We start from the raw sequence: 144,179 nt of genomic DNA, 5'->3' as shown, positions 1-144,179 counted from the left end.
CATTCTTTCATTTCTGATTGATAAGTGATACCCTCGAATATCCTATCCTGACTGAATGTTCTACAAAGTAGGAACAATGTAGGAAAACTTGGAATTTATACTTTTGTAGTTTGCTCTACTTTTTATTTCAAAAAGGCTTTTAAAGTCCTATGAATGGTATTTAGATCACTTGTATGTCTAAATGGAAATACTGATTCTTGATGCTCTGAATGTACCCCTAACCCCAAAGGGATTTTGAGCTACTGGGTGCTAGCTTTGTTCTTAACTATAAGTTCCAAAAAGTTTTATTTACTTTTTGAACTCTTGACTAGGATGAAAGTGTCACAGTGCTTTTGTGGTCTGCCACTTAAGTGGCTTCATCTTTTCTTGGGAAAAAAAAAAATGAAAGTAACAAGCAAAATATAGAGGAAGATTTAGTTTGTTCTCTGATCAAAAGGGTCATTTATTGATCTGGTGCTTAAAAGGAAAAGATCTGTTTTTGGGAAAGTCATTGTACTATCTGGAGTTTGAACTCTTCTCCTTTTATTATCTATTAGAGCATGATAAGTCTACATTTTTATTCTACAGAAGCAAAACTCACAATTAAAATAAGAACTCCATCACCACTATGACCATATGACAGGTATAATAAACTTGCAAAACTGCAAATAAACACCTGTGTTCACCGAAATACTGGTGATTTCTCATTAGTTTTAAAAAGAGATGATTTCCTCTAAATTATAGTTTCAAAATATAATATTTTTGATGCTTCCTCTCTTGGAGGACATCTATTTCCTTATCTCCCTTTCTCACCTTCCAAATCTAAGGAAGCAGCTTGAATAATCTACAGAGGAGTGATTCAGGGTGTGCAGTTTTAATTCAGCTATAGATCTGTTTATGAACTTAAACATATTAGTACATCATTCCTATATTTTCTTCTTGAAAACTTCCTATAAGGATAAGAAGGCACCAAGGTTTAATATGTGTTATGAACTGAGGTATTTAGGGCATTTTACATCAAAGGTGTTTAGTTCATTTTTTTTATCATAACCAAAATTTTTGGAGGGATACATAACTATGTAGATAAATACATATATCTATCTGTATATTTATGCATGAATTATTATAGGTAATTATGTACCTCAGTGTTTCACATGAATATTGAATAAATACATCTTTCTTTGCTGGATACAGTTTTCCCAAACTTCATTCTTTGGAACACACCAGTGTTTGACAAGATGCAAACATATATTTTTTGTGTGTGGGGGGGCGATTATTATCTGTTGAAACAAATGTGAAAGTATTATTTCTTCCCAGAGCTTCATAATATAAATTGTAAAATTAAAGACTCTGAGAGGAAACACAGAAAGAGTTAGTGCTTTGAAAAACTATTTCACTTCATTATAATGTTTAAGATGAAATCTTTATTAAAAATTCCATCACTATTCCAAGTACACATTTTATGAAGAAAACTTCATTTTGGAAAAAAATCACATTTTAAAGTACCACAATACTCCTGTTTAGTTCAATCACTTATTATAACAATAATGTTAGAGGAAAGAAAATTAGTCCTTATTTGTAAGATGTATACTATCCTTGGGTTTACAATACATTCCACTTTTGCTCTGCTATATAGTTGAGCTTTCTTTTCAGTTTTATTTTTATATTGATATGATTGAATTCCATGTTATTCTTAGGTAAGTTACACATTGGAAATCAAAGATTTCAAGAGGTTGTCAAAGCAATGCACAAAACCAAGACTCTATGTGAACAAATACTTTATTTGGCTACACATGACAGGAGACATAACGATAATGGCTTAAACAGTTTTTGTTTATCCATACTGCAAGAAGTCCAGAAGGAACCACTATAGAGATACCATATAGAACAATGACACCATTGAGGACTGACACTTCTGTTTTTCTGCTCTTCAGCATGTAGATTTTTTCCTCCCCTTATTTGTCACTTTATGATGGGTAGATAGCTGCTGAAGCTGGTGAATAATGGCTATTGCACCTCCAGGCATCATGTCTACATTCTAGAAAGAAGGGTTGTTGTAGCATCAGATGCCAAACCAGTCCTGTCCACCCTAGTTTATTATTTTTTAAAAAATAGCATTTCCAGGATTATACTGGTAAGAAGTGTGACAGGTGGCATTCCTTGCTTCAAGAGAGGCTGGAAAATTTGGCAATAGTGTTGGAATTGAGTTAGACAAATCATAGTGCATTTCCTGGCTCTAAGCCTATAATTGACTCTAACACAATTGTCACTTTCTTAACAAGGAAAAGAAGCGAAAGCTTACTATGTGGGCAAATTGAATTATGCCATGGGATCTCGGTTGAACACAGATTCATATGAATTAAGGATAGCCTGTAGATTTCAATAATGATTCAGGAATGTGTTCATGTAAACAGTTGAGGAAGTCAATAGTCTTGTGTAGTAATTTTTATATTCTTCAAATGACTTTGTCAGTTTTCTTAGAAAATGGAGTCTGGAGTGAGAATCAAATGTCAATGCTTTATTTCCAACTTGCAAACTTAGGGCAGGGTGAGTGAGGAATATGGACTGTCAGACAAGAAAGATACAAGGAAAATAAATGAAATGCTGGATTTATGTCTGGCAACTGGTTTACAATGAGCCACAATGTTGCTAGAAGTTGTATTTAATCAGTACACAGGATGTTCCAGGGCCTGGTATATGGAATTATCCATTTTGAGGGTTGGGAGAAAGAACTTCATCTGCTTGACATCCTCCTTTCTTCTCTTTCCCATTGGACAAAGTTTTGCCTACAGGGAATAAATTAATTAGCTTCCCCTCACTTTCTGAGCTAAGTTTCTCAGACACAGAATGTGGGGCATCAGATCCCATGTCTTGTGATGAGGTATTCTGTTCAAATTTAGAAGTAGAGGGAAAGGATAAAAATTCCAACATACTCTGTCTAGCTGTTTAGCACTGGCCAAGGGAAAGAGTTGAACACTCCCAGAGGGACTGCTTGGTGGGATCTCGGTGGCAGGAGAGTAGTCCTGGAGGAGGAGGACCACAGGAGTCTAGAAAAGATAGCATTTTTGTCTGATACCCTGAATTTAAGAATGGGTGCTTTACAAGTTAATTTATCTTTGGGTTCTAGGCCAACTCCAGGATCAAAAGAGCCTCATTCCAGATGAAGTGGCCTCATAATTTTTATAGAATTCTTGACATAGAGAATTTCTTATACCTTCATTATAAATTTTATTTCTGGTGGACTGTGGGAGTTTGGTCACATAATGGGACTTGAGACTAGCTGAGCTGTTATCGTCGTCACCTTGGGCAAGTCACTTTTCCACTCAGCTTCACTTAGTTTTTTCATTTAAAACTGTGAATATTTTCATAATGTCTTTTTTGGGGGGTTGAAAGGATGATATCTGATAACCTATTTAATGGATTTGGTGCAAAGTCGGTCCTTCTACATAACGGTTGCATTCATTCTCTTCCTTCTCCTTCTTTGAAGACTATTTCTAAAATTTTAGGAGCTTTGCTTGTTAGGTGAACTCTTATTCTAGCCATACTTGCTAGCCACAATAGGTTGGTAATTTCAGTTGTTTTCTCATCTTCTAGTTCAGATAGGACAGAATAAGCTGCAGAAGTTCCAGACCAATTCCGCTTTCAGAAATGCAAACTAGTGCGAACACATTTTGCTTTCCCTGGGGGAAAGGCTCAGGTAACATATGAGGATGTTGAAATAACACCACACCCACTACTTTCCAGAGCAGCTAATTTAAAATCACTTGCAATCTGGGAGAATCTGTCTCAATATCTTTTTGTAAGAACCCACAGCTAACTGTTTACTGAAAGGTTTCCTGGGAATAGGATTTTATCCAAGACTTGTGACAGTGGTAACTTAGAATGAGGCTACAGAGATCTAATTAAAAAGGTGATTTCCTAACATATGGAGCTCCTATGTGAAATCAAGAAAATGTGCTGTGCTGGGGGAGGTGCTGACCCTGTAAATTCTTGTGACATTAGGCTTAAATCTTAGCTACTAAACACCTTTCAAATATTTAACTCTCCCCAAATAAATGCACTCTCTGAAAGGCTCTATTTGTTGACTTTTATCCCAGTTGGACCAACTTTGGGGACTGTATCACGGAGACCTGTGCATTAAGTGGTACATATGTTGAATAAACAGCCAGACAGCTACCAACTGTCAAGTTGCTTTACTAGAGTATGAAAAAAAAGCACATATGCCACGTTGAAAAGCAAAAGAAAAACAAAAGTTTATAATAGAATTAGAAATGGCTCAGGTAAAATTCAGCCACATGCTTATGTGTATGATTATTTTTGAAAATATCAAAAATTTTTAAGGAGAAATGTTAATCTAGAAATGACTTCAAATATTTCACAGAGATAGAATATTTCCTCTGGTAGCTCAAAATTTATTGGCGAGTTAATACATCAAAAAATGGACAAGACACATTAACATAAGCAACGGCTGGAAATGTGCTCAATGAGAAAACACAGGTTTGATTTTCTCACAAGCAGCACGTGGAAATAAAGGGACAGGTTGTTCTTTGCAGGTAAGGATGAAACAACAGAACATGCCAGCTTTTCTGGCAAGGGCACTGGAAGTATTTATAGGTAGTTTTCTGTCTTGTTGCCACCAGCACCGCTCTCCTATGATATTATGATGGAACAACAGTGACTGTGTATCCCAGGTTGCCACCTGCTGTGTAGATAGACTCCTGGTCACCAGCAACTGATACACACAGAAGTCATAGTAGCCTTATTATTTTAAGGTGTGTCTTATTTGGGGCAGGAAATTGAACTCCTGGAATCCTTGTAATCATGAGTGTTGTTTTAGGTGTTCTGGAAGCAGATACCAAGACAAAGTTACCAGTGCAAAATATGCATCTTAGGCAATATGTATTAAAGAGGAAGAAGAGGCAGAAAGGAATGGAAAGATTACAGACTGTGATGCAGGTCTGCTACCTGTAAAAGGAGGGGGAAAGAAGGAGAATTGGATAGAAAGTCTGAGAGTACAGTGCTGCCTTGTTGAAATTTTAGCCAGCCCAAAGAGGTGGTCCAGAGCAAAGAGCAAAGATTTCTCACTAGAGAAGTTTATGAAAAGCAAAAGTGGCCAGACTCTAGAACTTATGCCTTGTCATCATTAGCTGGAGCAGCCAGTGGAGAACATATTCCCATAGCGAATGCCAGCATAAATTCCCAAACTGCTGCAAACAGAGGTTGTTGGCTGGCTGAGGTTCTGTGTTAAATTCTCCATTGAAACGAGTACCAAGTGAGGAAGCTCTGTGGCTAGCAAAGTAAACTTTCCAAAAATGACAACAGAGTGGACTTCTAAGAAGGAATGACTCTCATACATTCATGTGTTACAAAGGGCAAAGATGGCAGATTCTCTTAGGGTTCTTATGCATATAAATCCCCCAAACTCGTGAAAACGAAACCCTCTGTGTTGGCCTGTACTCATTTTATATTCTTTCTTTTATGCATGATTTAGAAACAAAATGTACCAGACATCAGGGAAAAATTTTCTTTGAGTGAAAGAGTACTATAAAATTTCAAGAACATAAATGCACTTTGCTGGTTTAGTAATAGAGGACCATAAGTTCAAATGCTAGTTTTCTCACACATTAAAATTGAGATCTTTAGTACCTTACTTAATTTCTTTGTGTTTCATTTTCCACATAATAAAAAAGCAAAAGAAGTATCATATAACCACTCTTAAAAATCAACCGAGGGGCTAGAGTTGTGGCTCAGTGGTAGACGGCTTGCCTAGTATGTGTGAAGCTCTGGGTTCCATTCTCAGTACCACAAATAAATAAATAAAGGTACAACAACAACTGAAAAACATTTTTTAAAAAATCAAACTGAATAGTGATTTATGGGAGCCTTTCTTTGTTCTAGAAAAAAATTTTCTTTTGAGGTGTCTGCAGTACTTTGTGAGGATGTTACATACTTTAGTTATAACATTTTTCTTAAAACTATATGAAAAACTGCAGAAGAATCACAGTTCAGAGTCAATGACAAGTATGAAATTGTTTACAGGACGCTTATTTAGTTTCTTGCACTGGGCGCATTTAGTTAATGCAGGATCATCTCCCCTCACCAAGTTTCTAAACTTATTAATATCTCCAAAGTCTCCTTTGCCATGAAAGGTAAAGTTATTTATATCCAGGAATTAGGACATGAACATCTTTAAGGGACAAAGAAAGTACATAGCATTTAGAAGCTGGAAAAATTATGGGAAAGGATTCTTCCTGATAACTTCTAGAAAGTAACCTCCAACAGAAACTAACATACTGACATACCTGGCTTCAGCCTTCGTAGATAGATAGATAGATAGATAGATAGATAGATAGATAGATAGAATGGTGCTGGGGATTAAACCCAGGGCCTTGTGCATGCAAGGCAAACACTCTACCAAACTGAGCTCTATCCCCAGCCCTTCAGCCTTCACTCTTGACAGATATGATCGTCATTCCTTTTCTCCTTATTTGTGAGTCTGTTGATGTGACTGGCTAGCAGACATTATTCCAATAATCAGTCTACTAATTGTCTCTACAAGTTCACTTTTGCTTCCTTTCTCTATGCCTTAACTCATGTTCTTTCCAGCTTTGGAAATTACCAGAAACATTGGCTATGCCTTTTCAAATTCAATATTTCAGGAATTGATCATATTTCTAATTTTAGTTATTAATATTTCACTGTAGCTTTTATGCAATAAACTGGAGTAAATTATTTTTATTAATTTAATTTTTGAAGCTGACAACAATTTTATATATTGTGTACAATGTAATGGTCTAAATATGTATACATTATAGAATGGCTAAATAGAACTGATCAACAAATGTATTAACTCACAAAACTACATCTTTTTTCTGATGTAAATACTTATTTCTCTCAGCAATTTTCAAGAATACAATGCATTGATTAACTATAATCATCATGTTGTGGAGTCTTTTGAGTTAACTCTTTGTGTCTAAGTGAAATTTTGTATCATTTGATCAGCATCCCCTTACTCCTCCCAGCCTGAAGAACTGGTAACTGTAGTGTAACTGTACTATAACTGCCTTATACTACATTTATAATAGTTCTACTTCTTTAGATTCTGCATATGAATGAGATCATGCAGTGTTTGTCTTTCTGTGCCTGGCTCACAGTGTCCTCTAGGTTCAACCATGCAGTCACAAATGACAGAATTTCCTTATTTTTAAAGGTTGAATCATATCCCATTGTATAAATGCACCACACTCTCTTTACCCAGGCATCTACAATAAAAACTAGATTTATTCTCTAACTTGGCTCTTGTGAGTAATATGGAGTAAATGTCTTAATGGAAATCATGGTAGTGGGATTGGTGAGAAGACTGTGTAGAGATAGGTACAAACACAAACAGAACCAGAGGATGGGTCTTGGACTGGAGATGAGCATGCTTTCTAGCAGCCTGAGGAAATTTGGAATGAATGGCAATCAAGGAAGCAGGTGAGGGTGCCAGGATGAGTAGAAAAAGATAAAAAGTGGAGAAGTGGAATGATGAGTTTTAGCCACTTCACAGTTTCATCTTCATTCATAGTTGTGTTTACCAAACCCCTGCTTTCATGGAAACTGTGGCCTAAGAAATGTTTTAGTTGGTGTGATCAAAACAGGGATAAAAGGACCTTATATTTCATCATGAAGTAGGTGTGTTTTTTAAAATTTCTATAAGTATGGGGCTGAGGATATATCTCATGGGGCTGGGGATATAGCTCAGTTGGTAGAGTGCTTGCATAAGGCCATGGGTTTGATCTCCAGCACCACAAAAAGAAAAAAAAATGTAAGAAAAAAATGGTAGAATTTGATATACTTTGAATGTTTGAATGTAGAACAGGGAATATTACATTATGGGTTTTCCCATTTCTTTTTCATTTAAAGTTCAAGTGACTGTATTGTTAGTTACCTCTCTCTTTCTGTCTTTTAAAAAAATACTAATGTATGTATATATATATATGTATATATATACATATATATACACACACACACACACACATTATATATGTATATACACACATTATATATGTACATACACACACACACACACATACACACACACATATATATAATTATGGAGGGTACCCTTCACTTCTCTCTCTCTCTCTCTCTTTTTCTCTCTCTGTTATTCTCTCTCTCTTTCCCTTGTCCTAGGAATGGGCTGAGAAGTTTTGTTCTGCCATGCCCCACTGCTATGATGTGTTGCTTTGCCAAAATCCCAAAGTATTGGGGATGACTGATCATGGACTAGAACTATAAAACCGTGAGCTAAAGTGATTTTTACTCTTTATAAGTGAATTATCTCAGATATTTGTTATAGTAGCAGAAAATTGACAACACGACACAAAAGCTAAATTTTATGAGTTTGGGTATATAAATACGTGAAAGCACAGGTGGGTTGTAACAGAGAGGTTTTTAGTATTGGATATATAATGAACACTCCTCCATTAGTATTTTAGTTTTTATTGCCTGTGTTCTTTGTATTTGTCATCTATCAAGTAAAGAATTTATATATCATTTACACTATGTGTCTACTTCTGTTGTCACCTATTTAAAACTGGAAATTAATTTCAAGTTTCCTTGTGTTCAAAAAACAAAGTGCCTTGATTGACTACTGCAGGTACAGGTTCATTCCAAACTGAGACCAGGCAGTGATAGCTTATCTTCACATTGTTACTAAGTCAAAGCATTTGGATAAACCAAGGTATTCTGGTACTTCCTTTGAATACCTCCAGGAAAAGAATGGTGGGCTGGTTATATTTTTAAAAAATATGTTTTAGTTGTAGATGGACACAATATCATTTATTTATTTATTTTTATGTGGTGCTGAGCACCAAACCCAGTGCCTCACAATGTGAGGCAAGCTCTGTACTGCTGAGCTTCTAGTCCCAGCCCCACGTGCACTGGTTATTAAGAGTTATCCAAGAAGTTCATGATTTTCAGAAATAATTCAATGTAGTATAAATTCATTTGTTGAATTAGAAATAAATCAGCTTTGAAACGAATTTTTACTTATACAGAATACAGATCCATCTTAATCTCTACCTCATTTTCTTTCTCTTTGTGATTACTATGTTATTCTTTGCATCTAGAACAATGAATATCTCTAACATTGGAGACTTCAATAAATATTATTTGAAGTAAAAAAGGTGATATATTAAAGTTAATAAATGAGAAATCCAGAGATAAATTCTTCTAAGGGATAACTTTGGGGTGATTTCTGAGAATAACCTGCAGTTATTTTAGAAAAAGGGAGAATGACCTAAAGAATGTGATCTTAGAAACTGCCTACCATACAGAGTCACTCACTCAAATTGGTTCTAGGCAAAGAGGTCAAGAGGTTTGTATGTGGAGTGCCAAAACCTACCCCTCAGACATATATTCTTGACTTACTTCTTCTACAATTCTAGAATGTCTAAGACTTTCTCTCTGCAGCATATAGTTTTTAAAAGTTAGACTTCCTGGAAGCTTCTGCAGTATACAGGGAACCCCCAGTAGTTGTGCTGTTTCTAATGGAGGAATGCAGAGGTAAATATGGGACATTTGAGGCCTTGGCCTTTGCAGAAGCTTTTTGTATTATGCTTCTGAGCCTCCAAAGGCAAGGGCCTGAAGCACAAATACATATAAATGAATTGTTGCTACTGTGAGAGGGAGTCTGCCACAGTCAATAATTATTGGGTCATGAGTGAGGCGAATGAAATCAAGTTACAGCTGAGATGGGGTATGTATGTTTTGTTCAGAGTGAAAAAACTGCACATGGTCTCCTCAATGTGTAGTGGTCATATATTGGTCAGTAAATTTAAAGGAAAAATTAAACCATAAATATGAGACTGTCTGGGTCTTATGGTTCTTCTGAACTATAAGGATTTATCAGCTTTACACATGATTAAGGAATAGGACTGGGATTTATTGCAATGAGTAGCAAGTCTGAAGGTTCAAGTTACATTTATGATAGTAGGAGTCCTTAGAATCAAGTTGTAGTGCTCTTGTCCCATGCTAGGGCCACAGACAGGAGGAAGGGAACAGAATCCACCCTCAACCCCACTACACAGAATCAGTGATGGTAAACTCTGTAATGAATCTGCTCCAGGCTTCCTTTTTTATTTCAAAAATATCAGGGCTTGAGTTTACTACCTTAACCCCAACATTTCATTTGCAAATGAAAATGTTTAAACTTTCAATAATCTTTATTCAAAGAAAGTTAAGTATAGGTCAAGAAAAATCTAGCTATAAAAATAAACTCAGATATTTTCTTTCCCATCATTTTATTTGAAATTAAATTACAACATCAAAATAATGAGTATTCACCCAGGGATGAAGACAGCACTCTGTCCCATGGGTTACCTTCATACCCATTCAACTTAAAGTGCTTTTTCAAAGTATATAATTAAGGATGCATACTCTGCCTCATAAAGTTCTCCAAAGTAGCAGTTTGGGACTATATTTATTTTGTTTCTTTTTTTTTTCTTTTCTTTTTTTTTTCTGCCTAATAGTGGATCTTGCGTATCCCGAATCTTCCACATAGTTGTACAACACATTTGAATGCCCACCTTTCCGACTCATTCGGGTGAGGGAAACTTACAGTTCTTCAGCTGTTTGAGAATATACACTATTTCAGTATAACATTTCGGAGAACATAGAGACCTATTCCAACTAGTTAGATTCTTTGAAATCTTTGGGGACATTTCCATTGCTATATTGATACATCTTATGTGCTTTGCCAAAATCAGGCAGGAATATTTCCATTTCTCTTCTCTCTTTTTCAGTCAGCCCCTGGGCTTGCTTTGCTCCCTAAACTATAAACTCTGAACATGGTATCTGAGTATGAGACGGGAATGGTCTAACCACCTGGGAATCTAAACTTCCTCCATTCATTTTCAAAACAGGATCACAAAAACTGTGCTACTTCTGCTTGTTCCACACAAGGACTAGATTTCCTAGTTCTCAGATAGTTTTACAGACCATTTCCCTACATATTCAGCTGTCAGCTATTGTTACTTTTTACAATCCAGAAGAATATGCTAATTATACTGACATATAATGCAATATGCTTAAGAACATGCCATTCAAAAGTGTGGCTCTCAGGAGAATTCTACCTTCAAGAACTTCATCTATAAGGAAATATCCCCTTTGAGATAAAGGCAATTCTTTTGTAATAACAGAGGGGAAGGCTAAAATGTGATTTACAGCATACCACAACACACTATCGTGTGATTTAACTGTTGTATAAAAACACATAGATTTACATTGAATTTAAATAGATGGGAGAGAAGGAGAAAAAAGAGAAAATGAAAATACTAGATGACTTCTAATTATAAAAAGTTCTCCAAGAAATGACAGAATGGTTAATACATAGATTATAAAGAAAACTATTGTTTCGTCTTACTGAGTATTAAACCTCTAATTTCTGTTAAAAACTCTAATTTTTACACATATTAAGTTAAGGAACTAAAAATGTCTTTTGTGGATATTTTTATAATAATATTTTCTGTTATAAAAAGGCATTGCCAGACACTACCATCTGTCGTGTAGACTGACAGTGTACAAATCTGATGTCTTTCTGTGACTTCCTATCTTATATAATTGGAGGTTTCAGCCCAGAGTGATGCTTCATTTCCACCTAAGCACAACCGAGTTTGAGTTCACATTGAATATTTTAATCATTTTCCTGCTATGCGCTGATAAGACCAGTACTCTGTGTAGTTAAAAGCTATAAATGTGTCTATTGAGAGGGTGTTAAAAATTCTCCTCTGAGCTTCTGGCCATCATCCAGAATTATTACCATAATACCTTCTGAAACGAGACAGAAAACATAATGCATTATAATTGATAAATGTTTCATTTGTACTTACATTATTTTGGAAATTTGAAATGCTCAGAATGTCTTGGCTACATCAACGTGAGAAAGTTTATTTTACTTTTTTTCATGAGAAATCTGTCTTTGTGATCTATTTATGTGAAGATTGGGATATTAGTCTACTACTCTTTAAAAAGAGTTCAAGGACATTAAATGTCTGTTGACTTAAATGATTTGTCTGTGTATGTAAATGTGTGTCTATATGTGTACATGAGTGTCTGTATGTGTATACATGTATCTCTGTGTGTACAGCTGTATCTGTGTGTACAGGTGTGTCTATGTGTGTACATTTGTGCCTGTACAGGTGTTTCTCTGTGTCTACATGTGTCTGTGTGCATATGTATATCTGTACCTGTACATGTGTCTCTGTGTACATGTGCCTCTGTGAATATATATATCTATGTGCATACGTGTGTGTGTACTGTGTGTTTGTGTGTGTACATGTAAACATCTTAGTATCAGTCAATGAGATAAGATTACATAATCAGGTAGTTATTTATTTAAAAACTAACACTTTCTTTAATAAAAGAGAAATTGTAGTTAAAGCCCTTAATTGGGGATAATGTGTGTATAGCTGAGCATTGTCAAAGGGTAATGGACTCCTGCTGCTAAGCTCTAGGAATGTTGACAGGAAGCCAACACATTTGTTTTCAAAGCTGGAGACATAGGTCTTCTGACATGATTCTATTAAAATGGCTTTATTTTTGGTATACTACGTAACAGAAGTCTCATCATCCAGGCCATATTGTTGATGTGCTTCCATTTTCCAGCCTCCAAATATATTTGCACGTTATGTTTTCACCGTTATTAAATGAAGCATTTAGCACCTGCTGAGTGGCTGATCTCATGATGACACAGTTACTTCAGTTAATTCTGGAGGTCGCCAACAGGATTGATGTGAGTTAGTATTCATCAAGGCATGCTGCCCAATGCAATATAATAATCAGTGCTTGCTCTTTAGTCCTCATAGCTGAGAAAATACTCTGGGTGGTTTGTAAAGAAAAAGTGAACTCGTTTCTGACCTCCTGCCCTCGATCCTCACACACTTCATTCAACTAATGTCTGAAATTTAATTTGCTTAATGTATAAAATTTCACTTAAAAGAAATTCTGAGTTGAGATTTTTATTGGTAGAAATAAAGGGTTTAAATACTCATTTTCTTATTGGATTAGAGGTCTATGTGAGAATGTTACTCTAAAGTGGATAAGGAGGAGTATTACAGTAGCCCCAGAGCGGGATGGGGGTTCTTAACTCTGGCTCTGCCTGTGTCTTCATGCTCTTCAGGGACTTCCGGGACTTCCGAGGGGGTGGCCCATGAGCCACTTGCATAATTGTGTGTAACAGACAACTGAGTTGATTCTCTTTCGGGTCATAGATGAAATTTTTGTCATATTTTGAAAATATCTATATTAATGTCCTGGCCCCATCCTCTGTGATTTGATTCACTATCTTAGGATAGGGTTCTGATATCAATATCAATAATTATTTTTTAAGTTCTACAGGAAATTCTAACATGTAGCTAGTTTTCTAACTTATGGTTCTCAATCTTGAGTGTGCCTCAAAGTCCTGTGGAGGATTTATTGAAACAGTATGTTGCATCTTTTCACCAGGCTAAAGAGCTCAATCAAGGAAATCCAGAAAGAAATCTCAACATTTGTATCTCTTTAACAGGTACCTAAGTGATAGAGGTGTTGTATTACATTGCCTAGGAAAGCATTGAAATAATCTCACTTTATTTATTTCTTTATTCCTGATGACTTTCGAAGAAAGAAAAGGGAAAGTTAAACACAAGAACGATAAGGACCAACTAGAGGACAAATAAATTTTGATTTCCCATTAAGCATGTCTTTTTGTTCGCGTTCTCATGCTGATCTTTATTCCTTTCAGATTTTCTATTCTTTAGAGGTGGGACATTGGAAGCATGGCTTTTGGGGATATATTTGTATCTGGCCAGTGGAGATCTCTTTCTCTGCTTTCTCATCAGCATGTGAGCTGCTTCCTTCTGCCATACTCTTCCACCATGATGTTCTGCCTCGCTTTGAGCCCTGAGAAATAGAGCTTGCTGTCTATGGATTGAGACCTCTGAAACTGTGAGCCCCAAAATCAACTCTTCCTCTTCTACAATTGTTCTAGTTGGGTCTTTTAGTTGCAGCTGTGTAAAAGCTGACTAAAACAGTAACTTATTATCATAATCCGTATTTACTTTCTTAAAGTCACTCAACTTATAGATGGTTGAGTTGGAATGGGAATATAAACAAATTGACTGCAGAGTCTGAATGCTAATAATTTTTCTATTACTTCTGCATAACTAATAAGTTGGTAAATATATCACTGAGTATTATTGAAATATTTCTGATGACAGAATACTGATAAAGTTGTTCCCATTTACTGAATGCCTAATTTGGGCTGTGCACTGTGTTAATCACTATTACCAAATTTCCAAGTGCTTATGTGATGAAACAAGTGGGGAAATCAGTGTTTAAATTTAAATCCCCTAAAAAAATAATAATAAATTTAAATCTCCTGGTAAGTATTGGATTTCTGTCCCTAAAAAGAACTATTTGATTTTCTGATAACATCTAGTTTCTGGTTCAAATACTAAACCAGGAAACTTAATTACATTTCTAACAACATTTCCTATATATTTCCAGTAAATTTACTTTCTGCCTAAGAAGCTCTGCTTGGTTTCTGTTACTTATGGTGCTCCTCTGATTTGTGAATAGGAGCTTCCTGAGTTTTGGAGGGTTGCGGAAGTCAAAGGACTTGGCGAAGATCAACCAATCTGTGAACATTAGAAGCAGGAAAAGCACCATTACTATTGAAGAATTTTCGTCTTTTTTTTTCCCTTTGTGCTATAATAATCTATTCAAAATTCATTTCTGGTTTTTCACCTCAGATCATTTTCCAGAAGAGATGTGAAGATATCACAGTACAGACCATAAATCCTTAAAAAGTGTTTCCACACAGCATTTCTGAGAACTGACCCAGTGAGTTTTATGAGTGGATAGAGGGAAGAGTTACTGCTAGTGTTTCAAGAGCTATACATAGCACTCTAGATACCATTGCCAGTACCTCACAAGGCTGTAGTTAGAGATAAATGAGATGAAAGATGCACAGTTTCTGGCACATGGAAGGCACATGGCACAGTAGATGGTAGCTATTACTCATTCTCCTGCTAGCAACAGGAACAGGGAAAGAGGGTGGAGAGAGCAGATTTCAATGCTCATGACTCACACAATTCCCAGGTTTCAAAGACATCATTTGAGTTCTAGGAAATACTAGGTTTGTATGTAAAGGGAAGGAACATTTAAAAAACCCCAGTATCAGTCATTTATGAGATTTATTGAGTCATATAGACAGGTTCAATTCAGTTATACTTGAGCATCCTAACTGCTTACTGAGGCCCAGGTGACATGTAGGAGAGCTGTTTCCAGTAACTCAGTGCCAACTAACATTGCTATTAACCACTGGATGGGTGGGACTATGTACAAAATTCCCAGGTACAAAAGAAATATTTGTTTTTCATCCTGCCTTGTTGTTATTCTTCTTTCTTGTCTATTTGTGTGTTCTCTCTCTTGTTAACTTAAAATCTTAATTTCTTTATTAAAAACCAGTTTTATAAACTTTTATGTGAATTCTATGAGATAGAGATTACATAGGTAAATTTAGCATAACTCAGGGTACACCAATGCTTTGTTTGATAGTGATATATTCCACATTCTAAAAGCTAGGCCTAATTATTTTCTAATTTAGATTATACTTTACTTACCAGATATACTAAAGTCAACAAGTATGTAGAAAATCATCTGATGAAAAACAATAGTTACATAACAGTTGTCTCCAATTTTAATTAAAAAGTCATGTATCATTTCCTATATTGATTATATTGGACCTTTAATGTTTGTCTTAAGACATTTCTCATATCAATGGTTAGACAACTTCTTAACACAGTTTCAATATTTAACCTCTTCATAAAAATGTAGATGTACACCACCTTCTTAGGGAAGATTTGAAAAAATACAACAAATGTAAAAAATAAATCCATGAATCCAATTACTGTTAGCATTTTTCTGCATTCCACTCTAGTCATTTAGAAAGAAAAAAGTGTACTTGTGACAATCAGCTCCATATAATTTTGCTTCAAGAAATGCTTGTTTTCAGTGACTGCCTTTATCCTTCCCAAGAATGATTATTCTAAATAGTGAAGTATAGTGAAGTATTTTATCCAGTGGATCAGTCATAATGTACTAGAACCTTTCCTTGGTAGGAGAAGCTGGGTTGCTTCTAACTTTCGAAGTGCAATGTTGTGCTTCACATATTTAACTTTTATTTTATATCAACTAATTTTTTTTAAGCTAGGTATTCAGAACTAGACATGCCTTTGACAAGATATTTGCTAAATTGCCTAGTATAAACATTATATTAATTTGCATTTTCATCAGGAGTGAATGGGACAGTGAATTCACTGCATATTTTAAAATATTTTGGACATTTATTTACTTGTTTATAGTTTTGTGTTTCTGCATGTGATACTCGCATTAATTTAAGGTTTGGGGCCAATAAAAGTTTTTGACCACTAAATGTTTTCAAATGAACTTTTAATAAATAGTTTTCTTTAAATATTAATTATCTGTTTAAGTTCTTGCCTACCAATTATATTCTTTGTGACTTTTCTATCAGAAGTTTGAATATTTTATATATATATTTACACCCATAAAAATAAAACCAACTTACTAATCCAAAGCCACATTTGTAGAAAAATTTCCCAGATAATTTAACTTTTTAATTTTTAATTTATATATTTACATTTTAAGATATTATGATTAAACTTCTTGGTATTATGTACTATTACATATTATTATTATGTATTATTTACATATTCAAAGCAAAGAAAACCATTTCTTTATTCAGAAGTTTGATAAATATTCAATATAATTTTCTTTGATTTGACTTTCAAAAACATCAAACTTTTTAATGCATCTGGAATTTGTTTCAGTATATGGCATTAGTGAGCATATTTGACTTGTAAATAATTTACTATGTTATAACCCAGCTGCCTTCCTTAAAAGTTGTTTAGAAACTTGAATTAATTCACTCAGATCAGATTTGTATAATTTATTAAATTATTATTCTAGTATTCTGTACATACGATATTTATTATAAAGAACACATTAGCAAAATAGCAAAAGTAATTTTTGCATTTTTGATAGTACTTTAGCTAATAAATATTGTCTTTTTAATCATCTAGGTGAACTTGGATGTAAAATCTGAGTTTGTGTTATTTCCCAAGGAATGATTGGCTATGTGATTTTATGCAAAGTTTTGAAATATCTGAGCCTCTTTTTCTGTAGGCAATAGAGATAATGCCCTGACCTTGTGGGACAAGGGTAAGGATTAAATTAGAAAAATGCCCAGGGGAACTCTTGATAGAGAAGGTATCTCAGAGATTCATTATTTTCTTTCCTTTTTTTATATAATATAAGCTGTTGACCATCTGAATTGATAAATGAAAACAAATGCTTCTTGTAAAATCCACAATTTTTAAAAAGTATTATTAATGCATTAGAATTATACAAAATAGTTGGGTCAATTTTTACATATTTTTATATGTATAGAATATAATTTTCTCCATTTTAATTCCTAGTACTACCAGTTTTCCTCCTCTCCTCTTCTTTTTCTACTCTACTGGACTTCCTTCTATATTTCTTTTTAAATTGGGGCTTTATAGTGTATATAATTGTGGAATTCACTGTGGTGTATTCACATATGTACATAGCATATTTGGTCAATTTCACTCCATAGTTGTTTCCTCTTCTCACCCCTCTAGATCCCTTTTCTGTACTCTACTGATCTTCCTTCTATTTTCCTGGGAGAAAAGAGCAGGATATCTGGTCAATTTTTGACTTTAATAAGTCTTGTTTATATTTTGAGTAGGGCTTGGTGTAACTCAGTGGTATAGCACTAGCCTAGCATGTGCAAGACCCTACATTTAATCCACAGTATTGCAAATAATTAAGTAATAAATTTTTGTATATAGTTATTTTTCATCTTCAGGGATTTAAGCAATGTAATGAAATTATATCACACATATTTAATATTAGACATTTAATTTTTCTTGTGTTCAGCTACATGCTAAGAAAAGATAATTCATTTCAAAACTTTCCTAGGGAAGAAATAATAGTAAGTGTTTGAATTTCAAAGTGTTTGAATTACTAAGATGAGGATTGTATGTTGAGTAAATAGAGAAGAGAGAGACTATTGATAATGTAATAAAATAGATGATGTAACTCAAATACATAATTATGATATTTACCCAAAAAATCTACCTGGAATTTCTGTTTAGTTGTTTATGTGATACAATTTTTAGAGAGATGAGATAGACTCCTATAACAATCTATTCTACTTGTTACTCATTATAGCTGACACATTCAATAAACCTGAATTATAACACATATCATTGGGTCAGATTACCCTTTTGCTAAACCTATAGCCAGTTAAACTGGTCCTTATGAGAACAGAGATTTCATTGAGATTTTGCATAATCATTATGATTATTGAAATTTACTATAAATTTTTTACAAACATTCTAATGCAGGAAGCCCACTATTCCTATATTTAAAGTTTTATACCATTGTAGCATAAGATAGCATAAGATTGCAATTATTGTTGTCTAAAACTTTATGTGACCATAGGCATTTGGTCAATGATTTGAGAGGTTGGGATTAGAAGAAAATAGCATAAAGTACTAGATATTGGAAAATATTAGACCATTGGAAAATAAAGATTCAAATAAGATGATTTGCCTCAAAACCTTTTGAAGTAGAGTCTGAGATAAGAATTGCTATGCCAGCAATTTATTTGGATGCCTACTGATGGAAGAAGGAAAAAAGAAGTGAGGCAAGAAATGTAACAGAGCAGTATACCACACTGTGTTGCAATGTTGGTCATTGTTGCATTGTGAGTTCCTAAAAGATATTGCAGGTTGCTTATCAGCTGTGTTCATTCAGCACATAAAACTTCTTTGGAAATGTAACAATAGTAAATTCCCAGGAGGGGAAAAGAGGAGAAAAAAAACGCCTCCCTTGCTCCAACCCCAACTGTCTCAAGTTGCCTATTGGTCAAACACCAAGGAGAGTTTATCATCTAGCTGATCAGTTCAACTCAAGAAAGATACTCCTTGTACCAAGAGCTGTCATTTCATTCATGTCTAAAAGTGGAGTGGTGACCTAATATAGATGGGGGCCTGACCAGGACAAAGAAAGAAAAAGGAAGTCAAGAGAATTAGAGAAGACACACAAACTGTCTCTAAAACAAGAGATATAGAGAATACGGAAGTTGGGACATTGAAAACTTCCACTGAATGCATGATAAAAGTGACATTCCTATGGTGTACTGGTTAGGCCCAAGGTTGATGCATGCAGAAGAAACTTCTAATCACAGTGTTTTAAACCACTGAGAGCTTTATTTATTGCTCACATCCCAGTTTAATGTGGGTAGAGGGGACCTGGGCTCCTTGTCTTGTAGATCTACCAGAGGATTTTTGATTCCTATACTGAATATTCTGCACCTGGCTACCTGGTGATAAAAGATGGTGAGAGCTTGGAGGGCTGTGTGTGGAAGTTTTAAGTTCCTTCTTTGTGATACAACACACCTTATTGAAAGAGAGACTAGGAAATATAGTTTATTGGTGTATCCAGAAAGGACCTAAGAAGGGAAGGTTGGGAACAATTGGAAGTCTTTGTAAAATATCCTAACCATGTTACCACAAGTTTTATTGTATGAGAATATTTTGTACTTGTGGATTTGATCTCTAATTCATACAAATAATCCAGTAAAGACTCATTTTAATCGATGCTATTTTCAAATTTTATGCTTCAAATTTTGTATATTTTTGAAAAGAAGATTTCCTGGAACATCACAGTCCTCTAATTTTTTTAGGAAAGAATAATCAACCTAAGAATCGGTTACTCCAGATTTCAAGAAAATCTTAGCTTGGCTAGGGTATTTTCATAATAATCTGATGATATGATCACTGGATCAGACCTCCAAATCAGAAGATGGGCTTCACAAACTATTGCTTTTCCACATCACTCATAGCTTTTGCAAGTACTTGAGCAAACTTCATATAAGCTGTATCTTAGCCTGAGTCTTCTCACAGTCAATGCACTCTAATCATTTTATCCTCTACTTTTTGTCTCAACAAAATGGCAACTGACTTTCACTGAGGGAATTACATTTCTTATCCCTTCATCATCTCCTATAAAGAACAGATGAGGGGGGAAATGACAGTGCATTAATAAGGTTTTTCTCAAATTCTCTCTTAATAAAATTCTGATAATCACAACCAATGTCAACTTTGGGTCAAACTACTAAGTGAAGTGGTCACAGAGGTGCTTTTGCCATTAAAAAATAAGACGTTTTAAAATATACTTACTGTGGAAATGCTTTGTAAAGACTTGGCTAAAAAGTTTTAAGCACTGTAATGCTGCTGGAACCTGAGGCATTAATCATGTTGTTGTTTTCAATCAGAATGAAGATCTTGAATTCAAGTTGGGTTATCTAGGTCATGGATGAAATGAGGGAGAGCTGTCATAACTATCTTCTCAGAAAATTGCTCTCCTGATGTACTCAGGGCAATGCTCTCATGAAGAGACTGCATAGTAGCTGCAGAATATGCACACGTGCTTCATATTAAAGGGTACCCTACTGTGGATGTGCATGCATCCAGGAATTCAGTATAAAAGCACGATTTCAGGGCTGGGGATGTGGCTCAAGCGGTAGCGCGATCGCCTGGCATGCGTGCAGCCCGGGTTCGATCCTCAGCACCACATACAAACAAAGATGTTGTGTCCGCCAATAACTAAAAAATAAATATTAAAAATTCTCTCTCTCTCTTTAAAAAATAAATAAATAATTTAAAAAATAAAAAAATAAAAGTATGATTTCAAAAAACCTGGAATTCATCCTGATATATTTTTTTAATAATTGGGGAAATTATTTCAAATAATTGGATCTTAGTTTTTTATGTGGAAAAGGGGAATATTATTTTATGCTCTAAGAAGATATTATAAAAACAAGATGAGATAGCATATATGAACATGACCAGCAGATTATCAGAGATAATTTGCCTTAAAAATATTGAAATGATATTTGGGGTTTGATCTTGTTGATATTGATGGACTGTTAATTTAAAATAGTCAATTTTTTTCCTGTCTGGTCTTTTGGTGGTACTTTCATGGATTTTAAGCTTGTCCATGGCCTGAACATATAGAAAAAAATTAATACTCTGTAATTTTCCTCTGGATGTGACATTTTCAAATGCAGTCTCCCTTTCTGGACACATGTCCATGTTTTGGAAGATATTTGATGGAAACATCCATCTCTAAGTGAATTCCTTCCTAACTGTGCTCATACACTATGCCCTGACCTCCATTTGACCCTATGGTTCATCATAGCTACTAAAATCTAAAATTTCTAGTAGAGCTCATTCTGCAAGTCCTTTAACATCCTTTTATTGAATCTCACAAGGGAATTTTAAATCAACTTTTCCCCTCAAAATGAGCACAAATAATACTGAAGACCAAATAAATACAGGGTATGTATGTATTCTAGTCCAGAGCTCAAAATGAACAGAATACCCAACTATTCTCATGTTTGCTACACAAACACTCTACAATGGATATTTTATTGATTGATTTACACTTCTTGCTGCTTATTTTATTCTCCTGATGAGGAAAGAATAATAAACAGAAACATGTTATAGCATTATGAGAAAATTCAAAGGAAAGTAAGAGATGATTTTGTTTTGGTTTGGTTTTGGTGCTGGGGGTTGAACCCAGAGTCTCATGCATGCTAGGCAAGTGATCTTCTGCTGATCTATATCCCCAGCCAAAACATTGGGCTCCTCAGATGAACTGGGGATGTATCTCAGTGGTAGAATATTTGCCTACCAAGTACAAGGTCCTGTGTTTGATTCCCAGCCACTCAAAATGAATAATAAAAAAAAAGTGGCCAGGTGGTGGTGTATGTGTGCTTGGAGGAATGTTCTCATTCTTTCTTGCCTAGTTTCTAACTCTTTTCACATTTATTTGAGAAATCTGATTTAGATTCAATGTTTTAACCTCCACCTAGGCACAGGATAAGGAGCAAAGGCAGACACCACCCTGGGAGACTCCAGATCTAGCTTCTATAATTAATGTGTGTCTTTGGCCAACCCTTAAATCTCTATGTTTTTAAGTTTTCTTACTTATTAAGAGAAGTGAGTAATAGTTCCCTTAAGTCACTCGGGTATTTTGAGAATCAGATAAAATGATGAATGTCAAATTCCTTTTGCAAAAAGCAGAATGTCATTTCTAGACAAATGTAAAATGCTACAAATAAGAGAAGTTCCCCATTTCATACTAACTCTAACATATTCAGTTATAAATGCCAATATAATTTAATTTCATAAAACCTAATGTAAATAAAAATCTCATGGAAAATATACACATGCATTTTTTTTTTTCATTTTAGTCATCAGTGACACTTGTCAAATTACAATCTTGGCACAGCTTTAACTTATTAACCAGGTACATTGTAATTCCTCATCAACATGCTTGCTGTGGAAATTTACTTAATTTGATGAAGGGCTTTGCTAATTCAATTATTGAATTTCATGCCTTATATCTAAAGACTATAAACAAAAATTATAGAAAAGTACTTAAGTTATTGCATTATTTTAATACTATGATTGAATAGAATTTGTATTTGAGATTGGTAGGCAGCATATTTAAGTGATGTGCTCATGAAAGTGAAATATTAAAAACAGCTTATGAAAATCTCCCATCTGGCAGTTACAATTGATCAGAAATCTACTCTTCAGCATTATTTTGAAAATAGCATGAGTTTTTAATTAAAACTGTTCATTCGATTTATTAATGTAAGTAAAACCTCCCATCTGATCAGCTTTAACTTGAGAAAGTGGTTTTCTAAAATGCCTTTTATGGATTGAAAGATACAATTTTCAATAAAGAATACTTATAAATGATGTCAGGCATTTATTTGCTATCAATCTTTTTGTATGTTCTCCTTAATTTCAAAATTGAATTGTGAACCTAGTTCTGCTTGCTTAAAAATGTTTTATGAATTCCTGGTCTTAGTTATTATATTATTTTAAACCTAGGCTTGCTACAAAGAAGCTAAAACTTTTTTTATAATCTATGTTGACTTAAGATACCCTTATGCTAGTTACTTTGAAAAGTTGGCATGGATAAGGACTATTAAGGTTAGAATTTCTTACTTAAAAGCATAATGTCTTAGTATTTTTATTTTAAAACTATACAATCTGTATTCAGGTATTATGTTCACTATATACATTATCTCATTTGACCCCTTTAGCTCAGGCAGTTTGACTATAAACACAGGGACTTTCTCACTGCTTTGTGTGGGAGCCCCAAACCCTTTCTTCTCCCTGGTGATGGTGGCTTATAAAGATAGGCCTATTGGCTTTCTTCCAGGAAGCTTAGAATCTGAACTGGAAACCATGATAGTTCCTAGGCATTGTTGCCTATCAAAATGGGTACTGTGAATTGACAAAATAGAAAAATCATAAAATAATTCATAGATTATAAAAATGTGAAGCAATTTATTTCTTTTACATGTGAACCATTCAGGGTAAATATCTATTACCTCCATATTTTACATTGGTTAAATGTGCCAACTGTATTAGATCACAAAGTTGTGGTTTCTTCATTTGTTCAGTCACACAATATTATTTCTCATGTGTTGATGGCGATTTCTTCATTTCCAAGTGAAAATTTAAAATATGTGAAAACTTGTTTAAAAAATATTTTTAAGTTGTAGATGGACACAATACCTTTATTTTATTTTTATGTGGTGCTGAGGATCGAACCCAGTGCCCCACACATGCAAAGTGTGTGCTCTACCACTGAGTCACAACCCCAGTCACAACTTTTTTGTTTACTTATTGTTTATTTAGCCTTCTAATTTTTAGAGTGGGCATGAACAGTCTGGGTGATGCTTCTGCAATCCACTGAGAGGTTGATTGAAGTATACCATTGTAACAGTAATGGGAAGTCAGTGGACTTAACTATTGACAGTCTTCCTGAATGTATATACAAAATGGCTATAATCATTCATGAATTTGAAGTTGAACTTTTTGCTGTTAGACTCTTATTTTTATTTCACAAAGTTTGAAATAATTGTATAAAGGATCTTTCAAATTAAGCTTCACCTTAAAAATAAATGTATAATCATTCAACTCCTGGCATCTGTATCTTCCTTCAGTACCTTATTTGAATATGGATATACCCTCCTATTCAAATTTTCCAAAATGCTGTTTTCATACACTACTAATAGCAATGTTCCCCAGCATAGGAGTGAGAAGCTGAAAACTGATTCTACCAGCAGCTGAGCTGTGTCTCTCTGTGAAAATATGAACATTAACTGTGTTGTTTGTCAGCCTGTACCTATGGTTTTTATCTCTGCCTGTAACTCTGACTTACATCTTTATTATTTTACCAACAGCTTTGCTCAAATTCATCTTTATGTCCAATGGCTTATCCAAGAATTGAATTGCCACTGTGGTTTTCTGCCTATTCAACAAATAGACTCTGTGAGTTCTGACATATATTTCCTTACAAAAATTTCCAAGCTGGTTTACACTGCTTGTTTACCAGTACTCAAGAGTTTTAACACAAATAATTCATGGAAATTTATAAACATTCATGCAAGACAAACGAATTTTGAACGTGTAAGAAAGTCAAGAGAAAGAGAAAGAATAAATAAGTAGAATCAAACCAGAGTGAGATCCGTATATAAAATATATGCTCTAAAGTTCTATGTACTTGCTAAAGATAGAACACAAATTTGATTCTAATCTTTCTAGAAACCAATCAAAAGAAGAAATATGATCAATATCTCTAAGGTAAAAGAGAATGAATTGCTTTGAGGAAACATATTAATTATTCATAAAACCAAGGTCAAGAAACACATTTTTATATATTTGTATATTTGAAGAAAGAAACTTTGAAAACACAGTTATCACTGAGTAAGGACTTTTGTAGGTCTCTTCTGTGTAATTTACCCAGATATTGGGAGATGATGTCTTGCAATAAACAACATTTTTATTGAAGGGGAATGTATATGGTCCACTCATGCCACCCTTTGATGACCCACCTGGTGCAAGGAAAGGTTTTAGAATATCTAGGAAAGTAAGTAGCCTCACTGGGCCTGCAAATAGCCTCAAAGCTTCAACTTAAGCTACTTAACTTACAACATTCATTTCACTCACATTCTGCAGATCATTTTTGGCAACTGATAGCATTATTACTTCTATGCATCAGGTTGCTCATTCCATCACTGGCCTTAGCATGGAAACATGCTACAGACTACTATTTACTCATCTCCAGGACCCCAGGGCACACTAGAGAAATGCCAGGACATATAAAGTTGCTGATGAATGTTGCTTTGCATGAAAGTTATTTCAATCCCAAGCTCTACTATTAACTGTTTTAATACAGACAAAAAATTTACCATTATAAGGATGGATAATCATGCTCACTCAATGGAAGGTATGCAGAGTAAGATAAATTAATACAGATGAACATATTGGCCAATAATAAGTGCTTAATAAATAATTGCTGAATGAAAACAGAACTCTAAAGTACTGCACAGTGTAGAAGAAATTAGTGAATCATCTCAACACTGATAAATAGTTAAGGGGCATAACTCAGTTCTAACATCCTCAGTGACATTATTTTAGTAAAAAATATAAAAATGTATACCTTTTTTCCTGAGTTCCATAGTATGTTTTTATTTTGAATGGAGATAAAAATAGTTTCCAGTAGTTTTTAAAATTACATATTCAAAAAATAAATAAACAAAACTATGTCTTCTTTCAAAAAATTTATGTCACCATTGTTCTAAATTCTAAAATTAATGAATTACCCATTCCTGATAATCCTCCCTGAATAATTTCCTTGTATTCAGATTTTGGCTTGACTTTAACACTAGTAATTTTAAGATTATTATACCTAACATAGTAGATTCTAAATAGATTTTGTCTATTAAATGATAATCTATTGATTGACAAGCATTTTGTTTATAAATACATTTATATTTTTGGGCCTAATCTTGCTATCAAATAATCATGTTTCTTAATATAAAGAAGAATAATCATTGATTTTCTGAAAATTACCCTCAAATAGTAACTCTTCATTAATTCCACTTGTATCTATTTGGACAGAAAACTCTTCTAAAATTGAAGAAATAATCCTAATGCCATATTTCTATCTTATAGAAGAAATATGTGAATTTATGCTAAGTACTATCTTATGGTGATTTTGGTGAACTTTCATTCATGCAAAATGCCAAGTTTTTTTCTGCTGTTTTCTGGTCACAATTTCCTGGTTCACAATTTCCCACATGAATCTTGCAGTTTTTAATTTTATCTTGGAAAAATCCATTTCCCTTATCCTCCTTTTCTTATTCCTGTCAATGTAAAATTTTTCAGATATTTACATTTTAATTTTATTATATATTTTATGATATACTTTGACATGATCTCTTATGTCTTACTTTCCAATCTGTGACTTAAGTTAACAGAATTCAACTCTTACTGATTTATTATAGAAATCATAGGCATTACTGTTGTTTTTGAGGCATCTGTATCATTCCTGACTTTATGATTTCAGTTTAAATTTTTTTAAAATTTATTTGTACCCTGGGCTTTTTCAAAAATAATGATTTAGACATTGGTTCATCAGAAAGTATGGCAATTATTAACTTATTAATTATTTCTAGCTTATTACCTTCCAGGCATGAGACACTGCATCACCTTCAGCCCATGTTGTGGTTGCAGAGAAGGAGACAGGCTCTACCCAGTGAATTCTGAGCAAAAAATATGGTATGTTTGGCTTCTGCAACTTACCAGTAGAATAAGGTAGAGTTGTCTTGTTCTCTGGCACAGGGGCTAACTAGCCTGTCAGAGTCTGGATCCCTGAGTCAGTTGAATGTGCACAAACCCCTGGCTTACAGTGGGCATATATCATGAACAAAAACTGTCTCTGCTTATTTTAAGTCATTGAAATATTTTGGAGTTATTCATAATTCAGTGTCATCTAAATTAGGTAGACTGATACAGGTATTGCTTGGTTTTGACATTTTCTGGATGGTGCTTACCAATATTTGCAGCAAACACTGCCAGTGTTCGACCTAGACTCCTGCAGATCCCAATTATAATCTCTGTACACCATTTTCTCACCTTCTGTGTGCTTTTTAGTCTGACAGCATGCTAACAGCATGTACTTGCCGTTCTCTTCAGAGGATTGCACTTGGGTTGCTGGAGTCGCTTTGCTCTTCGGAACACACAAGTTAATGCCTGACTTTCTTACTTCCAGAGAGAATACCCTTGAGCTAAACTTGCCCTTCAGAATTGTCTTGCATGTCAGTCTGAGGTACCTTCTGAGGGACCTTCCTGATAGCACATCCTTACTCAATGGCTTCCCCTGTTTTCTTGACTCCCATGTAAGAGTCTCTTGGGAATTCCTTCTTAATAAAGCACTCTCATATGTGGTTCATATCAGAATCTGTTTCTTGGAAACTCTAAGATTATATATAATACATAGTTTCATAGTAATGCTTAAGGTAATATATTTTCACTTATCATGGTATGTAAGAAGAAATCAACTTTTATAATGTCGTTTTTGAGCTTTTAACTTCCTAAACCAGGAATTTTATTATGTTTAATGTGCTATTGTTAATGAGATCATACTGTTGCTTACTTTTTCTTAGAAAGGAATGTTTTTTACATCATCATTGTGATATATCTCTTCTTTGGATGGCAGCTTTATAACCATTAAAACTATTCCTTGTCCTCAAACATTATCAGACCCCAGGACACATTATAAAACATACATGAGATTAAGGCAAATCTGTGATCACATAACAGAGCAGAATTTACTGTCCATAAAAAGTGAAATTTACTAAGTTATTCTCATTAATGTGATGCTCTAATCAACTATTGTAATTGCTCATTAATCATAATTATATATAAGAATAAATGCGGAAGCACATCTTTCTTCTGCTGTTGTTTTTCAGTTTGAATTATTAAATCTATCTTTTTGCCAAGATATTTTATTTGCTTACTTATTTGGTACATTTGGTACACAAGTATGACCTTGGTGATCTCCTTTTTTCTCCATTGTTGTTATTGTTGTTGTTGTTATTGTTTTGTTTTTGGCTTCTGAAATTATATTGAGACCTAATCACACATTTATTTAGAAGATAAAATGTTAACAACTTAGTAGTATGGAATTTCTTTTAAAATGTTATTTTACAGGCATGGTGGCACATGCCTGTAATCCCGGCAACTCAGGAGGCTGTGGCAAGAGGATCATGAGTTCAAAGCAAGACTCAGCAAAAAAACGAGGCACTAAGCAACTCAGTAAGACTCCGTCTCTAAATCAAATACAAAATAGGGCTGGAGATGTGACTCAGTAGTCAAGTGCCCCTGAGTTCAATCCCATGTACACCCTCCCCTGACTGAAATGTTATTACATATTTTTATATCTGTAATGTAAAATCAACTGGAAGCAGATGATCCAAAGTAAGCTACTTCCTTTGGAACAGAGCATGTGGACAAAGCAGCATAACTTGTTTGGATATGTGTCAGCCTCTGAAGGCACAGTGCATATCCTTTATTGCAACATGCCTCTTGTCACAAGCACAGGTCTTATACTATATTTAGTTGTTCAAATAAAGAAGAAATATTTGAGCCTTCTTATATATTTTAGTTTATGAAGTAGGATGTCTAACAATTTACCCCTCATCTTTTTATCAGCTGTTCTGTCCATTATTTTCCTCATTAATGGTGTCTTGAAATATATAAAAATATATTATATATTATATATATATAATATATATATATATATATATATAATATATATATATATATAATATATATATTCATTATTTTTTCCTAAGGTTTCTATTTTTGGCTTTTCATACCAGATTCCTTTTGGAGTGTGTATACAATATATACATATATATATGTATATGTGTGTGTGTATATATATGTGTATATATATATACTATGTGTGTATATGTGTGTGTGTATGCAAAAATAAAAGTTACAAACAAATCTTTAGGTGGCATAAAATTTGTAGAGATTGAAGGAAATCCACCTATTATTATGCTTCTCAGAGTTCATGCTGAACAATAAATGATTTGACTCATTACAATCAACATTTGGAAAATTATATGCCACTATTCATTACTTTTTAACATAAACACATCTTTGACTAGTCTCTTTAGATTTAGGGATTACTGCACAAAATAAGTGATAATATATAAAATACATAAACAGTGGGATTTATCATATCTTTGGTTATAATTGTAAACACCTGGATACAACCTAACATCTATAACTTGGTGAATGCTCCATTGTGTGGAAGCTAAATTATAATTATGATTGAGAATATTTTTTAACTATTAGTATAAATGAATTACAGCAATGCATCTTGACCTGAAAAGGTACACTTGATAAATAAAAGGATGTTTGTAGAAAAGTAAATGTCATATAGACTACTTTTTCTTATGAGAAAAATCTTTCTAGATTGGTATGAGTGTGGAGGCAAACCTCTAAGAAAGCATACTAAAATTTTAACGTTGGATAACTCAGGGGTATCAGAGCTGGGAAAGAGGTGTTGGCTAATAACATTTTAATGCCTCTGTATTATTTAACATGATACAGCAAGTGCGTATTTTTTTGTAATTTAAAAAATGACAAAGTACATAAAATTTTTTTGAGAAAAGTGAGGAATAAGGGTAAATATCTGTAACTGCCTTTCATGATGACATTATTCTCTTATATGCTAAATCTATCTATTTTTTCTAAGGTTTCTATTTTTGGCTTTTCATACCAGATTCCTTTTGGAATGTATATACAGAAGGACAGATTTTTAACTTTATTTTCTGCAATATCCACAAATATAATATGTGGTGCAGGAGGGTGGAACTAGCTATGCAAAAGTGATTACATAGATTCCTGTTTTCAATGTTCCTAAACAAAGAATGCTAATTTACTCATGAGTTCACCTTCAAAGAAACAAAGAGCTCAAGTTACCCAAGTGATTAGTTTGTAGATATAAAAAATGCTCACCACTACCTCTGAATCTTTGCTTCCTCTGGACATATAAGAGGACCACAAATCTCCCTTCCTTTAAAGTAAGCAGTAGCATGGATAATGATGTGTAAGCCTAAAGTTTAGCACTATTTCCAAGTGAGTAAGAAATTAACTTGCTTTTCTTGTTAATTACCACAGCAATAAACTGTTCTGCCTTAATCATTACTGAACAAACTTCATCAGTCTTCTTAATACTTTGGATGTAGTATACATTAAGGATTTTCAGGTTTTTTTTTTTTTTAAGTAGGAGACACATTTTAAAAGTAGAATTACTTATGAGATAAATGAATTTTTCAATCCCATAAAATTTCATTCCTTACACAATGGGTTTGTCTATAAGACTGTTTTAGGGTCATAGCTTAGCTGTCAATTACATGTTAACAATGTATTGTGCAATCTATTCCCCTCTCTGAGCTTCAGTTTTCTTTAGTAGGGTGAACATATGCACACTTGTGTCACATGGTTATATGAATTAAATAAAATGTGTATGACATAGGGCTTTATACATGGCATGTGTTCATATCTTTGGAAGATCCTTGTGAAAGATTCTAAGTGAACTTGAGAGAAAGAGAGCTTTAAGACAAAAGTAGAAACTTATTATACCTGAACTTCCATGAGCTCCACTTTGACTGTGACCATTCAGTTTGTAGAATAATGTTGTGGATTACTCTGTTTCCTTTGGAATCTTAGGTGTTTGAGTTTATGAAGTTTATTCTTTCATTGGAGTAAAGCGAAGGTTTTTCTTATGAAGCTCAATTCAATCCATTTGTCTGATTGCTATTTAATTCTCTATTCTAAATGTATTGAAATATATCTTCTCTGAGTTTGAGCCTCTTGTCTATCATCTTCTACTCTACAGGTTTTAGTCTCTAAGGTAGGCAGACTATTATTATTCCAACTGCTTTCTGTTTGTAGCCCAAGATATCAACTACCAAACCAGATCCGATTAGATGGCAGACACAAGCATTCTGGGAAAAAGCCACACATACTGAAATTCTGCAGGCTACAAGACACCTGGTACTTATTCTTGGAGTAGCTCACATACACCATCTATTTCCATGAGACAATGGAGCAGCAGGGACATTATGATATGATTATTGATGCCTGAATAGTCTAGGCTGAATGATTGCTCAGAGAGGATCAAGATGTTTTCAATCTCCCTGTCCAGGAATTGGTTTAGGAATGGCCAATTTTGTCCATTGATACATGAGAGAGAGTCTAGGTGGCTCTATTGGCAAATGTTCTCTTACTGACACTTATTTTTCAAAGTGAGGGACCAAACCATGGGCTTCACATATGAAAGGCAAGCACTCTACACTGAGCTATGTCCCCAGCTCTCCCTCAGTCTCAAAGAAAAAATGAGAGAGTGTCTTCCTCTAAATGGTGTCATATTTGAATATGATATCTGGAGCTAATTAGGTCACTTTATGAGCATGAGGGTATCATTTGAGGACAAATTTGAGACATTGAGATCTTCCATGACATGGTCAATCTTGTGATTATGCCAATCCTGGAATTGCATTCCTAGAGACTTCTTGCTATATAAAAATAAAAATTAAAGCATCTTATTGTTTAAGAAATTTGATTTGGAGCTTTTGTTATTTATGGGTTCACATATTTAAATTGATGCATAGTTAGATTAAAAAGTAGAATTTGTGTTAGGATGTATAATTGTTGAACAAATATTTGTTGAGTTTATAACATTCAACTTATAAAAGATAGCCAATGATGAAGAACACAGATATAATGTATGCTTTCAGATTCTGCAACTGAGTAAGTAATTAGATAATTAATCTGCACTATAATACAGTATACAAATACATGTGTGGCATTTGAGAAAGGAGCCTGGCTCAGTCTTGTAAGATTAAAGAAGTTTGTCAAAGGATAAATTTCATCTTGGATTGAAATGGCTAAGAGATATTGCCTACACATATGAAAGTATAGTAGTCAAGATTTTTTTTGTATGTCAAACAACAAGAGGTTATTGGCTATTGTGACCAGGATGTTCAGCAGTAATCTCAGATCCAGCTATATCCAGAAGCTCAGAAAACATTATCACAAACAGCCAAAGCAGTTTGGATAACTAAAAGGAGGGAATTGCTATTTTCAAAGGTTGGGTAGGGATGCAAGTTTCAATGGAAACATCAAGGAACACTGTTTGGACATATTAATTTTTAAATGCCAGTTATACTTTTAGATGGGGAGTTGAATGGATTCATTGGATATACAAATATGGAGTTCAGGGAAGTTTTCTTGCTGTAGATTCAAACTTATGAGCTATTAGCGTATTTATAGCTAGAGTTAAATACACGAGAGTGGATAAAAATCACCGTACTTGTAAGAATAGAAAAGAAAGAGGAAAGACTGAGATGGTGAGTCCCTGAAATTCCAAGAGGCATTGGGTTGGGACATAAAAGAAAACCAGTAAAGAATACAAAAATGAGAAGCCATGATGTAGGATAAAAATGAAGAAAATGTGTCTTGGAAGTAGAGCTATGTCAGTATAGAAGTGGAGAAAATAAAAAAAAAGAGACTTCCATGGTCCTCCTTCACCATTCTGCACTTGTACCTAAATACTTAGTCTTTTGTGTCTGTGGATAGAACTTGTGGATCCTCGAAAAAGCTATTGCTTCTTTCCTGTGTTTCCCATCCCCTCCAACCTAGAAAAGAAAAGTCTGAGCTAAATAAAGACATTATGCTTCATTCTCTATGTAAAAGTGAAGAAAGAAATGAACAATAATATAGAAAAATAAGCAAATAATTACTGTTTTATTTCCTTGTGTTCTAAGCCTTCAAATATAAGTGTCAAAAACTTGACTAAGTCCTGGGTACACTCTGTCTCCCAGAGATTCGTGTCCTACAATTTTGGTCCCAGATTTGACAATGTGAAGGAGGTTACAGGATTCTATCCATATGAATGGATTAATGATGTCTTTCTGTATTGAGGCAAGAATTGTGTAACTGGATTATATCTTGTTAACAGTGGATTGTTATAAAAAAAATTCTTCACTTTTTCCTTGTGCATGTGACCATTTCCTTCTTGGGTTCTTTGCTATGTTGAGACATGAGCAAGAAGGACTTTGCCAAGATGCTGGTGCCATTGTGTTTGGACTTTCGAGTCACTGAGCCAAAAAGAACTTCTTTTCTTTATAAGGCATCCAGCCTTGGACATTTTATCATGGCAAATTACAACATACAGACATTTGGAGAACTCAACATTTTGAAAGATAATATATTGTCCTCTGTATAACAACCCACTTCCTTACCTTCCTTGACCATAGGTACATGAGGGTTCTTTGCTTTTCTGGTCTACCTTTTTTATTAGTGCATTACAATTGTACATAATGATGGGATTATTATGCAATTAATAATATGCAATTATTATTGCATATTCATACATGCACACAATATAACAATATAATTTTCCCAGTATCACCCTTAAGCATTTCCCCCTCGCTCTGCTCCTCTTATCTCTTGGTCCCTTTCCTTTACTGATTGCCCCTTGATTTTCATGAGATCTACCTTCATCTTTCTTTTCCTTTTTCCTCTCTAGCTTATGAAAGAAAATATATGATTCCTGATCTTCTGAGTTTGGCCTATTTTGCTTAGCATGATGGTCCCGAATTCCATCCATTTTTTTTTTTGTGAAGGTCATAATTTTGTTTTGCTTTATGACAAAATAAACCTTGGTTGTGGATTTATACCACATTTTCTTTATCCATTCATCCATTGATGGACACCTAGGCTGGTTCCATAGTTTGGCTATTATAAATTATGCTGCTGAAAACATGAAATAAAGCAGTTCTATATCTGCATGTTGACATCTATATTCCTTATAAAATTCCATAATCAGAACTTTTTATAGAAAGAGTTTTTCATTTTATTTATTTATTTATTTTTTACTTCATTGGTTTCACCATAATAAAGTCATATCACCTAACATTGGATGAAAGGATGTGACCTATAGTCAATGAACAAAGTTTTAGTAATCAGGAGAACTGAATACTACATTTGGTTTAGCCATTAGCAAGACTTCAAATATGAGAGCAAGTAAATTTTGGATTTAGATGGTTTGATTAAACCCTACTCCTATTCAGCACATGGAGATACTCTTGGACTCTTGTGAAGATCAAGTTAACACTACTGAAAGTTATTTAACAACTTTAAAAGCACTGGATATGCAGTAAGTACTGTTATCTGTTTGTTTCTTTATTTCAAAGATCAACCAGAAGCCTCTGGATAACGCTTATACTCTGGGTACCCTATTAAGAGAACTCCTTTCTAAAGAGTCTTTCTGTGTGTGTGTGTGTGTGTGTGTGTGTGTGTGTGTGTGTGTTTGCATGCATGTATGTGTATGAAGCCCCAGTTGCTTTGGATTCATTTCTTTAACCTATTTAGAAAACATGTTTTCTTCCTAAGCACCCATTGGCCTTATTGTCACTAGATGGCAGAAACAGATCCTACTTCTGTGGGAAAACGAGAGAGTTCATTTTGTATTCGGGAAGGGCACAAAAAGCTTCCCACAGACAATGTTTACAGGCTTTCTTTATTTTGACATTTCTTCTGAATACATTAATGTTTTTGGAAATTCCCTGTTAGGTCCCCTGCAGGGGTATGCTGCAAAGTGATCTTGGCTTACACAGAGAAAAGGATGGCTTGAATTATGCATTTTGCATTTCAGTTTATAAATTTAGAATCCAAATACCACTTCATTTAAGTGGGGGGAGTGAGAAGAGGGTGGAGCTACACAATAAGAAAAATCAAGAATCTGTGTCTCATTACTAAAACACTGCCACTATAATATTTCATCTGAGCAAGAAATGCCTTTATTATAGTTCATCCTCTGTAGAGTAAGCAGAGTTAACAACCAAAATGTCAAATATACATTTATTGTAAATTTGTCTGTGTGAATTCCTGTACTGGAGAATCCCCGCTTCCCCATTAGTTATTGCTTCAGACTTCTATTAGTTTCTCATGAAATTGAGTGACTGAAAATGAACATTGGAGAAGTCAAACTGACACGGAGACTTTTGTGAGCAATGTTTTCTTACTGTCCCAGCAATCATTGATCTTTAGTTGCTTTGTACACATGTCAATTACAGCCTTCCTTGAAATACCTAAGTAAAAATGGCTTAATTTAGAGAAAACTGTTATAATGTGCTGAGGCTGAAACGATGGGTGAATGGTTATGCCATATGTGTATGTTTCCCATGTATCTTTGACAACATTTTAATAAATAATCTTATGTTTTAAAAATGATTTTTGTCCCTTTTGAAAAATACTTTTAGCTCCATTAGGATTATATCTGGTCCATGGAAAGGACAGCTTTAGTGTTACATTTACTTGCTTAAAATGCAATTTTGAAATCTATGTTTCATGTAGTTGTGGCTGTGGGAATTCCAAAGCCATAGGAAGGAATGCTTGGTGAATTCATTTGCATACGAATACCCAGAATGCTTTTCCAACTCACTGCTATTTAATCTAAGTCAGCTGGTGTCAGAGCCCTGGGAACAAACTGAATGATTTTGACATGCTTCTTTGTGCATGTACTGAGTTCTTTTTCTGCACTGAGTATACAATGAAAACTCAAAATTTCATCCCTAATATGAACTTTTCTATAATGATTTAGATTTTTTATGTTCCACTTGCTTTTCAACTTTCTTTTAACCCTTCCTATGAAATATTGTTCTAATTATTAATGTGATAAATATTAATTAGTGAGTGTGCTCAGAACTACTGATTATTTGGAAAACATGTTAACTTGAATAACTTATGACCCAGATGGAAGAGGGAGAATTGGAGCATATTCTTCTATTTTGAAAAAGGTCAAACTGGAGAGAGTCAAATTGGGAAAATCTTCAGGTTTGAGAGTTGGAAGATATTGCTGTCTCTTGAAAGTCAAGGATGCAGCAAATCTATTTTATTAGTATTTTTTGCTTTTATTAGTGCATTATAGATGTACACAATATTAGGGTTCAGTTTTACATAATCATTCAGCAAGGAATTCACTCCACTTCAGCTACCTCCCCTTATCTTCCCTCCTCCCTCCCACTTTTTCCTATTTCTACTCTACTTGTCTACCTCCAACTCTTTTATTTATTTTTAATTGATGCTATGTTGATATTCATAGAATAAGGTGGAATTTACTGTGGTTTATTTACATATGCACATAATGTAATTTTGTCAAACTCATTCCACATCTTCTCCCCATTTCTGCCCCTTCTCCCTCCCCCTTAATCTTCCTATAGTCCACTTACCTTCTCTCTGGTTTTATGATATCTCACCTCACTTTCCTTTTTTACTTACTTTACTCTTGCTTCTGCATATGAGAAAACATTCGTCTCTTGATTTTTCTGATTCTGGCTTATTTTACTTATTATGATGTTTTCCAATTCCATCCATTTACCAGCAAATGTTCTCTCTCTCTCTCTTTTGATATATAGATAGATAGATAGATAGACATAGATATATAGATATCTACACATACATATCACATTTTTTTTAATTTATTCATCTACTGGTGTCCACCTGGGATGGTTTCATAACTTGGCTACTGTAATTTATGCTGTTATAAAGATTGATGTGGTAGTATCACTGTAGTATGTTGATTTTGGTTCTTTTAGATAAATACTGATGAACAAGATAGCTGGGTCATGTGGTGACTCCATTCCTAGTTTTTCAAAGAATCTCCACACTGCTTTCAAGAATGGTTGTGCTAATTTTCAGTTCCACCAATAATGCATGTGTGTTCCTTTTCCTCCACATTATCACCAGCATTTACTATTACTTGTGTTCTTAATGATTGCCATTCTGACTAGAGTGAGGTAAAATCTCAATGTAATTTTGATTTGCATTTCCATGATGCTAGCCTAGGGTTACTGAACATTTTTTTCATATGTTTGTTGACTTTTTTGTATTTCTTCTTTTGAGAAATGTCTGCTTAGTTCTTTTGCTCATTTCTTGATTTTTTTTTGTTATTATTTTTTGGGGGGTATTAAGCTTTTTGAGTTTTTTAAAATATTCTGGAGATTAATACCTTGTCAGAGGAATAGCTGTAAAAGATTATTTCCCTTTCTCTAAGCTGTCTCTTCATGATTTTAATTATTTTCCTTGCTATGCAGAATCTTTTTTCAATAGGTGAAATCCCACTTGTTGATTCTTAGTTTATTTTTTGTGCTTTCAGGGTCTTGGTAAGGAAGTCTGTGCCTGCACCAATGTGTCAGAATATTAACCCTGTGTTTTCTTCTACCAGTTGTGAGGTTTCTGGTCTAATTCCTAAGCTTTTGATTCATTTTTACATAAAATTTATTTTAAATGATATTAATCAGAAGCAAATGCTTCTTCTGATTAAAAAATGATTTTTTAAAACATCTCCTTTTTTTTTTTTTTTGCTGGACATGGTGGCACATACCCATAACCCCAGCAACTTGGGAAGGTGAGGCATGAGAATCACAAGTTCAAAGGCAGCTTCACCAATTTTCTGAGGACCTAAGCAACTTAGTGAGACCCATCTCATAATAAAACATCAAAAGGGCTGAGGGTGTGGTTCAGTGGTTAAGTGCACCTTCCTTCAACCCTGGGTACCAAACCAAGCAAAACAAAACAAATAAACAATAAAAAGCAAAACCTCAAACCAACCAAACCAAACCAAAACAACAGCAGCAACAACAACAACAAACATTTCCTTTGGCTTTTTAAACCGCTCAGAACAAAATCCAGAGTTTTTGTATCATGGCCAGTGAAGTTTGATGCCTTCTTCTAGCACCCCTTTCTTCTCACTGCTTTCTCCCTGTCTGCCTTATCTGCTCTGCTACAGTAGGACACTTCTGTCTTCTCTATGGATGCTGTGAGCCCTTCTCCATGGTGCATTTGTGCTGAGGGACTCTTGGTTGAATGTGTTCTCCTTTCTTCATATTTGTGGTCAAAGGGGACCTTAAATGAATGGTTTACTTGAATCCCTATTTGAAAGAGGAAACTGTGCTGTCATACTCTCCTCTTTAACTCTGCTTTAATTTCTTTTTGCCTTTTATTTATTTATTTTGTGTCTCTTCTCCATCTTTCTCAATATAATATGGTAAGGGTACACACCTTGGTGTTTGGTTCATTTTTAAACCTTAATGCTTATAACAATGTTTGCCACCTACAAGCCACTCAGTAAATCTTTATTAAATGAATAAGAATGCCAAGACACTAGAAGACTCAGAAAACATATGAAATAGTGATTATGCACAGGGATTTTGAAGTCAGTTTGCCTTTTTCCTCACTATTTAGAAAAAATTATTTCATCTCTTAGTAACTCATTTACCTTTTATTTAAACTAGGGATTACATTTCACTTACTTTATAGTGATGTCATTAGTGTTTTAAAAGATATTACACATAAAACCCTGTTCTAAGTTCTAGTTCCAATGTCTAATAGCCATTGATCACTATTTAACCTTATTATTGTTAGCAGCTCAGATCAATACAATTAAAAGATTTTGCCTTTATTAAGAAGTGTTATCTCTATATCACTATACACTAGACATTTTTCTGAAGATTGTATTATTAAGATTGTATTAATAAGACTAATAGTAGGCTACAGATCTACTTTCAAAAATATCTCACAATACCATGGTCTAAAAATATATTTATCTTTTAACTAATTTTGAATTAACCTACAATTTATTATCAAGTATCCACACTCAAAATACACTTTTGAAGAATAACATCTTTTTCCTTTTAGCTTTATACATCTGTAAATAGCAATTCAAATTTCCACTAGGAGTTAGAAAGTTGATATTTATTAAAACTCTCTAACTCTGGCAAAATTCTCTCTTCAACTCATATGTTATCGATCTACAGTTCAATGAAGAGAAATATAAAAATCTTTTAATAATTATACTCCCACTCCAAAATCTGTGGCATACAAACATAGGAAACAGTTGATGATAGATTCAGGATACTGCCCCTTTATCATTTATCTTACTTTAAATGTTATCCATCCTTGCACTTTTTTTTTTTGTCTTGAAAATTGAGACAGCAAAGAAGAAGTCTGTTTTATGGCTTAAAATAACTTGTGTAGTAGTGTTCAAAAACTATTCATGCTGTCTCAGCCTCTACCCCTCACCCCAAATATGTGTCCAGGCAGGAAGTAATCAGCATCTCTTTGAATTGAGCATTCTTTAGAATTTTCTTTAAAAAATGTTTAAAAAGTTCTTTATAGTGCTTTTATATATTGTTTAGGTCTTTGCTTATCAACTCACAAGTTCCATTTGTTTTTTGGTTGGTTGGTTGCTTAAAGGTATTTTCTATGCTGAGCAGCATTTAGTGCTAATTTCTTCCTCATTAAAAAAATAAAATTTTAAAAAGCAAGCTAAAGAGCAATCTTTAAATCAATTCTAATGTGTTTTACAGGAAATTAGCAATACATTTTCTCATAATTTAGGCAGCATTAATTTCCATTTTTCACCCTTGTCCCCCAAACAAAAACACTCAGTTGTGTATTTTAGACTCTATTCAGAGTGTAAATCTTTAGGATTCTGAAAGTTCTTGAGCCCTTTAGAGTTCTGTATTGAAAAAAAAATACTTATAAGGAAGGAGTACAATGTCCATCTTTTATTTTCCATTGCTTGGTTCCTTAAGATATCTAGTGCATCCTTGGAAGTGTAGTCTGGATGCCTGGACAGCAGGGGCTTATACAGGAGGGGCATCAAGAGGGGGAGAGATATTTCACAGGGGACTCAGGACAGCACCAAAGATAAAAGTCACATTTTCCACTTTCCCTAGAAGCTCCATGAGAAAAACAAATTTAGATCTGTGAATATTCTAATAAAATTCGACCACAACACTTAAATTTAGAAATAAAAAGAATGTTTTTGACTTAATTGGGTTCTCATTGCTACTCTCACTTTTCTTAATAAGACAGAATATTTGAGGAAAATAATTTAGTCTCATTAAGTTCCTTTGACATTCAGATGTCTTCAATTTCAAAAGTATTTGGAATTAAGTTAATAAGCCAGTAACCACTTTTCTATAGAATGTGTTTTCTAATATGGATATTTGGAGGGTTGTCAATATTGGCTTATAAGTTAACTCTTTTAATTAATGTCATATATGTTCAACAGCTTTAGCTAAAGAAATACTAATATTTTCATTGTTAATTTGTTTTTGTATCACTAGGCTTCAACTTGCCCCGAAGGAATTTGAGAGGGAAGCCTTATTATTGTTTTTAAATAGAAAAGCAAAACACTACCATTAGCAAGAGAGGTACAATACTCATGACTACACACATGAAATTTTCAGGGGACTCTGATGCTCAGTTAAAACTTAGGAGAGAAATTAGACTCGAAGCTGAGAAAAGACAATGCTTTCTAGTAATACATATCAATTTAAGTGGGTCCTGCAAAGTAGCTCTAGATAAGATGAAAATACATACTCCTCATGGTCATAACTTTGTGCTAAACAAAATAAAGTAAGCAGTCCTTTCCATGGACTCAGAACTCTACATAATGCTTGATGCTCTTGGATATGGAGGTGTGCTCAGAGAATCAGGAAAAGTAGCAAAGTACTTCCTTTGAATGTCCTGGGAAATCCATATATCAGAACTATTAAAGGGGCTTATTATTTGAGAAAAATAATGCTGTAGTAAAAATGACCTGGAGAAAATAGAAAATCTTTTTACAACATAAATCAGGATAAGTTTCAGTTAAAATAAGTGCAAAGTGTTATCCTTTATGGCAAAAGCATAAGGGTCAAGTTCAGAAGCAGAGAAATAAACAGAGATGAGTGGAAAAGAGTAGACTTGAATAGTATCTAAACAAAGTTTTATGTGTTTAGAGCAACTGGAAAAAAGCATTTTCAGTTCTTGATGCTATAAACTAATTTCAAAAATTTGAGGATTTGGGATTTTTATAAAGGCAATTGGATGTGTGAAGCAGGAAGTAGAAGTAACATTTTCTAATTTGCAGAAAAAAATGAATAATGTTTTCTCCTATCTGTACTCATAGTACAAACATTAGGTTATAAAGAGTCATGTGCAAAGAAAGTCCTTTGTCCAATAGATATATTTATTTCAGCCAGAACACTATGACTCTATTTTATGTTTCTGATACAATTTATATTACAATCTTTTTTTTTACTTAATCATACTAAAAAGAAAATAAGATTTCTATAAAAAAAAGGATTATTATATCCAAACAAAAAGTATTAGCTAGTTTTTTCTTTAAGGTAGTATAATTTACAATCATACAATATATTGAATGAGATAAAAGGTTTATGAATGGATAAAATGGTGCATCACGTATTTGACGTGTATGTGATCTTACCGGTGGTCACCGAGCTACACTTTCAGATGGGCTCCTACCTTTTCACTGTTCTCTATGGGCCATAGCTCTCATCAAGCAATACTCCCTGGACAGCTGGCTCTGCCACGAACCATCTGGAGTTCCTACTCCCTAGTGATGCCCATCACAGAAGTTTCAAGTCCTCAACTTCACCTTTAGGGATTCTATATATCATTTAATGAGACATTCAGCTACACATTTGCAATGATGTTGGCGGGAGAAAAGTGTTTCAGGAATTTTAATTTTTGTTTGAAGAGAAATTATACCCATATCAAAACCCTTGGGATCAGGAAAGGTCCATCTGTCTAAGGAGCAAACAGCAAACCCAAACTGAGCAATTACTATATGCGACGCACTGTGCTGAGGAATTTAAATACATTATTTCACCACCCCATGAAGTAATTATTTACAAGCACAAATCAAGAATATGAGAGTTTATAGATTAAGTAAAACTTCTTCAGGAAAGAGCAGCACTGAAATCCCTGGATTACCTGTATACATTTGTTTTTCAACTTGTGTTTATTAAGGACTTGCTGAATTTAGACTACCATTTGGGCACAAGTATTCACACTTTACTAGACCAGACAAATATTTGAACAGCCTTATTTAAAATGATATGACATGTTCTAAGTAGAAGTGCATTTGGAGTTCTTTGGGGTAAACAGTAGAACATTTTTTCCTAAGGAAGGAAAGAAAGATTTCACAGTAAAGTGAGTTTTGAACTGATCTATAAATTGAGGTTGGATTCCACTAAAAGAGCTTTGAATACACTAGAATGATTCAGTTTGCATATTTTGTTCCCTATAATTTGAGAAAATTCACAAGTTATCATTTCAAAAAGTTCTTACTGTTGTTTTATGCTTTTGTAGGGAGGGCATGAATAGTGTAAAATAGAGAGGAAAAGAGAGAAAGAGAACACAGAGGAAGAAAAGAAGAGGGCAACGCAGAAATCAAGAAAGAAGAGGAACCCAGATGTGAGTATATGTAAAACAGAGATAGAGGCAAAACAAAGATGTAATTAGAAATTAATGAAAAAGGAAAAGGCAGAAGGAAGAAGGAAGGGCATTGGAGGACTGGAGGAGAAATAAAGCTGGGAAAGTCATAGTAACAGAAACAAAGAACCTTGAATGAGGAGGCAAAAAAAATTGTTTTTATTTTTTTGTACTGGATATTGAACCCAGAGACACTTATCAATTGAGCCACTTCCTTAGCCACCCACCCCCCTTGTATTTTATTTAAAGACATGGTCTCACTGAGTTGCTTAGGGCCTTGATATGTTGCTGAAGCTGGTTTTGAAATGATCCTCTTGCCTCAGATTTCTGAGAGGCTGGGATCAAAGGTGTACACCTCTGTGCTGGCCTAAAAGCAACTTTAGGAGGTATTACTGCGTTGCCACTATAGGCTATTATAAAAAATATAATTCCTTATGATAACTTTCATGGAATATTTTCTCAAAAATATAGAAAGTATCTAATGAAAGTGGGTAAAATCAAGAGCACTCATAACATGTGTTTTCCTGCTATGTAGATATAACTATAGATTCAAATATCAGAGGTAAAGCTAAAGAGAACTTCAGGTAGTAGCTTTCAAGTGTTTAATTTTCTTGATATGTATATGTGCTATCTTTCAGAAACAAAGATCTATGACTCTGATGTTGGAGTCCATCTTCTGAAAATAAGGATTTAACCTTTGAAGGAGAATAAATGGCTTTGTTTTAGTACTTTAAATACGAAACTTACTTTATACCTCAAGGTATGATTTCTTTTTAAAATTCTGATGTCTGAATCCTTTACAAGTGGTTGAATTGATGTGGATTCAGAAAGCATAAAGGACACCTTCAAGGAATGGTTATATGCAACTTTGGTGCTTTTAGAAAATTCCATTTCTGTTTCTATAGAAATGTTTGTGTTTCAATCTCAATCCCACCCACTGTTTTTTGTTGAGATTGTCCTGATGTCTTTAAGGGTGTGTGTGTGTGTGTGTGTGTGTGTGTGTGTGTGTATGTATTTATGTTGTTGTTATTGTTATAATAGAAAGACTTTAGGGTGTGGTAGACTTTTCATTATAAATTCTTGCAACACATAACAAACAGCCGATCAGAGAAATGGCAAACATTGTCTGTATTCTCTGCGCACTTGGCAGGGATTTTTCATATTGTACAATATTGGCTCTGCTGTGTGATAGCACAACAGAGCCTTTGTAATGCTCTCAGCAGAGCTATTTATACGCTGAGACTCTACTAAGTACCCTTCCCTCTGCTGGTGTTCTTCCACAGACTCAAAGAGAAAGTGATTCACCCAAATAAAAGAAGTATGGATTGACATTGCTCAGAGCCCAGGATGCTGTAAAGGCAAAATAAGTCTTTATATAGCTCACATTAAGTATTATTATTTTCAGTTGAATGGTAACTTGAAGGTTAGCCCACAGTGAAGCAAAAGGCTATTTCTCTCTGGCAGACCAAGATAATTAGAATTTGGTTTGCATGCACCTGACTTTGATGCTCTAACCATGTTATATCAAGGACCTTGGACTACAGGTTCATCTGTATATTGGTCAGATCCTTAAGGAACTGTTTGGATCAGAACTTTAGAAGATGAGTGTCAAAGGTCCCCTTCACGTGCAGTCCCTTTTTGAAATGAGTTTTTGAAAATTTAAATGTCCTGGCTATCCACACTACTCAATAAGGAGAAGTATGCAAAAAAAAGAAAAATTGGAAATGAATGTTATTTTTCCATAGATTCATTCCATCCAAAGAAATGATTAAAAATCTAAAAATGACAGTTAAATTTCCTAGGAAGATGCAGTCATAATTTTTCTTTATATTTCATATTTAGGTTGACAGTGGATCTTATATATTTCAAAACTTTACTTTCTCAAAATTAACTTGAAACATTTCTGTTTTCTCAAAATCATTTAGAATTCATCAGTACCATTATGCTTGTACTTTTATGGAATACCTGGATGATGTGACATTCTAGCATTAACTGGATCTGGGATGTGTTCTCTGTTATCAGATTCAGCCAACAAGGTTTTGTCTGCAATCTGACATTTGTATTCATATTAAAAGGTCTGATATTTGGATTCACTCATAATCAGTCATGACATGTTCAACAGCATGACTTTAAAAGTAGCATAAAATGCATAAAAATAATAAGGGAAAGAGATACTAGCAGAATGTGAAGTTCCAGTTAATGTCATGCTAACTTGAGGATATAGGAAATGTCAATTTTCTATTGTTAAGATGGACCATAGATGTGTGTTCAGTCCTAGGAAAATGATTATGTATTGCTATTTGTTCACTTCTTGGTTAACTGTGTAAAGGATCAACAGACACATAAAGAATAACTTTCTGATCCTCAATAGTACAATTAGGTAAATCCTAAGACGAAATAAAGAAAAAAGAAAGATTTCATTAGTTTAACAGTTAAGGCTTGTCTTGCACTTAATGAAATTATTTTCAGAAGAAAATGCAGGTACTTATATTTTGTCAATAATAGTTATAAATCTATTCCCTTCTTGTAGGATATTCTTTAAATGTCTTTCAACAGTGACCTATCCAGTTATTGGCTGAATTGTTTTCTTTGTATGGTATAAAGAGAAAATCTGAGTATAAACATTTACTTAGAATTATTATCAAACCAAACCAATTTAATAAATTATACTACATAAAATCTCATTGACTTTGCACAAATTAAAGAACACAGTGATGTATATTTCAGCTTTCAAATTTATAGTTATGACAAAATACTTACAACAAAATTATATTAAGTAATGGGAGGTCAACAAAACTTGAAATGCAGGTATTTAGCCAAGTATAAGAAGGCTCTTATTTTGATTCCTCAAGTGGGTACAGATTTTCTTCTTCTAAAAAATTACTATACTAATCATTAAAAGTTGTACATGGCTTCTGAAAAGGCTTTTAGAACTACCTGTCAGAGGACACAGAACTTGGCAGTCCTTGAATGACTTCTCAGAGTAGACCTACATTTTGTACTTTCAATGTTTGTGAAAAAGGAGTCTCCTGTCAAATTCATATGGTCACCCCATACTACAATCATCTCTCAAAATCCAATGGGCAAAATTGCATGGAAATGGAGGGAGACCCTCAATGCTATACAAAATTACATATAAGAAGTTGTGAGGGGAAGGGGAAAATAAACAAGGAGGGAAATGAATTACAGTAGATGGGGTAGAGAGAGAAGATGGGAGGGGAGGGGAGGGGAGGGAGGATAGTAGAGGATAGGAAAGGTAGCAGAATACAACAGTTACTAATAGGGCATTAGGTAAAAATGTGGATGTGTAACCGATGTGATTCTGCAATCTGTATTTGGGGTAAAAATGGGAGTTCATAATCCACTTGAATCTATTATATGTAATATGAGATGTCAAGAGCTTTGTAATATTTCGAACAGCCAATAAAAAAAATCCAATGGGCATATTAATATATTAAACCCTCTGAAAAAGAACTATAATAAAGAAAACAATTTCTTCTTTTCAACACAATAATGTCATGGAAATATTTTAATCATTACTGATTAATACTCAAGGAAATCAATATTTCATATAACATATTTTAGGCATATCAACTGATAGCAGAGAAAGTAAAAATATATATATAAAAATAGACTGGCCTGCTGATTATAGTGGTGCATACACGCAGTCCCAGCTACACAGGAAGCTGAGGCAGGACAATTGCTAAACTTGAGATCAGCTTGGAAATATAAGAACCTGTCGCAAAATTAGTTAATTAATTGTATAACCTGGCCCACAAAGTTTAAGGTGCATATATTATTATCTTGTTTAATATTTACTGTGAATTTATCTGGCAAGTGTTATCTCCATTTTAAAGATGAGGAAACTCAAGTACAAACAGAATTAAAAATAACATAGCTCCTGCTATTGTTATCAACAGCTAGATCAGAATCCTAGTCCAGGTTTATGTGATTTCAAACCCCCTGAATATTTCTGTTCTCTTTTCTTATATCCTGAAAATGTTGTGCTACACAATTCAGACCACCACTGAATTTTTGTTCCTTTTTGTAGATCAGAAATAGAACAAATAATTACTTCAAATAAATTAAAAAGTAAGTTGTGGGCTGGGGTTGTAGCTCAATGGTAGAGTGCTTACTTAGCATGTGTGAGGCACTGGGTTTGATTCTTAGCACCACATGTAAAATAAATAAAATAAAGGTCCACCAACAACTAAAAAAATAATACTTAAAAAGTAATTTGTAATTATTTATTTATTATTGTGTTGCTATTGAGAGCATACTAGATGTGTTTTGTAAAAATTTACTCTGAAAGATATGCAAAGTACTTAGATAATAATCAAAACCAGTCATTCTTAGGAACCTAGATGAGAAGAATAGAGAAAACAGAAGTACACAAGAGTTCCACAAGTTTCCATGACTATCAAACTATCTTGCTCTTGCATCTGTATGAGTTCTGCCTTCCTTTGGTTGTCACAGACTATTGTTATGGCTGATCTTTGGTCTGTCCTTTCCCTTAACTGTACAAAGCTCTTCAGAAATCTTTTATGTACTTACTTTGAAGAAGTTTTCTCCCAGCTCTCTTGAACTGATTCTATTTTTTAAAATTATTTTCATTAGTGCATATTAATTATACAAAATAATGGGTTTCACTGTGGCATCTGTACATTCTACTCAGACTTTTGCTCCTATCAATTAACTGAATTGGCTGTTGTCATAGGCAACGGTGACCTCCATGTTGCAAAGTATAATGTTGATTTAGCATTCTTCTCTAAAATTGACTTTACAGCTTCATTTCTGACACAAATTGATTGCCCTCTTCTTCTTGAAAGACTTTCTTTAGTTAGATTCCAAGACGCCTTTCCCATGGGAGTCCTGCCTATAGGTTGCTCCTTTTAGTCTCCTCAGCTTATTCCAGAGAGTCACAAGATTGCTGGACCTCTTCTCATTTTTGTCAGCTTTCACGCAGTTGAGCCTGGGTGTGATCATCTAGACTCCTAGGTTTAAATATCATCTATATGTTGATAACTCTTACATAAATACCTTTTCTCCAGACTTCTTTTCCTGAAGTCTAATTTGTATTTAATGGGCACTTCAAGTTCAAAGTGACAAAACAGAAATCCTGAGACTCCTATTGTATTTCTTTCTGCAGTCTTTCCTGTCTCTGTAAATGGAATTTTACCCTTACATTCATGCCTCCTGGCCCTCACTATATGTAAAATTTGCACTTGTCAATCAAGGGATGTTGGATCCATCAGAGTTCATGACTTTACACAACAGAACAGAGAACAGGTCAGGGCACATGGTTATCTGTTGTTTCATAGTAAAGGATAAAAAAGTTCAGAGTTATTTCAAAAAATAAAATAGTTACTTGAAGAAGAATACGATTTTTCTATGAAACCCTGAAGAACACTGATTGTGATTATCTTTTCATCTGTTATGATACTCCATCTAGTTTCAGATAACTCTCCTTCTACCACTTCATAACAACTCACAAACTGCATTCCTATTATCATGACACATAAGCAAAGCTCAGGTGTTTGTTGAGGGAAAGGACTATATTTCTTCTAGTATTTATGCATTGTTAATAATTTAACATCTGTAAAATTGTACTCTCATTCTTGTTGTTTTTATTTTTTTTTGTACTGATGAGCAGGTCATAGCAGAACTGAATATATAATATAATGTGGAAAGGAAATTCCTACAAAGAAGAAGATAAGTCAGTTATTTGAAGGCAAGGGAAGTGACAATTTTCCATGGAAAGTGGAATAATAAGGACTGAAAATGGAAGCAAAAAAGAGGGTGAAGAAACAATGTACTGAGTATTTGCTATATACAACTAGATACATTTATTAAATATTTTATAGTTCATTATATAATGGGAGAGAATTCATGGTGGTGTCAGAAAGGCAAACAGATATCAGGACACAGGATTGTAGGTGACTGCTGAAGAGCCAATTTTGATTATAGATTATTAAACGCACTAGAGTTATCTACTACTTATAACATATTTGTACTATGAAAATAATGTGAATTCCCATGAAAGCAAAAATTAGTACACAAAGAATTCCTAGTTTGTTATTTATAACAAGAGATAAGGTGTATTTATAAAGGGTAGGTATTAATAGGCTATATGTTATCAATGCCAAAATGTGTGTTATGGATTCTTTATTGTTTGAATCTTGAGAGAAGAGATTTTACTGTTTCTTTTTATTTATTGGTTCTTCTTAGTTTTACATGATAGTAAAATTTATTCTGTTAATTATACAAGCATAGAATATATCTCATTGTATTTAAGATCCCATTCTTGTGGATGAGTGATGGTGGATTCATTTAAGTGTTTTCCTATGTACACATAGGAAAATTATGTTAGATTTATTCTACAGTCTTTCCTATCCCTATCCTTCCCCTCTTCCTTTCATACGCCTTTGTCTAATCTACCCCAATTCTCTTCTTCCCCTTACTCCCTTTGTTGTGGTGTAGCTTCCACATATCAATGAAAACATTTGATCTTTGGCTTGGGGGGATTGGCTTATCTAAATTAGCATGCATGATAATCTCCAGATCCATCTATTCACTAAAAACAGTTGGGCACAGTGGCACACACCTGTAATCCCAATGACAGAGACTGAGGCAGAAGGATTGCAAGTTCAAGACCAGCCTCAGCAACTGAGTGAGGCCCTAAGCAACTTAGTGAGACCCTGTCTCAAAATAAAAATAAATTAATAAATAAAAAGGGCTGGGAATGTGGCTCAGTGGTTTAATCACTTCTGGGTTCAATTCCTGATACCCAATCCAAACAAAACCAAACAAAATAAAGAACAAGAAAACAAACTAACAAAAAATCACCCAACAATTTGAACTTAAAGAAAAGAGAAAGAAGAAAGAATATGGAAAGAAAAAGGAGAGTATAGTTAACACAACCAAAAACAGTTTTAAGAAGGACAAAATCCAAATAAAAGAGAAAAAAAGTAAAAATCCAGATACTCAGCAGAACAAAGTAATAAAGTGCTTTAAAAAAATGTTTTCAAATGGGGTGGGGTGTACAGTCAAATAAGCTAAATAATGTGAGGATGGCAAGAGTTTAGAAGCAGTGTGACTCAGACCACCTATAAAGTTTAAAAGAAAAGATGCCGAAGTGGGTGCTACATGAATTAAGGTTCAGGATATATAAGCAAAGTTACTAAAAGGAGGGATATATCAATCAAAGCCAGTCTTGAAAGAGTCTACACAAATTTTAATGTATTACTTTGTTCACAGAATAAAATATACCTATGGTTCATGAGCATTTAGGTTAATAGATTGCCTTTGGCCCATTTTTCATTACTTTTAATATTTGCTCACATAAACTTTTACTTATTTACTCTATTGTCTCATTCATGTAAGGTAAAAGTATGTATGTATTTGCATCCTAAGTTGTTGAAATTTTAATTCTAAAATATAGAGGATTATTATTATAGTTTTCCATTTAAATTTATTTGTGAATATCTGGCTGCCTACATCATCTTTCTTTGGAAGGGTTTTAATCAATTTGGTGACACTTGGTTTTGTACCCCAGACCACAAACTGTTTCTCTGATACAGTAATCTGGAATATAGTTTAATAAAAACATTCAATAAAGATGTTATTTAAAAAAATCTTCATATATAGTCACTAACAATATTGTTGTCTTAAATATTCCAGAAAAAAAGAGAATTTAACAACATCTATCAAGTCTTAAAGTAATCATATCAATTGATATAGAAACTCCAGTAAAAATATTTTTAATTATACTTGTATAATGAATATCATTATAACGTTACTTAGAATGGTAAAAATCTAAAAACTCCAAATAAAGAAATGGTCAGAAAAACTTATGTTAAAATAAGCCTATTCTATATGGTGGAAGATTAAGCAGCAGTTAAAAATTGTTTTTAATACTTTGTAATGTTTTAGGTAATGTTCAAAGTACAAAGTATTGTCTTGGGATTGAAAGTAAAATAATAAATATATTTAATATGAGTTCAATGGCAAAAATATTGTGTAGGAGATATTGATCAAAATTAACCATTTGGCTTTTTTTATGAAGGGCTTTATAAATGATTTGAACCTGCCTGCACTTCATAAATTCTCTATCATAATTATAAATTTCTTCTATACTCGGAGAAAGCTTTACAAATATTATATGAAGAATAAGCAATAACATCAAAGTTACAAAATTACCAGACAGCAAGCTAACTCATACTTTCACAATGGTTGTATGTAGATGTGACAATAGTGTCACTTCCCACCTAATTCTCTTCATAGACAGAGTGGCTACAAGCAGAGATAAGTGAATGCTTAAGCTTCAGTGTATAACCTTTTAAGCCGGTGATGAGGCAAAGAAAGGAGAAACATAATTCTTTGGGGGAAAGGATATTAGGAGAGTTAAAAACCAAAAATGAGATAGGTTTACTACTGAAGTGCCTTTTTTTTTTTGTCCCTCGATGCTTCACTTTAGTTTTTATAAAGACTGTGGTTGTTCACCTCTGAAAAATTAATTGCTCTTTGGTTAGTATGCAAATACTGAATCAAACACCTGTTTTCAAGACCAGCACAGTTAATAGTCTGCTACTCCAATCCATCTGATATCTACATGTTGCATTTTCTGAAAAGGCATTAGAGAAGGTATCTCTAATTTAAAATGATGGGAGAGCACAGTTTCTATTTCTCTTCTTTTTAGAGTATAAACTCTTGTTTTTTATTTGCTGGAACTATATATTATATTTCATAATCATTTTTACTTCTACTCTTTCTTTTTAATTTGTGTTATTTTAACTAGAATACACCAGGACTGAACGTTCCAGTAAGCAACTTCTCTGCTAACTTTCTCCTGGTAAGTATCTATTTTCAGCTGAAAAACTTTTATTTACTGAACTATATCCCAGTAGGATTTTGAAAACCCCATCTCAGCATTCAGACATAGATAAATTTGAAAGATGATAGATTGATCAGTCAATATATATACAGATAAAATAAATAAGATAGAAAGATAGATGGTAGATAAGATAGATCTGCTTATAATAGATGATTTGAAATTTGTATATAAAAAACTTGTCAACTTTGTGCTCTCTCTCTCCATGTGCCTGCATACACATAGATATGCACAAATATATAAACTTTGAATTATAGGTACCATAAATTACTTTTTCATGTTGAATTAAATAAGTTGCATTTATTTCAAAGCATGAAAGAATGTGGTATATGTTTAGATATGAAGCAACAAGTGACTTCTCCATTCATCAAAAGTTTGTGAAAAGCGTGGTTAACCAGTAGAACACAAGAACCTGTGGAGCAGACAAAGATTAATTATACCTGTACTCAAGCAGCAATGTTTGTGTTCCAAACAAATTATATTTGCTTGTGTTTAAACGATGCATAAATCTGATGCGTGCAGATGAACGTGTGTTCAGGATGAGTGAGCACACTTGTTTGAATGTCATATTTATCCCTGTATTTTGTCAGAAAATTAACTTCTTTGGAGTTTGTGCTTGAGCTGAGCATATGGTTGTTGATCTCTGGAGATGACAGCCTATCTGAGCAATAGCTCCTTATGGCTCCAGCTCTCCTCGGCTGGCAGATGCTTTGGGCTTTTCTACAATTAAGTGGAGATCATCACTGTTTTCTTTGAGCACTGCTGTGCCTTGTACTCTGAAGTGTTTTGTTAATCACTGTCTGCCTTCGACAGAAGCTGCCAAAGCTCTCATTAAGTTTGAATTTTGAGATGTCATGCTCGAATGATGGAATTTCATCCTTTTTCTGCATGAATGGAATTGGCTATGGAAAGGTGCCAGAAAAAAAAAAATCATGTCACTAAAGTATACTTGCTTTATATTTTGGAGAAGAAACAAAAGGCAGCTACAGGAGGGGGGTTCCCAATAATTTGTCAACTCTGGAGCATGTAGTTTCCTAGGTGATATAATTGTTGGGGGCTCACCCTTATTAACAGGAATGGCTCCTTTATTAGATTGTATATCAATAATCAGTCACTTTCTTGTTCACAAAGTGAACTTTAAATCTTTTCTCTTACTTGCCCTAAGACCTTTCATGGCATTTGATATTGACTCTGAGTATGCTGAAACAGAAAGTAGGGGCAAGTTACACAGAAGCAAAGCAATTCCTTTAATAACCTGTCTGTCTAATTGGGGGCAGGAGAAAATATTTGGTAGTAAAGGATAAAAACACCACTTTTGCCCTTCAAAATAATTACTTGAAGTTGTGTAGAGACTGAAAACTCAATGCATCTGTTGACTATTTGATGATTTGCTGCAAGAAACCTAGTGTTATGGGAAATATGGTTTGAAAAGACATTATCCATTTCTCCTGGTGAATCTCATTGTTTCAGTTGAATGAGTAAAAGTAGGAAGTAAGCCTTGAAGATAAAAATACGTAGAGTAATTAGCTCTAATGCATAATCACTTGAGCTTGAGTCATAAAGCATTTGGAGATTTATTAAACTGATCTATAAAGTTCCATACTTGAAAAGACTGACATCTACTTATTAACACACTTCAAAAACAGCATTATTTGGGGGTCAGTTTTGTCTGTGGCTCAATTTATTTTAATTAATTACACATGCAATGGATATTTCATAGCCTTTTATTAATAGTTACAAATAAGACAAAATTCAAACCTATCACTTAGCAGCAGGAAGAAGATTGGCTACTCTGACCACAATAACCCTTCAACCTACTGTATAAAGACAGTATGCAATTTCCATAAAGCTAGGAATAGATTTCATAACACACTCTTTGGGTACAGTGCTGATCCCTTTTAGATTATTTTAATGAATCTGAATGTTGATGATTAAAATGTTGATTGAGATTTCTGAGGCAGAATGTTGGATAGTGTTTTTTTTTGTCTATGTGAAATAAAAAGGAAATGCATATTGTTTCTGCACTCTAGGAACACACACTAGGAAACTTGTAATATAATAATATGAAAGCCACATGGTTGGAGAAGTTAGAGGAAACCTTCAGACAAGTAAATGTGCATATAAATTCTAGTTTCCATCTCTTGTCTTATGTTTGGACAGATATGATGGTAACTCACTTGACATATATTGAATCATGCAGTGAGATCCAACTAGCCAAAGTATCTCCCCCACCTGAATTTAATGGACTTCCTTTAGAAAGAAAAAAAGATATTAAGTTACAAGTGTCCATTGAGCCAGATTATGTTCCCATCTCCTTTTCCTTCAGTAGGAATCCTATTTCAGTTCATCCTATTTAGCTTACTATCACTCATAAGAGCAGAAAGTGTGAGAATGGGAATCCATTTAAGCAATATTCAAGAAGATCTGAGAAGGCCTACTCTACAGCATTTAATAAAAAGCCAGCTGACATAGAATGCTCAATTGTTGAATGTCTCTGATGTCCTACAAACAATATAATGGTGCTTTGGCACACAGAGTTCCAGTAACTAAAGGAAAAAGATGAGTTTTGATTTGACAGTTTAGATATACATGGTGACTCCCATGCTACTTTGGGGAAAGATATAGACAACACTAGAAAAAAAAAAAGACTAAAAATGTGACCTCTGTTTATAAATTTGGTAACCACGATTATGGGGAAGACATATAAACTCATTAAACTTCATTAACCATCTGCTTCGTGTATCTCATAGTGGCATTGTCTCTTCAACATAAATTGAAGGTGGAAGACCATTGAAAACTTAAAGCAGGTATAAAGGTAAGACAATGTGATTCCAACACTCAAGTATGAAATGATGTTATTCAGAGATAATCACTCAAAGATGCTTGTGTAGTTCTTTTGTGTACTCCGTTCTCCAGATTCCACTATCCCAAACTACCCCAACAGATGTTCTTATAATAAATTTTCTATCCAATGATATGATATAGCACTTAGCAATGCTAAGTTTTTCTCTCACACTCTCTCTTTATGCGTTTTTATAAATGTATACACAGAAATATTACTAATGCATTTGTATGTATAATTTTAATGCCAATGTTCTTTGATTTATCATGCTATATTTCTACTCATCTTTGGGATTTGTGAACATGTTTATCCTTCTTAACATTGATCAAAATAAAAGCTATTTTCTATGCCTGGAATAAATTTAATTTTTCATGTTACTTTTATTAAATTATTTAAAAATTTTTTTTAAATTTATTTTTGTGGTGCTGTGGCTTGAATGTAGGGCCTGCACATGCTGGGCAAATGTTTTACCACTGAGCTACATTCCCAAGCCCTTATTTTTGAAATTTATGAATGGAAAATCTAAAATAAGAAACAAAATTGACATTAGAAAGTAATCTGTCCAATACTTTGAAAGATTTGATCACTTTAAAAATGGAAGATTTTTTCTTTATCCCCCAATTTTCTTTTAAAATCTAATTTTGTACCGTGCATATATCTAGTTTCATAAAATACAGATGGGGCAGAACAACAAGTTGTTACTGCTTTAAATGCACCATTTAAAAAAATAAAACAAATAACTCCTTATTGTATAAAACCCACACAATAAGAATAAATAAACAAAACCAAAATACAGTGTGTGTGGGGGAACAGTCAAGATAATGTTATTCAGAGATAATCACTCAAAGATGCTGGTGTAGTTCTTTTGTGTATTTTGACTTAGGTAACCATTACCATCTCTATTTTTATACAAATTGAATCCTGTGATTTCCACTTAATATTATGTTATACTATATAAATTTGTTGACTCTAAAATATCTTTATTTATAATTTGTACATATATATTAATAATACATACCTTTATAGATACATGATATATGTATATATTTTATTAACATTATTAGTATAAGCATTCAATATTTTCCTAGTATTTCACTGTTATATAAAAAGATATACTAAATACTTTTGCACATAAAACTTTATCTGAAGTTAGTATCATTTTCTCATTCTACATTTGAAAAATTTAATTAATGCCTGAATGTTCATGAAAATTGTTGAGGTTTTGACATATAAGGACAAATTCCATATTATGCTTTGATTTAAAACTTGATAGACATTTTGATTTTCCATCAAAAATAAAATCATGCCTCAACGAATTTCTGATTAGTATAGTGAAAATATTTTAAAGTTTTTTAGTTTCTTGTCATATGTGCACACACACACACACATACACACACATACCAGTGTGTGCATCTATGCAAAATATGTTCCAAAATGAAGAAATAAATATTTTACATAAAGTATTTCATTTCTTTTTGGAATAAAATCTAGAGGATGATACTTAAATACACATTTCTTGTCAGGGCAACTTTCTGAGTGCAGAAAAAGCAATTGCACATATATTTTTGGTTATTTCAAAATAATTCCTTTAAAACAAAATCGATGGTTACTGAAGGAAAGATCTTTAATTGGCAGCCATAGGACAGGCATTATGGAGTGGTCTTTGAGTCAGTTGAAAATAGTGTTATCTCTATATTCTAGAAGAGAGGATGGTGAAGTGTGGTGATAAATACTTCTAATCCCAATGACTCAGGAGGCTGAGGCAAGAGGATTGTAAGCTTGAAGCCAGATTAGGCAATTTAGCCAGATCCTGACTCAAAATAAAAATAACAAAAAAGATTGGGGGTACTGGGGTTGTGGCTCAGTGGAGAGCACTTGCCTAGCACATGTGAAGCAGTGGGTTTGATTTTCAGCACCACATAAAAATAAATAATAAATAATAAATAAAATAAAGAAATTGTGTCTATCTACAACTAAAAAAATAAAAAATAAAAATAAAGGTTTGGGGATGTAGGTCAGTGATTAAGTCTTGGGTTTAATCTCCAGTAACACATACACACACACCACATATGTGTGTATACACACACATATACATACATATGGGTGCATATATATGTGCACACACACACACATATGAACGAATTAAGATGTGGTAAATATACCCAATGGAGTTTTACTCAACCATAAGAAAGATAAATTATGTCACTTACTGTTAAATAAATGGAATTGAAAAACATTCTAACTGAAATAAGTCAGACTCAAGAAAGTTGAGAGTTCAATGATTTATCTTATGTGCAGAATAGAGAAAAAAAATGAAAAAAAATTCAAAGGGGATTTCATGAAAACAGAAGTAAGATCAATTGAGTAGAGAAAGGTGATCAAGAGGGATGGAGGAAGGGAGGATATGGGAAATGAAGTCTCCCAAGACATGCTTTGTCCATGTATGAATGTATCACAATAAATCTTGTTTATATATGCAATTATAAATAATAATAACAAAAAAACAGAGTGAAATATTTAAGAAAAGCAAACAGATCATGATGGAAGAGCACTGGGAAAAAATAAATATTGGGAAATGAAATAGCTCAAATTCTGGTATGTGCGTATATGAATATATGAAACAATGAACCACTATTATGTATTTATACCAATAAAAATAAATAGGTAGATAGATAAATAAAAAAGATATTATAGGATGGCATGACTTCAAGTAAACTTATTTAATTCTTTATTGTGAAATCAGTGATATTTATACAAAGTTCAGAATATTTCTTTGGCATTCATCATACTATGTAAACATTCTTAAACAATGACAGAAAATTTTAAGAATGTGATCATCAGCAAATTATTACTAGTATCACACTTCACTTATAACACTTATTATATCCTAGCCTTCAGGCTATGGAAGGAGATTGTGTTAGAGTACCGGTATTCTGAATAAAATTGAATCCTACCAATTAAAAGGCAAAACAGAATGAAATATTTTGGATATTCCAGCAGGTATATTTGAAAAATATTCTCTTCCTAACAAAATTACTTTGCATTTCTCATACATATTTCTCTAAGCCAGATCAGGCTGTTCTTTCCCACTAATGCTTCACAGAACGATGCTTTTTATAACCAGGGAAATTGGGTGTACTCTCTAAAGATCTCTACATAATTATCTTTTTTCTAAACAAGCCAGAAAGTTTGAATCTTAAAGAATATGAAGCACAACCTATCATGTATATGCCATTGGATAGAAGATTAGGCTGATTTATTTGGCCTTCATCTTAAATACACAATATATATCTATATTTTAAAATATATGTTTATTGTCACTGGAATTGATTGAGGTAAATTTCATCTAGATCTTAGGAACTTTTAAAACATGTCTCCTATACCATAGTGGTTCTGTTCTTCCCTCCTCTGGATTCCTTTTCCTGCTTATTTGTTCTTCATTTTGTACACTGCCTTCCAGAATGAGAATGCAAGTACCATTTCAATATTTCTTCATCAGTAGTTGACTTCCAATATAGTAATTCTTATTACAATATTTATGTCATGATTTCTTTTCTCCCCAATTGTTAGCCTACTATTTTCATGGAAAAAAAAAAACTCACATACAACACATTCTACCCTTTCTTAAGGAATTGACACTAAAAAGAAAAAAAAAAAGAAAAGAAAAACATAAAAAACTACAGAACCCTTGTATATATAATGAAACACGAAGAGGCTACAAAAGTGAGAATAATTATTTGAGATAGAATGAATACACCTTAAATAGAGAACTTATGTCATCACTTAGTTTGGGCCTTAAAAAAATGCCCAAAGTTTCCTGTTTCCATGTTTACTTTCTCCTGATAACTATGCATCAGGGGTGAAGAGGAAGACTGGAGTAGCTCTCGGCACTGCTTACGATTTTTTTCTCTACATCATCCAGTTGTAAGTTACTTTGACACCAACTAAGTTGGTTTTTAAGGGTTTCATAAGGATGTAAGCAGAAATGTGAAATTATGGAAAAGTTTGGTGAAAGAAGAATGGGTGGATCTCAATTTTGTTCCCCTTTATCTGCGTTTGATACTTATGTGTACTCTTGGTTGGTTGAGGAGAAGGAAAATCACTCTAAGCCTAAAAAAACAAAGTGTTTTACAATTCAATTTTTGAATGTAAGTGAAAATAGTGTCATGACTGAAATCCTTTTATTTTTTGGGGGGAAATTTTGCTTTTGTGTTTATCTGACAGGGGTGAAGACAAAGTAAGAAATGGAAATGAGTATAATTTTAACCTAAAGTTTCCTTTTTTCAGGGGGTGGGGGTACTGGGGATTTAACCCAGGGTTACTTAGCCACTGAGCCACATCTCCAGTCCATTTTTTATTTTGAGATAGGATCTTGCTAAGCTTCTTAGGGCCTCACTAAGTTGCTGAGGCTGGCTTTGAGCTTGCAATCCTCCTGCCTGAGCCTCTTGAGTCACTGGGATTACAGTCATGCACCACCACATCCAGCTTCTGAGTATTTTTTTAATAACCCAGTTGAAGATGAAATACTCCTATGAAGGCTAGAAGTCAAAGAAGAAATGAGCATTTTAACCTTTTTAATTTTCTGAGAATCCACCATTATTTGTATCTTTTGTACTTAGAGTGTACTGTTCATTCTAAGTAAATCTCCAATTTCAGCTATTGTCCTTCCAATTATTTCAATTTACTTTAGCTTAATCACAGGGTATATTGGAAAGGATATAGTTTTTATATCAACAAATACCAATCTATTGATTAGATGTATCATAGAGGTATTCCATAGTTTTGGCTCATGCAATATTATAGACTATCAGCTTGTCACTTTTAATATTTGTTGTGTACTGAATGTGTCACCCCAAATTAATATTGTTAAAATTCTAAAAACCAGTGTGATAATGTTAGGGAGTGGGTCCTTTGGGAGGTAATTAGGTCAAGAGGGTACAGCTCTTATGAATGAGATTCATGCCCTCATAACAGATGAGAGAAAGATATTTTTTCTCTTGATGATGTAAAAATAAAACTGACCATTTATAAGCTAGATGGAGTGCTTTCAATGGACATCAGGTCTGCTAATGTCTTGATTTTGGACTTGTTATTCCCCAGAACTGTGAGAAATAAATATTTTCTTTTAAGTCATGTACTATGTTATAGCAGCCCAATTATACCAAGACTATAATCAAACGCCATATGGTCTTCATTTTTTACAAATATCTTGATAGGCAATGAAGTCTTTCATGTTCCTATTGATTACAAAACCAAAGCATAGGGAGATAATTTATTTATTTCAAAATGATTGATTTCTAGTTCATCTCTGCTGATTTTCAAAAAGTCACAATAAGGATTCATATATTTTTTATTAGAAATGATTATCTTATGCTTATTCTCCTTTAAGCTTTTATATTTTACCTCTTTGCATTATTTTCCTAGTTTAATGAAACATTCTTATTCAGATAATAGTGACAATAATAGTTTGAACCAGATTACAAACACAAGTGATTCCTCTGTTGGAAGATACCTCAGAGCTTCTAATAGTTTAGATTCTGTGCATAGATTTTTGCCACAGTGTTTTCAGCACTTCTGCCTTTGAAAACATAATAGGTGAAAATCCTAGACGTTGTGTTTATCATTGATGTTACAGCACTACTCCACATGACTCTGCACTGATTTACACAACTATCCCAGCAGAAAGAACCTGAAAGATAAAGTAGCTTATTCTTTATTATTCAATAAACATTCTAAAACATGGTTCTTGAAAATATTAGCATATTTTCTGGCCTTGAGTGTCAATATTCGATCTCTTAATAAGACAACATTGTTGTTATGTGAATTATATTTCTTAACAATTACATAAAAATTTGCTACAATAGACAGATAGTGTTTCTGTCATTTTTTTTTGTTGTTGTTGTTATTGTTCTTGCCATGCTAGGGATTGAATCCAGGGCCTCCTGCATGCTAGACAAGCACTCTACCACACAGCTACATCCCTAAACCCTCTCCTTTAATCTTTGTAAAAAAAAAAATTACTTAGACTTTTTTTTTTAAATAATAAGCATGAAGCATTCATTTTAAAATACAATCATCACTCTACAACTGTAGCATTAAAGTAAGATGAATAAATACAAACTTCACTTAATTCTTTCGGAATTTAGACTTCCTTGGAATGCATGTACTGTAGTTCTCTATGATCAGTTGCCATACTTATATCAGCAGAGTATTGTAAACCTATCAATTCCTCTAAAAGGCATTTGTCTCCAGGCTCTGTGGTTTCCAAGGACTTATTCATTATCATCCAACAGAGACACTGTGGTTGTTCCCTCTCTTGGGCTTTGGTTCTCCATGAAGAAGCAGAGTGACCCTCCTGCAAGAGCCCTATTAAATACTCTGCTGAGGCAATGTTGCTACAGGTGTTAAATATGAGCAATGGTCTGTTTTTATGTCAATTTATTTCAAATGCATATTAGGTTATTTTCAAAATAATGCCACTATAGTGGCATCTTTAATTTGGAACAGATGTTAAGTCAAACTAAATAATGTAAGATTTTAAAAACCATTTTATACTTTGCAAATTTCTCAGGAGTTGAGTAAATTCCTTTTTGTAAACCTAGAAAACACTTTTGAAAGTTATCTACAGTAAATTGACTACACAACTAAAAGCACTATCTGTTAAGCAATAAAAAAATCATATTTTCTTATGGGTTTGGTAATACTGTAGGTAAATGAAACACATGACCTGGAAACTAAAATGTTTAAAACCCACAACAAAGCATGAAACTTCTAAGTATATTAACATAGCAACTACTATGTGTAAAGTAATATATTAAGTATTTAATTTGTGTTTTTTATTTAGTCTGTATTTTAATATAATAATTTTTCTTTCCTTTGCAGTCTTATAAATCACACTCAATCCCTGGCATTGCCATAAAATAATAAATATTCTCTGATTTCTTTTAAAATAGTATATAAAGGTAAGTAAATAATATAAATAGTATACAAAGGTAAGCATATGATAATACACGTGTGCGGCATACACAAACACGCACACACACACACACACACACACCACACTTTGGGCAATATCTGAACTTCTGCCAGATGTCACAGTTTTGTTCATAAAAGAAAACATGGAAATTACCGAGAGTATCCTGCCATTCTTATAATTATTCTTTGGTTTATTTGCACCATCAGTTCACATATTTCCTTCACCTGTAACGTGAAGTATATTAAATATTATCTCTATGCTATTTCTATAATATATCAAAATCTAAAAAAAAGCTCAATAGCCGTATTATTAATGTCAACATCTTTGAAACTTTGCTTTCTGATAGATGCACTCTCATTGCACATGTAAAAATGAACTTAGAAGTTTAACTGCCTTAAGATTTAGTGTCTGTGTGTGTGTGTGTGTGTGCACATACATGCATAAATACACAGACATTCCTATGAAATATAGTATTGAATGGATGAGATCTGTTTAGAAATTTCATGCATAGATTATTTGTCCAATTGTAGAGATATTTGAAGCAGAAAGACGGTTAGCTCAGCATAATGAATATGTCTGCCAGCCATTTTTATAATGACTTACTGCAGTTTTTTATTGTCTGACAAACCGTATGCTGTGCTGTACTGTGAGCTTTCTTGTTCGACATAATCAAAAATGATGCAACGTATCCCTCGAAGTCAGACTGGATGAAAGAAAGGCAGCAAAGTGCTGATTTTGCCAATAGTTTGGTTGCATATACTGTTGAAATTATTCTGCAGGTGATAAATGCACAATTATCTTCATTTATAATGCATTGTTCGTGATCTATAGTAGAGAGGTTATTATTCAGATATAGAGCTTTTAAATACATTCATACACCTAACATTTCTTTATTCACATTAAATAAGCCACCAGGTGTATCTAAACCTTTTGAGATAAATGTATTTATATATACTTAAAGAATTGCAAAATAATTTACTTTGGGTTTGTTAATTTATTACTAGATTTTCTGTGACTTTTAAAATTTACTCATTAGGGGAAATATTTCAAAAGATAAAAGGTTCTGTTTTTTTAATGGTTAAATACATCAATATTAAAGATTTGGAATTAATATGAGTGATCATTTTCAATTTAGCACTTCCATATATGTGAAAAGACCCATGCTTAGTTTTAATAAGAATGTATTAATATAAAATCTGTAAAGAACACTAGGCAGAAGTCTTGCACAATAGAACTGCATGGTATGTATATTCACTTTGGTGATAAATGCTTCGTTCCTTCTTTAGAGGATTATTAAAAGCATTCTCTGGAGGAATAAAATGGTGGAAGTCACACATTTAATAGCTCAGGTACAAAGAGTCAGATTGTGCCAGTTGGCAAAAGTTAGCAGGAAGCTGTCACAATAAATGGCAGCAGCTGCTCATAGTTCTAAAGAGTATGTCCCAGTCAGAACTGAAAACTGATGGCATCTACATTAATACTACCTTAATGGCCCATCTGCTGCTCCATAGGGTCCCTAGCTGCTGTATGGAGTCATAGGCATTTGACAGGCAGTCTCTGTATGCCAGACGCACATTGTGCCAAATGTTTTAGGCTGCTTCATCTCGTTCTGATCTGTCAAATTCTCCCTACTCATTTATCAGGCAAGGAGTTATGAGGGTTTTCTTTTCTACACACCATTGGCTTTCAGCATTGGGGCAACTAGGAATTTGGAAGGCAAACTATTTTGGTTATTGTTTTTTTTCTAATTGATGATGCAAGGCAAAGTTGTCTGATATACCATGCTGTATTGGGTAGGTTAACAAAACTCTATGACAAGGAAGCCCTGTGGAGAAATCAATCCAGTGCATTTTTAAATGCAAAGCTACATAAATACATAATGTGATTGCATTGGTGGAAGTTATTGCATATTTCTATAGAGTATTATAAACTGAAAAAAATGTTAGAAGAACTTATTTTATGTTGTTGATATAGAAAAATACTACTATTATACCAGAATACTTTAAATGTTTTGATAAGAAATGGAGAATTAACATTTAAGAATATCCCTTAACCTATTTTCGAAGTGAAATAAATATTAGATTTGAAATGCAAATAGAAGCAATTTTGTGTTTTGTAGCAAGTGATTAAATTATACAGGTATAATATTGTTCAATTTTGAGGATGCAGTATTATTCATATTGAATATCTGGAATAGTTAGAGCAATGCAATTCATATATCATTGGATAAAAAAACTGATGGCAAATATGTAATCAGATTATATTAATTACATAAAATTTTTAAAAAATCCTTTTTGATAAGTATCCCTAGATAATAAGATGAAAACTAACTCTTAAAATAAAGGATGGTTGCCTTTCCCATTTTGGGGACCAGTAACAAAGTGGCTACCAAATATAGACATTTATTAAACACTAAAAAAACACACACAAAAAAAACAACAACAAAGACCAACCTGATGATACAGTGGACAGACATGTCCTGTTTTCACTGGGAACTCCTTAACCTTTTCAATGGTTTACACTTTCTAAAACATAGTTGTTCCACATTTGTGAGAGTTCTTCAGTCAATAAGATGGCCTATGTATTTTTCTTGTGATCTTGTCCCCCTTCCCTGTTCTTAATTTCTAGAATTATGAGGTTTTCTTTTTCTTTTTTCTGTCTCATCTGGCTGTTTTAAGACTGAATAATCCCCCCACCCCCTAAAAAAAGAAAAAGGAGATACAAACAAAAAAACCCTCTTCAATGGGTATAAATTAGCTTGATATGTCACATGTTATGGTGTTCATACATGAAAATATGAGTGAAAGAGATTTACTTTACTCTAATTCCAATGTATTTCCCAATCATAATCAATAATGATACCAATACTATTATTAATAATTTTAAAGGCAGCTATTAAAATATGTTTCCGTATTTTCTTGAAAATTCAGCTTGCCTTGAAGAACAGAACATTTGTAAGTGAAGGAGTTTAATGCAAAAGTGTGTATCCACCGATATATGCCTCTGTGAGTATGTATATATATAATGGAAACTAAGGAAAGTTTTTGATGGGTTTACATTTTTAATTATTGTTGATTTCTTTAATTTTGTCTCTAGTATTTCAGTATACAGTTTGAAAGATACAAAAGTTCACAAAGAAGTTTTAATATAATTTTTAAAACAAGTTTAAATTTCCTTAAGTATTTCTAAATTCAAATAGATCCAACATGATATTAGCTATTCTTCATTCCTCTAGTAGAATTATAATCTCAACTATTGAAATTAATTTGTAATTAATGTTATTATATTGTTTCAATAGCCCATCTTGGACACTTTGTTTGGCTGGTGCAGAGCCCTGAAAACTTTGGTGGAAAGTGTCAGACACAGCCCTGTTCTTTTCTTACATGCTTTTATATCACTGAATTTCATTGGCATTTGGGTATCTTCTAGGATTAAACAAAAAGTACTAGTTATTCAGTAGTTAGAGCGTGCTAGAGACTCTGTTATAGTCGAATGCATTTGATCTTCATAATAACTCTGTGACAAAAGTAGTATTCTGTATTATGCAGCAACTAAAACTTATTTCTATAATATAGTACCTTCACATATAGATGATAGATCCTGTGACCCATGATAGGAAATGAGATTGAGCTGGATTTGTACCAGGTTTGTGAGAAGCCAAGGTTATAATGTCTCATTGTTTACAATTATGTTCTTGAAAAAACTAAAATAACAGGAATTTTAGGGAAATACCCCAGAAAGTAATACTGAAAGAAATACTTTGGCTGTTGAGAAGGGTTTCTTTAGTATAACAGGAGCATGCCAGACAACACAAGCACAGGGCTGGGCCTGTGCATTAGAGTACAGTGATGGCCCTCCTTAGTATTGGAGACAGCAGACATCATTATAACCCAGCCATCTCTTTGACACTTGTAGATTCTTGAGAGATGGCTTTGACTGTGGATTGAAGGAGCTAAAAATCTTTGGAAAGTAGCTTTGCTGTGAGACAGCCCTGAATGAGTTAATACAGGAGGATGACAATTACTACCTCTTGCCAGGAGGTAAGTGGGGCTGATGGTGTATTTTAAGTCCAAATATCACCAAGTTCACTTTAGCAATTGCTTGCAATCATCAACTGAGATGTCTGGCGCAGACTAAGGGTCTCAGTTCTAGCTGATCTTAGTGGGTACAATAGTGTCCAGTAATCAGGCTGATGTGTGGAGTCATGTAAGCAGATAAGGAATTCTGGAAGACTAAGTGAGGAAGACACAGAAAGGAAACATTCACCTTCAACTCAAAAAAATGAGTAAACTACCAATGTTTGCAGTATTAATGTCAATTGCCTCTCTTGGTACACAAAGGCATGTAAAATCTGCGGTACTAGAGTTCATATTTTTGGTCCACAATGTCAAAGTTGGATCTGCTATAGGTACTTTACTATAATTTCACTAGGCTAGAGATATGGATGGTAGACATTTTGTTTTCACATGGCAATAACTAGCATGTAGGAAAAAATTCAAACTAGTGAGCAGACATTAATATTACCATTATTTGGAGTAGACGTGTTCTGTTTATTTTTTTTTCCCAGAATTCTATCTAAAGCTTTGGATGTGTGCATAATTTTCTAAGGGGAAAAATAAAAGAGCAATAAAACAAACAAACAAAAATAGGGAAGCTGGAGACAGAGCAATCCAATGAAAGTTCATTTTTTTCAGATGTTTATAGTGTGTGTGTGTGTGTGTGTGTGTGTTTGGGCAAGGAGGACTGGGGATTGAACCCAGGGGTGTTTAACCACTAAGCAACATCCCATCCTTTTTTTATATTTATTTAGAGACAGGATCTCGCTGAGTTGCTTAGTGAATCTCTTTTGCTGAAGCTGGCTTTGAACTTATGATCCTCCTGCCTCAGCCTCCCAAGCTGATAGGATTACAGGCATTCACCACCACTCCTGGCTATAGCTGTGTATTAATAAGAACATTTACTATAATTGCATCATTTTTTTTACTTACTATCTAGTTTTATTGATTCTTTACTTTTAATTACCAAGTAAGCCATAGTCACACACACACACACACACACACACACACACACACACAAAAGTTTCTTATAATTCTTTATGATGTTCAAGAGCTCACATTACTTGTATAATACCTTCTTATACAGAATGATAATGAAGGTGATCGAAAAATATTGGCTCACTATTCACAGCTAGACATATTACAAGATCTCATTCTGACAGGTTTTGCTGAGTTTAAGAATTTTCTGGATAGTACTAAATTTTTATTAAAATACAGTCCTGAGAATGAGAGAATAAATGTGAGTAAAAGAAGTGATAGTTGCCCTTACATATACATATATATTTATATATATTTATATATCTTGAAGAAAGTGCTTTCCTAGTTGTGTTTTTTTTTTTTTTCTTTTAAGGAAATAGTGATATTGCAGATAAACCCATAAGGGAAGCTGAATTTTTCTCATGGGCCCTTCTAGTACTTCTACTGGGGTCTTGCCTACTGTCTGCTCCTATAAATTCAGTTTCCCCCTTTAGTGTCAGCCCATCTTGTGCTCTAATTTGGATGGGCATATCTTGTGAGTAGAGCAAAATTTTACCAGACTCTTTTATTTTGTTGGTTGTGTATATGTTTGTGTATTTCTCTAATTTGGTAGTAATAGATGATTAATTTTTTTTCTCCTTTTTTTTAATGGTTGTTCAAAACATTACAAAGCTCTTGACATATCATATTTCATACATTTAATTTAAGTGGGTTATGAACTCCCATTTTTAATTTTTAATCCTAAAACTCACTCATTGTACAGCTTGCTGATACATTATTATTATTATTATTATTTTAGAGAGAGAGAGAGAGGTAATTTCTTTAATACTTATTTTTCAGTTTTCGGTGGATACAACATCTTTATTTTATTTTTATGTGGTGCTGAGGATCGAACCCAGTGCCCCCGCGCATGCCAGGCGAGCGCGTTACTGCTTGAGCCACATCCCCAGCCCACTGATACATTATTTCTAGGTAGTCTACAGCTGTAATAGCTAAAATCAATATAACTTTTATAAGTATTAATCAATAAATGTGTAGTTAGATGGAAATTCCTGTGAGATGGAAACACTCTGTGGTAAATTTGCATTAGCTTCTGTAACAGCCATTTTTTAATTACCTTCTTGACAGCTGAACCCTGATTTGTCTTCGTGGTGCCCTTCTCTGTCAAGAGAAGGACCTCCCTAGCTACAGTGGGTGAATCTTGATTTCTGTAACTACTCAAAGTGACCCCATTCTTCTTACTAAGTAATTTATTTAGAGATAGGAGCTTGAAACAATTCTATTCTGTGAAGACTTTGGTTAATAAACCAAGCATGGCTTAGTAGAAAGTTGGAAATAACCTGTGTAATTGCTATCACTCAGCTATTTAAAAAAAAAAAAAACAAACCTGAAAAAGTACTTACTTCTAAAATTGTTGGTGTGTAACATAATAAATCACTTACTGTTTAAGCCATTTTTTTTGTTAGAGTACTCAGTTGCTGACAACTGAAATTATCCTGATTTAGTCCTTTTCACAAGAGCTTAAGAGAAAACATGCTGTACTAAGTTGATTTGAGAATCCAAGTCCAGATACTCAGAGAAGGTTTTATATAAGAGCTGAACCTAACAAAGGCAGATTGGAATTAACTACAAGGAGCTTTAGTTCCAATTTTAGGCATTTGGTTTGCATCATATACACAAAGGGAGCAGGGACTGATGATTTGGGGCAACATTGATCTGGGTCTTCTGTAATACATATAAACTGTTGGGGGAGAAACAAACTAAACACAGGGGATTGAGTCAGGAGTCCCAATGTGAAGCTGTGAGGATTGGCATGATGTTGACGAAGAAGGGGAAAGAACAGGCAAGAGGAGCTGGAAAATCAATTCATGGACTCAGTGACCAACTAAATGGAAATATTAAGGTTGAAACAGTGACTACTCCAAGCCTGAGGACAACCTAGCAAATGATCGTGTGCCCCAAAGTTCATATATTGAAACACTAATCCCTATAGGATAATATGAGGAAGGTGAGGCCTTTGGAAAGTAATTAGATCATGAGGGTCGACACCCTCATTAATGGGATCAGGGCTTCTCCAAGGACATGGCTAAGTGTCAATAAATGCTTGTCAATAAATGGAAAATCTATCAACATTCTTTCAAAACCTTTCACATCTTAAATTTGAGATGTATATTTTTATATAGTAGCTAATTTTATCTTATATATAGTGTGTAGTGTATATGTATACATATATGTGTGTATATTTGTACATACACATATATACTAGCTAATTTGATCTTTAGAAAGTGATAACAGTTATTGAACTCTTAAAATAGAGACCCATTATTTTAAGAGATCCATTATTATGTCATTACAATGTGGCTATAAAATTTTTTTTTCTAGGGACAAAAGGAAACAAAGAAAGAAACATTGGAGGCAGATATTTTAGTTTGGGTTTTGTGTGTTTGTATATAAACATTGGGACTCAGCCACATGAGAAAAATAAAACACCAATTTTTTTTGTTAACTATGATAATCTGAATAACTTTTTGACAGAGAAATATGAAGTAATTTATCCACCTCTATTTGGCAATACTAGTTTATAATAAGGAAAAGTAATAGAAAAACATCTTTCTACAAGGGGAAGACATAGTAGCTAAATCTGCAGACAATCATCAAGGGGAAAAAAAAAACAGTGATAGTCTGGGAAAATAAGTTGCTAAAATGTTTGGTTAGAGCATTCATTTTTTAAAAGATAACTGAGAAAAAAATAGGAACAACATAGCTGTATGAAAGCAATAGGGGCAGCGTTACTATATGAAACATAGAAATGACCTTTGAAGAGAAATGAGTTAACCTATGACTTGGTTCAATGAGTAGCACATTATAGAAACTCAATATATGCTTACCAATTCACAGGTGTGGATTCTTGAGTTAGTGAAAAGGTATAAGGGGAATTCAACATGTGGGTAGTAGAACTGGATCTGTATTTTCCTACCTGAGAACCTTAAAAAAGGTCTGTGTACATCATGCCTCATGTACATCATGAGCGTTTATTAAGTGCTTATCTGCTCTATAAGAATAGCACATTCTCTAAGTAACTCACAGAATTATAAGAAACATTGTAAAATGTTGTATGTTTTGAAAAACAAAATTTATGTACACGGAGAGTTAATAATCGGATAGGGTAAATAAAGTATGTTTGCCTTTTCCTAACTAAAAAGAAATCCACCCAATTGAAGGGTCATATCAGACTTGTCATTTAAGAAATGATAAAAACAAAAAGGATTTTTTCATGGATTATAGTTTTAAATATATGCTGGATCCACTATTTTGATTTACTGTGACAGGGACTCAGGTGCTTGATTCATCCTTTCTACTACTTTCTTTCCAAGCCTTTTTTATTTCTTTTATGATGTCATTTTCATTTTCTTATTCACTTTCCTGCCTGTTTTTAGTGTCCCTTATTAAGTATTTATTTAAATCTACTTTAGGCATCTTGTAAATTTTTTTTTCTTTTTTGAAGTAATTATTTATTTTTTTTTTGCATTTATTTCCTGAGTTCCATAAACTTTTTCATTTTTCTCTATTTATATCTGTTTTCATTTATTAATTTATTGTTCAAATTGTTTAATCATATTCTCAAATGCTTGATTGAATATTTCTAGACATATTTGGCATTTTGACTTAGTGTTTGCTCCTGGTTAATATTTATTTTGTAGGGGATGATTTACTTATATGTGAAATTTTTTGAAGATTTTTAAAATTTGTTCTAATTAGTTATACATGACTGTAGAATTCATTTTGATACATCATGCATAAATGAAGTATAACTTCTCATTCTTCTGGTTGTATGTAATGTAGAATTACACTAGTTCTGTAATCATATATGTACATAGGGTAAAATATGTCTGATTCACTCTACTGTATGTGACATTCCCCCACCCCTGATTATAGGGGGAAAATATAATTTTGCTTATTTACTTTAGTTTGATATGTATGTGTTTTGCATGATTGCTATCTTAAAGCCACAATATTATCCTAATCTATTAGTAGAACACTGTCCAGATATTTGTTTTTGTTTTATTCTGGTGGAGTTGAGGTTGTGAGTTCACTCATTTTATATATCTCTTTTGCCATGGGGTATATCTCTCCTTTACTTTCCTCCTTCATTTCTAAATTTCCACTGTTCTTTTTTTTTTTTCCAAAGTGTTGTAAATCATCCTATTTTCTCCTCCACAGATATGCATTTTGAAAAGCATTCTTTTAAAATTGAGCTTCTACTTTCAAGTAGCTCATGTGTAGAAATGTCTTCCATGTCATTTTATGTTTTTTAGATTTAGGTGGACTTAATCTTTCTGCCATTGTTTGACCTTCCTTAGGCCTTGTCACTCATTTCTCTCTCTGCCCTAGGACTTTTTTTGGTTACCTCAAAACCTTGTAGAAGGGGAACTGCAAGGGATAGAGTGGGAGCAAGAGTGTGTGAGGATTTAGCAGTTTTTCTCTTTTTAGTTATTTTGAGGTGTCAGTGTTGTCAATATTGTCTATTGAATAGATGGCTGGATTATAGTTACAACAAATCCTTAGGGAAGAATTTGTGTTTGTCCATTTGTGGACCCCACTTAGTGCCAAAGTTGATGGACAACTTTCTTTTTTCTTCCCTTTGTGGCAACCTCATTTTACTTCATCCTTACACTGAAGTTGTATCCTCTAAGGTTTTAGCTTTGCAGGTGATTTCTTCCTACCAGTCCCTGGTTTTGCAAGTTCTAGGCTTTATAAGCTATTCTCTACCCTCTACAACCATCAAAGGAAACACAGAATTCTGAAATTGGCCAAAAAAAGTATGAAATATTTAATTTATTGTTCACTACCTTTGCTACATTTTAATTTTCTTTCTCATTTTTTTATTACTTATTTCAGATGATTTTATTTGGTAGGTTTTCCAGAGTATCTTGTTGATCATTCAATTATATCTAGAAGTCTATATAATGTTTAAATTAATTAAAGAAAATAAGTTAAATAACTAAGTTTTCAAAATTAGGACAAATTTAATTTAGAAAGATGCTTGTATTGACTATAATTACTTGAAAGTATATTATCCTGAATATAAAAACCAATAGCTACCTCTTAGCTACTTCTATGAAGAAAATAAAAATCAAGGTAAAAACTGGATTGAATCCAGTTGTAACTTAGCTCTGTTATCCAAAATGATCTCAAAGTTTTACAATGTCAGTACTGTTCAATCATAGCATCAATAATTGTACGGAGTGTATATACGGAAGAGGTTTGTTTGGTGGCAGATTAAAGTAAATTTTTAAAACATTATCATCTATTTATAAAAGGTTGATTTGTTTAGAATTTTTCAAAATAAAGTGAAGAATTGATTCCACAAAACTAAAAATTGTTATACTTGGTAAAATAAAGGAATAGGCAAAGTAAAAAATAATTAACTTTGTTAAACTTGAGATATTTTAATACAAAATTCAAACTTTATTTTTAAGAGACTTGAATTTTATTTTCTAAATTTGATTTGTGTAACTCTAATTGCAGGATTCAAATAAAGTCAAGGCCAATTAGTATATACTTTAAATCTGGCAAATTTAGAAAATATGTCCAGTACCATATTGAATTAATTTAAGGGTTTGGACAATGCTAAAGTCCAGACAATTTGTAATGACCATATTTTTATTAGCCTATCTCTGAATATTAGGAAACATTTTTTAAATATTTTTTTTTTTTGCAAATTAAAAAAAGCAAATGAAAAGATTTTTAACTTTAAAAAATCCACAAAATTTGACCAGGCATGATAATACACATCTGTAATCCCAGTGGCTCAGGAGACTGTAAAAGGAGGATCATGAGTTCAAAGCCAGCCTCAGCAAAAGCAAGGCTCTAAGCAACTCAGTGAGACCTTGTCTCTAAAAATAATACAAAATAGTGTTGGGGCTATGGCTCTGTGGTCAAGTGCCCCTGAGTTAAATCTCGAGTACCCCTACCTCTGAAAAAATCACTAAATTTGAAGATTCTAAGTCTAAATGATAAGGTCTAGGTTTTGGAGCACATTCTATAACCCACTCATAAACTCATGTACTCACTTTCATAAGCTTTGCTTAAATATCCTCTCCCATGAGAGACAAAGCCTTAGTGATATATTTTGGTATTATGGGAGTCTAGCTCAGTGCTTGGCAATTTATATTCATTCAACATTGCTCTGTATGCTTCCATATTTTAAACATATTTACCATTTTAATACTGAAAGTCTATGAAAGTCTTTCTATACTGAACTTTCATTTTTTCAAGTATTAAAAGAAAAGCTTTGAGAGATTAATAGTAGTATTTGTTCTAGATCACAACACTGGTCCAACTGTGATGCTATCTGAGATTTCTTGCATCAGTTACATGTGCATTTATATGGAACAAGTAGGAATGAAACTGATTTGTAAGGAAAATCAATCATAGAACTTTAAACTTGCATTCTTTCAACCTATTCTTATTGAAAAATCCTGTGGGCCTTTGGCCAGAATCCAAGACATGAGACAGATGTTCGGAAGTAATCTATTTCAAATTGCTGCTTCTAGTGTAGGAAATCTAGTGTTTTGGGTAAATCATTCAGGTTATCTTTTTTATCTAATGCTATTCAGATTGAAAGTACTGAAGTTAGACTTAGGTGTTCTGCTTTTGTGAGTGTGTTCTGATTTTCTATTGGTATAAACACAGCTATAATATTCTATATGTATAAAAGCTTTATATTTGAAAACATTCATCATTTATTATCTCAATTTCACAACAATATTTAGTGCCACATAGGAAGTTACTATTACTACCATTTCACATCTGGAGAAAAGGACACTAAGGAGAGGTTCAGTGGTTTGTTCAAGCCACATAACTATTGAGGAGCCACGGAACCAACACCTAGATATGTAAGTCACAACCTAATATCTTTCTCACTGGATCATACTGCATATCCCTTCACATCCATTGTGTAATTAGTTTATTATACTTCATGACATTTATAATATATATTTCCAACTATTTGATTATAATAACTAAATATTTTTGAGCTAATTGTAATCATTTGATTTAAGGATACTCTTTCTTGTAAATCTTTTGCTTTGCTTTAACACTATCTATTCAACAAGTGTGTTTTCAGTTTCTACTACACACTAGGCATGACCCTAGACTGTGTTTTTCAGTGATGAGAAAAATCAACTATTGTTTCTTTTTTAAGAAAATAAGTGCATCTTTATTTAAGAAGAAATGTTAGGTGAAAAATTTAAATTAAGAATAAATAATTTGGAACTGCCATTTTGTGCTATATTCTCATTTATACTAGTATTAAAATGTTTAGGAATTGAGAATTTCAAATATAATTTTGGCATATACTAAATATTATATTTTATTATCATAAAGTTTTATATATACAAACTAATCTTATAACAATAAAATAAAATGAATCAGTGCTTTGTTTATCTTTCATGACAGGAATAAAGCATTCACATAATTGAAATCTCATTCTAATAAATATTAAGTTTTCAGATATTAAGTACTGACAATATAGGTAAAGGTATCTCCAAAATCTAATACACAGTTTCATGTGTTTCTTACTATTAAATGGGTTAGATAATTCAACATAATCATTATTATGATATCTAGTAAGTAGTTCTAGTATTCTATATTCTTGGTGGATATTTTCTATTAACTCTGCTTTACCTTCTTTTTTCAATGTTTCATTATATTGCTGATGTTTTAGAAAAATTTGTTTGCTATTTGCTATGACTTAGTAAGAGATGATCTTTGAAATGTTAGCATGTAGGAACATTTAGTTTAAGAATTGGCTTACTTTTCATGAGAGACATAGAGTTATAATTTAAAAATTTAATGTAAAAGTATGGAGAATCTTTAATTTTTAGTAGGCAAAAATATATGTTAGAACCAAAAAATTTTGTTTTTCTCCCATCTAATTAGTATTTTTATGTTAGTTCTCATATATTTTAAATGTGAAAAATTCAGCCTTATTGTATAGCACTGCAATTTAAACTTATAGAAATAGCCATAAGTGGTATATAACTTTGACTTAGAAATTATACTCCCATATATTTAAAAATTCAAGTTATTTCAAAAATTTATAATAGATATTCATAAGCATATGTTACACATTTTCCCCACTGTGTTCTCTTAGAGTGAGAGAGAGAGAGAGAGAGAGAGAGAGAGAGAGAGAGAGAGAGAGAGAGAGAGAGAGGGAAGTGTATGTGTTTTATACAGAGGAGGCATGATAAATTATCAAATTAAAAAAAACAAGCTTTAGCTACTCTTTTTAAATAAAATATTTATGTATTTGTGAATATACAAAAATAGAAATAAGTTTGGATTGATAAATACCAAATTGTGAACACTAGTCATCTCTGAGTGGTGACAATATAAACTATTTTATTCTTTTTATAATTTTACAATAGCATTTAAAAATCTGCACATATTAATTTTATAAAATAGTCACCTTTATAGTGTTAGAAATGGTGGGTGAGAGTGGACAGGCAGCAGATCTAAGGGATAAGGCTATGCCAATGACACTAGTGACAGTTTACACTTGGGAAACTGACTTCGTAATGTTGGTGGAATGCATCTGTTTGTGAGGCATCATTATATTTGTCCATTATATTTCTGTTCTGTCCTTACCATGGTCCATTTTACATATATGGAAACTGAGACTGATAGTAAATTATCTATGGTAGTATTTCTTTTAAGTATCAGACCTGGGACTTGAAACCAGATTGGCCTGACTTCAAACTCACTTCTCTTTCCTCCCTTCAATATTATGAAGGTTTATCCTCAGAAACACTGCTTCTCAATTTTATATTCTGGAATGTGATCAAGAATTGTGACATTAGAGTTCATATATTATGATAGTAAGGCAGAGTGCTATTCATAATAGACTGCTATGTTGTGAACATTACTCCAATATTGAAGAGTTGTGTTATCTCTCTTTTCCAAATCTTTATTTTCTGATTTGTGAAATAGGGGTAGTCATGTACCTATCACATAGACTGTTGCACAGGTAATACTGTGAGATAATGCATGAGAAGCACACAATACAGTGTCTGGTCACTAAGATTTTCATTATTCATATTATATTCAATAATAAATATTATTTTCTACTTTGGAAAAATTATTAAAGTCATTAGCTATAGTTTAATTTACGTTGTTAAACAGGCTTGAGATGAGTATATATTTCTCTCCCATTTAGACGTTATACTTTTTGTCAGCAATACATATAGATTTAATATACTACTTGAAAGAATGCTGAAGCAAATAGGTTTTAAACCAAAAGCCTAATGAAGGGTTGGAAGATTATAAGATTAAGTTTTGTCCCAGATTACTTCGAAATGTATAAAAATTTAATGTTATTACAGGGCAAGGTGTAGCAAATTCATAGAAATAATAATTTTACCAATATATCTTATTGTATACCTTTTGGAGTAAGTCCTAAATTATCTTCCTGTGGGATAAAAGATATATAAAATTTAGTTCTTACACAAAGAAACTGTAGAAATAAGAAAGGAAGGAGGGAAGGAAGGAAAGAAGAGGAGGGAAGGAAGAAATAAAGGAACTCTAGTTGAAAAATAAGTACCATAAATAGGTACAGATGAGCTGGAATTTAGAGGGAAAGAATCAGGAACTCCCTAGAAGGAGAAATCATGAAATGTTGAGTAGTCAACATGTGAGTTGGATCTTGAGGATCAAGTAAAATTTAGAAATGCAGAGATGGATGCATGCCTGGAAGGGTGGGCATGTATGTGTACCAGTCATTTAGTCAGATATGACCAAATCACAGTTAGGAAAAGTGTTGGATATGTACTTAGAACTGCAGGTGGGTTTGTAACTTTTGCACACAAGGACTCTGAGAATTGCTTAGACTGTAGAAAAATGTTAGTCTTGTGCAAAGAGTGATGATCAGATCCTGGGAGCCTCCATGATAGGCCAAGCAATGGAAACTTTATTTTTTAGTCAAGAGGGAATCAATTTAGGGTGTTAAGGATGCAATGATATGACCAGAGTGATATTTTAGAAGATTAGGCCAATAGTAGTACATTCAGTTGAGTATTATGAAAGAACCTATAATTAGGAAAGTGAGCTAGAAAAGTTGTACGAGTTTTTATGTTTAAAACTATACCTTTGCTTTTACAGGATCTGTAAGTCAATGATTTAGAACATTGGCATTAAGGGAGAATATGGCTCAGTTAGAGAATCCCATCAAAAATATTCTGCAAAACACAGAAAAAGTGAGAAGTATCAGATTTAAGCATTTCTCAGACCAAAGTTGCTGAAACCATCTTGTAATAGAAACAACCATTTGAGAAAATTTTATCCTCTTTAGTTTCCTGCCTCTTCCACTTTTATTCTAAATTTTTCTTGCTGTAATCCTGATGGAATTGTCAGAAAGTCTACTTTGTAATAGAAGTGGCATAGAAATGCTATACAAATATCATATAAGAAAAGAGGGAAGGAAGGACCTTAAGAGACAACAAGAATTCTCTTTTTACAAGGCTGGAAGTGGGAAATTAATAATTAAGTTTCAACTTTAGATTTTTATTTGTATCTGGATATTTTAAATTAACTTATAAATTACAACGTACTCCCCAGGGGAAATTAGGGAAGTCAAGGGGACTACATGAATTATTGTCTAACAAAAGGGGTTGGGAAAGGTGTAGATATCAGCTTGATTTGAGAAAAGTGAGATTATGATAAAGTTTTTTTAATGATTTTTCTTTAGCAGTCATTTTTTGCTAAATTGAACAGTATTTTGCTCTGCAAACAAAAGTGAAATTGCAAGTTATACAAATGGTGAAGGTTTTTATTAAGTCATTAAAATGCTGGGATCTAATGAACAAATGAGTTGACTGGTAGTTCACAATTAAGGAACAAATGTTAACAGGAATGATGGTCCTCAAAGGAAAGAATAGGCATTCATAAACATGTCTTTCATGATGTCATGATGGTGATAGTGCTACATGTATTTGACAAAAGTCACTAAGTTTTATGCTAAAATTGAGGAACACTATTGCATGTAAATTACACACTAGCTAAAAAAGAGTGAATAGCTATCAAAGAATTAAATAAATCTTTTGGGAAAATGATGGCTTTACATATATTTTCAAAGGTCTTGTTGAGAATGTCAAGCATGCAGTATAAAATGTGTTTTCAGGTTACTACATATTTTGTTAGGGAAAAAAAATTGACAGATGAAAAATAAAACATCCTTTATACTCCAAATTAATTTAAAACAAACTAAATCAATGACATTTTGTTTAAATAAAACATGCTTATTTTCATAAGTATACTCAAATTGTCAGAAACAATAGCCCAATAACAACTTTTATCATTATGTATTCTGATTTTTGGTTTCTGTTTTAAATTAATCTATTATGTTTGGATTTTATCTTTAAAAATCAAAGTAATTCATACACGTAGTTCTAAAACAAAAATAAACACATATAGAACTTCAATCTGTTCATTCTCCAAAAAGAGTCATATTAAAATTTCTGGTTAAATATCCTCAATTCACATTATTTTTTCTATATAACTATATCAGTTACTCACAAAATATGTCATCATTATATTTCCTTATAAACCTTTTTAAAAAATATAATAGATTTTTTAAGAATTTTAACTTGTTTTTTGAAATGTATTTATTAGTAATATTACCTAAAGGTTTTAGCAGAATTGTAAAACTTTTATTAATACAGTGAAATATATTAGGTATGTCTATTAGTACTTTTCAGCTGGATGTGTACCTCACACATCTTTCTGTCATTCTGCTCCTGTCTGAACTCTTTGTATGCCTGTTTCGTATTTCTCATTCCAAGTTTATACTTAATCACTACCTGACAAAAGCCTTGACCTCTATGAAATATTAGGTCCCCAGTTCCCATACTCCATGTTTTCTTCTTTCTAAGTTTACTTTCTATTTTCATGTAGAATATTCTTGTTTTTGATCTGATGAGAACAATTTTAGAGGAGGAAAAGTTTATTTGGTGCTTATCGTTTTCAGAGTTCTTGCTTGGTTCATAGATGACTGACTTCATTCTCTGGGGCTGGTGGGGAGGCAGAACATCATGGAAGAAGGGTGTGGCAGAGCAAAGCAGCTCAGAACATTGTACTAGGGAGCAGATACAATTCCATGGTCACCAAGGACAATATATATACCCGCAAAGCACTCCATATGACCTACCTACTCCAGCTACACCCTACCTACCTACAATTACCACCCAGTTAATCCCATAAAGAGAGTTTGAAACTTTCATAACTCAATCATGTCCCCTCTAATTTTCTTGCATTGTCTCACGTATGAACGTTTGAGGAATAACTGATATCTAAACCATAACAATTATTCAATTCAATTACTGCAAAAGGCAAATGAGAAGTCAAAATGTTCAAAAAAAACATTCAACATTTTCAGTTTTGAATATGTCTTCATTCAATTTTAACAGCTAATTGATAGTTTAGCTGAGTATAGACAATTCTAGGATGGAAATCACTTTTTTCTCCAAAATGTAAAAGTCATTTTATTTTTTTATAGTTTATAGTGCTAGTGCTTAGGTAGGTCATCTGATTTTTCAATACTTTAATATGATTTTTTTTCATCTAATTCTTTGGGCTGTGCTCTTAGCCATTACTCAGCTTTTTACATTGCTTTTCCAATAGTCAAGGCTTCACAAATTCTATACAGAACCAATTCTAGACAGAGCCAATCAAATGTTAAAAATTATTATATTGCACTTTGCTTAGTTTTGAAAGTTAATTATTTTTCTACAAACCAGAGGAGATGATAAATTTTACCATATGTATTTTAACATACTTGTTAAGATATATTTTATATCACATAAAATTCATCCATCTCAATAAATTTACAGCAACCTTACCAAGTAATTTAAATAGAGCACAGGTCTATTTTAGAATGTCTCTATTTTCTCAGAAAGTCCCTTGTACCCATTTACAGTGAATTGCTATCTATAACCTCAGCCCCAGATAACCACTAGTTTATTTCTATCTCTACAAATTTGTCATTTCTAGACATTCCATATAAATGGAATCAGATGATGTATGGTTTCTTTTGTTTGGCTTTTTAAACCGAGCATAATGTTTTTGAGGTTTACCCATGACATTGAATATGTTAGTAATTTCTTTTTATTGCTAAATAGCATTCAATTCTATGGGGGTATACCACAATTAGTCTACTTATGCACCAGTTGATGGACATTTAGGTTGTTTTCCAGTTTGAGTCTACTATGAATAATGCTGCTATGGATACTGAGGTTTATTTTTAACTGAGTTGTACATTATTATACTTAACTTTTTGAGAAACTACCAAAACGTTTTCCAAAGTAGCTGCACTATTTTATACTGTGAGCATTTCTAATGCCATAAAACTTCAACATTAATTCCTTCTTCCCTTTAAATTTTCTTGTTGAGGCCTCAAAAAGTCTTCAGCAACAGTCTTTTACGAAGAGTGTCTCTCTGAAGAGTGATGCACAGACTTTCTGACTCCTCTGAATTTTAAAATTTGTTCACATTTTTTTTGGTCCAAAGTGCCTTTTATATCTTTTATCCAAAAATAAATTATTTCATATTGAATATATTTACATATTTATGTATACACACATGCACACACACACAATTCCTAAGTGAACAGCTTCATAATGTTTACCACTTGAACACATACCCATGTAACCACAATACACTTCACCACTGAGAATAAGACCTGCACATAGGAAACTCTCTCACTGTCCCAAGCTATTCCCCAGATATTACCTCCAATTTTGTCTCTTATAGTTATGGATAAGTATTTAAAGTTATTTTTAAATTATTGACTGTTAATAAAATTAATATTTTATTTTATTACAGTTTTATTGAGCTATAGTTCACATTCTATAACATATAACTTATAAAATTCAAATTCAGTTGTTTTTATTGTAGAATCATGATTATGAAATCATCAGCACTATCAAACTTTAGAACAATTTTATCACCATAGAAACTCTGTATGTATTAGTAGTCACTTATTAAATCCATCTGAACCTAGCCCCTGACAATAACTAATCCATTCCTGTTTGTATAAATTAGCATTTTCTGAACATGTAATATAAATGGAATTACATAATGTATGATATTTTGTAATTGTTTGCAACTGTGTTGTTGTATGTATCAGTACTATTTTTATTGGTGAATAATATTCTGTTATATAAATATATACTGTATGGCTTATCTATTTACATTTGATGGACATTTGTTTAATTTCTACTTTTTGGCATTATGATTAATACTTCTATTAACACTTGTATATATGTGTTTCTATTGCCATGTCTTTTCAGTTCTCTTGGGTATTCATCTGAGAGTAAAATTGTTGGCTTATATGGAAAATTTATGTTTACTAATTTGAGAAATTACCAAACAGTTTTCCAAAATGCCTCCATTATTTATAATCAAAACAATGTGTGAAAATTCCAGTTTCTCCTTATATCTTCTCTAACACTTGTTATTGTTTGTCTTTTATTTTTTTAATCTTAGCTACTCTATTGAGTATGAAGTGTTATCTCATTGTTGTATTTGTGTTTCCCATTGGCTAATGCTACCAAGTATCTTTTCATTGGCTCATTGAACATCTGTTTATTTTCTTTGGATAAAAGTCTTTTGAAATCTGTTCCCATTTTTTATTGAATTATTTGTCCTTTCATTAATGAATTGAAAATTTTTATATGTTTTTGATACAAGTACTTTATCATATATATATACATATATCTATCTATATATGTATATATATAAATAATTTGCAAATGTTTTCCCATTAGGTGTGTGTCTTTTCCATTTTTCAGACAGTATTTCCTGAAACACAAAATTTAAAAATTTTAACAAACTCTAATTTACCTAATTTTGTGTGTGTTGGTTTGAATGTCTGTGTGTGTTTGTGTATGTATGTGTTTTAGAGTTCTGTGTGATAAATCATTGCCTGCTGGGTGAAATGGCACATGCCTGCAATCCCAGTGGTTCAGGAGGCTGAGGCAGGAGAACTTCAAGTTCAAAACAAGCCTCAGCAACTTAGCAAAGTTGCTTAGGTCTTTACCTAAGCAACTTAGCAAGATACTTTCTCAAAATTAAAAAATAATAAAAACTATTAAAAGGTCTAAGGTGTGTGGCTCAGTTTTTAAGTGCTTCTGGGCTCAATCCCTTTAATCTCCCAGTACCAAAAAAGAAAGAAATTGTTGCCTAACCCAATGTCACAAAGGTTTTTTTGTTGTTGTTGTTGTTATTTGTTTGTTTCATTTGTTTCACTTTCTTCTAAGTTTAATAAACTTTCTCTTACATCATGTAGATCTATGATGCATTTGAGTTAATTTCTGTATTTGAAATTTGGAATCTTAAATATAATGTGGTTACTTTAAGCATTGGGCTTTATACATATTTTTTTGCTTTTGATATTATGATTTTAATTAGTTATGTCATTCTTGTTTTTTAAAGTAATTTTCCTATACTAATTCTATAAATTTTGTATACTCCATAATGTTCAGCCAATAGAGTTCCTCTTCAGTCAGCTTAGTGGCCAGTGAGTGCCCTCTTGAACCAACATGTCATTCACACTTTGTGGTGTGTGTGCGTGTGTGTGTGTGTGTGTGTGTGAGAGAGAGAGAGAGAGAGAGAGAGAGAGAGAGAGAGAGAGAGAGAGATACTTGGGCATGTCTTATTTCTGTGTGTAGTTTAAAACTGTGACTTACCTCTTACACAGAGCCTCCCGGTCATTTAGAGGTAAGAGATTATGACCATCTCAGATATTTACTGGGCATATACATAACACTGAACAAACACAGCAGTCTAGGTTTCCCAGAATATGTCAGAACTTTCCAAAGCTTCCTATAAACATCTCATTCTACAAGTTTTTCTTCTGAATTTTTTGGATAGCCTCTTGATTGCTCCAACTGGTATCTATGTCTAAGCTGTGATGTTAATCTATTTGCGCTGATTCTTTCCAAAAAATGCTCTGGAGATATATCTGTCTTTTCCCACTGTATGAGGACAAATGACAAGTCTGTAAGTGGGACTTCCAGAAAGCTATCATATTGTGAAAATTCTCTAGGAATGGCCTTTTTGAGTATCTTCAATACTGGTCTAGCCTACCCCTTTCAAAGGCTGCTAGACAGTTTTTTTTTTTTAAATTTTTTATTTTATTTTATTTTATTTATTTTTAACTACTATGGATTTGTGGAAAAAGTAATGGAAATAGGGCAGTTTAAAATGCACAAAAAACTCTTCACATTGAAATTTGCCATTTTTCTTGAAAAATTTTTCAAAAATTTCCAGGGATTTTGTAGATTTCTGATTGATTTCCAGAATTCCACAAAGGTTGAGTTGGGCAAAATTTTCATGCAGCCTTGTTACTTTATGGAAGAATGGATTTCAGGTGTTTCTCTCTACTATGTTGGAAACCTCATTCCTACACATCGGATTTTTAAATCCTCTACAGTATGGATATGCCACAATTAATTACTAATTAAATTAATCATAATGATGGATAAATATTCAGATTATTTGTATTATTTTGCATTCTTATATCCATGTTTTGGTGTAAACATGTATGCATTTTTGTTAATTATATAATTCGGATTTTAATCACTTTGAGAGGAATACATGAGTCATTTAATGATGAGGAAACATTCCAAGAAATGCAACATTTGGCAGTTTTGTTGCGTGCACATCATAGAATATACTTACACAAAACTAGATGGTAGAGACCATTACATATGTCTGTTTTATGGTATAGCCTGTTGCTCCTGGAGTACAAATCTATATAGGAAGTTACTATGCTGAATAATGTAGGCAGCTGTTACCCAGTGACAAATATTTATATATTTAAATGTATCTAAATACAGAAAAGGTACAGTAAAAATATGCTATAAACAATTTTAAAAATGCTACACCTATACAGGAAACTTTCTAGGAGTGGAGCTTGCAGAACTGGAAGTTACTCTGGAAAAGTTGCTTAAGTGGGTATTCAGTGAATGTGAAGTCCTTGGGCATTTCTGTACACTACCAACTTGTAACACTGTACACTTGGATATGCTAAATTGACAAAACATTACTATTTAATGAGTAAATCTTAGCTTACAGTAATTTTTTTACATCATAAACTTAATTTTTGAAAAAATTCTGTCCTTTTGTAACAACTTAAAACCCAAGCACATCATACAGCTGTCCAAAAAGTCTTTCTTTTATTATATACTAATTGTATAAACATTTTTTCTATTTTGTGAATAATTTGTTTACTTTTGCTCTATAAAGTTTGTTGTTATAAAACACAAAACACATTTGTTTAGGTCTACTCAGGGTCAGGATCATCTATACCACCTTATTCCACTTCTACATCTTGTCCCATTGGAAGGACCTCAAGGGATATAATACAAATGGAGATGTCATCTCCTGTGGTAACAAAGTCTTCTTCTGGAATCCCTCCTGAAGGACGTGAGTAAGTCTGTTTTACATATATGACAAAGAGTAGACCATAAAATAATGACAAAAACTGTAGTAAATAACACAAACTAATAGGATAGTTTTTTGTTTACCTCAACAAGTGTTATGTACTGTACATAATTGTGTGTGCTATACTTTTATGTAACAAGCAGCACAGTACATTGGTTTGCATGAGCATCAGCAAAAACTTGTGCATATGCATTAGTCTGTGATGTCAAATGAGGTGATAAGAATTTTCAGCTCCATTTTGATCTCATGGGACCAGATCATACATGCAGATATTATTTAACTTTCTTTTTCAAAGCAGTTATGCCAATTTGTTTTGTCACAGAATATAAAACAGGTTTCACTTGCTCTAAATCCTCACCAACATGTATAATCTCATGATTTTCAGATATTTTGGTAGGTATATAGGGATATTTCAAAGTGACATTAATTTGTTTTTTTTTCTAATGGCTAAGGAGGCTGAACACCTTTTCACCTACTTGCTGGATATCAGAGTATCCTTTCCTGTTGTCTATTTCAGATTTATTTTTGCAAATATTTCAAACTATACTGTCTTGTGTATAGATTACAAATATATTCTAGACTAAGGAAGTCAGAATACATTTGTTTTTATCTTCATCAACTGATATTTTGTAAACATATATTTTTACTGATTCCTAAAATTATAACACATGAAACCAAAATGACCCAGTTAATAAATGGGCAAAAGAATTAAACAGATATTTGGCAAGAGAAGAAATACAATTAGTCAGAAAATATATGAAAAAATGTTCAGCATCTCTAGCAATTAGGGAAATGTAAATCAAAACTACATTGAAATTTTATTTCATTCAGGTGAGAATGGCAGATAAGATAAAAGGAAAATGGTACACTCATATGTTGTAGGTGGGACTGCAAATTAGTGCAATCATTCTAGAAAGCACTATGGAGACTCCTTAAAAAGTGGGAATGGAACTAGCATATGAGCCAACTGTTATCACTCCATGGTATATATCTTATATTTTATATAGATAGAAAATCAGTATATTATAAGAATCAATATTTATAGCAGCACAATTCACAGTAGCCAACCTTTGGAACCAAACTAGGTGCTCTTTCACAGATGAATGGATAAAGAAAATGTGTTACATATACACAATGGAATATTACTCAGCTTTAAGGAAGAATGAAATTATGGCATTTTTTGGTAAATGGATGGAATTGGAGGATATAATGCTAAGTGAAATAAGCCAGACCCCCAAAATCAGAGGATACGTATTTTCTCTGATATGCAGAAGCTAGCCCAAGATAAGGCAGAATAAAGAGAAAAAAGAGAAGTGGAAAAGGAGAGTTATTTCATCAAAATAGAATAAAGACTGATGGAATAAATGAAGGGGATTGAGGATATAAGGGACAGGATGAGGGGAAACAGTGGAAGGAATCTAATCTAATTCTCCTATGTACATATATGAATATACCACAGTGACATTTTACCAAAATGTATATTCACAAGACACTAATAATGTTGTACTGATTTTTCCATGCCTCACTTATTTCACATAGCATAATGATTTCCTGTTCCTTCATGTTGTTACAATTGACAGAATTTTATTTTATTTCCATCATGTATATGTACCACATTTTCTTTTTCCATTCATCAGTTAATGAACATGTAGGTTGTTTCCATTTCTAGGCTATTGTAAATAGTGCTACAGTAAACACAGGAGTACAGATGTCTCTTCAACATACTGATTTTATTTCCTTTGGTTATATACCCAGGAATGAAATTGCTAGATTTTATAGTAATTTTATTTTATTTTTTGAAGACTATGTACACTTTTCCATAATGATTGTAATAATTTACATTCTCATCAATAAAGTACAATTGTTTCCTCTGCACTCCGTATTTTTCTCTTATGCATAATAGCTTTTCTTTCTGGGTTGGGGTAATATCTCTTTGTTGTTTTGATTTTGATTTCTCTATTGATAGGTGGAAATCTTTATCTTTATCTTTATTATGAAGCAGTGTCTAGTTTTCTCAAAAGCATTTTCTGTATCTATTGAAATGATTTTTGTCCTTCATTCTGTTACTATGGTATATCATTTTATTAATTTTCATATGTTGAACCATCCTTACCTCCTGAGATGAATTACGGCTGATCATAGTGAATAATTCTTTTAATGTCTTATTGGGTTCAATTTTCTTGATATCTTTCAAAGATTTTCAATGTATGTTCATCATGGAAATAAATGCTTTGAGTATAAATTATGTATCTAACAATTTGTCTGAGGACCAACAAAGGTCTGCAAATCTAACTTGAGTACTGTCTCCATAACTGCTTACCTTTATGTAAGAATTAAAAATAGAGCCTGCCCTATTGGTTTTTACCATGATTATACACATTAAAATCATCTGGTAAGTTTAAAAAGAAAAAAAAATTATGCCATTACTGACTTGAGAAGAGTTGAATACCTGAAAATAATAATAAGGAATTTAGTACCTTTGGCAAACTTTGCAGTTGATTTTTCTGTGCAGATATGAGTGAGAGTCATTATAAAAGGCTACTGTGTGCAAAACATATACATCCTAAGTTGGCATTAACTTTAAAAAATCATTTATTTGTAAATAAGTCTTAAAAATATCTGGATTTTCATTATCACAAGAAATTACAAATGTGTTTTTAGTTAGGTATTATTCTAATTTTTTTGAATAAAAAGTTTGAAAGTTGACAGGTTTGTTTCACTTATAATTTACTGTCCCCCTAGACTTTTATTATAGGGCAAAGTTGGGTACATGACATGAAGATTGACTTTAACCAGTATAAAAAAATTCTTTTTTCTAGAAGACTGATGTGATCAAAAGATTGACAAATTGCAAAAGACAAAAGATGATTTCTATAGAGTGAAGTGTATGTGGTTCTTTAGTAGAAAGAAAAATACTTAAATGCACTGAATGTTTTGAATAATTTGATCTGCAAATTACCTAGAAAGTTAAGGGGAAATTTGGTCCATTTTAGTTACATTTCATTTAGTAGTCATTTTCTAAAATATTCTTAGTAATAGTAATAATAACACATACATAGATACATGACTCACAAAAGTTAATGTCAAAAATTCCATAAACCTGTGTGAATGCTGGTTTACTTTTATGACAATTTTCTATAAAGTCAAATTGAAAATCCACCTAATTTTGTTTGAAGTCCAAGATATCTGGTATTGGATCTGGATTATTTTTCAGAAAATGTCTGTACTGTCTGAGTAGTTCTTTAATTCATGTATCTGCATGTATTTATTTCCTACTATGTGTGAGGTATTTTATAATATTTAGGGAATTAGAAGGATGGGTAAAATATTAATTTGTAACACACTTCTTTGAGCAATGGACAATTCAGCCATCAGTTACAATTTAAAGTTAGTGCTATAAATGCTATTCTTACTATTATTAATAATACCAGCTAAAGCTTCTGCACAGCCAAAAAAATAATGAACAGAGTGAAGAAGCAACTTACAGGGTAAGAGAAGGTATTTATTTGCAAACTATATGTCTCAGAAAGAATTAATATTCAAAATATATAACGTGCCCAAACAACTCAAGAGTAAGAAAACATAACTCAGTTTTTAAAAAAATGGGAAAAAGATCTGAATCAACATTTTTCAAAAGAAGACACACAGATGGTCAACAGGTAGATGAAAAATATTAAGAGAACTTCAAATTAAAAACACAATGAAATATCACCTTATACTTGTTAAATAGCTATTATCAAAGAGATAATAAATCAGAAGTGTTGGTGAGGATGTGAGAGAAGGAAACTCTTGTATTTCATTGGTGGAAATGTAAAGTAATACAATCATTATAAAAATAGTCAGGAGTTCCTCAAAATATTAAAAATGAATGTATTGCATGATCCAGCATTCCCACTTGTGGCTAAATGTCAAAAGGATTTGGAATCAGTACATCAAAGAAATATCTGCAGTCTCCTGAGCATTGCAGCATTGATTTGAATTTATAAATTGTCTTTATTATGGTACTTTCAATCCATGAACAATGCTCATGTTCATAGTAGCCAAGATAGGGAATCAACCTGTGTTCAACAATGGGTGAATGATAAAAAAAATTTGGCATATATACACAGGAGAATACTGTTCATCCTTAAAGAAGAAGGATAACCTGTTATTTGCAATAATATGGTTTAGCCATAGAACATAATTTAAGTGAAATAAGTCAGGTGCAAAAATACAGATATCACATGTTTTTACTTCTACATAGAATAAGAAAAAGTTGAACTCTGAGAAACAGTAAAGTAGTGTTTACCCATGGCCATCCTGGGAGTTGGGGAGAGGCTCATTAAAGGATACCAAATTCCAGGTAAATAGGAGAAATACATTCAAGAGATATATTGCAGATGTAGGCAGATATAGCTTATTACAATGTATTTCATACTTAAAAACTACTGAGAGGGTATGTTTTGTATGTTCTTAATATATAAAGAAAAGATAGGTATGTGAAGTAGTACATTGTTAATTCGCTTGATTTAACCATTCTACAACAAATGGTTAGTCAGAACAAAATAAGATGTTGTACACTATAACAATGTTGGTTGACCACTTGAAGTCAGTCAAGGGCTTTAATAGGAAAAGATTGGTTTCCCTCAAAGACAAGAGGATTCTGCCAAAAAAACCACCTTTGGGCTGAAACTGCAACTCCTGTCTGGGTCTTCAGGCTGCTGGCGGCCTACCCTGAAGGTTTTGGACTTGCCAAGATGAACCAATTTCTGAAAATCAATCTCTATCCTGTTGATTCTGTTTCTTGGGATAACACTGACTTATCACAGGAAATGATAAAGAAGAGGTTAGAATTGTTCCTATAATAGATAGTTCATGGGGCCATTCACAGACAATGGAAACAAAGATGACTCAAAAGGAAGTAAAGAATTTCTTTCATATTTAATGAGAGTTTTTGGGGGGCCTGGGTTTGTGGCTCAGTCATGGAGCACTTGCCTAGTTCATGTGAGGCACTAGGTTTGATCCTCAGCACCACATGAATATAAATATATAAAGGTATTGCATGCATCTACAGATAAAAATATTTTCTAAAAAGAGGTGTATTGGAATACACATTAATTGAGAGGTTAAGTAGGTATTTTATAAGAATGAAGTCAAGCAAGAAATCTGGGGTAGATATTACATTTTGGGAAAAGGAAATTCTGTATTTGAAAAAAAACACATTAAAAAAAATCACAGAGAAATAACAGAAAAAATAGATAGCTAGGATAAATTATGAGGATAAAGATACTGACAAGAACATTTTAGTGTAAAAATGTGAGACTCTAGGACATAGCAATATTACGAAAGTCACGAGAAAGAAAACTTTAAGAAACAATGATGCTTTTGCTGTGTGTAATCTTGAAACTAGGAGGAAAAAAGTGACTTTAGGAGAAACAGTTTTCTACATACACTACTGTGGGGTGTCCAGCACCCAGCCAGGGTAGTTTCCTGCTCAGAGGAGGAGCCACTTGAGAAAATGAAAGTCTGAAATATTTAGTAAAGACATAAGAGACAGAGCCAGAAAGTAGATTTTAAAAGGGAAGCTCCTGATAGGTTCTCCAGTGCACATAGGAGCTGGAACTGAACAACTAGAAAATGGCTCTGGTCCTTTATTTCAGGGAGTGTACAATAAAGGCAGGGATAAGGTTTCAGTGGGTAGAGTCTTGCTTCATTGTGTCTTGCAGTGGACAGGTCGATTGGTATCTTGGCAAGCCAAACTCATTTCTGAGAGGCTGTGTGGCTGTGTGGCTCCTGCAGGTCACTCCATCTCCAGTGCAGTACAGAACCTGACAGAGCTAGGTAGGATATCACATGTATTGGGCAGTCTCAAACCAGCAGGAGTGTCGCTGGGAGTTCCAGATACCAGACTTTTCCACCTATTGGCTTCCATGCCGATTGGGTTTTGCGGATGGTTTCTGACAATACACAAATTTAGATTGAAAAAAGCCAAATAGCAGTACCATAATCTTTTTTCTTTTAAACCAGTCACATTTGTAGCCATCAGGAATAGTTAACATGAGGTGTCAACTTGATTAGGGAATACCCAGAGAACTGCTAAAGCATTATTTCTCCGTTTGTGTCTGTGAGGTAACATCCAAATAAGATAGGCATGTAAGTCTGAGTGGATTAAGTGGGAAAGATCTGTCTTCAATGTTGGTGGTCACTATCCAGGCTGCCAGCCTGGACCTCAAAAAAATGATAGAAAGAAAAATGGGTGTATCCCTTCACTAGAGCTGGAATACACTCTTCTTCTCCTGTCCTTGGATGTTAAAACTCAAGATTATACCAATAGTCTCAAGCCCACCCAAGTTTGAAACCTTCTGACTTGGAGTAAACCATACTGTTATTTTGGGAGAGCCCAAAATACTTGTTATTGGACTTCTAATCTTTCATAATTGCATTAACTAATTTCCCTAAATAGTTCCCTCCCGTCTCTTTCTGTCTCTCTCTCATTCTTCCTTCCAAATAGATCAATTGATCTACCTATGTATCTATCTGTTTATCTATCTATCTCTATATTTATCTGCATCCTATTGGTTCTATCTCTCTGGAGAATTCTGACTAATATACCATCACACAACAATATTTGTAACAAAATCAGAAGAGAAATTTATTCGGCACACTTGCTTTGATTTGATATGCACAACAACTTTGAGGCTGAGAGTGTTCAGGAAACTTGCCATCTTTCCCTATAACAAGTAGCAGATCCAGAACTTGAATCTGTGTCCAGTGCTTCATAAGGAAGTCATAATAATACACTGACTGGCAGTGCTATAAAAGCAAGACGCTAGCCACATATAGCAATAGCTGGAAAGAGAAGAAAAGAGGCAGAGAGAAAAAAGGAAAAAAATGTTACACAAAACTTGTACTTTTTATAAGAAAAGAAAAGTATGTAGGATCTTAGACTGGAAGAGAAAGAGATTCATAGCTGGTAACATTTGCTGATTAGGACAGAATTCCATAAGTGATCATATCTATGATGATTGATATTTTGGAAAATATTTGGGATCTTTGCCTTTAGGTGACTCACAGAAGAAAATGCAATATTTCTCCAACACAGCTTCAACATGTTGAATCAGCACCACTATGGGCTGTTTTTTTTTTTTTTTTTTTTTTTTTTTTTTTTTTTTTAATGACAACAGAAATTGAACTCAGGGGCACTCGGCCACTGAGACACATCCCCAGCACTATTTTGTATTTTATTTAGAAACAGTGTCTCACTGAGTTGCTTAACACCTTGCTTTTGCTGAAGCTGGCTTTGAACTCCTGATCTTCCTGCCTCAGCCTCCAAAGCTGCTGGGATTATAGGCATGCACCACCATGTCTGGCAATCATGGGCTGTTTTTAAAAAACATAAATTACTGTGCCACCAATTAGATCTTTTTGGATTTTATGGACATGGAGATCTGCATCACCACAGACTCATTCATATATATATATATATATATATATATATATATATATATATATATATATATATATATATATATAAAATATACGTATTACATATGCACCCAATAAGGAATCAATAAGTTTGAGAAAGGATGAAAAAGCATGAATTCATTCTACATGCTCTAGAAATTAGAAGCATTATAACTGCAATGGGCATACTGGAGCAGCTACTCAGGAGGGTCACAATTTCAAGGCCTGCCTGGGCAATTTAGTGAGGCCCTATCTCAAAATAAACTAAAAAATAAAATTAAATCACAAAATATGCAGAGGATAGAGATAAGTGATAGAGTACTTGTCTAGCATGTGTGAGGCCCTGTATTCACTTGCCTGGCAAGTGTACAATACCCAACACTGCAAAAATAAATGAATGAATGAGTGAGTGAATAAATAATACAACAAAAAGAGTTGGGGATGTAGCTTAATGGTAGAGCACCCCCAATATCATTCTCTAATATTGAAAATAAAAAGAAATAAAAGCATCATTAATGCATATCTGCATTTCTTTGAAAAACAAAATGATTAAATTATATGAACAAGTAATTGTGAACTCTTTTAACTCTATATCCTTTGCTTTTCTAATCTAAATTTGGAAGAGAAATAAAAACTTTTCACTGTCCTTCTTAAAAGTACATATATTTCAAAAAGTTCCAAGTTGACTATAGTAGCTTATAGCCCACAAAATATAGCAAATCGTCATTCATTAGCAAAGGTTCAGAAAGATACTTTTCAAAATTTAACACAGAAATTATATCAATGAATTGTCTCTTAAAATATTGCATAAACAGTTTATTTATTTATTTGAACCAATATCTTTTGTTCAGTAATAAGAGGAACCCAGAATAATAAATTGAAAGGTCATCAGAGTATACTAATTTTGAAAGTGAATGTATGAGACAAAATAATGGGTGCCTAAAAATAAACTTTTAGTTATTCTGTTTTCTAAATTTAAAAAAAATCCCTTGCATAATACTTAAAATGCAAAGAGTATATTTGCAACATTTGAAGCATCACTGCAGAATTAGCACCTTGTCTTTGTGCTTACCTCTAACATTACCTAAGTTTGAAATGTCATCATACACATATTCTTGTGAATAACTGGATCAATGAGGATATTAAGAAAATACATCATCACCATTTACTCTACCCTCAAATGCATAGTTCTTAAAATCTCTTTGTCTTATTTTCTTCTATATTTGTAGTGTAAAGTTTGAATTTCAAATTTTAGTTTATTGGATCTCAAGTGATGGGTTACAGATATTGTTTCAGATGAAATAATTGCTTTATATAGTTTCACATAAAAAATCTCTTTAGTGTTTAATTTGGAAAAATTATTATGGAAAAGTATAGATTGTCTTTATGAGTATATTTTATCTTAAGAAATATTAGAAAATTTGTGAAAATTGTTGAGCTAGGAATAAGGAGAACACTGACGCTTTTCTCAAACTTTTTTACTCCTTTCACTGTGCCATGTACTCTCTAAATTGCCTGTTTGTAGCAACAAATGAATTCCTGTCCCCATACCCACAGCCAGGTTATTTCGTCAGCACAATCAATCAGGTTTAAATGCATAATTTCATTATACTTTTAGAGAATTAAAAAAAAAATTCTCTAGTTTGATTTATACCTTAAGTGTTTACCTACTTATATGTAAATATATTGAAATGAATTTGTTAACACTATTTTGCTGCTTATTTTTATTATTTGCTCCACTAAATAAATAATATTAATTAAATGAATGATATATTCTCATTGTACTTAATACCAACTTCATATTTATATCTATTACAATGGTTTTAGAGCTTTCCAAACCAATTGAGTGATTAGTTAAGGCAATCTAGAAAGGAAGGGGATAAAATATACATGCATGAACTTTAATTATACCTCCAAGAAAAATATTTCATATTTTCTGGATATTGCCCTATAAATTAAACACTTAAACTGAAGTTCCAAGTATGTCTTCATGCAAAATTAACATTTTTCCCAAATTCTCATAGTTTTTCTAATAATTAAGTACTTTTGATTTAGCAAGTTATATACTTCCTTTTTGGAAAAATTTGTAAATTGTCCATGTGCAATTTAAATTTTAAATTAGACTAATTATATGATCTCATCACAAGCAAGAACATTTTTGCAAATATATATAAACATTCTTCGATATATACCTATATGTAGCACAAATTCCTTGAGATCAACAAAATTTAACTCTGAAGGCTTGTGTTTATAATTATACTTGATCTGTGTACATTTACTGATATACTAAAATTATAGGCTTCTGGGATATGAAAATGGATCATTGATTACAAACTATAAGATGGAAAAATGAGTTGAAGTAATTTATTTTGCAGATAATTGTGAAGTAATTTGTTTCAACAAGGATTTTCTTTTCTTTAAAATTGCTATATAATGCAAACAGAGCTAGTAATTTACTATTTTGTTATCGATAACTTCCAACATTTTCAATACAAACACTTCAAAAGAGTGTCCTTATTGGAGGAAATAGAATCTGCATTTCATTTCCAAATAGATTTCTGATTGCCAATGGGAAAGACAGCAGGCATTACACACCATTTTCTGGCATAAAAATTATAAAGTAAAATTTCTTCTTTTAGGCCAAGGCAGAAAACATGGAACTTTTATTTTAAAATAAAATTCCTGTGACCAGTCCTTTACTCCTCATATGGCCAGATGTTTTATGACAGCTCTTGGCAGCTTCTTAGTTTTCAAACTCCTATTGATTTCCTCTCAGTATCTAAAGTTCCTGTTATCTTGAATATTTTTTTTCTCCCAGAAATCCCAAACACTTGCATATTCTTTTCTTTTTGAATATATTTCATAACTGTTGTTATGGTAAATCCAAATTTACTTTGCTTAATCTATTTATCTATCCATGAAAGTCTTCCAAGTATTCAGTTCTAAAAACAGTCTTTTATTTTTCTTCTTCACTGACTCATATGTTAAGCAAATTGCCTATTACTCATTCCTTGAAGAGAATGCTTTTAGTTTGCTTCTTTACTTTTTCCTTAGGCAGAAAGAGATAGTTCTCATTTTCTAAATTCTTGATTTAAATTGAGATTTTTTTAGCGGGGGATGGGTTTGTGGAGGAATTGGTTTACTGAGTGCTCCCCTTCCTGTGCTTCCAGGTTCTGCAGAAAAATCACACCCTAGTGGCCTTCAATGTACATCTCTCCACTTACCTAATGGTTTAGAATTGACGACAAGATTAATTTTAGAGAAAATTCTAATTTATTGAGCTTTATTTGAATTTCTTAACATAAGGTTAAAGTTACAAATTTGAAACAGATGTAACTTCTAGAAAATGTGTTAGCTACCAAGGTACCCTTTTGAGGGTTTTCTAAAAGTTGTGCTTTTAAATTTAGGGAGATAAAATTTAATAAAACCACACCAGGAGCAAATTTAATGCTATTATAATGCCTCTAGAGGGCAGTATTAAATTATTTGAGCCTATAACTTAGACTTTTCTAAAGCAAGTCACTTACTCAATGTTTGAAGAGGTGTCAGTGAAAATGGAAGAGGTTATGTTCTTTTGTAATCTTATTCATGGATGCAAATGGCTATGAAATTCAAATCCTTTAACTTGAATCAACAAGTGTTGTGGGGAGGGGATTTTTAATTGAGCTTCTTACCTGTTCTCCAGAGAAAGAGCTTAAATTCTCCTGTTAAGGTCCATGGTGCTGTTATTGCCACACTCAAAATATGTAGAGTTTAGAATGTGAAAATTAGGGCAATAGTTTTCCAATAAGTATTCTTTCTATGCAGGCCATTATAACAACCATAGTTTTGGTCAAATCTCATTACTTTTAGATTTGTGATATAAAATATGGATTTAAAAGATTTAAATAATTTCTCAAAATTGTATCTGGTGCAAATATATTTTTATCTTGTGAGCTCTCTCACTCTCTCTATATTATATGTATATATAAAATTTTTCAATTGGCTTCTTAAGTTTTCAATGAAATGGGGATAACAGGGGATAACAAGTAAATATAAAGAATAATGAAACCCTTTCTGACTGGTTATCTTTTAACTTTAGCCTTTTTCTTTCACAAACCATGCTACATCATTGAAGCACAGGAAAGATTTCTGAGATCAGGGTGAATTACTTGGCTTGCTCAAGTAGAGAACCATAATTCACAGTTTTTCATTTCAGTTTTTTTTTTTTTTTTTGCAAATGTATGTTTCTGAAGTTACAAAGTCAATTTGATTTTTTTTCCTGAATAATAGTATCATACCCTAAGGTGATGAAAGAAGATTCAAGGCCCCAGTTGTTTTCCTATATTCAAAACTGGCCAAAAGCATGAAGGTTTATTCCTCTTGTTGTTGATAAAAAGGTAGGATCAGCATGACTGCTTTACTCATTCTTCTGGCATTCTCTTTGGGAGTATAGAATATGTTTTCTTTTATAGAATATGCTTCCAAAGTGAATATAGAATCTGAAGGATGGTTTTGTATTTCTTACACTATATTTGGTGTAGAAATATTAAATATGCCCTTTAAATTTGTAGAAGTCATGCTTAATTTAAAATTAAATACACAAGAAAATGTCAGTTTTGTGAAATAAACTTAATTTGTTAAGAGAGTTTACATGCCTTATATTTCTTAATAATATGTATCCATACTATATTGTGAATATTTCATGAAACTGTACAAAAGAGGTACAAAGTATTAGTCCTGCTTTAAAATTTGAAACATTGAATTTTAGTGTCTAAAGTGACTTCTGTAAGGTTATTATACATATATCAACTTTGACATAGATAAGAAACAAGTTTTCTGAATTTTGGTCATAATTCCTTAATACAAAGTAAATCTTTCTACATCAGAGACTATTCATTGTCTGAAAGTAAAAAGAAACAAAATTCACTTGCTTCCTACTTTCCCTTAAAATCAGGCTGCTCCTCAGAACCCAGCTCTCTAGAACCTTGCACACTTCTCCACCCTCTTGGCAGACAGTGATTCAGAATACATGAAACTACAGATGTTGTTCTGCCCTGTGCACACTTTTACAGGTGGTATGCCTTGTGTAATGGACTCAGGATCAGTAGTAATTCCATTCTTTTGGGTTAGTACCCATTTACTAACAGATCACTTAACATGTTTCCCAACTTCCAAGATACTTTTTCTACTATATTAGATCCCAGCTTTTGCCCCTGTTGTTCATAAAATTGCATCCCAACTTGACATCCCAAACTTTTCATAAACTTGTCCCATTTCATTTAACTATTGAAGTTAAATTTCCTTCTTCCACATTGTATCTGTCCTGTGTGTAACAAAAATTCTCAAGATTCTCATCTCCTCTCAGCTCATACATCAGAGTTAACTCTAAACTACTACTTATCTAATGGCCTCTTGTATATCAGCACTTAGATGCTTTGTAAATAAGAAAATTTTACCTTTTCTAGGGTGTAATTCATCATCTTCATACACAAACCTACCAATCTGTATTTCTTCCTGTGCTTCCAATCACAGTTAATATTGTCACAATTCATCAGGTAGCTTAAAACTTGAACTGCCACTTGCCTCATTCATTCTGATTATTTCTGAAGTTCTACATATTTCTTGAATCTATGTACTTTCTCACATCATCTTCTCCTATGTAAATTACTCTAGCATTTCTCATGATGAAACCAAAGTGATGAAAACCATCATTTTTTTTTCACTTAAAAAAGTTTTTTCCCCCCTTAATTTAAAGTTCTTAAATAATTACTTTTAGCTTTCAGGAAAAAGTCCATATCCTTAACATGATACACGAGATATTGTGTTACCTGAGCTTTATTTCTTGAACCAACTATAATCCAAGCTAAGGCAATAGAAAATTTATGTTATATATTTAGCAGCGTTTTACAGTAAAATGATTTTTACCATGATCTTTAAATGTGAGAAAAATTCATGACAATAAATTGTGGTAACAAAGTACTCTCAGTTTGCCAAACCTTGTTACTTTATGTTATTTTTTTTAACACATTCATTTATGTACTTATTCTATGTAGTTCACTTCTCCCCAGCATATCCTCTCCCAAACAGCCACCTTCCTAGATGACTTTATTCTAGCATTAGGCTTTAGGTTAGATATCAATTCTTACTGGATGCTACCACACAAAAAAATTATTTTGGGTCCTAAATAAGTGTAATCACAGCATTGATATTTCTTCCAAAACTTAATTATCATATCTTAATTGTGAGTTTGATAAACTGTATCATCTACTATATTGTGTGCTCCATTAGGGCAAAGGCTCTGTCCTTTCATATTTCTGTCCTATTTGTCAGCTGTTGTCACTGTAACTAAAATACTAGACCACAACAATTTAGAGAAGGAAGAGTTTATTTTGGCTCATGGTTTCAGACATTCAGTCCATGGTCAGCCAACTCCATGCTGTTAGAGGTGAGGCAGAACATCATGATGGAAAGGCTTGGTGGACAAAATGTAAATCCCAAAAGTATGCCCACAATTTCCTTCTTCCTCTAGGCATGTCCCAACTACCTACAGTTACCTTCCAGTTAGTCTATTCATGTTATTAATCCATCAAATGAATTTATCTACAGATTAGACTTCAGCTCTCATTATTTAATCATTTCACCTCTGAATGTTCCTGCATTGTCTATTGTAAGCCTTTTCTGGGGACACCTCATATCCTAACCATTGCAGCCCTAGTTCTGGGCATGGTGCCTGGAGTCATTAGGTGTTTAACCAACAGTTAAATGAATGAAAGTGCAAACATACATTATGGTATAAGTTTTATGTTATATTGTCTTTTTATTGGGAAAGGCTATACTTCTGTTCACATTTTGTATTAAAATATTATTTATTGGAACTAATGTTAAATATATAAAAAAGTTGTTGGGCTGGGAATATAGCTCAGTTGGTAGAGTGCTTGCCTGGCATGCACAAGGCCACAGGTTCAATCCCTAGCACCAAAAAAAAAAAAAAAAAAAAGTTGCAAGAGTACAAAACATATTTTTCTTTGAGCTATTTTAGACTAAGTTGCCCATTTGGTGACTTATAACCCCTGGCTTATTTTGTTTGGGTGGCTATTGCAAAATACAATAGAATGAGTAATAGATAAGCAACAAAAATTTATTTCTCACAATTTTGAAGGTTGGAAATTCCAAGATCAAGGTGTCAGTGGATTTGATGTCTGGAAAGGGTCTGTGCTTCATAGCTGGAGCCTTCAAACTGTTTTCACAAGGCAGAAAGGCAAAGGGGGCTTTCTCAAGTGTCTTTGATTAAACTATTAAACCCATTTCTGAGGGCTTCATCCACATATCCTAATCACTTCCTAAAGATCTCACATCTGAATGCCATCCTAGTGGGGGTTAGGTTTCAATGTATGAATTAGGGCAGGGGGAGGGGTGGCACAAATGGTTATAGCATATAGTAAATATAGCAAATTCTATCCTTCAACATAGCTTGTCTCTTTTCTTTTCTTCTCTTTTCTTTTTTCATGTTGAGGATAGAACCAAGGGATAGAACTCGACCACTGAATTACTTAACCAACTCTTTTTAATTTTTACTTTGGGACACGATCTTGCTAAATTTCCCATAGTGATGTGAAGCTTGGGATCCTCCTGCCTCAGCCTCATTTTTTTTTTTTTTATCACAGCAATGTGACACTATACCCTGCTTTAACATGTATTTTCTAAAAACAATGGACACTGTCCTGTGTAACTACAATGTAACCACTGAAACCAGGAAATAGTCTACTATTTTTCAGAAGTACTTTGAGATTTTGTCAAATGTACCAATATATCTTAACTCATATGGAAATAGTAGATCAGCTAGATAAATGGACATAACTAAGATTTCTATTAACAATATTGAGCAGCTGGATTCAGCAAGCTTGGAATCCTGCTTGACTCATGACTTCCTAATGCATTCAGTGTATTTATACATTGCTGAGCCACTTTGAATTGGCTTATCTTTAGTTACTTGAATATAAAGGCATTCTAATATTTATATGACCCTTAAATAACCATTTTATCTTATTTCATGAATGTTGGTCACTTATCTCCATTCAAAATTTAAATCTTAAAAATATGTGGATCAAGGGCTGGGGATGTGGCTCAAGCGGTAGTGCGCTCGCCTGGCATGCGTGCGGTCCAGGTTCGATCCTCAGCACCACATACAAACAAAGATGCTGTGTCCGCCGAAAACTAAAAAATAAATATTAAAAATTCTCTCTCTCTCTCCCTCTCTCTCTCTCTCACTCTCTCTTTAAAAAAAAAATATGTGGATCGGGGCTAGAGGTGTTGCTCAGTGGTAGAGTGCTTGCCTGGCACATGTTAGGCACTGGGTTCAATACTCAGCACCACATAAAAATAAACAAATAAAAATAAAAGTATTCATGGGGGCTGGGGCTGGGGCTAAGTGGTAGTGCACTTGCCTGGCATGTGTGAGTCACTGGGTTCAATTCTCAGAATCCCATATAAATAAATAAAGTAAAAGTCTAGCAACAACTAAATAAAATAAATGTATTCAAAGAAAAGATAATATATATATATATATATATATATATAAAGAGAGAGAGAGAGAGAGAGAGAGAGAGAGAGAGAGAGAGACTATAATTCAGAACCCTTTTTTAAATCTATCCTACCATAAGGCACAATGTTTAGTGCACAATAAATATGTAATAAGTATCTGTTCTTTAATTACATTCCTTTTAAAACTGTAATAGAAATGTTTAGACTCAGAAGTTTCTCAGGGGTCCCGTTCTATTCCAGTACAGTGTAAGTATCAGTTATATAATTTTTTATTGCCTACCTAAATAAAAGAGTTGCTTTTTGTTGATATTATGTTTTGATCTTTGAACAGAATAGAAAACACTTAATGAGCATCTAAGATTTGCACTAACATAGTTTTTATTTAATTTTGACTCTAGTAATAGAGTCACAAAAGTTGAGACTTGAGAAAGTTCTTGGATCGTTCAACCTGCATTTTATGGCACAGTCTTTGTCTTTTTCAATGGAAATACAACATTTACCATTCTCTTTAGCTATGGTTTTTAAATATATATTTCTGTTTTTTTACTTTGTTTTGTAGGTAGAATCACCACAAAATATCCCTTGTTCTGAGGGAAAATTGGTGGCTCAAAAGAAGAAAAGTGTCCCTGGAACTTATGTGCAGGCTGCTGAAGTGCTCCAAGATTTTTCACACAAAGGGAAAATCTTGACCAGTGGCAACAACAAGAGCAACAAGAATTAGTTGAAAAAAGACTCCCAGAGGGCACAATTTTAAGAACACAAATTTATTTGTTAAATGATTTTATTGTAGGTTTTATTTTCTTTGCATTTACTATATGATTATAAGAGGTTAATTTGCAAGGAATTTTACAGATGATCTAATCCAACTTCCTTTTATAACTTAGATTCCATGACCTAAGAATGAATTACAGTTCTAGTAGATTTTCATCAACTATAATTTGCCTTTCAAAGTAGTCTTATATACAGTCGTCTGAACTATTTGCAAAATATGCAGGCTTGACAACATCACACTCCGTTGAATTATCCTTTGGATCAAATACAAAGCCTTATCTGAGAGATATCTGCATTGATTTACCATTTTGACTCAACTTTTTTTAAAACATTTTTTGCTTCCATTACTGTGCTCCCACTCCTTATGCGTTACCTAACAAAATCTCTTTCCTTTTATGTACATGCAGTCACGTTTCTCTCACCACACAGTCTATTGTCTGTCAGATCTGAGCTAGAAAATATTGTGGTGTTTAAAAGAATGGGCTTAAAAGAATGAGCCACACTACCTGAATTAGAAAACCCCACGCTCTACTTGCTTACAGTAAGAACTTGGAAAACTTAAATCATATCTCTCAGAATTCTTGTTCCACATGTGAAAAACCAGAAGTGTCATACTGAACTTCTAGGATGATTGTAAAGGTTAAACTCCTTCTTTTTCTTTCTTTTTTTTTTTTAACTTTTAGTTGTAGATGGTGCTGAGAATCAAACTCAATGCCTCACAAGTGCTGTACCACTGAGCTACAACTCCAGCCCATAATGGTTAGACTCTTAATGCAAGTAAAACTCAAGGGAAACTCATTAACATTATTATCACTGGTAAATATAAATTTACAAATCAAAGGTATATTCTTAAAATATCATGTACAAAGAAGTTTTTCATGATTATTTCAGAACCATCTATGCATCTATATTCTCATATGTTGTGGTCTATTCTACTAAGTCTACACTCACTTCATTACACATTTATGAATTGTGAATTCTTTATAATTCCATTAGAAATTTTTTAATAAAATGTGTTCCTTTTGATATTGGCTTGATATGTTCCAAAAATTCTTAATGACAAGCTGCCTTTTGAATTAAAAAATAAATAAAAATTGATAGTGAAGTGCTATATGTCTTTATAATTTTAAAATGCATCATCAACTTCAGGAAAAAAGTACTGTAAAGATTTCTACCAGGAGTCTATGCTGAATGCTGTAGTCCTGGGGAATTTTGTTTTCTGGTGAAGTATTATGTCGTAATGGTATGGCTGAAGAGGAAATCCATAGGAAGATACCACACAATGTGGTACAGAACCAAAGTACAAGCAGGGCCTTCAACTTGGAAGCATTAGGGTGGCCAGCTTCACAAGAAAATGACTCAGACCATTGCTATTTCTGTGGGTTCCATGAAGTCAGAACAGGAGTGCCACCCCAACAGTCTCTTCTGCAGGAAGCCCTCAGTTCTCAAGAAAGGGGGCAGCTCTGTTGTAGTACTCAAATTGGCCGGTTAGCTAACAGGATCAGCAATGCTGCATGGAATGTCTACAAGAAGGAGGACATTAGAATGAAGAAAACTTCAAGGTATTTGTCAGTTTTCCCCTATGGTCCATACCACTGCCTGGCACTTTGGCATTCCAGCAAAATAGATCAAGCAAACTATGGAATAGGATATTGAAAGGAAAAAATAATAAGGCACTTTTGGGGAATTGAAATTCAAGAAAATATTTCTGGAAGAAATAAATATTATCAATATAAAATGATGGGTAAGAGGAAGATATGGATCTAAATTTTAATGATTCTTCAGAAATAATGTTCGATTTCTCTACTGGTTCAAGAGTGCAGCTGTTTCTTGATACTTAAAGGTATCTCCCAGACTAAGGATAGATATTGACAGGAGTAGACTTGGAATGGATAGTTGAACAAAGAAGATTTGTTTGTAAAAGCAAACTAAAAATAATAAATTGAAGCTTTGATGAAATCAAAAGAGATGGTGGTAGTAATAGTTTATAGTTTCCAAAGTGCTTTCACATTTGCTAGTAGCATTGACATATTATGAGAGGAAATGTCCTAGAACCTACCCTTGGTTTATGTCCTTTTGAGCTAATGAAAAAAATGTATTTGTTGATTTTCTGATAATTGATTTTAACTTATCCTTACTTTAAATGTATATACATGTATTCAAAATGATTTCAGGTTATCTTTTATATTACATAATTCTGAGTAACTGTGAAACAAATGCTTTTTACTTACAAAATTTCTATACAGAAATTCTGCATTCCTTGTGCTGAGATATTTGGGAACATGAGGAGAAGCTGGTGAGTGGTCTGTCCCTAAGAGGTGCTGAGAGGCACTACAATCCCTGCTGGGCTGGCTTGGTGAGATGAGATGGGCGTTAAGGATACCTTAAGGAAGAGGAGGAAGAGCATACATTTCTTGTTTATATTTTTCTCCAACTGGAAACTGAATTCTTCTGTATTAACAAGCTCTTTGGGGAATATAAGTAACTGCCAGGAAAGCCAAAACTATGGGTCATTCATTTTTTATCCTTTGTCTAAATCAGATCAATAGTAATAGAGAATAGGGAATATAATTGTATGACAAGAAAGGGAAACCTAGAATGTAGGCAAAATAAGGGAGAAAAGGAAAGTAGAGGGTAAATTATTGCCAGGACTGTTTATGCCCTTGCTGGGGGAACATCATCTGCTGTCTAGCTGACTCCTCCCACCTGGTCTCTCTTTTGCTGTTGGCACCCCTAGGTTTCCTTCATTTGGGACTTTTTAGAAGATACCTGTGGTAAATGTGGAGATATCCTTTATTTATTCTATGTCAAGTTTTCACAGGGATGTAGGTTGGGAAAGGGTGCTGTTTCTCACCTGCCTTTTTCTTCAAATTGAACTCAGAGTGAACCTTGATGGCATATGTGGCAGAGTGACAGATAGAGAAGGCCTAGATTGGTCACATGACCTAATCCATTATCCGAGGAATGGGGCTTATAGTTCCTTCTGGATCTTCAAGAATATTTCCAAATTCTCCCAGCCCAGCATGTGTGTGCACGCGCTCACACACATACACACACACACACTCTCCACACAATACATCCTCCTCCTTGTCTTCTAAGACTCTCTTTAACCTCTAAACTATTTGGATTGCCAGAACAATCTTTCATCTGGAATATTCCTTTGTTTCTTGTGTTCTCATTCTCCTAGACTTCAGGTACAGGATTTTTCTTCCCTTTTTTAATGGAGTAAAATTCTTTCCATGGAGGCATATACAGACAGCATTCTAGAGCAGCCCTGCTACATTTCTGCAAGCATTACTTAAAAGCAAGAACACATAATAGTCAACACATTCTGGTCTCATGAAAAAGACATACTCCACCAGTTGCAATGGCACACACCTGTAATCCCTGTGACTTGTAAGGTTGAGGCAGGAGGATGATAAGTTTAAGGTCAGCCTCAGCATTTACTGAAACCCTGTTTCAACATTAAAAAAAAAAAAAATGGACTGGAGATGCAGCTCAGTGGTACACTGACTGTGCATGGGTTCAGTTCTTACTACCAACAACAACAACAACATAGGCATATCCCTATTATTAATATGATTTTGAGCCTACAACTTAACTAAATTATACTGATTATAAAAATAGGCCACTGTTGAAGCTGAGAAGTGCTATGAGTCACTCAGAATAGGTGGTATCAGCACTTTGCAATCAAATCCATTCCCATCTTTATTTCCCAAGAAAAATTAATTTTCTTCTGTTCATCCTGTTATTCACAGTGGAAGAGGCTACTCCAACTTTCTCCAATCATACTTTGCAAACCTACTTAATCTCCTTAAGTTAATTTTCTCTGATAATTTGAGAGATTTTTCTGTTATGTGTAAGGATGACCACAATTGTTTTCAAAAGAATTTATTGAGTACAAATAAAATTGGACTTAGTTTTGTTAATTTTTCTTAAAATTTGTCAAATGAGGATAATCAGTTATTCTACAAGTGATTATTAAATACCTATTTTGTGCCAGGTACCCGCTTGGAATACTGTTTCTTAATCACCATTCTTTGTCAAAATTCACATGCAGGACAAAACCTCAAAACATCTCTCAGTATATATATCTAATTAATTTCCAAGGTACCCAGGAGAAAAATATCTCCTAAGAAAGGTGTGTGAGAGATGTACCTGAGAGATTTGTTCAGATTGAATAGCTTCTGCTGGTCCCACAATCCAGTGTGATACTCTTGACATTCTGGCTGTTCTGAATCATCCACCCTCCCTTCTCATACATTGGGAGTCAAAAGAAAAGTAAAGCCAAGTAAGGAACTTGAACTTGGCTGATGTGTAGTATAGGATATTTTATAATTTATAGTGATTTTTTATAATCATAAGGTTTCAACTTCCTTTTAATGTAGTTTGTGTTTAAAATTGTTTTGAGAAAACTTGTTAATGATAATACAAAAATATACTATACCTAGTTGGAAAGTTTAATTTGTAAAGAAGAAAGCTGACTTTTTAACATTATTTTTATTAAAAGGCTTTATTGGAAATTAAATTATTTCTCCAACTACATTGATGGAGCTTTTTAGAAGTAGATACCACAATTAAAAAATATTACTGGGGCTGGGATTGTGGCTCAGTGGTAGAGCGCTTGCCTAGCACATGTGAGGCCCTGAGTTCAACCCTCAGCATCACGTTAAAATGATAATAATAATAATAATAAAATAAAAGTATTTTGTTCAACAATGACTAAAAAATAAATATTTTTTTAAAAAAATTACTTATGTTCCCAGTGTTCAAAAACCAGGTTGTGGGTTTGCTTTGTGTATTTTTCTCAGCCCACTTGAGCAGAAAATGACTGTACTATTAAAATCCCTTCAATGAAGTGGATTCATAGAAGATATGAATAGATCCAGAAACTACCCTGTAACCTGAGACTGTGTTTTCACTTGCAATTTTAAATGTTATACTAATATTAATTGTTAATGTGAGAATCAATATGAAAATAAAAAACTAAGAGCTATACTTTTACCATGATTGAAAATAAAGAAATGAATGCTTTTTTAGCATGACCAAGAGAGGATTATTATTTCCCTGAATAAAATTTTGGATTCTCTTCTTTCAAAATTTTAGATTTCTCTTCTAATATCCTTTTACTTAAATTAATCATTTACTTAAGAAAATTTGTGATTGTAAACTCTTTCTCTGTCCATTTGTGATACAAACTCTTTTAAAAACTTCTCGTTAGGTTTACTACCTGGAATGTCTTTCTCAATAACCTGGAAGCCATTCCTTTGAAATGTCCTCATCAGGGAGGACAGCACCCCTACCTCTTCAGACTGTGTTGAACAGAAGGAGTCTAATCTTTGTAAGCCCTTTTCTTCATGCTGTAAAACTATTTCTTTTTTTTTTTTTTTTTTTTTGCCATAGAAGTGTGAGAAATTTACTTTCCTTTTGGGTAAACTGGCTAGTATGCACAGGTGGCCTATAGTCTACCCCACCTCAACTACTTCTCCAACTCTGAAAAGCTTTTTAGTTCTTCTTTTCAGTGGAATAGAGCTCAGACTGAATTCTGTTCTCTCTCCTCTGATGCAATAGTGATGAATAAATTCTTCTTTGCCTGTTTAACTTGGTCGGGTGCAATGTTTGCTTTAACAAACATTATGTCATATGATGGGTTATTCTACAACTGAGGTATGTGGTTCATAAAAATAAATAATATTCTACTAAATAAACTTGTTTTAATATTTGTATTTGTATGTCATTACAACAAATTCTTCTGCAAAAATGATTGTTTTTATGTAATGAATTCAAATTGAGAGCATATGTATCTTGAATCACAAATGTATCTTTCTGTTATATGTGGGGGTATATGAACTTGTTTGTTTTTGAATATGTGATACCTCTGCTTGTCTATAGAGAAAACACAAAAGACATCTTCTATGCATTTAGCATATCAATCAATAAAGCCCAGAGATACTGTATTTGAACTTCAAATTTCTCATGCAGAGAATCCAATAAATTCCTCCACGGATTCTCTTTGGCATCTGAGTAAATTCCTGGTGCCCTTTAAATTTTTATGGCTGTTTCTACTCCTCTTACCCCAGAAGCAATGTTTTAGTCCTTTTATAATATCTCCACGCCTCTACTGACTGACTCCCCTTCCCTAGTTCTGTATTAACATATAACTGCTAGAACCTTGCTGGTTTCCTCTGGACTATCTCTTTCTGGCCCTTCCTATTAAAAAAAAAAAAAAATTAAAAGCACTCTGTCACTGCTTTTAGTACACAAGCAATAAGAGATTCCCAGCCTTCCCAGATTATCCTAAAAACATCCAAGTATAAGATTCTCTGTGCATTTATATATATGAATATGTTTACATTTATATGTTTTATTCATATTTATATGTGTAGATGCATTCAGTTTTCTACCAGGTCATGTAAGAAAACTGTAATAAATGGATCTTCATGTTAGGGTATGTTCTGATTTACAATAAAACTTTAAAAATTTTATTGATAATTCACTGTGTAATAAGCCTCAATGAGCTTGTATATCACTATTTTTTTTTCTTACAATGGATAAGCAAGAAAAAGTCAGACTTTTTAAAAACATTTATTTTTTCATTGTAGGTGGACACACTACCTTCATTTTTACTTTTATGTGGTGCTGAGAATCTAACCCAGTGTCTTATGCATGCTAGGTGAGCACTCAACCTCTGAGCGCTCGGAGGTTGAGCACTGCCAGACATTTTTCATTAATTTTAATTCTTTTAAAACTGTGTGTGCTGTCATTATTTCTGAAACATACTAAGGTCATACAGCCAAGGAATAGGAAAACATAATATTCAGTTATATATTATCATTTAATAATTCATTTCTTCAGTTTTAATTATGGTTATTGGCCACTCACCATCAGTTTTGCCCAGTTACGAGTAGTAAGATTGAAGGAAAACAAAGGGATTGCACTGATGTTGTACCATCACTCTGGGGCCTCACATCTATGTGATGCCTGGTTGTATAAATGATTGATGCATCATGTCACTCAATTTTCAGTTGTAGCAAAATTCTTGTAAATTGTTGGTAGTGTCCAAAATCTCTTTCATAGTTTAAAATAGCAGCTCTTGGTTAGCTTTTTCTAAAACAATAATCTGCATTATAAATAATATCAAACAAATGTAAATGAATGAGAAATAAGAATGACAAATTCCCAAGTTTTTTGAGGGTCAGGAGGGAAGGGGTATGAAAAATGCATTCTTTAGACTGTCCACAATGAAATTTTGTGTCATTTCATGGGCTCAGGAAATGATAAAGTAGCAAGAAATCTTAACAGATTTTGTGGGTCTTCCTTGATACTTCCCTACTTTAGAAAATAAAAGGCTATTACACCCAATTTTTACTCTCTGCATCATATAGCAAAAACTGATAGAACAATTTCTGGATTACTTTTATATGCATGTCAAATATATTTGCTGCATCATGATTATTTAGGATCAAATTTCTCCCCCTCGTACCACTAAACACTAATTGTGCAATTTATAAAGTATAAGAACACAATCAAATAACTGAATTTCTTGATCATTCATAACACTTGCAATTGGACATATATCCTGCCAGTACAAGTTTCACAGTTTTGGACATCAAAATTTTAATTATGAACTGTGAGTGAAGTTGAATAAATATATTTGTTTTGTAAGTGAAAAACAACTTTTAAGGTCTAAAACTTTAATGAGATAATATATATTTATATACATATAAATATATATAGTATAATTTAAATTTATATATATGATATATAATTTTTATATATTTAATATTTAATAATATTTGAATATATATTTGAAATTTTATATAATATATATAAATTTAAATTAATATAAATACATTTAAATATATATTATATATAATATGTATTATATATAATATCATTTAAATTAATTATAATTTACTTTATCAAATGTTCTTCATACTAAAATTTAACATGCTTAAATCTCTTGTGTTTACTTTAAGACTTTCTTGTCAGTTGAAAAATATTAAAGAATACATAGATAGCATTATGACAATTGAAGTAAGTAAGGTTTTCTTTGTTCTTATCATGAGTCTATGCTTCTGTAAATGCAATGAAAATTAAACAATAATGTTTTATAATTGGAGGCCATTTTAATGTTTTTATCATTATTCTACCTCTATAATTACTGATTTTTGTTATAATCTGTATTTCAGAACTCAACACTCACTGTGAAGTCTCTGCAACTGCCTAACAAACCACCCCAAAACTAAGTGACTTTAAGCAAGCAATATTTTGTTTGCTCACAATTATGATCCACTGATATGAATATCTGAAACAGCTTGGACAAACTTGAATAGGACAATATACATGGGTCATTGTCCATGAATGCTGACTTTATTTCTAGATTCACCCTTTATGTAGCCATCCATAGATCCAATTTAGGTTATCTCAAAGTATGGTGGTTTCTGAGAGCAAGAACAAACATTCTAAGAGGCAAACCTCCAATGTTCAAATTTTTTTAATAAGTCCCACCTTGCTCTATCCTTACCAATGTCTAATTGGTCAAAGCAAGTCACATGACCAAACCCAGAATGTATGTGGGGAAAGAAAACACAAGAGTTGTGTGAGTATCTGGAGGTCTTATCCATTTGGTGCTGCTCATGAAAGAATCTACCAGAGCACTGGTTTATGCAATATGATAATTTCTACCAATCCAATTGTTGGCACCGTAGTTTAATATCTGCTTTTACCATAGTTCATTTTCACTTACAATCTAAACATCATAGAGAAAAACATGAGAAACTGAATTTTATATTGAAAATATGGTTGTGAATCTGAAGTTAACAAAATATTCTCAATGGTTTTGTTTATTTATTTTTCATTTGGGGGAGGGGGGATACCAGGGATTTAACTCAAGGTCACTTGACCACTAAGCCACATCCCAGTCCTATTTTGTATTTTATTTTAGAGACAGAGTCTGACTTAGTTGCTTAGCATCTTGTTTTTGCTGAGACTGGCCTTGAACTCTCTGGCCCCAGCCTCCCAAGCCACTGGGATTACAGGCTTGTACCACTATGCCCTGCTCTCAGTGGTTTTTAATTAACAATTAAAAAAAAAAGTTTCTGAATTGAGGTTGGAATTAGAGACATAATCAATATTTTTACAAAAACAAAATAAAGGCCAGCAGGAGATTACTGTATCAATATAAAGTATCAATGACAGCTTATACATTTTAAATTAGAAATAATGGGTATGTACCATTTTCATTAATCTTATGATTTTTATTAGTTTTGTTTAGTTCTTTCCTCTCTATATTATACAGCATATGCTTATATATTTATTAGCTTTCATTTTTAACATAATAAGCACCCCTAATCATTGTTTTAATCTCTACTCCATCTCTTTCCACCAAATACCTGATGTTTTATTTATTTTTATGATTCCAATGTTTTGATTCCTAGCTCCTTCTTTTGATAGTGAATGTTAAGACATATAATAAGTTGATGCTTTAATTACAAAAATGTTTGTATTACTTCATATGATTTTCTATTTATTGCAGAGTAGATATTTCACAAATTGCATTTCTAGTAGCCAGTTTCACATATTCTATTACTCTTGTCCAGGTAACTTCCTGCCAAAGCACTTGTTATTCAGTCCTTATCTCCTTTCATTTCTTTCTCTATGTGAAGGTGATTTTGCGATTTGAATCTTATTTTCTCTTTTATTTTTTCAAAGATTCCATTGTAAGAATCTCTATTCCTAGACAATCCCCTGTAACTTCCTTTTGAATTGCCCAACATTCAGTTTCCTTTTTCAAAATGCTCTCCAGTAGAAGTGAGTAAAACCTGATATAGTTGCAAATATAATATATAGAGAAATTAATTTGCATACATTTTAAATTATCATAATAGAAACTAAAATTGGAGTGAGATTACTTTATAGGTAAAAATACCTTTCAGATTGTAAAGTCCTCTCCAAATTTAAGATATTATCACGAATAATAATGTGATGATTATGAAGATCATGAAATCAATAGCTATTGCTAAAGGCTAAGTTCAGTCATGAGGTGTTATTCAGTTAATCTAATATTCTTTGTATAATACCTTCCAAATTACTGAACTGTCCACATTACAATAATGGCTACATCAGGAATATTTTACATGGGTTCATTTGCATATCTTAGTCTTGAATATTCACTTCCAAACCAATCAATGTTAAGATGAAAGTTACAAATGTGGAATCATTATTGTTATATAAATAATAGAAAATTTGATATCTGACTAGCTCTTCTAATATTAATAGATTGTTCTCAAGACTATAATGCTCAGTTTATTTAAAAATGTCCTACAACAAAATATGGGGTTTTATGTGTACCATCTTGCACAAAGCACAAAACTTTAAGTAAACTTTAAGTAAAGAGGGATATCATTGTAAGCTAGTTATTGATACGCTAAAAGTCATTTACACATTAGTGGAAGATAAACTGTGACATTATTAATTTAAGTGGCACTGGATATACTAATATAGCTGCCATGTAACCCAGTCGTCCACCATCTGTAAAATTTTGTGCATATTTTGTGCAGATAGCTATATGATATTTTGACAACCCCAAATCAGCTTTAATCTGTCAATTTCAAAGTTTGTCACCAGAAAGTTCATCTGAAGGAGAATGTCTGTTCATTTCATGTTAAATACAAAGTGATTACACTCCATAACACAAAATGCACCATTTCTTGGAAAAATAAAGTTGTTTAACACGGTTGTTATGTACTTCCAAGGCATAATACAGTTTTTTAAAAAGCACATCTTAAAACACCAATTTACAGTAGGATAATGAACGATATATTTGCTCACAGAAAGCATATGGCAATAGCAGTAAAAGTAAAGATGCTTTCTCCGCAATAATTCTTCATTCACATAACAATATGTAAGGGGATAAAAAATGGTGCAGTGCTGAATTTTCATTTCTGGTTCACTTTGAGGAAGGCTTAGGAAACTATTCCAAAATGAACATTATTTTTCCAGTAGTGTTCACAGCCTTTCCCTTCTTAGCATCTAAAGCAATGTGGCTCTGCAAAGGGTATATCCTTTTAGGAGAGAGACAGAGCTCTTTCCTATGGCGGTTTCTCAGTTATTTCACTGGCCTCTTTAAATAGTGGTTGAAAACTATTAAGGTACACAAAGGATGTGCTTTGGAGATCTGATAGAAAGAAGAAGCGGAAGAAGGAAAGTGTCTCTATGCAGCACTATGTGACATAATTACTTTTTAAAAAAAATTCCCTATTGTTAATTTATTTAACTCAGATATTATATGTTGCATTAAGTGAAACAGCAAAGGGAAAATAGTAGTTCATAAAAAAATAGATGAAAGATGCAGAAAAGCATCACGGCTCTTCAAAAATTGTAATAGGGTATAATCACATGAAGTGCCTGAATAGTGCCCATATTTAGGCTGACATTAGGCTCTGTAAAGACATGTAACACTTCACAGGAAATATACAATTTTTTCTTTATTGAGTATGTTTTAAATTGGTTAAAATTTCATCTCAAGTCTTTCTCATTATTTGACCAAAATTTGGTCATATTTTAATGAGTTTCTCTTGCTTCATATCCTTTGCTATAATTGTGTAACAGTGGGAAAACACTTCTATTTTTTTTTTTTTTTAATGTAGGTTTATTTGGATGGAAAGTGAATGGGAGTGTGCTTCTGTTACATGCTGACTGACAGCTGACAGATTTTACTTTTCTCCAAAAAAATACCTGGTACAAATTCACACACACAGGGTCTACTAAATAGCTATTAATGTTTTCTTTTTTTCCCTGTAAGGATTTAGAAATTCTTACAATTACAAATAATATTTCCATTTATAGGCCAAAACTTGTTACAGAGAATCTTGTCTACCCAGTATACATGGGCCAGATATTTGTTTTGTTTTGAATTCTGGGTAAAATCTATTTTTGAAACACAAAGAAGTTGAGAGACATACCTCTCAGAAGAGGGGTCTGCCCCCATTGCCTGTATTGCCTGTTTCTATGCCTTACGATTTGGAAGTCAGCCTTTTATCCTTTTATTCCACCATCAAAAATTTTTGTATATCAAAATCACCAAAAACCAATATTTGAAACATTAGATGCCAGTACTGATTCTTTTTTTCCCCTATTTTCCCTCCCTGTAGTTGTTTCTTTTTTCTTTTTCTTTTTCTTTTTTTTTTTTTTTTGGACTGGGGCAGGGGTGCTTAAACATTGAGCTACATTCCCAGCCTGGTTTTTATATTCTATTAGATACAGGGTCTTGGTGAGTTGCTAATTGCCTTACAAAATTGCTGAGACTGGCTTTGAAATCACAATACTCCTGCCTCAGCCTCCTAAGCTACTGTTATTACAAGTGTGTGCCACCACACCCAGCCCCTCACTATAGTTTTATGAAATTGTGGATCAACCCTTAATGGATTGATCGAATTCCAGTTACTCCCTTTTCTATCTTCCCTCTATTGACCCTGATTAATTGCCTGAGACATGGTATGGCATAACAGAATGATATTAATTTTAAAAGTATAATACTAAGTGCAGATTGGAGAAAAGACTTCAGAAAGACCAGAGAACAGTAAATACATTCCGAATGTCATCTAGGTTTCAAAGGGAAACTTGACATGATTCAGAAGATATTTAGGGTATAAAATTCTTAGAAATTGATGATGGATGAATTAATGTAGATAGGACAGTGGTAGAAAGAAGGTTCAATGATAAAATTTTCAATTCTATAAAGTGTTACCAGATAAAATACAAGATGCCCAGATAAATTTGAACTTGATAAATCATATATCTATACATACATACATACATTATACATACATGCACATATATAGTATATGTGTATATATATATATATATATAAAATGCAATAATGAAATATTTAGAGCATGAATGCTAATAAATAATTTGTTACTTGAAATTAAAATTTATATGCTAAATCTGACAACCATATTTCTCAATTGTCATTGAAGACTTAGGAAAATATTGGAGAAAACCAGAAGACCATGAATAAGGTTTTATTCATTTGGAGTTTTGCTAAGTCTAGGATAACAGAGAAGAATGTCAAATAGGCATTCAGATCTGGAGCTGAGAGGAAAGGTCTGGACCTAGAATGTTTCTACATGATTTCTTTGGAAACATTTCACATGTTCTAAACAAACTTGGCTTTGTCATTTTTAGATCATCCCTTCCACTTATTTTTATTATTTTGTTCATGATACTACCATAATCACCAATAAAGCAAAAATAAAATTTAATTTTTACTGTTTTTTCTTTTTTCTTAATCTACATATTCAGCCAGTTACCAAGCCTTGCTAATAATCAACACCTTATTTACCCATATCAATCTCTTTTAATATATTTTTATATAATTATTTCTATAATTCCATTAGTTTGAACACATGAGTTTAAAAAGATTGTTCAAAAACTCTAATTAGTTTATATTTTATGTGGATTCTAGAATGTTATTCCATAGTGATGTGGTCTGTTTACAAGCTTGCAGTAATTTGCTATTTCTTATAAAGTAGAGGTCACTTTGTTCTTTGTGTCTCATGAGGTGTTAAAGTAATTTTTCTTGACCTTAAAAGCACAGAAAGCCAAATAGATCTTGGAGTAAATGCAAATATTTATGTTAATTTAATCAGTCGACAACATAAAAAATAGTTTAATTCTGTATTATCCAAGAAACTATGCTTTAAGAATGGAAGAGTAAAAATATAAGAGAGACAGAAATGTCAGGATCCAATTGGATGATTTACATTCTAAAATTTTGACCCATTATCATTTTGGTCATATAAGTATGAAATCTTAACACATAGTGTAAGAGTACAGTATTAGGAAGATAAAAGTTCTTCAGAGGAAAACTAATGTATTGGTATTTTTCACCTAGCATTTCATGATTGTTTAAGTTGGAAGCAATTTGAGGGTCTTTTCAACCCCAAAGTACAGAATGATCGCTGCTTACACTGACTCTACTTTTCAATCTTAAGTCAACGAGGAATGCTTCTAGTTTCACAGCTATGCTATAACTGGAAGCTTGACCTGCAGCATACTTACTTTGCTGCTGGGAGTACTTCTATTCTGTTATTTCAACAATGTACAGAACAACTGTGAAATTGATGTATGCACAGTGAAGAATGACTGTGGCCTAATAGCAGCAAAACATAAACCAAAAGACTTTCTTCAAGTTACTCCATCCATATTAGTAGAGACCATCCACCAGTTTTCTTATAACCTAGCATATTTATGAACACATTTCATAGAACTTTGTGTTTTCTTTTTTTAGTTATATCTGCACATGCATCCTCTAAAAAATGGATTAGACAACATTATAGAAAGTGGACAAATTATTTTTACAATAGAATGTGTTGGAGACCACTGAGATAATCCAGTATTAAGACAAATGAAATCATTATCCATATTGTAAACACAGAGATGGTTTAAAGAGGATCATCTGCTAGGAAATAAATCTTTTAGAGTAACATATCTCCTTGATAAAGACTGTCCCTTGACCCCATTATTGTACCTTGCCAGTGATGTCTTTCATCTCCAGCTAGGCGATGTGTGCTGGTCAGTTTTGTGGTAATGAGTCAAGTCATTCAATTCCTGTACATATCTATCAAAACTGAAGGACAAAGATGAGAAGAGGGAAGAACTTAGGATAGACTTTGCAGGTACTTCATCAAAATATAAGAGTCTCCATTCCATGACCTTGCCTGAACTTTTCTTAAGATTATTTCATTTTTTCCTGGCATGCATCATTTCATGTCAAACTCGCTGTTAAATAAAATCTCCATTGCCATCTTCTTTATTCAAGTTTGTTTCCCTCTAGTGTTTTCTGTGTAGACTGCTCTACCTTTCATTCTCAGTTGGCTGAATTCTTAATTTATTCCTTCTGTCATAAAAAACTGTGTCTCCTCAGATGCCAGATTAATAGATTTTTAAACCATTTGACTCACAAAAGCACAAAGATCAAAATGGGGCTAAGTTCATCCCAATATGTCAATCAAGTAGTTTCTAAATAATTTCTGAGATGAAATTTAAACAATAACCCAAGTCCCATCACTACAATCTTTAGTCTTTTCCTAATTCTTCCTGAGAATCTACAAAGAAAATGAGGGGCAGGGGGCAGGTAGCTGACATGTATCTTGTCCTTTGCCACTTTTTAAAAATTATAATGCCAAGGCAAAGCTGGACACTTCTGTGATGTTTTATTGAGAATTCTACAAGATCAAGATTTTTGATACCAATAGGATTGCCTTTATCTGTCTCTGAATGACCAGGTCCTGTAATTAATCCTAGACAAAATTTCCTCCAGACACATGCAGAGGAATCTAACATGATTATCTTGCATCAGAAGGAATAATAGGAAAACATTATATATTATGTACTTTATAGGCATCAATATCAGGTTTTGAAAAATTAACTAGTGATATGACTGATTCTAAATAATATGACTGAAAATAAAGGTGGGGCAATAGGTAAAAAGAAGACTGATGGTGAATAAATTTGTCAGCAATGTTTAGAATTCAGGGTTATATATTAAAATTACTTTAAAATTTGTTAGCAATAAATGCCTATCAAATTCTAGGCCAATTGCCAATATGTCCATCATACTATCCCTTGTTTGGTATATGCTACATGCAAGTCACTGAAGTGTCTCCTCTAAGAATGCCTTGATCCTTCAAATGAGATTTTACCTCTGCCTTTTCAAATCTTCACAGTTTTTTGATCTTCAATTTTTAATCTCTTTTTAGGTAATATATTTTAAATTTAAATATGATATGGCACCCTCTTGCCCTTTGTCAAAAATTTATAAGAGATAGAAATAATTTTTATTATTCACTGTTGTTACTTTTACACAATTTCTTACTTCTTGATTAAAATATTTCTCAGAATAATATCATTTATACTATGAGTCCTTTTTGGTCTCAGAATTATTGGAGCTTTTAAGAACTAAAAGGCAGGTCTTATTAGGGGACTGAAATGACCCTGGACCTTTGATATCCTCTGTATCTTAAATCATATCATAAAAGGGCTCTTAGCTAATATTTGGTTCTCAGAGTCTTAACTCCAAAGTTCCTGAAGCCCTTTCCAGCAACTTGATATTACTTAACTGATCATTTCTCTGCCTTTCACCTGCTATGGAACAGACATTTGAAACCAATGACCAGAAGTTAGTCCTGTTAGCAGGCCTATCACTAACTTGTCATGTCACCTACCTAGTAATTCTCACTAATTTTTTTTTCCTATTAATACAGGCAGGGAGTTCAGAAAATCCACGATATTGTGATAATAACTGGAAATTAAGTCAAGTAAAGCATTATGAAGTTAAACAAATTTACAGTCCATCCCCTTAACTCTAGCCTTAGTATCTGAGTTAATAATTAAAAATAAAAAATATAAAATAATAAAAAGTTTCATTACTGAGGAAGGAAAAATCATTATAGAAATAATTTACATTGTATCTAGTGACTTCTTTTTTTTTTATTGTTGGTTGTTCAAAATCTAGTGACTTCTTATGATTTATTAGTAAACCAGAATTTCCTTAACCAACGAGTTGCCACAGCTTGCAGGTGATATTTGCTAAACAGTCTGTCTTGGCAATAGATATTATTTTTCACCATTCTGTGAAGTTAAAGAACACAGACTTCATATTATATTTCTCAAGGTGAAGTTCATGTACTATTTTCACCAGAATCATGTTGCTTTATTCATTTATTAGTAATTCACTCATTCATAAAAAAGTAATTCATTCATTCATTACAATATATAAGGTTTTTATTACAAAATAAATAGTGTGTAGTGTTCTAGGACTGAAGTAGTTAAGCTAAGTCTCGACTCTTACTAGTAGAGATAGTATTATTAGAAAGGAACTTTTCTTGAGGACTATCTCAGACCTACCAAATCAAAATATGTGGTGATCAGGCTGTCCTTTCTTCTATTCTAGATTCACTGTGAACATGGCTAGTGAGGACAAAAACTACTCATAGTCAATCATTTCTGTGGGATATAACTTTTTAAAAATGTATATTTTCCACCATCCATTTTCCCAAAATTCCATATTTGAGAAAATGGAGGGTTCTATTTACTTCTTTACAAATGTGCACATACACCCATACACATGCACACACATAAAACCCTTCAACTTTTTTGCTAACTAAGGAACCTGAAGACATGAACTAGAAGCTTATCTAGTACATTTCTATCGGGGCAGGGAGTATCTTTAGATATCACATAAACTCTTTAATTGACTCACTGAATCTATCCAGTTTGATTGTAGTTTTCACATTTGATGGTTTCTTTCATTCCATACTCTTCCCCTAATTATCTTTTTTTAAAAAAAATAAATTATATATATATATATGTATATGTATATGTGTGTGTGTGTACAATTTATTTTTAAATTATTTTTTAATATTTTTATAACTTATTTATTTATTTATTTTTTCTGGTGCTGAGGATTGAACCTAATGTCTTGCATATGCTAGGAAAGTACTCTACTACTGAGCCACAATCCCAGCTCTAAAATATATATATTAATATATATATATTTAATACAATGCATTTCAGTGCAATCTATTGCTTCTTCATTGGCATTAATAATTTTCACGTTAAAAATTTACACTGATTGTTACTGTTTTCTGAGTCATTTTTTTACTAGTCCTCCTGTCTCTTTTAACTATAATTTAAACCCTAAGTTATCTCATGTGTTCTCACTGGATACTTCCTCCTTTATAGTTTTAAAATTATTCTTTCATGAGTGCCACTTTGGGGTGGGAAGAGGATCAATATCTTAACTGCATTTTTAAAAATGTGTCACCAGCTGATTTCAGTAGGTCTAAACCCCACACAGCCAATAAAGTTAGCAAGGTCACTACCCCAAAGATAAAGTGAGACTAATTTGCTTTGGCAGCCAACACGCCCCAAGAGATTTGGGAGCCCAGCCAACCTGAACTTGGAAGCAATGATGAAGCTGTCGACTGTCTGACTCTTTCCTCTCTGACTCAATGCAAAAAGGGTGGCACAGGAAAACTGATACCAAGCTAGATTGTATACATTCTAGATTTCATTATTGAATACTGTGCCATAAACCAGACCATAGCTTAAGAAAGGAAATAGCACAGAATAAGGCAGAATATCTCTGATAAAAAATAAAAGTTTAAAATATTAGAAATGTTATGTTAATTGTGCAGTGATTTTTTTTTTTTTTGCAACTGCAGGTGACAGGGAGCTACAAATACTTATCTAAATCTAATTTTGATAAATTCATTTAGTTACATTTTGTGACATAATATTCTTGTGATTTTGAGTAGGTACTTTCAAAAGGGTATAGTTGAAATTTCAAATATTTAGTTGAATGTTTTTAGTTGAATATATTTACCCTCTTCACCAGGTGAGTTACTATGAAATACTTCCCCAAAGAACTCATACAGGATGTTCTTAATTAACTTTAAGGAAGGTAAGAGCATCTAGCGATTTCTCAGTATCAGGATCAAATACAGTGGATTTCATTGCATCATTTTCATATTTGGAAGCTCCTATAGAAAAATCTATCATGTGGCACTTAAAAGAATCTTAAACGCTGATTGACACTCAATGTGCAAAGAAATTGAATATGAATAATATATAAATAATAATAAATGTAGAGTTTTAATAGTTTCAATGAATTTGGTAATTTTGATTCAGGCAGTATAGAAAGTGATAAGAACCTAAAATTCAGGTTTTCATTTGTTAATTCTGATGATTTGTTTTAGAATAATTGCTGGAATTAATAGAATGAACCTACAATGATGCTATTTTTAAAGATTCTTAGAAAATTATTTATCTTTTGAAGTCTTTGAAGATAAATGAACCTTCTGCATACTATATAACATTGCCATAGTTTGCTTGACATTTGGGTCTTCCTTTGAAGCCAAGGAAAGAAAATGAAATACTTGGGGTCTTAGTCCTAATTTTCCTCCCCATTTATTTCTGTCATCCTGTTGTTGGCAGCTGCAAACCTAACTCTTACCTCTAGGCAAGCAGGCACGCAAGCATCTCTTTCCTGAACTAATGGCCATGCAGCTTCTTGGATTAATTGGCAAGTCAATGGTGCAGCCTCTATGTTGTTCCCCAGGAGACCTGGCTCTTCACATCAGCAACTTTTTGAATTCAGTTATGCCTTAAGTTTGTTTCCAATTTTAACCCTTTCTTAGCCACTTGTATTCAAAGGGATGGCCATATTGAATATATTGCTTCTGTGGTATAGAAATTCATCTTTCAATAAAACTCAAAATAGTGACAAAGGTACACTGATCTTTGACAATATTTCTGTCTTAAAATTGACTTCTTTGATCATTTATATGTAGAAAGAACTTTGAGACAATGTTAACATTAACCATTTTCTTAAACATGAAATATTTTTTAATGTGCATTATGGTATAGTTTTCTGGTGAAATCATTATTTGAGTTCTTTATTTCTTTAGACTTAGGCAAAAAAATTAAAAACTGAATTGCATTCTGACTTAATCATCTACTTTCTGGTCTTGAAGACACAACACATTTTCTTCTGTGCAAAATTAACAACATGGATGAGGTAAGGCTTTTCCAATTCAAAAATTCTAGATATATTTTTAAAAATCAGCCACTGATTCTAAATTTATTCTGTAGAGATGAAGACAGAGCCTCAAATACTTCTAATTCATTTTTTAACACAACAAAAATAATTTCATCTGAACTCAGGTGTTAATTTATACATTTTATTTGGTTATTATCTGAACTGAGTGCTTTAGTAGTAATTTTAGCAAGAATTAATATTGTTGAGCAATTACATTCTTCTCAAATAACCCAAAGCTTTAGACTATCACTACTTTCCAGTGGAAAATAGTTTGAATTACTTAAATAATTCTAAAGTTTTTAGTAATCATACTTATAAACTAAAAAGGAACAGGAAATTATTTATAATAATAATAAAAATGTTATCATTACTGTATTTATAATAATAATAAAAATGTTATCATTACTGCTTGTAATCAATTTTTAAAATTAATAATATATTTTACATTTTTTTCTGTACTTACACTTTGAGTACATCCACTTCAGACAGTAGATTTTTTTTTCAGAAACATTTTTTTTTCTTTTTAGTTGTAGATGTATACAATATCTTTATTTTATTTATTTTTAAGTGGTGCTCAAGATTGAACCCAGTGCGTCACAGACGAATGCTTTACCACTGAGCCACAGCCACAGCCCCCAGAAATAATTTTTATGAAATTTTAATGTCATCAGATTTGCTGCTAAAAAAATAGACTGACATGCCAAGTTGTTCCACATGTATATGAAATAGATTAATTTTAAATTAATCTTAAATTTAGTCAGTTATGTTAAACTTAAAAAACTGAGTCATTAGTGGCACAAACCACACATCAAGTATTCAGGAAATGTCTGCACACCTAGATGTAGACCCATTTTTCTCTGGAGACACAATTTGAAACTTCCTGACCTTTGAACTTGACAACAATTTTACAGAGATAAAGAGACTTTCCTGTTAATTATACAAAGTTCAGTGAAATGTTCAAGATGGGTTTTCTGAAGTTTTTTCCATAAATATATATTGCTTGTATCTAAAACAATTATGACTATTGACCCCTTGTTTTTGAGGTAATCTAACACACAGTCTCTTCTTTTGAGTAATATAAAATCAAAGGCAATCCATATATATATATATATATATATATATATATAATTTTTATTTTTTTCCTTTTCCTATAAACTGTTTACAGAGTAAAGAAAACTCTTATCCAAATCAAAACATTTAAATACTATTGATCATTGATTTCCTAAATTTATATACTTAACATGATTTCTTTGAAGCTCATGTTTTCAAAGCATGAATGAAAATCGATGAAAAAGAGAAAAGATTTCCTTTATCATTAATGTTATTTACAAAGAAAAAATCTATTTGTTTATTGTGGAAAAAATGGCTACACATCAAATTTTAGAACTTAAAGAAAATTAATGCACATTTAAAAAGTTAAAAAAATGAGTATCTATGGGGAGGGAAGAGGAATGGGAAAGGGGAGGATTGCAGAATGAAATTGACCAATTGTTCTGTGTTCATGTATGAATATGTCACAATAAATTCTACTTCAATGTATAACTATAATGCACCAATTAAAAATAAATTAACAGAAGGAAGGCCAGAGAATAAAATGAAGAGGCTCAGGAGAGGGAGAAAGAAGAAAAGGGACAATACTAGGGAATTAAATAGAGCAAATTGTGTCTTATGCATTTATGAATATGTCATAATGAGCTCCACTACTATTGTGTATAACTACAATGCACAAAAAAATAAATTAACTAAAAGAAAAAAAATTACCTCTCTGAGAACTGAGAAGATTGATTGTTTTTTTCAGCTGGACCTGGGCTGAAATCCTGGTTTTTCATTTTCCTAATAGTTCTTTCCTGAATACATTATACTTTAATGGGTATGCATAGTCATAATATCACAAACTTGTTATATACTTAATTCCAAAAATCTGCTAGGAAAGTACATTGAACAACATAGAAATTTACTTCTGATTTCTGCATGTTAAAAAACAGCCCTAATAATAGCAATGATAATTTTGTTCATATTATATTTTTATCTTTTTCAAAGTACTTAGGCTCTCGTACAAATGTAAATAGCACAAAATTAAAGTTTCATAAAATTTATTATAAGATTTTAAAACCAAAGCAAACATTGTAAATAAAGTCCTATTTTAATAAGTGGAAAGTGAATATAAAGGTATTTAACAACATGCAAACATTTCCTCTTAGTATGGCAAAGCTTATTTTAATAATTAATTAATATAAAATAATACTGAAATGAAAATCAGTTTACATTATGAGATACTTTATATTTTATGTACAACTGGTAACCTACTGAATGCTGAATCATATTTTTGTTTTAAAAAGTGCATGCCTGGATGTTATCTAATTAAAATTTAGGAATTCAAAAAAAGATTTTTGAGACTAGCCTATGATTGGTAATAAATTAATATCTCAAACTTTTCAAGTTCATAAAGAATCAGTATTTCAGGGGAGCTAAATTTATAAAATTTTTATAATTTTTAAAATTTATAAAAATTGCTAATTAAAACTGAAAATTAAACTGGTTGGGTGCTACATGCCTTTAATCATAACTTAAGCTGAGGTCAATGAACACATGGTATTTTTATGGCCATAGGAATGCATTTAGGTTTTGTTTTTAAATACATCATGGAATTTTACCATTTAACCATAAAGAAGATGAAATTATGTTATTTGCTGGTAAATGGATGGAAGTGGATGTTATTTGCTGGTAAATGGATACTAAATGGAATAAGCCGGACTCAGAAAGGCAAGGGTCAAATGTTTTCTCTCATATGTGGAAGGGGAAAAGAGAGGGGCCGAGGGGGAGACGAGGTGGGGTGGGAGCGGGGAGAGGCACAAAAATTAAAAAGGAGGTATTTCATGAAAAAAGAAGGAAGACCAAGAAAGTAGAAGAAGGGGATGAAGAAGAGAGAAGGAGGAGGACATGGGAAGTACACAAGAATGAAATCTATCAAATTTGTTTATGTACATATATGACTAAAAATAATAAATATAAATATAAATAAATGATAAATCCAATATATATATAAAAGAATGCACTAACTGAAATAGTAATAATGATAGTAAAGGAGAAACCATGAGGAAGGGGTTCAGGAGGAGGCCAGAAGGGAGGGAGACGGGAAGTACTAGGAATTGAGATTGATCCAATTACATTAAGTGCATATGCAAATATGGTTTAATGAATCCTACTATTCGCCATAATTATAATGCACCAATAAAAAATTAGAAGTAACAGCAAAACTAAGCTGATAAACTTTGTTGGATATTTGAGGATTTGGAATCTTCCTGAAGAATGGTGCAAAGGAAATTCTGGGACTATTTTGTCTCAAATAAGGAGAAAGAGACTCAGGATATGTTTAACTCTACCAAAGGCTGAGCAGAGAAAAAAAATAAATTAGGTTTAATGTTGATGTTATTGAGCAGCTGAATGAAACCAGCTGTTAAAGGCCCCCAGTTAGGCAACCAGTCAACCCCGTTTGTGTTGGAGCTGGTTTGTTTTGGAATTTCCACTAATTGTTAGCCTGAAATAATATGAAATAATATAGCAAGATTTTGATTTGTTACTAGTTCTTGAAAATAAATATTATATGAAAAATTATATTCAAAAAATGTATGCTCTAGCAAACCTATTATAAGCATTTTATTTTAGTCCAGACTTTCTTAAGAATGAGAAGCAGTTTCCTTATATATTTGGCTATGATATCATTTTCTGACCAGCTTAGACAGTTGATTTAAAAAAAAACCAAAACTCTTTGTTATAGGATTTTTTAAAAAGATAGTTAGTAATTTTGGACTAGTATTTTTTAAAGAGTATTTTTTTTTACTATATATGTATAGCAATATATGTATAGTATTGATATTATATCCCACCCCAAATTCTAAAAGTTTCTTTCTCTGAGGTATAGAGATACCATACATGTGATTTGAACATAGTATAAAGTAAATATTTAATTTAAACTTGCCTCATATAAATATAGAACACAGTAGCAGTGGAATCCAGTCATCTCATGTTATGAAATTCCCAATGACTTACTTCCAGAAATGCTGCAGGAGTAGGGATGTCCCTTCCTACGCTACCTTTCCTTGGAATCCTGTGGCTTTGTCTTCCATTTCTTGTACTGCCACTGCTATTGTTCCCTCTTCGATTTCTACCTGCTTTCAGAGAATTAGTTCATTTTGCTTTGTAGGCCCAGTGACCCAGGACTATTTTACTCTCACAGAGAGGTTTCCTTGTTTGGATTGTGCAACAATTTATATAGAGCTATTTCCCCATAATTATAATTTGTCTGAGCTTTTTCTAAATACACATCTACTGTTTAGGTGACCTGATCCTTTACACTGAATACCACAGACACACAAGGAGAAACACACTTTTCTGATTAGTTTATTTGAGTTTTAGCTACAAATTATAGGTTTGTGTCTGGATAAATTCACTTCTGAGTGTGAAACGACATGAGAAAATTCCACTTGGTTCACATTTCAGAGCCTCAGGATCTGAAATGTAAAGTACTTGGGTTTGCAACTATATAGTTTCTGTCTAGCTCTGGGCTTTCCTTGATGTCTGATTTGTTTAAGGAGGTTTTTAGCAAGCTTAGGCACAGCATTTCTATACTTTGAGAAACCAAAACATATGGTTTAGAAATGCTTGTAAAATGAAATTCTTTTTAATTATTCTCATATGAAGTCATATATGCAATCTTGTATTTTCAACCAGGGGAAAATAATTAGTTTTCATAAACTTATTATCATTGTTTTTTCATGTTTTATACACAATAAAGAAAATGTCGATGAGGATTTATATATTAATGTGTTTGAGTTAATGTTCTTATTTTTATATTTTCTTAAAATGTAGAGACAGACCTATGTGAAGACTTAAGTTTAATGAACTAGTACCACCCTGCTGAGTCTTAACCATCAGTACATGTCTGTGCTAGGCCAGGTTTCATTTCCAGTTTATTTCAATTAAGTGTCTGTAATGTAATTACAAGGCACAGGAAGGATCTGTTGATGTTGTGAATTTGATTTTTAATAAGATTACTCTAAACTATAATGTGCCTTTCTAACTTTGAAAATTCCTGTTAGGTAATTATTGTTCTATCAACTGTTAGGAAAAGTCTAATTTACACAATTACTCAGAAGGATTTCCTTTAAGGTTAGCTTCCTTGGTGAGAATATTAGAATCACTTGGTTTATTAACTGTAAACTCTTTCTTAATTTACCTGGCAAGTTTGGGGGGCCAGAGATAATTCCAAAATATGACATGGAAGAGGACTTTCATTTAGAGTAAAACTCTCTTATTTTGAATTAAATGTTTTCTTTTCTTAATCCTTTTCTACCATAGCTATCACTCACCCACATTTTCCTTGTCTTTTCCTATTTTCTGGAATCTCTGTGAGAAATGAGACTCTAGATACTAGCAACTTATAATGTTCAAGCTGTTAATGAGTGCTTGGCCTTTTGGCTTGGGGATGTCATTTCCCTGAAACCACAGGGCAGGTAGCCCTGTACAAGGATTTGAGAGAGTTTCATTCTTCAACTGATACCTCTTTGGTTGATATTCTTGCTAAAATTGAGGAGGGAGCTATAAAAATTGGCTCCTATAGGGGCATACATTGTTGAAGAGAAATGCCCCTAACAATTTTATTTTACTTATAATATTTATTAGTATCTTCAATACTGAAAAATATATATAATATTCCCATAATTTTACTTATTGTCATTGATTCATGTGTTCTTCCTAGAACCTTGTAACACAACAAAAATCAATCAAAATAAAGCAAAATACCTGACTCTTTCTTTTTTACCTAACTCTGTATGTTTACATGTGTGTATGGATTTGGGACTACATAAAAACTTAGAAGCATATTTGCAAATATGACTAAAGTCAAACTTTAGTCTACTGAGTGGAATGCATTCTGATATCATAAATAAATCCAATAAATGAATAGACATGACTGATTTTATTTTACTATAAATTTATTTTGATGAAGCACAAATGGAATATTTTAATTTAGGAACCTTTATTATTTAGTTATATCACCAGCCTGAAAAGAATTAGATTCATTCTTACGTATTTAAGGTAAAGTTTATCTCATTTTTTTGTTAGAAAAGCTACTTATGTCTATGTTTCAATCTGCTTAATTTTAAAATTAAATCCTCCAAAAAGTAAATGATACAGAAAAGAGAAAAGATGGCATCTAAATAGCTCTACATGCTAATGTCAAATACAAAATGAAGGTTAAACCAACATGAAGATTATATAGTATTCATTCAGTAATGAACTTACCTTTTTCTTATTTCCTTATAATTAAAAATACTTGATGTAAAGATATAACAGAATTTAATTACATAAAGTATTTCTGTGACTGCTTGAAAATAGTTGCTTTTGCATTAAAAGTTTAAGAATCTTAAATATGTAATATAATTGGAGAAAGGTTTGCTGAATTCATTCATTAAGTATATAACACAGTACCAAAGTCTAGATAATGGACTTAATACTCTTGTATTGTATAACAGTACTTTCCACTTATTTGTCACTGTTATTTCTTTCAGCTTCAGAATTGAAGTTGACCTAAACGTTGCCTCCCAGAAAGACCATTGGCTGCAGTTTCTGACATGAGAACTCTGCACTCTTATTTTGCGAACTTTGAGACTCAAATATGTCATATTATGTGAACCATGGTCAGTTCAGTTTTATTCATGAGGGACCAAAGCTGAGAAACTTACTATACTTCTAAAATTAATAGCTTTCTTGACAAGAGTTGATATTTTCTCTTATTTTAATTGATGAATGATTATTGGATCTCCAGAGAACTAGAGAACAATAAATGACTGAGACTAGACAATTCAGAATCAGCTGGAATTCATATATTGTCACCAGTTTTTTCAAAGATTTTGTCAACAAAGATTGGCATTGTTTTGGATTAACGTTGCTGTATGTTATTAACTACCCATTCAAGTAGGGAAAAATTCAATTATGTTGCTACAAACTAAAATTTGAAAGCATTCCTTTTTTTCTCAGGGTGAAAAACTGTTGCAGAGTCATTGTTCAGATATTTTAGCTTTTTTAACTTTTGTGAGGTTCTTTGTAATTATATGGATAAAGAATGGATTATTTTTAGAGGGGATATGTCACTTTGTCTGCTCAGCACCCTTTGACCATTCTTGCTTCCCTTGCATTTGACACATGCATTCCAAATCTCCCATGCCACTATGTGACAGGTTGAAATTTGTGATAGCCTACTGGGAAGTCTGTTGCTTTCAACAATAAAAGTGACAATCGTGGTTGTCTGAGCTGTAAGGACAGTTGTGCATCCATGAGGGAATGACCAAAAGTTTTATATATATATATATATATATATATATATATATATTGGGCTTGAATTATTGAGCTAGTTATACCTTTCAGTGTTAACTTTTTGTTTTGATATGAGAAAATTGACTCCTTTTATTTAAGACAGGGTTCATCAGTTATTCTGCAGGTTTGTAAAAAAAGCATCCCAAAATTATGAAACAGGTCAATAGGTGATTATTAATAACTATGAAAAAATGTTCTTGCAGAAATATTGTTCAGCCTTGTTGTGATAATTGACTTCATTATGATAAATTTTAAGGTCATATACATTGAAAGCTCACTACTAAGTGGTAACTTGTATATACAAAATAGAATCAGGTGTAATGTGGAACCATGTTTTTGCAATATAATGACATGACTGGGAAATTTACATACTAATTGTTCCTGAGTTCTCTAGATGCTTCAGATCTGCCCTGCTCATGGTGATATTTGTTCTTTCTTTCTTTCTTTCTTTCTTTCTTTCTTTCTTTCTTTCTTTCTTTCTTTCTTTCTTTCTTTCTTTCTCTATCTATCTATCTATCTATATCTATCTACTTATTTATTTTGTGTATGAGTGTGTGTGTGTCTGTGTTTCCAATTTTGGGTATTGAACCTAGGGCCTTACAAAAGCTAGGCAAGGACTCTATCACTGAATTATATCCACAAATCCTCTGATCTATATATTAATGGAGGCTATTAATGGTGCTATGAAAGTGATACAAAAAATGAAACATGGTTCCTGTTTTATTGTCCAAGTATGAATTAAAGAGTATATTGTGGAGGCAGAGGAGACGCTACCAGTCCTTCTTTTTATCATTTGGAAGATGAGAGATCCAGTAGTCAATCCAATTACATTCACACACAACATAAGGATATTTTGGTTAAAGGCAGACCACATATACAATTTTGTCTCTAGTAATGTCATAGCTGCCTTAGTTTGTGTAAGCACCCTCTATTATGTTGCATAATTATGCAATTTCCTAATAATATGCTTCTTAGGACATATCCTGTTGTTAATCAATACATGATTGTGTGTCTAAAATTATATTCTACTACATATTCATACTTCATATGTATCTAAAATCACATTCTGCTACGTATTCATACTTCAAACACTTGTGCTCTTTACTGCATTAGTAACTACTCACAACAACAGTCTGCCATCCCTAAAAGATAAGGGACAACTGATGCTCACCCAGTTTCCCTTTGACTCATATCACATGTACTGAAGCTCTTGGGATGGCTGGTGAGTTTAACAACCAAGTGTACCCTCCTGAGTATATGCCTTTCTGTGCACACCACATTATGGCATCTTTATTGCTGTCTTAGCCTTTACATTTTTTTCCCTAAGAGGTCCATTAAACTAAATCTTAGTTTCATTTCTGACCACAATGTTTTCTAAATTAAATTTTGCAGTCATGAGCTTAGATAAAGTTTGAAAGGGTAAACATAATTTTTTTAAGTCTTTCAGAATTGTCATATCTGAACTTTTAAGATTGGTAGTGTAAACAATGCTTCCTGAATTTTAAGATTGGTAGTATAGTCGTTTGTTGTGGAGACTATTGTGGCACTAATGTCTTATGAAACACACATAGGACATTGGCACATTCAGGTGTGCACTTTCTTTTTGGACATGAATACTAGTTGTATTCTGCAGACTGTCTTTTTTTTTTTTTTTTGGTGCTCTTTTTGTAAATATCATGAATCTTCCCTTTCCAACTTTTTTTTTTTTTTTTTTTTTTTTGTATTTGAGGACTCATATCACAGGAATTTCCTGATGTGAACTGAATTATCAGACTGGGAAGCACCCTGCTCAGTTTGAGGGGTCTGGAGCAGCAATCTGCAGACCCACTGGCTAAATGTACAATATGGCACACTGTCTGATTGAAAAATGAAAAATGCAGTAATGAGTACTATAGCTGGAGATACTCTGTTATCTATTTTGCTCTTCTTATTTTACAAATGAGATCAGTGCTCAAAAGAAAAAAAAGAAGAGGGGTCTTTTCTTAGCATCTAGTTAGTAGAAGAACCAGAATTAAAACCATTTGTAACTTAATAATTTTTTCCCTACTACACTATGCTTTCTCACAGTTCTTGAAAAATAGTATTAAATTAGTGTTTCTTAAAAAAAGTGATAGTATCAGGAACTGAAAATATTTTTGAAGTTTCCTCTCTGTATTTTCCCTTAGTATCTTTAGACTCTTAGTTTCTTTTTATAACATTATTTTAAATTTCAGTTCTTCTGATATCAAATAAATTAATTAGTCATTCAATTTTCTTTTGTATAATCATAAAAATCATAATTCAATCCAGAATTCTTCCTCTGTTATTCATAAGGGAAACGAGGAAGAAACTGTGTGGCATGGATCTTGCTAATATGGATGAAAGTAAGACTGATAAAATACCTTGAGAAAAGATTTCCATTCATGCTTCACTCCATTTTCTGACAACCAATGCTTAAAGCAGCTTTGTCATTTATAAATATACTATAGCAATGCATGTTTTTATACCAGCAATTCCACCAATCTGAGTTGGGAGACCCATACATGTGAATGGGAACAATCATCTGCATGCTATTGGGTGAGCAGATGTATACATTTGTTTATCAAACATAGAATGAATGTCACAAACAAGCAAACATGATAATATCAATGCATTGTGACCTGCCTGGTGGACACAATGCCCTTAGGGAACTGAAACTTTGCAAGGAATCACCCTCAAGTTGGCAGAAGGAGGAAAGAAAGAAGCTGCCACCCATTTCTTAACAGTATGTGCCTGAGAGTAGTGTGGACACGTCAGAAAGATGGGTTGAAGACTTGCTTTTCTCACAGAGATCATACAATGCATCAATGTTCACTCTTCACAATGATCCCTGAGTCTCCTAGTGGCTCATATTCATCTGTGGCTCATGCTATGCCTGAGTTCTGATTCTTGGAATGCTTCAGGTCATCTCTTTTGGGTAAGTGGTTTGATTCCACGTGATCACCTACTGTACTCAGGCATGAGAGGAGTATAGTTTGGCAATGTTTTCCCCATGCTGATATTTATGTTTACATTCTTTAATTTAAATAGTGATGCTCTTTAGATAAATAAAAAAAGAAGCCATTTCTTGAACTATATGATACAGCCTATTCTGTTAGAATAACAAACAGAAAATTATAGTCAAAATGATATAATTTAATTTGACTAAAAAAATCTTCTGCCTTAAAACAGCTGTTGTTTTCAGTTTTCTGCGTGTTTGTGTCACATGCACTCACATTATTCATGATCTAATGTCAAACATTTTTCTTCTTCCTGTGGTCTTCTTTTAAAATGGAGAAATTTAAGGCCTAGTAAAATGTCAAGCCTTTTATATCCCAGTGTCATTGAAATAATAGGGACTTTCCTGGGTAGCATAAATTGAAATAGAAACATTGAGTTTAGAAACACAAAAGAAAGATTTTATTAACTTTCAAAAAATAGAATAACCACGAAGTTGGAGAAAATGAGCCCATAGTTCAAAGTTTTAATTTGTATTTATGGGGCTGTTTATATTAGCTTGAAGATCTCGTTAATAGTAGGAAATAGTCTTGTACATACTGAGGTATGTTAAGTAGAGTTCTTATGACTTAATTATAAGAAATATATTATTTTAATAGATGCAAAGTCAATAGAGCACTCAAGCCACCATTTAAGTCACATCATTCTTTATTCTTATTTTCTGCACTTGATGCTTAAAAGGTTGAATCAAAAATGATTTTCAAAGTGAATTGACAGTGGTCAGATTTCTTTTATAACTGGGTGCCAAGATGATTATGCACACATCACATTTACAGAGGCCTTCTCAAGTAGTAATTTCTATAATACTAGTTTTTTTTTTTTTTTTTTAAGTAGACAAGATGTGATTTTTGAGTACAGGTTCTCAAAAAAATGTGCAAAGCTGGAATGTAATTGTAGGCTGTATTATTAACTCAAAGCCTGGCATCATTTCAGCATAAAAAATAACAGTTATGGGAATGAGGACCCCCTTTTTTTTAATCATGAAAGAGCTTGTATATGGATATTATGAGGGATTTTCCCGAGCCTTATTCTTAAACAGATTACACTATTCAAAGTCTCAAAGAATCAAAATCGTGCTCAGCTGGGGCAGTCAATGTGCAGTCTAAACATGTGACAGATGCAGAGAAAACTTCAAAGATGCCATTACAAATGCCTGTGGAGATATTTAAGGAGCCAGATGCTACTGTTTCATGTCTTCCACACTCTGAATGGTCCTGTGATCACCTTCCAAAGGGGAGGTGTGGTTCAATATGGTGAGGACGGAAAGCAACCTAATCTTTGTGTTGCTGGTGTTCACATACATTGTACAGCTGGGGTGTGAGGTGTTGGCATCAGTTATTCTACCAGGAAGGATATGTATATGAATTTGCTATTCCTTATAAAAACATGAAGGCTCAAATGCAAAGAAATATGTATGTGATGTATTCTGTGAAAGCTCTCTTGTCTAAAATAGCATAATTTATAGGTGTGCTTTGCCATGGGAACACTGTTTTCTATAACTTTTGCCATTTACTTAGACACTAAAAGAAGTAATAAATATATTCATTATTGTTAGCGTTTATTTCCCATTTTGTTTTGGTGTTGAAAAATAAATTACTTGAGAAGACATATTATTAAAGGCATGCTTCATTTTCATCACTACCACATTCTGAAGAAGAACTTAAATAATATTTTGAGAATGAAGGATGTTCCAGGTAAATGGAAAGGTGGTGAGATTTAGCTAAAAAGTCTAAAAGCACCACCTGCTTTTATTTTACATTGATTCCCTTATTTTCACAGTTTTCTTCTCCATAGTAGGCTATATAAGAGAGTTTGTTCCATCTCAAGTTTTAAGAATGCAATTTCATAGTCTTATTATTCCTAATGGAATAAAGGAAAAAGTAAAGACAACTTCTAGGAACATGGGAGACAGAAAATAATACAAACTAGAAAATTTGAGTTATTGCATATTGCTTGAACTTATTTTTTTTTTGCATTGGGAAATGTGAGTCTGTCCAGGTTTATTATTTTTATTGCATATATGATGTGTCCTAGTCTATCTCCTAGTACATCAAATCTATGGAGAGATCATTTTATTAATTTTTGAATTGAAATTTGTTGCATATTATAAAAGCTAATATACCTAATTATGTACATGAAAAGGGATGGCTATAAGTGGAAAGTAAATAGCAAAGGATATTTTTCTTTCTAATGTAAACATCTGGCAGTAATCCTTGCTTACACAATTAATGGGCATTTAATTGGCAATGATCAGTTTATTGCTGCAATATGAAGTGAATGTTTCCCCAGGAACAAACAGCTGTTGCAAGAATTTCACAGTGATTTAGCAAACACCAGGTGATAGTTGTATCTAAAATGAAGTGCTCTGTCTCTCTGCAAATTGCAGTGTATGGGGGAAGAAAAGGAAATAGTTTAAAAGTAGCATAACCAGAGAGACCCAACTGTCACTGACACTAAAGTCTATATAGATGTCTAACTTAATAAGACAACAAATTAATTACTTTAGATAGTATCCCTGCCTCAAATATAAAAAAAAAAATTCTCCAAGAAGCAAATATTAAGTTAGCATGACATTAATCTATTTAAAAGCAGTATTTAATGTCTTGTTTTAGAGACATAATAGTTGATGAAACTTTTTTGTATTCTAATATTTTATCATTTGAATGTCTTAGAAAATTTGATAGTCATGATTCTAATTTTTTGATTAAAGTTATTGAAGTCATTCAATAGTTACTGACAATTATATTTTTTCTTAATAGATTTTATTCAACTCTCTAGAATTAAATGTACCACTTTTTAATTTGCATTGCTTGTGAGCTACTTTCCCATTACATTTTAAATAAAAAGTTTTTCATTTTTCATTATGCACTCTTATTACTAATTTAATAAAATGATAATAGCTATGCAAACTTTCTGTTACTACTCAGCTTTTGGCATAGATTAAATTATACATTTTAAATGTAGCACACTGGCAGACACTGTTATTTCATAGAGCTGAGTTTCATTAGTGAAGAAAGTAATTTTGCTTCGGCAAAAAATGCTTTTATTTACTATACTATTTAGTGTTAGCTCATGCTAGAGTCTATGAACAATGAACTCAAATGAACAAAGCATCAAGGGCCAATTTATAAAACAATGCTTTTATTTTTTCATGTATGCATTCTGCAATAATTCATCTCCATGACAAAAGCAGACAATCAATCATCTTCTATTGTGCCTTTCTCAATAAAATTACCATTCTTGATGTAACAAAAGAAAGCTGCCTAAGTAACAGGAACAGTTTTACATGCTCAAATCAATAAATTGACCATACTTCAAAAAACCTTCACCCATTAATATGACAATGCATTTTTATGTTTAACTGATCCATATTAATATTAAATTATTGTTAAGTAGTATTGTTCTTCTTTTTCATTCGAGGAAACAATAAGAAAGAAAAAAGCATTCTAGAAGAATGCTTTCAAGTGTTTTAATGGGAAAACTTTGTGGCCTGAGTGTTGACATTTCATCCTATTTTAATTCTAAGTTAAAAGATGTCACAGTTTGTCAATTGATTCCCTGTATGAGTAAGTCCTAAAATCATATGGTATCTATGTGCCTTCAGAAAACTATAAAATTATGAAAGAATGGCAGTTTTAAGGTAATCCTATAATACCTGGGGAACTATTCCTAAAGTAAGATATTTGTATTGTAGAATAAATAAGTTGAACATAAAACTTGTGTACATATTTCATAGAGTAAAATCTGTAAATATGGTGCCATATAAAGGAAACTTTATAAGTGTAACTTTTCATACTAAGGAAATGAGGTAAGTATATAATAAAGGGCTACAAACTCATTCTCAAAATGTAGGCATTTTATTTTCAATGAGAAATAGAAATTTCCCATTGGAAAAAAAGTGTTTCTGGTTTTATAGCTAATGAAGAGTGCAATACTGATATATGCATTTCATTTACATGTAATTTATATATACAATATTAGTTTTGTAAATTTCTCTCACAGAGATTCAATAGAATTACAGTGAAAAAATTTATATTAAATATGAACAGTTTCAGTGTAACATACCCAAGTAACAGGATTAATTTTAGCTAATAACACTTATGTCATTAACCACTTCAAAATTTCGATGACTTTAGAACCTCCAATGACTTTCTTTAATTGTATTTTCTTTTTCCTGAATTAATGAGGCCAGACTATAACATGCTTCAAGAAAATGAAATCCTCTGTTACAGAAATGTGAGTGCAGTGCTTATCTTAGATACTATTAGGTATAGATGACCAAGAACAATTTCATTGCAGTATGTAAGATATCACAATAATTCAGAATTTACAGTAATTGATATGTCAATTATCTAATTTAAATTCTAAATATTATCTGCTCATAATATTAATCACTCCTGAATTTAAAGAAAATTCATGAGTTAATCCACCATAAAAATGGTGCTTGAAGTTTGATAGTAAAAGAAATAAATGATCATATTTTGTTGGATCTTATTTTTAACTTCTAATTGATTTTAAAATTGCAATAAACAGTAGTCATATTACTGAAAGTTTAAAGTAACCATTAGTAAGAATTTTATTACATTCTATTAAAAATGTTTTATGGAAAACTATTCAGTCACTAATGTACTTTAAACAGCTTTTTATTTTTTCTCTTTTCTTTTCTATGAACTGGTTAAATGATTTAGTTCCCAGAGTGACATCATGAGTTATCTACTGTGAGAAATTAACTATGGACTGTCTAGTAATGAAGGAATCTTGCTTACTTCTGTGTTGGACTACCTAGTTCAAAGAGAAAAAAAAAAAAACAAAAAAACTTTCTAGAGAAAACCAGAGAGTTGTTTCACATTGACTGCTTCCTTCCTGTCTTATCATCCTCAGCCATAGTTGCTAAAGAAAGAAAATAGAAAAAGATAAATTAAGATAAAATTGTTGTCATACATTGACAACAGCATTGCTGAATTTTATGGAACTATTACTTAGCTTCATGGAGCGTCTGTGCCAAGGATCAAGGTTTGGTTTTTGTTCCTATGTCTCAAGAAACCCAGCAGGTATACTAGCCAATTGCAGCCTCTTACCCATGCTCCTGGCCCCCCTTTGCTCTGCCTCTTTTTCCTTCCCTCTCCTTCCCTAATATGCCAAATCATTAAACTGTAATGTATCATTATTGATTAATAATAATTGAATAAGTCCTCTGGATTTCTTCACAGTCTTCTCTTTAAAGGCAGAATATAGGATCCCACCTAGGGTCATTTCACAAATCCTAGGACTTTGTGGTATCATGTTTAAATTATATAACCATCACTACCATATGTGAAACCCTTGGTTTCTTTCATTAATGAGTGGTGATATTTACTTCTAATGACCTCTCAACACCCAAAGTGAAGCAACTAAAGTCACTTTTGTTTGTACATATGCCAGTGAATGTTCTACCAAAATTGAAAGATTTTTGCTGTTTTACTTTTAACTTAGAGTGATAGGGTGCTTTTTAAATTTGAATATACTGCCACTGAGACTTTCTTAGTTAATTCTTAGTTAATCTTTCCTTGGTATTAAGAAATTGGTCTGAGGTTATGGTTTTGAGAGAAATTTGATAGAGACTATACATTGAAATTTGATAGAGAATATAAATTGAAATTAAATTATTAAAAGTATAGGTTAATCTTTTTGACAGCAATTTACATTTTAAGATCATTGTATTACAGAGGTTCTCACATATTCACCTGGAGGGCTTTCTGAAGCACAGTTCACCATTTCCAGAATTTCTGATCCAGTAGGGGAATAAAAGGCAGAGAATTTGTATTTCTAGCACATTCCAAGGTATGATGATTCTGTTGATCTTAGATGATAGTTTAAGAACCACTGCAGGGTTGGTTGAGATAAATAATATTTTTATCTGTTTGTTTGTTTGTTTGTTTGTTTGTTTTCGTGCTGGATATTGAATCCAGGTCCTTGCACATACTTGGGATGTGCTCTCCACTGAGCTATATCACAACCTAAATGATATTTTAAATCTTATATTTGGGATCCTTATAATCTAGCAGATATATCATACAGTTTGGACTTTAAAAAATAATGCAGTCATTTTCCAAATATCAAATTATTTTGTATCTTGAGCACTACACGTGGAATATGTTTTTAACTAATGTTCTTGGTGCTGTAAGGCTGATTTTACCAAATCTAAATTCATTCTGCAAAGCTGTCTATATTGTTTTTCCAGATGTGGTTTATATAGCATAGTTGTTAGTGATTTGATTAAAGGCAATTTTATATTATGTTTGTACTTCAACAAAATCCAGACTTCTCTTACCTGAATCCCTCTACTTTTCTTCTTGACAACTAAACCTCCCTGCCTTGTCTCTTTTAGCCATCTGGAATTTTTAGCATCTTGGCATTTCACTTTAGCCAATCTCTGGTCTATTACCTTCCTTCTGATTTTTTTTAGTCTTCAAAGTCCTAATTCTAAATCAATCCAATTATCCATCTTTCCCTAAAGTATATAAGGGATGCTGATGGGAAAGTTATCATATCATATAACCACCACATATTCATGACTTGAAACCTCACCTGGATGTACCTGCTCTCTGCAGTCATGTTTGCTTTAGTTGGTTCTCATTTCCATCCACTGTACCTATTTCAAAACTTATCTCTCTAGCTTCCTAGACACCCCATATCATGGATCACTCTGCAAATAGTTCTAATTCCTGCTATATACAGAAAATTATATAAGTGAGATAAAAATATGCCCTATCACTTCACACTTTTGCTCTCAAAAAGCATCCAGAGCAAGATCATCATTGTTAAAGCTAATTTCTCTTTCAATGATCTGGATATACCTCTTCATGGGCACCTGATTTTTTTTCTGATATTTCCCATTTCAACTGTACATTTATATTTTTCTCTCTACTTCTTCATCCACATCAGCATAAAATTAATACTCAAATCTCTTCCAGCTTCTCTAGGCTTCCCTCCAGAGGCCAACCACTCTCATCTTTCATTGGCACACTTACTGAAAGATGTGACTCTTCTCATTGTAACCACCCACCTCTATTCACTTTTCAGTTCGAGACTGGCAACTCTCTGCTAAACATGTTATCTTCCAGGGGCATTTTCTACCATATCACCTCTTTTGTAACTTCATCCCTTCCTCAAATACTGTTCTTTCTGCCTTCAAAATACAGGGTGATCCCTTCTGCAACCAGCTGCTGTTATAGCTCTAAACATGGCCTTGAAGTGATGGTCTCCTTCCTAAATAAAAGACCATATGTCCAATGGCAAGTGGGGAGCCTATCCTGGAAGTTCTACACTCATGCAAACTCAGTATTTCACTAAATTCCGAGTTTAAATTTATCATCTGTTTTGGTCAGCTCTTTTTGCTGCTCTCATAAAATGACCTGATAGGAAACATCTTGCGGGGAAAGAAAATTTTAATTGGAGGTTCACAGTTTCAGAAGTCACAGTCCATAGACAGCCAGCTCCATTCCTCGGGGTTCAAGATGAGGCAGAATATCATGGTAGAAGAGTGTGGTGGAGGAAGGAGGCTCATGACTTGGCACCAGGAAAAAGAAAGAAAGAGAAGGAGGAAGGAAGAGAGAGAGATACTCCCCTCACCATGGAAAAAAATATATTCCGCGAAGGCATGCCCTCAGTTACCCACCTCCTCCAGCCATACCCTACTGTCTGTAATTACCACCCAATTAATCCCTATCAGGGGATTAACTCACTGTTTCAAGATCAAGAGTCTCATAACCCAATCATTTGACCTCTAAACATTTTTGCATTGTCTCACACATGAACTTTTGGGGGATACCTCATTTTTAGATCATAGCACCATCTTCTTTCCCAAATGTCTTCTTATAATGCAGATTCCTAATTCCATGAAAAAGTAGGCTGGAACTGAAGACCATGATGTCAAGCTAAAAAAGCCCAAATCAGAAGGTCAAGGGTCATATGTTTTCTCTTATATGTGTAAGCTAGAGAGGAAAAAAGGAAAAGAAAGTGGGGGGACAGGGATCTTATAAAAATCAAAGGAAGATCAGCAGAAGAAAGGGACTAGGGGGTGGGAGGTGGGGAGATAAGGAGAAGTGCTTGATAGTGATATTGGCCAAATTATATTGTTATATTGTGTGCATGTACAAACACATAACAAAATAAATCTTATTATTATGGACAATTATAGTGTAACAATAAAAATGTGGAAAGAAAACAAAAATTTAAAAATATTATACATGAATGTTAACAGCATTATTCATAATGGTCCCTCCAAAAGTGTATATGACCTAAATGTTCATCATCCAATGAATAAATAAATAAAATGTGGTATATGCATACAATAGACAAAAAATAGGATGACACAGAATAAAATATGCTAGTTGGAGTCAGCAGGTCTGAGACTTACCACTTTCCTCTATGAGATATGGCCTAGGTCACATCAGTGCATCTTTTCTTCCTTTATCACATTAGAATAAAAATGGCAGTACATACCTTCAGAGAGACAGCAAGACACATATAATGCATCTGAAATGCTTCAACTAAAATGCAAAGTGCTATATAATGTAAGAATAATGATAATCTTATTATGATTGTCTCTCCACGAAGGTGAGAGGTAGATAGGCTTAGCTGTCAGTCACTTCTCACTGGAACATTGTCAGCCCCAACAGGATGGCACATTTATGTATTTGTCTCTATTTTTTATGTACAATGTCCCTTTATGTGATTCTTATCATTTTAAAAATCTAATTCTTTTGGTTTTTCATATATATTGTACTTTTATTAGAGGACTAATCCTTTATTTCTTAGCATATTGGTCTTTAAGTACTTTTATTTTTCCTCTTTAAGTACTTTTATTTTTCCTCTTTTATATGGGGGATAAAAGTCATGCTTAGATTCCACTTTAGGATTTTTTTTTAGCTTATTATCTGCTTGTTAAAATTATCCTAAACTATCAGATGCTTCTATTTTTTTCCAAAGCACTGCCTTTTTAAATATTTTGAGAGCTGTTTATCTTAGGCCATCTTCTCTTCAATAACTGAGCCCCAGAAGTCCTGAAGATTTTTCTGTGAACATGTGAAATGTGCTCTTCCTAAAGACTATGTATGTAATTCAAACCCCACTGTGTCAACCTCTTCCCTTTCTTAATGGTCCACCAAAACCTGGCAACTCAATTTGTAAGTTTTATATCACCTTTAATCTATAGATTGATTTCATTGATCAGAATTTGGTACAGACATAGACATTTGTATTTTATTTTTACTTTATGGGAAAAGAAAAAGTCCAACTTTAAAAGATGCTGAGTTGAAACAGTGAGATGGCTCACATTTTTCTTAAGGTCAAAGCTTCCTTTCACTGTTGAAGCTATACTAGGGCAAATTTAGTGTTTTATATTTGGAACGGCATCTTCCATTTTCCCTATCATGCATTCATTCCCAAAGAAATATGTAGAATCTATGTTTTTTTTTTACTTTTTATGCAAGTCTTTCAGAGTCATAGAGATTGTTTACATAAAAGGAATTAAACTTGCAGAAGAAAAATCAAGTGATTTATCATTTTATGGTTGATCCACTTTTAGCAAAATATTTAACTTTCACATCAGCTTCCACTCAGGCAGGACCAGCTTGCCCTTGTTTAGAAATGAAGGTCATGGTAACATTTTCTTGCCTAGCTTGATTTCCTTTAAATGGATCTATGGGACCAATACTTTAAAAATGCTTTATATTTGTTTACATGTTACAAAAAAATAGAGGTTTACTAAAAAACATGCAAACACTATAGAAAAAAATAAAGTTTGAAGTATAAAGACCCTTAATAACCTTATTTCTCAGAAAGAGCTTCAATTAGCATTTTTTTTACTTTTTATGCAACTCTTTATCTTCCCAAATTGTATCTATGTACTAGTAAATGTTATATACAAGAAAATTGAATACAATGACTTCCATATTCTTATATAACTTGCTTATTTCCACTAACATTATGGAACTCATCTGTTTTAGCTCTTACAGTTCTGTATCATTATTAACAGTTGCATAATATTCCAAAGTGTGGATGAACCATACTTTATCTGATTACCATCTACTTAAATAATCTCTAGTATTTTATTACTAAAGACAAAATTATAACTGATATCTTTGTACCCATGTTCTACATGATCATGTGAACATTTTTATATAACCAACATCTACAGAAGAGAGGAATATATATTAAATTTTTGTTTGATATTTCTAACTTGTTTTCAAAGAAGATGGCCCCATTTTATGTGACTTCAAGAATACATTATTTCTTTTTACTGAAGTTTTATAAATTTTGGTTATTATCACTTTCAATGTGTATATATGTCAGGTTTTGACCAGTAAAAACAAACTTCAATATCTTTTAAAGTTTTTGCATTAGAAATTTTTGTATTATTTAAATGTTTAATTTTTTCCATTCCCTCCTTCACCTCCTTCTTAACTTAACCTTCCTTTTTCCATGTGTAATGTAACTGTTAGAGTTAGGAGTAACATAAGTTAGGTGTTCTTGTGTATATTAGATGTATTTTTCTACTTAAAAAACATTCAAACAGGTCTATAATGTTTACTTCACAACACATTTATAGTCATGTAGATTGTGGTTTATATTGGAAAGGTCTTTCTAATTTCAGTTGCTTCCTCCTTCATTTTTATTAGTTTAACTGTAATTGTATAGTTTTTTTAAGTTTTACTTTAGTACAATATGTACACTACCTATTAAAATTTTAAGAGAAAATTCAAGAATATTCATATTTTGTCTTACATAAACTATTTTTTCAAATATTAAAATGTAATTGGCTTATGAGAAGAGAATCCGAGTTTCTTTTAAAAAAGAGGGTTGAAAAAACTATCATAGATTTAAGATGCAGGTGCAGCTAAGTCTCATGGCCAAACATGAGTGGTGCTAATAGAAGAGCAGAAATGTAACTGCAAGCCAAGATGATAGCTACAAATAAGATCTGTAAAGCCCATTCAGAGAACTGAATAGAGAAAGAGAGAAATCCCTGTTAGTATTGGTTGTGAAAAATATTAGAATCAACAGCAATAACCTTCCAATGACTGCTTAACAGAAGTTTTTACCAAAGAAGAGAAAGATTTTGATCATATTTTAATACATATTTTCTGATAGTAAGAGTTATTAAAAATTGAAGTGATTTGTTTTGGAGGTTTCTAAAAATTTGATATATTTCTGCTTGTCCTGGAAAATCCTGACAGAGAAGCACACAGGGGAATTATATAGGCAGACCTCACATTGTTTTGCAATAGCTTTGCAAATTCATTTGAAAGTATCTGAAACATCATATTGATATTCATATTCTTGGAAATATTCAAGTAATTTTGTTTTGTCTTAAAATTAACCATAATCCTCCAACTCCCCAAATGTTTTTCCTACTTCTTAGTTTATCCTCAGTCCCATTGATCATAGAATAATTTTTAGATGAAAGATTCGGATTTTTTTACTATATTCAAACTGTCCACATGCTCAGGAACATTCAGAGATTGCTAAGTCTGCATCTTTGCCATCTTGATCCAGTCCCCAAATGCTGTTGCCATTCAATTCCACCACAACTTCAAGAATCCTGACCAGGCCAGGCCCATCCACCTGCATGTCTACTGTTCACCGGGCACATACCCTATGCACCATTTGGAATATTCTTTTCATTTTTGTTTAGCAAAATTTCAGTCAATGCTCATGTGTTATATTTCAGGAAGTGCTTCTTTCTCATCAGTTGGGGGCTCACTCTGCAGCTATCATTTGTGTCTTTATCTTTCCTTCTACAACTGTACGTTCTGGAATGTTAAGTTTGTTTCCTATAATTGTTCTATTCCCTAGGGGAATCAGTTGCTTTCATATTGGCTTCTGCATCAGGATCCTGAGCTCTGGTGGTAGGCATCTTGTCAGAAGGAAAATTCAGAAATCATTAATACTTAAACACTATGCAAGGGTGTTAAATAAATAGACATGCTTCTTTGGAGTTTATTACCCAGGGACATTTACTCAAGTATATTTCCCTTTAGCATTGGTACCTTTCCTGTCCTTATAATCCCCACCAGAACACTTTAGCTTCGAGGTATTGTGCAAAAGTCACATTGCATTTATCAGTTAATTGATAAATAATAATCTGAGCATGCTAGTAATTTTTAAAAGCAATGATAATTCTTGAACATCGTTTTCATGTGTTGGGAGGGAGTTTAAAGTAATGTGGTAGACAGAACTGAAAAACTGTAATGAGGTACTCCTACATGTTTAAAAGTCACTAGATCAAATGCACCTGAAAGGACTCTTCAAAAGGCGCACAGGACTGTGAAAAGAGCCTAGCACACAATAATACCAGTCCTTACTCTGCAAATAACTTGGTTATATGACCTTATGAAATTCTCTAAATTTCAACGAGCTCAATTTATTCATCTGTAAAATGAGGGGGTTGGTGTAGCTGATCTCTAAGGTCTCCTTCAGATCTAAATTTCTTGAATCTCCAATTCATGTTTCATCACAGAATTTCATTTGTCTTTCTGATTTCTTTCTTGCCTCTGAAATTATAATTGAGGGTTGATTATACGTATCCAGTCCAATTATCCATAGATCATAAAAATTTTTATTATTATATGTGGAAGATTAAGATGTATGAAGACAATGAGATCAGAATCTCTATAAAGTCAAATGATAAAAACACCATCTTGTCCTATGAATTCTCTTTTTTAGAATATTTTGCATGTCTTTTATAAAAAATTTAACAACAATACTTAATATTTAGTGTGTTTTCATTCTTGAATTAAGAGGAGAGTTGGATGTAAAATACATATGTATATGTATTTAACATACTTTCTTATAAATTTATATTGCATCATTATTAAGAGCACTGAGTCATGGAGAATGATCTATTACATCATGATTTACTGTGCTGTACAATATCAATTGAAGGATTATGGCATGTCATGCTTTGATACATAACATTTTTGAGATAGCTGAAAAAGCTCAGAATTAGTTCATGTATTATCATAAATAAAAATCTGTGTTTGCCATTCTCCAAAATAATATTAAACATTTTAGAGTTCGTTTTTTCAACATAGCTTAGTGTGAATGCTTTAGGTTTATGAGTATTTAGTATGCACAATAACTAATTCACAAAGGAATATTATTTAAATAGCTGGTGTCTCCATATGAAAGATAACCAATTAAAACATTTTATCAATTCTTCATGTTGTTTCTGTTTTTTTTTCTCTTATTTTTGAGTATTGTGTGAATGGTGCCCTTATCAGTACAGGTCCTTTTTTTGTTAAAATCAATATATTTTGTCTGCTACCTTATTAACTGTTATTATGGACATAAAAATGCTACCAATGAATCAATAAAACTGCTTAGTGAGGACTGGAAAGAAAGATAAATTTTATATAAGCATTATCTTTATTTTAATCTAAACAATGATAATTTATATTATGCTAGCTATAAATTTTAATTAAATAGGAAAGGACAGATTGCCATAATTAAAATATAATCTTAGAGACTTACACTTTCTAAAAGGCCAAACATTTATAATTTTGAGAAATTTTTTTTTAATTTTGATACATTTTTAAGAAGACTATCAGGCTTGTTCTTACTGGGCCTGATAGAACTAAGTTTTGTTAATGAAAGGATCATAATGAAACCAAACTGTCATTGTGTAGGAATTTCAGATCCTACACAGCTGAATTCACTTCTGTGTTCATAGTTTGCTAGTTTGCTAGCTGCACCAGCTATTCAAAGGCTTGCAGTCTCCAAACAGGTTTCCTCATCATGTAAAGAATGCTTAATCCTCTGCCTTTTAGGAAATTTGCATTAGGAGACCATACATTAATTATA

The sequence above is a fragment of the Callospermophilus lateralis genome, chromosome 5 (genome assembly GCF_048772815.1).
Source record: "Callospermophilus lateralis isolate mCalLat2 chromosome 5, mCalLat2.hap1, whole genome shotgun sequence".
NCBI lineage: Eukaryota > Metazoa > Chordata > Mammalia > Rodentia > Sciuridae > Callospermophilus > Callospermophilus lateralis.
This window is presented reverse-complemented; position numbering follows the sequence as displayed.